Source organism: Gossypium hirsutum, chromosome A13 (genome assembly GCF_007990345.1).
Source record: "Gossypium hirsutum isolate 1008001.06 chromosome A13, Gossypium_hirsutum_v2.1, whole genome shotgun sequence".
NCBI lineage: Eukaryota > Viridiplantae > Streptophyta > Magnoliopsida > Malvales > Malvaceae > Gossypium > Gossypium hirsutum.
In genome coordinates, this window is record NC_053436.1 from 15,898,088 (window position 1) to 16,042,266 (window position 144,179).

Genomic DNA, 144,179 nt, shown 5'->3' on the forward strand with positions numbered 1-144,179 from the left:
GAGGAGGTAAATGATGATGATTCTGCAATAGGTAAGATAAAAGCTGAACTAAATTCCAATGAGCCTTCACTGAGACAGAAGAACAACAAGGGTATCAAGGTCAATAATGAATTAAAATTGAAACCCTCTGTTGAAGAACCGCCTAAATTGGAATTAAAGCAACTACCAGATCACTTAGAATATGCATTTCTTGGAAATAATTCCATATTACTAGTGATTATTGTTTCAGATTTACAGACAACTGTAAAAGACGAGTTACTCAAAGTATTAAAGGAGCACAAAAGAGCTATAGCTTGGAAGATTTCTGACATAAGAGGGATCAACCCTTCTTTTTGTACACATAAAATTTTAATGGAAGATGAATATAAACCCTGTGTGCAAGCTCAAAGACGATTGAATCCTAACATGAAAGAAGTCGTAAAAGCTGAGGTAATTAAACTTCTAGATGCAAGAATTATTTATCCTATTTTTGATAGTTCTTGGGTGAGTCCGGTGTAGGTTGTTCCTAAGAAAGGAGGCATGACTGTTGTGGCCAATGAGAAGAACGAATTAATTCCAACGAGAACAGTCACGGGATGGAGAGTTTGTATTGACTATAGAAAATTGAACAATGCTACAAGAAAAGATCAATTTCCCTTACCATTCATTGATCAAATATTGGAAAGATTATCTGGACATATGTATTATTGTTTCCTAGATGGACTCTCTGGGTATTTCCAAATCCCAATAGCTCCTGAGGACCAAGAGAAAATGACATTTACAACTCCATACGGTACGTTTGCTTATCGACGAATGCCTTTTGGATTACGTAATGCTCCTGCTACTTTTCAGCGATGCATGTTAGCCATTTTTTATGAACTCGTGGAAGACATTATAGAGATATTTATGGACGACTTCTCGGTATTCGGTAACTCTTTTCATCTTTGCCTCAAAAATTTATGTAATGCTCTTTGGATTATGTAATGCTCCTGCTACTTTTCAGCGATGCATGTTAGTCATTTTTTATGAACTCGTGGAAGACATTATAGAGATATTTATGGACGACTTCTCGGTATTCGGTAACTCTTTTCGTCTTTGCCTCAAAATTTTAAAATGAGTTCTAATAAGATGTGAGGAAAAGAATCTTGTGCTAAATTGGGAAAAAGGACATTTCAGGGATCGTGAAGGGATTGTGTTAGGACACAAAATTTCTAGTAAAGGGATCGAGGTTGATAAACCAAAAGTCGAAACTATTGAGAAACTACCTCCCCTTAGTTCAGTTAAGGCTATTAGAAGCTTTTTAGGACATGCAGGATTTTATAGAAGATTCATTAATGATTTTTCTAAAATAGCTAAGCCTTTAACGAATTTACTAGAAAAAGATGTACCTTTCAATTTCAGTCAAGATTGTTTAGAAGCATTTAACACTCTTAAGGATAAATTAATTAATGCTCCGATTGTAGTTGCACCTGATTGGAATTTACCCTTTAAACTAATGTGTGATGCGACTTTGTTATATCTGACTCTAATGAACCTTGGTTTGTAGATATTGCGAATTATTTAGCCGTTAACGTTATACCAAAAGGGTTGACTGATAAACCGTAATTTATACCTATTTTCCCCTATGTTTAACACATTTTATGGATGATTTTCCATTAGAATTGGTGAATTCGATACTCCTAATGCTTTAATTTCATGTTTTACACTTAAGAGAGCATAAGAGAGCGAAAGGAACAAGAAACGGGCCAAAAACGGAGAAAATGGGCCAAAGTACGAAATCAACACGGCCTGGACCTCCTCACACGGGCAGACCATATGGCCGTGTCAATCTGGCAGAATTGGAGCACGACGCACACAGACGTGTCACACAGGCGTGTCCCTGTTGAGTCCAAGTTAAGTCCAATTCAGAAAAGGCCACTTTTGAGGGCTTCTAGGCATTCTAAAGCATATAAATACACCCTAGAAGAGGAGAAAAAGGGGAGACGGAGAAGGAGGTAAGGAATTACCCCAAGAAAGCCGATTGATCCATCTCGGAAGGCGGATTCATCCACTAGAGCAAGTCCACCTAGCTGATTCAGTACGGGCACTCCTTGCCACCGCTTCGTGGAACCGCTTCTTTGATATCATCGAGCCGACAGATTTAGAGTTCTCCTTGGAACTCGGCTCGACGTTCCAGTTATAGACAGTGATGGCAGAACATGACGACCCAGGAACAGTCCAATTTCGCCTTGGTGGTCTAGTACGCCAGCTGAGTGTCCTAAAATTCGACGTCGCCTTGGGACTTTATACGGACGAGTTCATGAAGGCCGACAATTTTCCTCACCTCTACCGCCACATCCATCGTTCACCTTCCTCGTGTTGGATAGACCTCATGCCTGCTACAGGCATTTATGATCCTAGCCGTTCAAAGGCATCGGCTCTAGCTCCAGCTCTGTGCTATCTCTACGCCCTTTTGGCACACACATTAATAGGGAGGCAAAAGAGCATTGGCATCATCAACACTCACGACGCATACTTCTTGTGGAGCATGAGGCAGGGGCATATTTTTTATCTCGCATACTTCATCGCCCTTACCTTCCGCCATCAAACCAAGCGACACCGAAAGGGAGTCATCAGCATCGGCCCATATGTGACTCGACTAGCTCGACATTTTGGGCTAATAAGTATGCTCTATATGCGAATGATTGAGCGTCATCGTGGGTTCGACCATCCTCATTACTGACTTGCAAGAGCTACCGAGGAGGATGACGCCGAAGATATTCCTGATGATATCCCTGCATTTCAGGAGGACCCACCTTCTCAGCCACCACCAATTCACCGGCCAGTTCATGCGGCTGCTTCATTATCTGAAGTTTCTGACCACCTTCATCGCTTTGAGCAATATTGCACTCAGCGATTCGACAGCATCGAGGCGACTCTACAACGAATTTGCCAACATTTTCACATATCGCCTCCAACACCACCACCCCACGATCCAGCTGTCGATGAGGACTTTTGAGTCCATTTAATTTTCAATTTATTTTTCTTTTCATTTTATTTTTATTTTAGCATTTTTTTGTCTTTATTTATCATTTTCTTAAAAGACTTTTATTAGTATAATTTGATTTTTCCTTTTATCTAGTTATTTTCATTATTACCAACCATAATAACCCTATTGATTTAAATCCCTTAAACATTACTGATGGCATCGCAGTTTTACAAGGTTCAGTCAATGGGTGCTAGGAATAAACAAACAATCCTCCACGACTACCATGTCCTGCTCGACCACAACTATAACCACCACGACACCGAGCACCACAATAACCTCTTCGCTGGGCACTATGATTGTGGGACTCAACCTCTACCACCACATTCACCTCTTCCTACATGTCACATACACATCACTTTCAATGTCTCTAAACTCGTTTCCACTCTTTCAAGGATTACATCCAAAAATTCAGGGTAGTTTTGCTTCTCTCCCTCTCTTCTAATATTATGATTATATTACTCTTATCTATCTTTGTACATTGAGGACAATGTACATCTTAAATGTGGGGAGGTTATTTATGTGATTATCAAAAAATCCTTGAATTTTTATCTTGTTCTCAAATAATTTTCTCTTATCATTATTAGAGTAAATTCAAATTGATTTATGATTTTGATTGAAATGTCTTGAATTAAATCATAGGTAACCGTGCGTTGATTGTTTAAACTTTAAGACATTAGGGGATCAAACATGATAAGTTGACTTTTGAGAAGTAAAATTACTAGGTTGTTCCCCTGAATTGAGGTATTATCTTGAAGCTTTGAATTCATAGGATTGACATCAAATACCAATAATTTTTGTGAGATCTTGAGCATTTTAGAGCATATGTTTTTCTTGCTCCCTGATTTTATTGGTTATGAATGTGTCAACATTGATTTGTTATTCTAGAGCTTGCTTCGATTATGCATGTCAAGACCACACCTTTGATTTGATATACGAAAATGATAAAGGCACTTAAGTTTTAACCCATTTACTCCATAAAAAGCCTACCCACATAATTGACGCTTAGTGAACCCCTTTGAGCCTTAACTATTATTTCTTGATTTTCCCCTTAATAGTAACCCTCAACTTAACCCTTTTTGATTTGTTAAGAAATTTTCCCTTCCCATTGACTCCATTTTTATCGAGATTTGATTTGATTAGTTACCTAACTATGTTCGTTCATTCCAGTTGCTGAATTATTTCTTATTATGTACTACCCTTTATTGTGCTTGTTCTTCTTCTTAAAAAAAGTATATTCATTCAATTACATATTTTTCTAAAGAGGTTGGATAAGTTAAAGTCATTATATTAAGAGAAAAGCTCACTTCATTAGTTTTGGTTAGTGTTAATTCTGGCACTTATTTGTAATTCAGTGATTAGATTTATTTTTTTCGAGGTTTGGTAATTTATTTAAATTAATCCCAATTCTAACCTCCTTTTTAAGCTTTTATCCACACCTTTAACCCAAACCCCATTACAACCCGGTTAAAGGCCTTTTGATTTGTGTATCATCTCATTTATAATGGTGGAGATTTGATTTTCCTGCAAGCCTATGGTAATAACTTTTCATGTTTGACTATTAAGTGCTTAATTATCAAACCTTAAACACTTTGAGTGATTTGAGTGAATCATTAGCGAGGACGTCAACCTTGTCAATTTGGAATTAAAGGTGATTACTTAGATAAAGGGGGATACCTATGATTTTATGATTGAAATGCTCAATTTGGATTGTTTGAAACTCTAATGATCTTTTAGTTAAGCTCTTAACGTATGATTACTTGTGGATTATTTCAAACATTATTGATAAGAATTATAAGTTGAGAAGAATTTATTTTAATTGTGAGTTGAGGATTTTGCTTAAGGACAAGCAAATGCTTAAGTGTGGGGATATTTTATAAACCATAATATATACATATTTTTAACCTATGCTTGGCATATTTTTGGATGATTTATCATAATATTTAGTGAATTTGATGCTTCTAATCCTTTAATTTCATGTTTTATACTCAGAAGAGTAATAGAAGGCGAAAAGAGCAAGAAACGGGCCAAAAACGGACAAAATGGGCTGAAATCAGCATGGTACATGGCCTAGGCACTTCCACACGGGTGATCCACACGCCCGTGTGTGACACACGGGCAGACCACATGCCTGTGTGTCATGGCCATGTCGACACCAAACCAAGTCAAAATTGCACACGGCCTAAGCACCTTCACACGGTCGTGTCCTTGTCTAGCCTAAGTCTAATTCTACTTGAAAAAAGCAAATTTTAGGTTAATTTGGGCATTCCAAAGTCTATTTAATGACCTTAGAAGAGGATTAAAGGGGACACAGGGAGTGGAAGGTAGAAACTACTCAAAGACAGCCATCAGAATCACCTCAGAGGTAGGATCTACATTAAGACTGGAGATTTCCATCCAATTTCCTAGAAGTTCTTTGGGTTTCTTTATGCTTTGTTGTTTTCCAAAATTTGAGATGTTTTCCATTATTATTATGAACTAAACTCCCTAAATACCTAAGGGAGATAAAACCTAAGACAGATCTTATTATTATTTGAGTTATATGATAAATACTTGTTTTTATTTTTAATTGTGAATTTAACCCTTGCCTTAATATTCCAGGATATTAATTGAGCTTTTTGATGTGCTTATTCAGTAGAGCAAAAGTCCCTATTTAAGAGTAGATCATTCATAATTAAGCGGAGTTTCATGCAATCCTAGAGATAGGACGAAAAAAATCTGCCGGATTAGAGTCAAATCTAATAAGGGAATCCATAGATCGAGTTAATGCGACAATAGGGGTTTCAATTAGAAAGAGATTTCAATTAATCAACCTAGAGTCAATTGTTTTTAGTCTTGAGAGAGATATTAACATAAATCAGGGATTTCTACGGATTAAGTCAAGTGAATAAATCGTCTAACTCAAAGGTAATAAGTGAAGTCTAGGTGGATTCTTCCTTGGGTATTGTCTTCTCCATCGGTTCTCTAAAGTATTTTCTAACTTTAATCTTTGTCGTAATCTTAGTTAATTAGATAATTAGTTTTAATTTTTTTTTAAAAAAAACATTCATTAATTCTTAGGCTACATAATAAAAAGATAGTAATTACTAGTACTTTTAGTCCTCATGAATATGATATATCCGGTCTCACCATAACTATACTACTGTTCGATAAGTGCGCTTGCCTTAGTCGAATTTTTAGTTAGTTTAGCGACCATCAAGACAAAACCCCCACCATGGGCAATATTAACCCATTAAGGAGTCCATTGGCTTCTAATAGACAACACTTCACAAACTTCTTCTAAAGAAGTCAGCCGCCCCTCAACAAGACTATCAATTATTATTAATAAAAGAATTATCCTTCCTGAGATCAGGTGAACTAGAAATTCTGTTTTCAAAAAGAATAAAAAATATTGGGTCACTCTAAAATAAGGCTTGTCCTATTTTAGTCACTTTAAATTATTTTTCTTAATTTTGTCACTCCAAATAAAGTAATCTCTCAAAGTAGTCACTCATTAAAAATTTTGTTTTCTACTAATGGATTGTTGATGTCACAGGTAACCTTGTTCTATCTTTCTTCTGCTCCTATTAAAAACTAAAAGAAACAATCTACTATTGAAACAAAAACCTAACATATACCAATGTCTATGTAACATCTCGAATTAGGGCCTAGTCAGAATAGTAGTTTTGAGACCACAAAATCCGATATAGAAATAATTATTTTATGAGTTTTATAAGGTTTATGATATGTGTGTATGATTGTGTAAAAATTTTATGAAGAAATTCTATGTGAAAAGTGCTTAATTTAACTTTAAGGACTCAATTGAATATATTGTAACTAGAAGTTTTTAACATGAATTGAATTGGATCATTAATTAGAGGTTCTTAAATAGTAATTTGACTAAGTTCTAAAAATTTGGACAAAAATGGACATGCATGGTAAAAATTCCAAAGAAATGCTTTAGGGGTATTTTGGCCATTTAGTGATTAAATGGACTAAAAGACAAATTAAAAGCCAATTTTTTTTCATCTTCTACCCCATGGCTGTATGAACCAAGGAGAACACCATGGCTAGGGTTTTCAAGCTTCCAAGCTCAATAGTAAGTGTTTCCAAGCCCCTTTTTAATGTTCTTTGCATTTTTGAAGTCCCTGTGACATGATCTGCTCATTTCTACCCATATTTTTAACTAGGGTTCATGTTTAAAAATTTAACCATGCATGACATGTTAGTATTTTGAAGATTGATGGAAGAATGAAAGATTGAAGTATGTTTAACAACTTTTACTAGGTGATTTTTCATGAAAACACCTAAAAGGACTAAAATGTAAAAGTTGTAAAATGTGTAGCAAATGTATGAAATGAAAGAGAAATGTGGGCTGCCACAAGAGTAATAAAGGTTTATCTAGGCTTAAAGTATAAGAAAAACGAACAGATTTCATTTTACGAGCCTAGGGTCTAAATTGCAAATATGTGAAAGTTTAGGGGTAAAAATGCAAATTTATAAAAGTATGATTTTTGAGTCAATTTGAATAATGTGAGTAATAATTAAGCTATATTTGAAATGTTAGATCAAGAAAACTGAGATTCGGGCTTAAATCGAGAAAGTACGATATTATGGACTAAAATGGAATTTTAGTTGGGCTCGGATTCGAGGTAACTTCGTATGATAATAATATTGCAATGTTATGTTTGAATTATATTCCTTACTATTATTGCATATATTGTATGATTTAATATATTGGAAAAATTGATGGAATGGTGTATATGATGTGGAAATATGACATGGAAGAATATTACATGAAATGCAAGAAAATGATGATACATGATAAGTGATATATGAAATATATGATATATGTTATGTAAATTCTTAAAAGCTTATTTGCTATTTTAGTTATGCCTTATTATGCTATGAATGGGCAATTGATACTATTGTAAGCATGAATGATATTATGGTCACTATCCACGATGTCACAAGCAAGTGCAATAGAGGTGCAATGTACAAGTGAGAAAAAAACCTCGTTTGAACCTTAGGAATAGATTTAGGATACAAGTGACATGTCATTAGGAATAAAAAAGTTCAAACTCGTTGAGTGGTCCGGGTTCATGATATATATGGCATCTGAGCTGTTGAGTGGTTCGAGTTCATAATGGATGCGATACATGTGATTGAGTTCCGAAAAATGGTCTTATGTGTCTTACCGATGGCTAGGTAATCCTTGAGTGGTTGGATACCTGACAGCTTTTGTGAACAGCTCGTGTAGTTACACCTTGATCGATAGCTTATATGAGCAAGCCCGTGAGTAGCTTTGCAAGCATTGCATGATATGAGGTAACTTCAGCTACGTATGTTTATGTGGCACTTATGTGCAAGTTTCTGCGTATCCAACAGTATTCTGAGTGATCAACGAGTAATGCAATGGATAACGTGATGAAAGACCCAATGAGGGCATGTTAAAGAAGGTATGGTTATGTGATTTACTACGAGTGAGTACAGGTATGTATGCTAAACTCATGAGCAATTCCTTGATGAAGAATGACTTATGGTGAGAATGTTTATGTATATGTATATGTATATATATGAACATATGATAAGTATGCAAAAAGGCTTGAGTGATGAATAATCTTTATGTTTATTTTATTAAATCTTTGTGTAATTGAACATGGAATCCATGAAATGGTGAGTTCATGATTAGTTGAAAATGAACTTATGATAGTTATCATCATATTACACTAAAATAGTTTTAGACAGCAGCAGTAGTCTGACTTTGAAAATCCACCAAAAATTGTGGAAATCGAATTAGAGACTAAATAAGATATAAAATTAAATCTTATTGAGTCTAGTTTCACATAGAGGAAACGATGTAAACAAAAGAATTTCATATTATGAGATATTTGAATTTTTGTGAGACAAGGTTAGAGTGATTTTGGGCTCCCCTGTTTTAACTTTGGAAAATCACTAAAAATTGTACAATAATAATTATGGGTTATAATTCATATGACTAAATCCTTAACGAGTCAATTTTCAAGAGAAACAGACAGGAACATTATTCGAATCCTGTACTATGAGATAATTGATTTTTAGTAAAGAAAGGTCGAAGTTGTAAAATAGTAGAATAGGGATAACTTTGAAGAATAAACTATACTTATTGGCTAATAGATAAATTCTAAAAGGTAAGAAGATATGTGAGTCTAGTTTCAAGGAAAATTAGCACATCTTAATTTGGAGTTCCGTAGCTCCAGATATAAATAATTTAGTAACTATGACTCGAGAAGACAACTTGACTGGAATATGAGCAAATAGTGGAATTATGTGTAATTTCGATTGTGTTACCATGAGAACATGTTGTAAGAATTTGGCAAAAGCACGTTAATAAATTGCTTATTATTATTTTTGTACGGGCTTACTAAGCTATAAAGCTTACCCCTCTCATTTCCATTTCTTTTAGTATTGTCAGGTTAGCTCGAAGTTGAAGATCGTTGGAGGCAGCATCACACTATCAAGTTATCAAGCCGGGGTATTAACAAATCTTAAGTGTTTTCAAGTGAGTGGCATGTATAGATACTTAGTATTTTACGATATGTGTTTCATGATTTGGCCAATTGAGTTGTCTTATAATGTTTCATTTGTATAGAGCCATGAGATATGGCTTATATTTGATCATTGGGTTGTAAACCTAATTGATTTTGCTTGACTGTTCTAATGTTTTGATGATGTGCATGTTGTGATGGCTAGATATCGATGGATGTATGATATGGTATGTATATTTGATGGATAAACTTTGATCAATAGGTGTGGAATGCCCTAAAGAAACATGTTGATATGAGTGTGTGATATGTGACATTATGGATATGAATTAGACATGACTATGAATGCTAGATGATTAAGTTGAGAATATAAGCATGAAGATAATCATGGTATAAGGGTATAAGTGGTAATGAAGATGACAAGGCCAAATGAATATGGTTTGGTATGTCTAGACTTGTTATAAAATGAGTATGAGAAACACAAGTATGATGACATGCAAATGTTATGTTTGTAACTTAATTGAGGATGTTTAATCTTGAATTAGATATCATGTTCTATGCCTTTGATGTTGTATAAGTGTGTGAGGGATTAAAGTTGACCAAGGCTTGGAAAATAGCCTAAGTGTTGGCCACACGGGTAAAGACACAGCCGTGTGGGAGACACAGCCTTAGCACACGAGTATGTGTCTTGGCCGTGTGACCTTAAAATATTGTTGACGTCATAAACAGAGAGTTACACGGGCTAAGGACACAGGTGTGTTCGAGCTACACGGCCGTGTGACTCTCCAAAACTAGAAAATTTCCTAAGTGTTGTAAAAAGTTCATAAGTTCTCGGTCTAGTCCCGAACCACCCCCAATGTATGTTTTGGGCCTCGTAGGCCCGCATAAGGGAGATATGCGTTTGTTTGAATGTTTTTGAAATGGTTAAAATTTTATGGCCCAGTTTCACATGTATATGTACGTCTAAGTCCAGTAATGCCTCGTATCATGTCCCAGCGTTGGACACAGGTAAGGGGTGTTACAGTCTACCATGGAGCTTCAAATCCTCCCACAAAAACAAAAACCTAGAAAATATTTCATCCTAAATTCAAACAAAAAAGAATAAAAATACCTCCAATGCCAAATTAAGCCAAGAACCTAGATTTGCTAATAAATTTGAAAATGCACGATCATTGGCTTCTTTGTTACACACAAGAACATCACCTTAATGTTCATAACACCCAAGAAAACAATCACCTCTACCTTCCAAAATCTCAACCATTTCCCCTAAAGAATCAATACCATTTACCAATTCCATTTTGAGTTAAAACACTTTCCCACCAATTTTTGTTTAGGGTGGAGTTCAGAGTCCACCTAAGAAAGTTTTTCAATGAACAAGTTGATAACATTAATAAGGAATTTATTAGGTAGGGTAGCATGCCTAGTAGAGGCAAAAGTGGCTTCATAAAATCTGTAAACGGGTGGTTTTGGAGGAGCAAATGAAAGTGGGATTAACAATGTCTCCATAAAATTAGATTGGGTTGCTGTTATAGAGATTTTCAAAACGTGCTTCACTGGGATTCTAATTGAAACATGGGATTTTTTTGCCAAAAAAAATTAGAGCGTAAGGTAGGTTTTAGCAAAGACGACAATTCCTAATGTTAGAGATAGCCATGTGTCGTCACTTAATAAGCTATGGTGCCTCGTCAGCAATTCGTTAGTAAAAAATAGAATTTTTAACAGGAATGACCATTTTGAGCAACTATTTTATTTGGAGTGACTAAATTGAGAAAAAAAATTTAAAGTGACTAAAATAGAACTAATCTTATTTTAGAGTGATCATGGTGTTGGAAGATTGGGTTTGGAAAATGTAGCGAAAAATAGGTTTAAGAGAAAATCAAAGTTGTAATTTTTTTTCAAAAACAATAACTTGGTTATGTTATCTAAAATAATAAACACTTAATAAAAATTGTACTTTTATAATTCGTCTAGGATGAACGCTTCGACTGAGTAGACTTCTCAACTATCCTCAAGCTCACATCTGCCGAGTGTGGACTCACTTCAAATTAGAAATTTTTTCACAAAATTACTGGTGGGGCAATTTCATAATTTCTCTAAACTTCAGGAGTTAAGTTATAAATAACAAGAATATCCCTAGAAACTTTCTGAAATAATTTCTTTAGAGGATTTTCTCTCTACAACTTTTTTTAAATTCAAATGTATGAGAATAGTGACTCAGACTCTCTTTATATAAGGAGAGTTTAGAGAGAGTTCAACTAGGATTAGAATTAATCATATTAATATTAAATTAATAAAATATTATCTAAATAAATATTAAATTCATTAAAACAATATTATTTTTAAAAAATTTAATTTGAAATCATGTTACCTAGTAGAGTCCCACTAAAAGTTTATTTTTACCACTACTCTACCACCGAAGAACCGCCGCCTCCAACCATCCACTTAATCGCCTTTTTCGCAATCGTCGTGCCTGACAGTGCCATTGTTGGCGCCACTTCTCCTTGGCACCTTGAACCGTCGTCGTTTTGCCCAAATAGGACCGGGTGATTCAATTGCTATCGATTCAATCTGGGCCAATGACGACATGGCCGGAGGTTGAACCATCGACCCAGTTTGATACACATGGCCTGGTTCAACCAGTTTTTAGGTTTTTGTTAGGGGTGAGCAAAACTTGATTCGACTCGAAAAAATCGAAAAAAATTCAAATTTCTAGTTAAACAAATCAAGTTATTCGAGTCAACTCGAATTTTTTTTGAATTTCAAGTTTCGAATCGAGTTGAGTTTTTCAATTTGAATAAATAGAATATCAAACTATAATATTTTACATTTTTACCCCAAACTCCTAAACCTTTTTACTTTTTCCTCAAAACTTTTACTCCTTCCCACTTTTCCCCCCAAAACTTTTACTCGCCTTCCATCCCAACCTCCAATCTACCCAAAATCCATTTCCCACAAAAATTTTACTTTCCCATTTACTTTTTATCAAAATTTTACTCCAAAAACCCCTCAAAACTTTTTATTTTCTCCCAAAATTTTTACTCCCTCCCACTTTCCTCCTAAAATTTTTTCTTCCTTCCCATCCCACCTCTCATCTACCCTAAACCCATCCCCCTCCATTTTTTTTAATGTTTTCCCTCCAAAATTTTACTCCTCTTATTTACTTTCCCTTAAACTTTTATTCCCTGAAATTTTTTATTTTCCCCCATAAACTTTTACTTCTCACCCTTTACTCTCAAATAAAAAATCAAAATTATCCAAAAAAATCACTAAACTTAAATAGTAATAATTTTATTTATATATACTATTTATATTATTAAATTAAATTTTACATTTTATATTATTTATATTATTGAATTGTTTAGTCATATAGAATATTTATATTAAAATTGAATTATTAATTATGCCATTAAATATTCATGTTAAAATTTTATATTGGTATCAATTTCACATTTTATCTTTAAAATAATTTTTATTAAAAAATCACATTTTTACATTTACTATATTTTTTAATTCCAAAATACGTAGTGACAAGAATCTGAAGATAATTGAAACAACTAAGCAAGCAAGGAAGCTAACCCGTATATAAAATATTAATAAATAAATTATGAGGTGATGAAAGTTAATAAAAATTTTGATTAAGGTGGATAAATTTTATTACAATGGGTGACAGTGGTTACAAGGACCTAAAATTATTTTTTAAAATTTAACTCGAACAAATATATTCGATTAGATTCGATTCGAATTCTATCTCACTCGACTTGATTCGAGAAAATTTCAAATCAAATTAGAATGAAAAAATATGATTCGTGAACTCGATTAACTCGAAATTTTTTCATTTGATTCAATTCGATTCAATCGAACACTCACCCCTAGTTTCTGTCTCGAATTCAATTTTCGATCTCGGGTCCAATTTTTAAGTTCAATTACTTATTGGCCTAATTGTCTGACTTGAAAATTTATTTCCAAAAATATTATATTTATTTTAATTAATTTGTGATCAAAATTAATATTCCCAAAAATCACTGAGATATTCCAAACTAATTTTTCAATAAAATTCTTTAATCAAATTCTCTAGTTGAACAATTCTTACGACCACCTAATTTTATTCCACATCGAATAAATCGACTCAACTAAATTATTTCTAAAGTTGTAGAATTTTCTTTTAATCCAATTGCAGTCCGATCGAGCTTTTATTGAGCTAGTAGAGAGACCAATTGAACATAAACAATTAAGCTCGAGTTAATTGCAATTATGTCTAAAAGCATCGTTAAGATAATTCACAATTTACTTAATCATGGATTGAGTCCACAAGAAGTACCATGATTGAAAACTCCTTATGGTATACTATTTACGAAAGTAACTCATCCAACTACTTTGTCCAATGGTCTCGTCATGTGTGTGTTACCCTCATTTGATATCATTGATTCCTTTAAGTTAAATCCGTTCATTCAATACAATCATGTTTTATCTCATTGTCACAATTTTGTCTTCTTAATTGTGAAAAATAAAATAAAAAAAGTAAAAAATAAAGAACACACAAATTTTACGTGGAAACCCTTTCAGGAAAAAACCACGGGCAGAGGAGAAGAAAATTCACTATGTCGAAAAATTGAATTCAATACAAGAGGAATAGACTATGTCTATTTATAGGCTTGTAAAGCCATATTCTAGTAGGATTGAAACACCTTATCCTAATAAATATAAAATAGATGGAGTTTAATAAGGTTTAAAAAACCTTATTCTAAAATAAAATAAAAGAAGTCTAGTTCTATATGAATTTTACTTTTATTTTATTTTCCATCGTATTTTATTTAAATAAGAATTCGAGTCACTTAATTCTTACAATCTCCACCTTGACATAAATTCTCAATGAACAAGTTCTTCATCGCGAACAAGTTCTCCACCTCTTCCATAAAACCCCTTAAGGGTTTAACTTCAACAATGAACACCAACCAAGTCTAAGCAATGTTCAAACTTGGTTATAGGAAGTGACTTAGTCATCATATCTGCAGGATTTTCATGAGTACTAATTTTGCTCACAACAATATCACCACGAGCAATAATATCACGAACAAAATGATACCGAACATCAATATGTTTTGTTCTCTCATGAAACATTTGATCTTTTGTAAGGAAGATGGCACTCTGACTGTCACAAAATACTGTACTGATTTGAAGGTCTTCATTAAGTTCACTAAATAGTCCCTTCAACCAAATAGCTTCTTTACAAGCCTCAGTAATCGCCATGTACTCAGCTTCAGTGGTAGACAAAGCGACTGTAGTTTGCAAAGTGGCTTTTCAACTAATTGCACAACCTCCGATAGTAAAGACGTAACCTATGAGAGATCTTCTTCTATCAAGGTCTCCAGTAAAATCAGCATCAACATACCCTATGACTCCATCTTTAGTTCTTCCAAACTATAAGAAAACATCAGTAATGCCTCGTAAGTATCTTAAAATCCACTGAACTGCTTTCCAATGTTCTTTACCGGGATTTTCCATGTATCTTCTAACTACACTAACTGCATATGATAAATCTGGACGTTAACAAACCATAGCATACATGAAAGATCCCACTACACTAGAGTATGGAACATGTGACATGTACTCAATCTCATCATCTAATTGTGGAGACAAAGCCGATGAAAGTCTGAAATGGGCTGCTAAAGGAGTATTAACAGGCTTAGCACTCTGCATATTGAACCTACAAAGAATTTTCTCAATGTACCCCTTCTGACTTAGGTACAATTTACTTGCTTTTCTATCTCTGAGAATCTTCATACCAAGTATCTTCTTTGCTGGTCCTAAATCTTTCATCTCAAATTCTTCACTTAGTTGGGCTTTGACCTTTCTTATCTTTCCTTTATCTTTTGCTGCTATCAACATGCCATCAACATAAAGAAGTAGATACATAAAAGAACCATCACTGTTTTTCTTAAAGTAAACACAACTGTCTAAACTACTTCTTTTGAAATCATGAGAAGTCATAAAGGAACCAAACCTCCTGTACCACTATCTTGGTGACTATTTTAAATCGTAAAGGGACTTTCTCAGCAAGCAAACATAATCCTCTTTTTCTGAGACTATAAAACCCTCTGGTTGTTGCATGTAAATATCCTCCTCAAGTTCTCCATGAAGAAATGCAGTTTTTACATCTAACTGCTCAAGCTCTGAACCACGCATGGCCACAATACCAAGCAAAGCTCAAATCGAACTATGCTTAACAACTGGAGAGAACATATCTGTGAAGTCCACTCCTGGAATTTGACTATAACCCTTTGCAACAAGCCTTACTTTATATCTGGGTTCTTCAACTCCTGGAGTCCCTTCTTTCTTTTTAAACACCCATTTACAACGAACAGCCTTTTTACCTTTAGAAAGTTTCACAAGGTCCCATGTTATTCCATCTCTTCTTGCATAGCAAACATCAACTTTTCTGAGTCTTCACAGCTAACCGCCTCAAAATAATTAGATGGCTCTTGATTCGCATCTATATCTTCAACCACATTTAAAGCATAAGAAACTAAATCAGCTTCGGCATACTTCTTTGGAGGTTTAATTTCTCTTCTAGTTTTGTTTTTGACGATAGAGTATTGTGGTGAAGAGGCAACTCTATTCTCAATTTTTGTTATGGCTTGAGGAGTTGACTCTGTATTAATCTGATGCTCCACCTGCTTTTGGTTTTCTTTATTGGAAGAGTCTTTAAGAGATAAGTTAGGTAGCATAGCAGTTTCATCAAAAACAACATCTCTGCTAATCACAACTTTTCTATTTTCAGGACACCATAACTTATACCCTTTTACATCAGCTTTATAACCAAGAAAAATGCATTTAATGGATCTCAGTTCCAATTTTCCATTATCAACATGAGCATACGTAGGACACCCAAAAATCATTAAATCAGAATAATTAGCAGGATTACCAGACCATACCTCTTGTGGAGTCTTTTTCTCAATGGCAACGGATGGAGATCGGTTGATCAAAAAACATGCAGTAGAGGCTACTTTTGCCCAAAATGACTTTGGTAAGTTAGCATTTGACAATATACATCGAACCTTTTCCATGATCATTCTATTCATTCGTTCTGCAACGCCGTTTTGCTGTGGAGTATGACGAACTGTCAAGTGTCTCATGATCCCTTCTGACTTCCACAATCTATTAAACTCATCAGAACAGAACTCTAAGCCATTGTCTGTACGGAGGTATTTTATCTGTTTTCCCGTCTGTTTTTCAATCATAATTTTCCAAGACTTAAATGCGGAAAACACATTACTTTTCTACTTCAGGAAAAATGCCCAAAATTTTCTGGAAAAACCATTAATAAAGGTTAGCATATAATTAGCTCCACCTCTCGAAGGCACTCTAGATGGCCCCCACAGATCAGAATGAATATACTCCAACGTTCCCTTCGTGTTATGGATTCCTCTAGTGAATCGAACTCTCTTTTACTTCCCAAAAACACAGTGCTCACAGAAATTCAGTTTGCAAATTCCTTACCCATCAAGAAGTCCTCTTTTACTCAATTCTGCCATACCATTCTCACTCATATGCCCTAGGCGCATATGCCAAATTTTAGTAATATCATCATCTGACAAAGAAGAGGAAACAACAGTTGCATCACCAGTAACAGTAGAACCCTGCAAAACATATAACTTGGCAATTTTTCTCTGCCCTTTCATCACAACAAGGGACCCTTTGGAAATCTTTAAAACCCCACTTCCAGCTGTATATCTCTACCCTTTTGAATCAAGAGTACTCAACGAAATTAAATTTCTTTTCAATTCTGGAACATGCCGTACGTCACTAAGTGTTCTGACAACTCCATCAAACATCTTAACTTTAATTGTTCCAACACCTGCGATTTTACACAAAGCATTATTTCCCATCAAAACAACACCTTCAGACACTGTTTCGTAAGTTGTAAACCAATCCCGATTGGGACTCATGTGGAAGGTGCAGCCTGAATCAAGTATCCACTCCTCACTTATTTTAGAATCATTGACAGAAGTGACTAGAAGTTCACCATCACTATAGTCTTCTACAACATCAGCTTCACCGAAATTTTCTGGTTGTTTTCCCTTTTGATTCGCAGCCTCCCTTTTAATCTTATTTTGTAGCTTATAGCACTCAGATTTAATGTGCCCTTTCTTCTTGCAGAAGTTACAAGTTTTACCTCTATTTGAAGACTTCGATCTACCCTTAGATTTACCACGAGGATTCCGTTCTTGTGTCCTACCACGATCATCATCAGCATTCCGATCTTGTCTCCCACGAATAATGAGACCCTTTCCCTGAGAGTCGGGTTTAACCACAATATGTTTCATCTTATCATACGAGGTTAAAGGATCATAAACCTCATCAACTGTGAGAGACTCGCGGCTATATAAAATCATGTCTCTAAAGGTTGAATAAGACGGGGGCAACGAACAAAGTAGAATCAACCCTAGATCTTCCTTATCATACTGAACCTCCATGGCCTCCAAGTTTGAGAGAATTTCTTTAAACATTGTTAAGTGTTCGTGTACAGACGCACCTTCCTCCAAACGATGAGCATAAAGACACTGCTTCATATGCAACTTGCTTGTTAGAGTTTTCGACATACATATTTGTTCTAGCCTCTTCCATAATGCAGCGGCAGTCTTCTCTTTCATCACATCCTGCAAAATTTCGTTGGACAAATGCAGATGTAATTGTGTTAACGCCTTTTGATTCTTACGCTTCTTCTCTTCATCTGTTAATGTAGAAGGCATCTTATCTATCCCTAGCAGGGCATCCTCCAGATCCATCTGCGCAAGAACTGCTTGCATCTTAATCTGCCACAATACAAATCTGGTGTTGCGATCCAACAGCGAAATTTTATACTTCAAAGACACCATTACTGTGATTGAGATGAACAACCCGGAAGCTCTGATACCAATTTTTGAAAAATAAAATAAAAAAAATAAAAAATAAAGAACACACAAATTTTACGTGGAAACCCTTTCGGGAAAAAACCACGGGCAGAGGAGAAGAAAATTCACTATGTCGAAAAATTAAATTCAATACAAGAGGAATAGACTATGTCTATTTATAGGCTTGTAAAGCCATATTCTAGTAGGATTGAAACACCTTATCCTAATAAAGATAAAATAGATGAAGTTTAATAAGGTTTAAAAAACCTTATTCTAAAATAAAATAGAAGAAGTCTAGTTCTATATGGATTTTACTTTTATTTTATTTTCCATCGTATTTTATTTAAATAAGAATTCGAGTCACTTAATTCTAACATTAATAATTAATATGATCACTGTCAACTAATGATTGTGATCAATTGCTTGTTCGAGAATAAGTAACCATAGCTACGTTCCATATTTATCAATCCACACAATACCAATAAGAGGATATCATTAACTTTTTAATCGAGCTATGAATTCCAAAGTCATTTCATACACAAATCATGTACCCAACATACCGGATATCGACTCGATCATCTTTAGAGTGTAAGCTTCCACTTATATCAAAACACATGAGTTACATATGCATGACCAGTAACTAACTCAGGATTTAGGTAAGTCACACCAAGAAAGTCAAAAGTGAATTAATCACAAATGGATTAAGAATTAATTCAACTTGGGTCAAGTCCAATGTATCATTCTTCTAATGAGTACATCTATGTCTTTACCCATGGAGTCAACTACTCCAATAGCCAAGATTAGTTATCTCCCTAATTGGAATTGTAGACGACATAATAATCATTTTACGAGATTACAAACTTGTTTAGATTATCTACTAAAGTAAATTATCTTTCTCGCAATGTAAACATTCTTAAAATGTCACTTATCATTAGTTTGAACTTAGACAAACGATAAACTAATATTTGTTTGTCATAATTTCGTTATGTATGCAAAACATGGAAGATAGAAACACAAAAGATATAATAGTGAAATATGAAATTAATTTTATTCATTTATTCTTGGTTCAAATATATATAAAACAGTTACATGTTTACTATAATGTGGGCACATTTCCTACACATGGGTGTAGTTTACCAAAAAATATTTCTTGTGTTTTAGTTCAACAATTCTATCAGAAGGCATGAGAAGTAATTTTCTTTTTTACAAAATCGATTTACTCATATAATAAATTCGTTTTTTAAGATTTTTCTTTAGAACAAACTCAAATATCATAGTTTGATCTTATCATTTTCAAAAAATTTGACAACATAAATTTAACAAGGTATCGATTTCAGGAGGAATTAATAACTTATTTTTTTCGAGAGGGACCAATTTACTCAATTTCAAAATTATTAAGGACTTAAGATGTACTTATACCTATTAACTTCAATCACCAAATCCTTTAATAACATATACAGATCACAATTTATAGTATATTATATGTATAATTTTGAATTTCATCCCTCTTCTTTAAAAAAATTAAATTAGTCTCTACTTTAATTTATCAAAATTTGATCTCATACTTGACGAAAATTGAGAAATCTATATTGATAAACACATAAATTTGAACTACATTTTTTTGCTAATTGATTGTATATAAATTATTAAATTGACAAAAAAATTGTTGAATAGTTGATTTTTGCTAATTCCTTACATATAATTGTTGAAATATAGATTTTTAAGTCAATAATTTAATGACAAGGTTTAATAATATTAGCTAATTGGACCAATTTCTTGATTTTCAACTTTTTGTAAAATAAAAACGATCAAATTATGATCAATTGAATCAATTTCTTAATTTTTGTAAAATGTAAAAATCAGATTGTGACAAATTAAAGTAAGGAAACTAATTTATTTTTCAACATCGGTTTTGTTCATATTGATTATAGAACTATAAACCCTTGAAAGCTATTAAAAAAGTGTAAAAGAGAAAAAGAAAATCAAATATTTCACATGATGCAACATTTTTTATAGTTTCACAACCCTTAAGGGAGGCCATCAGCAATGGCGGAGCCAAGTGGAGGCCCAATATACTATGGCCCTTCAAAGTTTTTTTTTTTCAATTTAGTCCTTTATAAATATACTATGGCCTTCCCAAAAATATAATTAGGCTTCCTAAAGTTTAAGATTTTTGCAATTTTCCCATTTGTATATATATTATAGCACTCCTAAAAATATAAGTAGGCCCCTCCAATATTTTTATAGTATTAAAAATAATATTAAAAAATTTTATTCTTAATAAAAACAAAAGGAAATTCAAGAAGCTAAGTTACTCATTATGACTTTTGAATAATATTTTTGTTAAATAATAATTATTTAATATTTTACTTAAAATAATAATATTTTATAATTAATATAATAATATATATAAAAAGATGATCAGACTTTTATCATCTTTCTTCTTCATATTAGTGCCTAAGAAAAGAAGAAAAAAATTTCTCTTCATCATTTTTCCTCTAAATTTTAAGTATATGGTACGTTTTTCTTCAAATTTTTCATAGATTTTGAATATTTAAAGCTTGTTTTACATATATGTGCCAATAGTTTTTATTTTATCTAGTGTATTAAAAGTTGTCATTAAAGTATATTGATGGAAGCTTATAAAATTAAGTAAAATGTGTACGTTTTTGGATGGAAAAAAAATTAGGAGACGGTTTCTAACTTGTTAGAAGTGTAAAAACAAAACAAAAATAGCTAAATATAGTAAGTTTCGGCCAAAGTGAAGGGGAGGAAGAAAACCTTAGTCACTTTGTTTAAAATTATGTTAAATGATAGGTTGCAAAGCAATGAGTATTTTAGTGAAAACGGAATAAAAAATGGTTAACCGAGTCGAAAGTTGTGTGAATTTTGGATCAAGAAACTTAAGTAGTTATCAACTTGATAAAGCATGTATATTCAAACTTGTCATTAATAGTTGATTTACTATGTCTAGCTATATTAATTTTATTTTTATGAATTTTGAATGATTTAATTAATATTTAAAAGATTATGTTTCAAATTGAAAACTATGATTTCAATTATAAAATTAATAAATTTTTGATTTTAAGTTGAATTTGAATATTATGATTTCTGAATGGTTGAGCAAGCATGTTTGATTAAAAGTAAAAATTTTATATTATGTGAATTATGATTTGAATATGAAATAAAAATGAGAATGACATAAAAATGGAAATAAATATGAAATCAATTCTTATGTTGAAATAATACTTCTTTTGAATAAATTGTTTTTATATTTAAATCGAATATTACATAACACGTCTAATTTTAACTTGACCTCTCCAAAATTAACATATTAACTCCGCCACTATCCATCACACCATTACCTTAACTTACAATCGTATAAAGCCGAAAAAGAGAGCATTGCAAACCCTTTATTTTTCAAAAAAAAAAATGAAAATGAAATAAAGTAACCGAAAACGACTGTTAGGGATACAATAAAGGTTTAAATATAGATTACAACCTCAATGGCCAACGACATCATTGGGATAAACCTTAGCCATCTTCTTCTTCTTTTGCTATAAAATAGTCGAAAGAACATAATTAGGGCTAAGCAATACAATAGAAAATAGAAAATCGACTGCATTTAGATGATTTGAATTTAAATTAAAAAAAATGTTACTGAAAACATATTTTATGATAAAAAAATTAAATATTTTATATTTAAAATAATGAAAATAACTTAAAAGTTTTATAAAAAAATGTTTTGTTTCAAAAAGAACACATATAAAAGTAGTTGATTTTTTTATTTATTTAAAAAGTTATTTTTTAAAAATAATTTGAAACTTTAATAAATAATATTTAAAAGTCATAAAAAAAACTCATTTTATTAAAATAAAGATAAGAATTCAAAAAACTAAAAATCAAATTAAATAATAGAAGAGAATTATCACACAGACAGTTCAAAAAGTCAAAAAGTTATGACCGAAACAATCTAATCTCGATTTTAAATATGATAGGAAACTAATGGTGAGTTTGGATGGGCGGTGGTGGTGAGATTAGAAACTGTAATATTACTGTAGCGTGAGATAAAAAGTAAGCTAAACGCATCGCACCACACCTCCGCCCCAAACCCACCCTAAGGGAATAAAAGGTACAGTAAGAGATGCTTTTTAAGGGTTAACAGTAATCTTAAATGAAACAGTGGAATTTATAGGGTTAAGATGCATTCTATTATTTTTTTTTATTCATTAATATTTACTACAATTCTTTATCATTTAAACATACATTAGATATTAATAGATAAATAAATAAAAGTAAAAGAGTGGAGTCAAATCCATAATTTATACCACCGTTTAATATAAAATATTTTTCATATTGCGTTTAAGCCCTTTATAATTATCCTTATTTAAATATCCAGGTTTGTTCAATTTTAATTTTTAGATTACCTTATTTTATTGTTTTTTTTATATTTTACTTTATTTTTAAATGTTATTTTTACAATGGTGCATTTTTATTTTTTTTTCTTAGACATATTTTGCATCACATGCTTTATTGTTCTCAAGATAATTAATACTATAATTTATTGAATTTTTTAGATTTAATTTTCTAATGCATACTAATAACTTCATGTTTGTAGTTTGTGATAAATATGCATTATTATAAATTTCAAAGATTTGAAATATTTTCTTTAATTAGTAGGTCATATAGATTATAAATTTGATTAATATTAGCCATTTTCTTGACAAAAATTGATTTTATTAATATTATGTAATTTGATTGCAAATTTCACACTATATCTAGGTGTGTATTCAATTCAATTTATGATTAAATTATTTTTTAAAATACAATAACACATGAAAATTGTACTTGTACTTGTACGAGCACTTTGCTTATAAAGGTTTCACTGATATATACAGATGCATAGAACTTCGTCTTCAAGCAGCTCCCTTAATGAAATCAAGCAATAACAACAGTCATAGGAAAGCTCTGGTTCAATACAACTAAAACTTTTGCTTCATATTTAGTGATTTCATGGCATATACAATTAATTTAGTTCACCTTTCCTACCCTGCATTTTTCTTTCTTTAATATTCCAAAACCAAACAATAAGAGCAACAAATCAACATATAAGCAGACACAGATCGATATAACCCAAAAATCCAGAGCATTTACATTTAGACATTATGCTCATAAAGCAGTTTAAAAGGCATCCTTTGAGGTTATGATTCTAGACATATAAACCAGGTGCAATGAACTCACAAATGGTTCAACTTCTTATATCTAAAGCCCATCAACCTTAAAAGTCAAGCACAAAAGGGAAGAATGAAAACTTTTTAACTTATCACGGCAGTACAATATGAACAAATTGATTCACATTTACAAGTGTCAATCTTTACACTATCTGTGAAACATTTCAGATCAAGATTGATTTATTATTAGATCGTAAGATAAGATCCAGAAATAAGGTTGCAGTTGATGTACCTGCAGAAAAGCCCTTACTCACCATTTCCTTAAGAAGTTGTGTTGCCTTCGAGGTATAGCTGTTTCGAAGAAATCCCCGGATCATTATATTATAACAGAAGCTATCAGGCAAACAATCATTCTCTTCCATGCTCCTAAACAACTGGCATGCTTCATCTGGCAGTCCCTCTGTACAGAACCGGTTAATCATTATAGAATATGTGTAAACATCGGGTTTTAAACCATTGACAAAGAGCTCATGAAATAATTCCTTTCCAGTTTCAATATTCCCAGCTTTGCACAAGCCATCAATTAAGATATTATAAAAGACGATATCAACTTCCAATCTACTCTTCTGCATTGCTTGAAAAAGTTTCAATGCCTCTTCAAGTTTACCACTTTTGCATAAACCATCCAACAAAATCGAACATGTCACTAGATTTGGAACTGGCCCAGAAGTAAGCATCATCCTCAAAAGTTTACATGCAGTAGAAACTCTCCCTAACCGACACATACCTTGCATAAGAGTGTTGTATGTCACTGTATCAGGAATTTGTCCGTTTTGAGCTAGTTCATCAAAGAGTTCCATTGCTTCGTCCAACCTCTTAGCTTTGCAATATCCGTTGATCATAATGTTGTAACTATGTATATCAGGTGCACAACCCTTCTCAATCATCAGCTGAAATACACTTTTAGCTTTATCCATTTGGTTTTGCAAGCAATGGCCGTCTACTAACACACTATAGGTAACAACATCAGGCTCAATGCCTTGCTTTATCATTGTGTCAACAATATCTTTAGCTTCAGCAAGCATCCCTTCCTTGCAATATGCATCAATACATATATTGTACGTGATAAGATTAGGCTCAATGCCATGCTTTCTCATTGTGTCAAGTATTTCTATCGCTTCCGAAATCATCCCCTCCTTGCAATGTGCATCGATCAATACGTTATACGTGACAATATCACATGAAATATTGTTATCCACCATTTCATTCAAAAGCTGCATTGTCTCCTTTTGTTGGCCCAAATTACACAAAGCATGAATTAAGCAATTATAACTAACGATATTTGGTCTAATGCCCTTAGCCTTCACTTCGGAGAAGAGATCGAGAGCCTCATTTAGTAACCCGTTTTTACAAAGACAGTCAATGACTGTGCTATATGCTACAATATTGGGTTCAAAGCCTCTTTCTTCCATCATCCTAAGAAACCTAACAGCTCGATAGGTATTCCCAGTCTTACACAAACCGTTAAGTATGGTGCTGTAAACAATTAAATTAGGTCGATACCCTTGCCCAATCATTTCATCAAACAAACCCACAGCGTGAGAAATCTGACTTTGATTACAAAGTCCATTAATCAAAGTGGAAAAAGTTACAACAGTAGGTTCAACACCTAACTTGAGCATTTTTCCCCAAAACAGAAAACCCACAATCAAGTTGACCTAGGTGACAAAAGCAATTAGTTAAGATGTTCAAAGTATAAACATCAGGGGAAACTCGGAAGAATTCCATCTGCTTACACATAGAAACAGCAATGGCATATCGTTTCATTCGAACAGTGGCTCCTAATAATTTGTTGAATTCCACAACAGAAGGCATTGGGTACTTGTGAATCATCTTATTAAACGAAAACAAAGCATCATCAACATTATCCAAACTATCATACTTTTTTGGCTTTCCCCTTGCAGGCATGGAATTCTTACTTAAAGCATTGATATGGGTAGCAACAGTGTTAAAAGAACAAGAAGAGTGGAAATTAGAAGGATTCCTTCCACCATTAACAATTGGATGCAAAATTATAGAAGAGTAAAGCTTACCCATATCTTGAATCGAAGCAAAATGGAAAAGTAAGTGCTGAGAGCTTCAGACGAAACCACAAATGGCAAGCATATGTCCTCAGTGTTGGAGAAGTGATGTTTTGGGCCGAAAACTGTTGACATGAAAGGCAATAAGAAAGATTCTCTTAATATGAGAAAATGTTAGTTTCCTCTGAGTTGGGCTGACGAATTCAAACTGAGTTCACCATGTCCAGCGCTTCGGCCCGAAACTTATTCTTGCAGGCAGAGCAAAGCTCTTCTTAGTTATTAAAAAAAAATAAAACTAAAATACGATTAACAATTAACTTATAGAATCCACAAAAGATTTGCACTTCATTTATATATCACAGCTGATTTTCTCAAATATATAATGATTTAATATATTCTTATTTTGAGTGTTATTAAAAAAATTAACACTCATAATTATCTTAAAACAAATTATAGTTAAAATTTTAAAATAGGGATAAATTTCAAAACTATAAACATGAATTATGGTTTAATGTACAAGTGTATACATGAATTTTGATTTTATGTAATTTTATACATAAAATTTTGATTTGATCCAATTATTGTAAATTATTAACACAATTATAGATATAACATCATTTTATGTTCATATATTGCATACATAAATAATAATATTTATCTAATATAAAAATAAATTGATGTATTTATTTCTTTAAATGTATATGATTAAATCAAAATTAAAGTTTCAAGTATACATTTAAACCTTTCAAGTGTATAACTACACCAAATTAAAATTTATGTATATATTAATGCATTAAATCAAAATTTATATATAATTTTAAGATTTATTCCTTTAAAATATCATTTAGGAATAGAATTCAAAATTTATGGAGAAAATTTGAATTCAAAACATATGAGCATCTCATCCATATCAATTTTTATCTTTAATTATAGCTTGCATTTTTTTTTATTGAAAATCTGTTAATAATATTTTCAGAATTAAATTTTAAATTTCCTTTTCTAAACTGTTTAACAATATATTTTTGGGAATGTTAGGCTCCGTTTACATTTTACATTTTTATTTTTGAAAAACCGTTTTTATTTTTATAAATATATTAAAATTAGAACTGAGATTATTTGTAAATATTAAGATAAATTTATTTATAGCTATGACCAAATTAACAAAATATATAATTGTTGAGAGCTAAATATATTATTATATCAATTTTAAAATTATCATGTCATTAATATGTTACAGGCTTAATAACATTTAATGGAAAACAATAAAAAAAAAACATGATTAGTTGAGTTATGATTTTAAAAAAATTTATAATTGAATGACAACTAAAAATATTGGCAATTAATATAATTTATCTTAAAAAATTTATATTGTATAAGTAAAAGTTTTTAGTACTTTTATGTTATTTAAATAAAGCAATCCCATTTTTTGTGATCTATACATTGTATATTGTTTTATATTATTAAAACAGTCCTTGGAAGGTTGTGCAAGTGACATCTGTCTAGCTTTTGAACAAATAATCTTAATCGTTTTAATTTACGTATATCTTGAATCGAAGCAAAATGAAAAAACAAAAGCTGAACTCCTAATAAAACCACAAATGGCGACATACACTACCACAAGAACTTATGTTCCCATCTATACTCCATTTTAAACAGCTATTCTCTTAAAGTCTGAGATAGCATAATTTGATGTTTACGATGGCAATATTCAGTGTAACACTCTATACTCGACCTTATTGTTAGATTTTTGTTATAATATGTTATATTTGTTGTAGAAATAATTATAATTAATTCAAAATTAAATTTATACAATTGATATGATAATTATCAAACAATTATATGTTCTTTATTCATACTAAAGTAAATCTTGTTACAAATACGTTAGTGAAATAAACAGTAATGTAAAATATTAATTTAAATCACAAGATCGAACCAGAACAATATATATATAAAATTTGAAAAACAGAAATTGAAAATAAAACTAGATTGAAATTTTGTACTCTTAAGTAAACAGAAATCCGACTGGTAGTTGAGGCCTGTTTTCACGGTTTCTTTAAGACAGGTTTGGTTGCTTCTTTGGTGCTGGAGAAATATTGGTCAACTATCTCCCATGATACAACAACGAGATGAGCATGGCAGTAGCACAACTGCAATGATCAACGAACTGTAACCTAGTTTTCTTCTATGACCGAAAATAGGTTCGAAATATGCAAGGAAAATATCTCAATTTTTTTGCAGGAGAAAATTTCAGTGTGCTTTTTCACCTGCAAATTATTTTGGTTTAAATAAAATATTCAAAATGAAAGAAATTTTGGAATTTTTGATTAATGGAGCCATTAATGTCCGTGAATTAAAGAGTCTTAAAAATCCAAATTAACATCTGAATTAAATGAGCCATTAAACAAAATTTAACATTTGTCCTTTTAATTCCAAACAGAATTTGAAGAGATAAGTTTTGTTAAAGAAAAATAAAATTACGTATTGGGCTAAAATATTCGCAGGCTTAGAAAGGCCTGACCGGTCCGAACATTTTGCGTCGCCCATGTCATGCGGGTGCGTCCCCAAACTCTGCGGGTTTGGATTGCACCCCCATACGCGAGGGAATGCATTAGTTTATTTATTCAATAACCACCAAGTTTGTTCATATGTAAAAACATATTCCACACTTGATATTTAACCAGTATAGAACTAAGTTTTCCCTTTCCCTCAACATAATTTACAAGTGGCTTACTTTAAGCATATGATATATAGTTGTAAAGGTCTCATGGGGTAGAATATAAAACCATAATTTTATGATTCAAATCTCCACCTTTACCAATCGAGAATATGTCTCAAAGCTTCTAAAAATCTATTTTTTTTCAACAATCCCCCACATGAATGAAATTGATAATTTTAACGAAAAACATTGACTCAATGTGGTGATAGAATCTACGATCAATAGTTGTATAGGATAGGTAGGCATCAACCATTGAACCTTTCCTTCTGAAAATATATTTACTTTACTAGTTTACTAGTAGATGCGATGTCCTTGAACTATTCTACCGTTTGTGTAAACGATGATACACCTCACACAACTACCTCTCTAGCTAGGTTTTAGTTCTCATAGGTATGTTCATATGGCTATGAACTTCTCTTGATTCTGCAAGACTTTGAGAGAACTTTGCCCGAGTAGCCTCTTCGAAGTGACCCCACTTCACTCTCACATAGGTGACTTATGTTGCTCGGCTCACTGAAACACACAATGGTTATTAAAAGCATTATTTAACCTATCCCACTTTTAATCACTGTTTATATCATAGGAACAAACTTGGGATAAGAACCCCACAGTGACTTCACAAGGTCTATGCAAGTAGGTTGTCAATTTGAACCTAGATCTTGGCATCTCTAGTCAACTAGGTTATGTTTTCCTTCGCATAATACCTTTAATATTTATGGGCTTTAGTTTCTTTCAATGTTTTATCAACCTGATCGCGATTTAAGCCTTTAGTTAGCAGATCTGCAATGTTATCTTTTAATTTTACAAAACCAATAGAGATAACTCCATTTGAGATCAGTTCTCTAACGGTATTGTGTCGACGAAGCATATGTCTCGACTTACCATTATACATTAAGTCCTGTGCTCTACCAATTGTTGCTTGGTTATCACAATATATGCATATTGTGGGCACAAACTTTGGCCAATCAGGAATATCTTCTAAGAAGTTTCAAATCCATTCAGCCTCTTCTTCAGATTTGTCTAGAGCTACAAACTCATATTCCATTTTAGATCTGGTTATAATCGTTTTTCTTGAGGATTTCCATGACACAACTCTTACTCTCAATGTAAAAATATATCCACTTGTGTCTTTGGTATATTGAATATTAGATATACAACTAGCACCACAAAAGCCTTTTAAAATAGCAGGATCTCTGGAATAATGAAGTTCATAGTCTTAAGTATATCTGAGATATCTCAAAACTCTCACAATTACTTTCCAGTTGTTTTCCCCTTAATTGCTTGTGAATCTGCTTAAACTACTCACAATGAAAGCAATATCTGGTCTAGTAAAGCTCATAAGGTACATTAGACTACCTATGATCTTTGCATATACCACTTGGTTAACATTTTCACCTTTTTTTTTTGGACAGATGTTGGCTCGTATCTATTGGAGTTCTGGCTATACCAGAATCATCATTACTAAATTTCCTAGGAATCTTGTCCACATTGTGTGATTAAGTTAATATGAGATCTTCAGATGACCTCGTGATTTGGATGCCTAAAATCATATTAGCTAGTCTCATATCTTTCATGTCAAATCTTGAATTTAACATGTCTTTCATATGTTTTACCATTTCATTGTTACTTCCAACAATGAGTATGTCATCAACATATAAGCATAGGATTATATATCCAATGTCGATAGTTTTGACATACACACATGTTTCACACTTATTAATCTTAAATCAATTTGTCATGATGACATTATCAAACTTTTCATATCATTGCTTTGGTGTTTGCTTAAGTTCATAAAAAGACTTCACCAATTTCCTTTCTTATCTTGGAACTACATGACCCTCAGGTTGTTCCATGTAAATCTCTTTATCAAGATCTCCATTTAGGAAAGCTGCTTTAACATTCATTTGATGTACTTCTAGATTCCGTAAGGCGGCAATTGCAAGTATCATCGTTATAAAAGTTATCATGGATACTAAAGAAAAAATATCAAAGTAGTCAAGGTATTCCTTTTGTCTATAACCTTTTATAATCAATCTGGCCTTGTACTTATCAATTGTTCCATCTGTTTTTATTTTCCATATGAAAATCCACTTAAATTTTAATGGTTTAATTCCCGGAGGAAGATCCACTAATTCCTACGTATGATTTTGCAATATGGAGTCAATTTCACTTTTAATAACAACTTTCCATAAAATGTTTTCATATGACCGTATAACATTATTATACGTTTGAGGTTCAACCTCTACTATAAAGGTTAGAAAATCAAATCCAAAATATTTTTCCACCCTTGCTCGTTTATTCCTTCTTGGCTCTATCTCAATTTCAACCTCTTGTTGAATGTCTTGACTATTTTCATATATAATCTTTGAAGTTCATTTCATTGAACTTGAATCACCTTCCCTGGTTTTACAAGGGAAGATATTTTCAAAGAATGAGACATTCTTTAATTCCAATATAGTATTCTTGTGAATGTTAGGATTCTTTGATTCATACATAAGAAACCGATATGCATTGATATGATTTGTATAGCCAATGAAAATGCAATCCACCGTTTTAGGACATATTTTCATTTGCTTTAGTAATGGAGTCATTACCTTCGCAAAACACCCCCACACTTTCAAATAGTTGTAGGAATGTTTTCTACCTTTCCATAATTCATATGGTGTCTTGTCCCTTTTCTTGCAGGAAAATTATTTAAAAGGTAATTAGCTGATAGAATAGCTTCTCCCCACAAATTCTGTGATAACCCAAAGCTTCCTAGCAATGTGTTCATCATTTCCTTTAGAGTCTGATTTTTTCACTTGGCTACTCCAGTGATTGAAGAGAGTATTGTGGTGGCACTTCATAAATAATACCATGTTGTGCACAGTATTCACCAAATGGTTCAACATATTCACCACCACATCACTTCTCACCATCTTAATCTTTTTATTATGTTGGGTTTTAACTTCTTGTTTATAGAGAATAAATTACTCTATAGCTTTATCCTTGCTCTTAAGCAAATATACGGAGCAATATTTTGTGCTATCATCAATGAAGGTAATAAAATATTCATTCCCTCCTCTAGTTTAGACAAACTTTAAGTCACAAATATTGTTATGTATTAGATCAAGTGGTTTTGTACTTCTTTCAACAGTTTGAAATGAATACCTTCTTAATTTTGCCTGAACACAAGTTTCACATTTGTGATTATAATTAATGTGAGATGAATGAATGTGCTCTAAATTAATTAATCTATGCAAAGTATCATAATTAACATGTCTGAGCCTACCATTCCATAAATTAAACGACTCAAGCATATAAGCAGAAGAAGAAGCAATATTCTTATTCATTGTCTTTGCTTTTACAAAGATTACATTAAGTTTCCACGTGTCATTTAATACATATCCCCTTCCCACATACATTCCCTCGTTAGACAAAATTAGTTTCTGGGATTCAAACATCATCCTAAAGCCATGTACACTTAGGAGTGTCTCAGAAACAAGGTTCTTACGTATGTCAGGCATATACAACACATTTTGAAGCTTGAGATATTTGCCAAAAGTCATCTTCAAGACCATAGAGCCATTTCCCTTGATCTTGGAAGTGACGACATTGCCCATATAAAGCTTCTCCCTTTCGTCACAAGGCACCAACTCAGAAAATGAGTCTTTTTCGCAGCAGATATGATGTGTGACACCAGTATCAAGCTACCATTCTCTTGGATTTGAGTTAACCATGTTGACTTCAGAAATCACAGCATAAAAGTCTATATCAGACACTTCCTTCGAAATTTATTCTACAGCATTGGCCTAGTTAGCTCTAACTTTCTTTGGAAGCCTACAATCAGATGACTTATGCCCCATCTTGTTGCAACTGAAGCATTTCCCTTGAAATTTTTGCTTTTTCGAAACATCACCTTTTGGTCCCAGTTTAGACCCATTCTGAGGTTATTTTCCCTTCTTGAAGTCCTTCTTAACTTATACCACGTTTTCCTTAGCACCATTGACATTTGTTGCTTTGTCGAGTTTTTTGTCAGTACCTTTATTCTCTTCTTCAACTTGAAGCCTGACAATCAGGTCTTCCACTGACATTTTCTTTCTTTTGTGCTTTAGGTTGTTCTTGAAGTCATTCCAAATAGGGGGTAGCTTCTCAATAATGGCTCCCACTTGAAAGGATTCACTTATGACCATCCTTTCAATAAAAATTCCATGAAAGATTAGTTGAAGTTCCTGCACTTGATTCATAACTAGTTTAGAATCAACCATAACAAAATTCAAGGGTTTGGAAACCAAAAACTTTTTAGCTCCAGCATCTTCGGTTTTGTATTATGGTCCAATGATATTCATAATTCCTTGGCCGTCTTCTTGACACTGTATACTTCGTACAGTGCATCGGACAACCCATTCAAGATGTAATTTCGACACGAAAAATGAGAATGCTCCTAAGATTCAATATTAGTGAAGGCGGTAACTTCATCTACCTCACCCTCTTTAACAGTAGGAGGGTCATCCTTCAAAATTTTGACCAAGTTCAACATGGTCAAATAGAGTAACATCTTCTGTTGCCATGTCTTGAAAATCTGTCTAGAGAATTTCGCAGGCTTCTAGTTATGTCTTACAGCCACCGGCAACATTATTTTTTGATTCGAAGCCTGAGTTGGAACCAACACTCCAGGTCGTGAATTAGGTGAATTGGTGGGAGTTTCCATTTTCTGTTAAGATTTTAGAAACAGAACCCAAATTAGTAATAATAATAAACAGAAAATTTAATTTCTAGTTTATACTACCCTTCGGTTTTATTAAACGACAGAATTTTGTTAGGAACTAAAAATTCTGAAACAAAATTAATAACCAATTTCTGGTAACAAAATTGTTACTCTCAAACCATTACTGTTAACAACAGAAATCGAATAAATTTTGTTAAACAGTAAGAATAGAATCTTGAAATAGAATTGTTCAATTGATTTCTATTTAGAAATAGAAAATTGAACAAATTCTGTTGAACGACAGGAATAGAATCCTAAAACAGAATTGTTCAATTGATTTCTATTTACAAATAGAATACAATTTCACATCGGTGTCCTATTTGTCTTGGATTAGAAAGTGGTAAAGATTTGTCTTAAGATTATTGCAAATACGTTAGTGAAATCAAAAGTAATGTAAAATATTAATTTCGATCACAAGATCAAACCAGAACAATATAGATATATATAATCTAAAAAAAATTGGAAATAAAATTAGATTGAAATTTTGTACTCGTAGGTAGACATAAATCCGACTGGTAGTTGAGGCATGTTTTCACAGTTTCAATTGCTCCTTTGGTGCTGGAGAAATATTGGTCAACTGTCTCCTAGGATACAACAATGAGATGAGCACGGCAGTAGCACAGCCACAGTGATCAACGAACTGTAGCTCAGCTTTCTTCTATCACTGAAAACAGGTTCAAAATATATAGGGAAAAGATCTCAAAATTTTTACAGGAGAAAAATTCAGTGTGTATTTTCTCCTACAGATTATTTTGGTTTAAATAAAATATTCAAAATGAAAGAACTTTTGAAATTTTCGACTAATGAAGCCATTAAAAACTCAAATTAATGTCTGAATTAAAGGAGCCATTAAACTCAATTTAATAATTATCCTTTTAATTCCAAATAGAATTTGAAGAGATAAGCTCTGCTGAGGAAAAATAAAATTACGTATTAGGCTAAAATATCCACAGGCCTAGAAGGGTTGACTGGTCCGGACATTTCGCCTCGCCCACGTCATGCGAATGCGCCCCCAACCCTCGCGAATTTGGATTTGCAACCCCTGTGCGCGACCTAATTCACAAGTGGCTTTTTTTAGTATCAATTTCCCATTCAGCAGTTAACCATTTTGAGCATATGATATACCATTGTAAAGGTATCATAAGGTAGAATATAAAACCATAATTTTATTATTCAAATTTCCATCTTTACCAATCAAGAATATGCCTCATAGCTTCCAAAAATCTATTTTTTTCAACAAATCTATATTTCATTTTTATATGCACCTAATAGTATACAACAAATCCGCTGTATATATATTACAACTAGAGTATAAGGTATAACATTTGATTTTAACATCATTCAACTACCACAAAATCTAGCCTATTAGGTACATGCCAAATATAAGTAATGTTGAAAAGTAACATATATGACTGAGGCTGGAACTATGGGTCGAATGCTATGGTTGATACACGGAAATCCTGAATTAGATCTAACTTGTGCACAAAGAAAATAATCCGTATGCTAAGTAAAACATTCAATGGTATTTCTATAATTTAAATAGATAATATTAAATCTACCTAAATAAACGTGTATATTATATGTACATATCTACCATATACTTATAACCATATACATTCTACCTATCAACTTTAAAATTCAATCCCAAAATTCCTTGCTAAAAATACCTGTAATATTTTAACCAATAACTAAATGGTCCCATACCAATTCACTTATCATATTTACTAATTCACCTATATAATTATCCCAAACATAGTCAAAACATATCTATACTAACAATACACTAATCATTTATGCCACAATTCCATTCCAAATTTATATAATGCTAACATATCATCTACCAACATTAAAACACAAAATCAAATTATACCAACTTTCATATACTTATTCTTATTTGTCATACAATTCATGTTTTACGATTTAATCCATTATAAGTCAATATAATCAAACTATAATTAATCTAAACTAATAGACAGTAAATATAATCGAACATATCATAAAATATACATAGTAAGTTCCATATGAACTAACTTGTCAAAAACAAAAACAATCAAGGTGTTAGAGACTACTTTGCAATTTTTCCTTTTTTACGAGGTTGATGTAATTTTCAATCTATACAATAATTCAACTCAATTTATTAATCTCAAATATCTTATAACATCTAATTGTAAGCATATGACATTTTACTTTTCATTACAAAAGTTCCTTGAAATTTCACATTTTATTTATTTTAATCCCTAAAACCGAAATTGTCATAACTTTCACATTTGAGATTTGATTTCAAAATTGATCTCAGTTATATCCTTTTACATCTATCTAATATCTATATTCACATAAATTCATACAAATTTTGAAATATTTACAATTTAGTCCTTATGTTCAAAACTAACAAGTTTTACTTTACGAACTAGTCTTTTTTCATATATAAGCATCAAACCTAACCAAATAACACCAATTTCATCAAGCATTAATCAATGGAAACATTTAAAAAAAATTATAAGTTTGAAAAATGACATACGAGTTAGCTAAATCGAACTACAGTGATCACAAAAATATAAAATTTACGAAAAACAAACTTAAACTTACCTACCATGCTTGGCGAAAGCTTCAAAATTTTGGAAGCTTTTCTCGAATGGTGACTTTCGGTGGAAAGATGAAGATGAGAAATGTTTTTTTCTTTTCTTTTTTTTCCACCATTTTCTTTTTAGTTTATTGCTTATGTCTTTTTCTTACATTAATTTAATTACAAATTTAACATTATTTTTTAATCAATCATCATGTCAAACCATCTAATATGGGCTAAAATGGTATAATTGCCATTTTTAACTTTGGTTTAACCACTATCTTAGTCATGTAACACCCTGAAATTTAGGGTTAAAAGTTTTGAGGTTTGTAGTTAGGGTTTGTGAGTAGGGCGAGCAGCTGAGTTTATTAGTACGTTTTGGTGTCAGAATGAGGCTATTGGTTTGGTGGTAGTGGGTGTGTTAGTTTATCTTTGGGTCCTAGGTTTGAGTCCTCATTTGTGTTTAGAAGAGTTAATTATGTTTTAGATTTGTTTTTAAGTTTAAATACATATTTAGTTTTAGTTATTTCATTTATTTATTTTTAATTTTTAATTTGGAATAGGAAATTATCCCAAAAATTTTGTTTTCACGTTCCTCTTTTCTCTCATCTTTCTCATGTCATTTTTTTCCTTTTTTTCCTAGATTTATAAAATTTAACATTTATTTTCCATTTAATTCTTTTTATCATAACTTTTTTTCTATTTTCCTTTGAATTTTTGTTTGAAATCATTGGGTCTCATTTGATTTCATTGATTGGTGTTCGGGTAATTCAAGGAATTGAAGCGGAAGTAGAAATTGTGTTGTGGAGGCGAATCGGTCAGTTTATGATGCTTGAGATCCCAATTTAAGGTGTGTTTCTGAATCATTAGCGATTAGGGTCTATTTTTATGACCACATGGAAGGCCATACAGGCGTGTACCGCACACAAGCGGTTCACACGGCCGTGTGACATTAGGAATTAGGGTTTTTGGGCGGTTCACATGGTCGTGTGGCTATTGTTTGGGGATCTTGTCAATTTTCACATGACTGTGTCCCTTCACCACACGAGCATGTGAGTTTTCCACACAGTAGTATCTCTTCTACTACTTAATTTGGCACTTTTGGAAAGTGAGTTACACGGGCTACTCACACAACCATGTAACTCAAACACACAGGCGTGTGTCTCCTCCACACAGGTGTATGCCCCTTCTATACGGCCATGTTAATCTTCACACAGCCTAGACCTTCAACACAGCTAGGGCTTGTTTCGCTGATTTTTGTTCTATGTTGTAATTTGGCTCGTTTTGTGTTTCTGTATGTTTCAACTCTTGATTAGGCCTTTGTAAGTGTGTTGGGACTTTGTTCTTAGCTTAGATTCATGTGTGAATTTACAATTATAGGATTAAGTAATTGTTTGTTCATGCATTAAGGTGATGGGATAAATGGATATAAGATATTTTTGTTATCGTTACTTATTAATTGTATACAAGTAATATTTACTCTATAATTGGTCCACTGAATATGTATTTCTGTTCTACGAGTCTGTTAGTATATTGAGTGCACTCTAGTATTTGCATCGAAATTTGGGATTTTGGTTGTGAAGAGAAGGAAGACTAATTTGGCAGTTTTAACTGCAATACTTTTGTACAGCAGTTTACCGTACTGTACTATATGTATACCAGCTCAACTGTATACATTTACTCGTGTGCCTTAGTTCCACAATTGTGGTGTGTAGGTTGGATGGGCCTATCATGGTCCTATGTGGTGTACAAGGTGGATGGGCATACTACAGCCCATATGTGGTGTGTAGGGTGTTCGGAACGGTGTTTGGCTGGATGGGTGGGATTTTTCCTCTGTTGCATACATTTCACATTTAGGTATAAGTCTGTCTGTATGGTTGTGGGGTTAATGGCGCAATAACTTGAATAGTCCGACATGTCTTTGTATCTGGTGTGTTTGGAATAATAACTCTATGTTATGTTTGTTAATAGATTACTCATTCACTGTCTGTGTGTATATCGGGAATATTCGTTTCGATTTTTTATTTCGGACTCACACTGAGCTCACATAGCTCACCCCCTCTTAATTCCTTTCTGTCATGTAATTCTCATGTTTGGTGCGAGACTCAGTGCATCGGTGATCTCAGAACTTTTACTTGGGTTTTTCTCAAATCGGATTGGTCTTATTTAAGATTCTATAATTTTGTTAAATCATTTTCTATTGGACTGTTAGTAATTTTGTTTTATGAACTATGGTATAAATTACTTTGGTATGTCTGTTTCGTAAGCGATTTTGATTATTCTGAAAGCTTTAGTTTAAACTTTAATACATCGAAAGTTTTAAACATAAAACACTAGTTTGTGCTTTGCATCTAAATAGTAAGTATTATGCTTTCTGCTGTGAATTATTTTCTTGTAACGCCAGTCTTTTAAATTTCCAAATCTGCTTGATTTCAAAATCAGCGTAAAAATTTTTAAACGATTTAGTTTAATTCGAGCAAACGTATTCGGATTAAGTTTTAAGAAATTATTTTGTAAAATGTTTTAGGACCACTTCAGTGTTCAATGTAAACTCCGGAATTTGGTCTAAAATCCTAGGTCGGGTTTTGGGGTGTTACAAGTCATTTAACAATTAAAAATCTATAGCGATTAATTTTTATCATTTTTACGATTTAGTTCTTGTACCTTAATTAGCTATCAAAACGACAAAATTAATGGACTAAACTTTAATTAATCTTTCTACTAACTTCAAAAATATTAATAATAATATTTACGAACTTGGTTTATGGAAACAGGGTCCTGGAATCATAATTTCCAACTTTATTAACTTTAGTATCATTGCACTTATACCTTAATTTAATATCAATTAAGAAAAATTGCTTTACCAAACTTTAATATATTTCTATACTAGTCTCATAAATATTAAGTATTAATATCTATGAACATTGTTTACGGAAATGCATTTCGAAACAGTAATTTTCAATACCACAGGAAATAGTGGCGGATCTAGGGGGCTGACAGGGCCCCCGGCCCCCTAAAATGAAAATTATCCATTTAGGTCCTTTTAGAAATTTTAAAATTTTAAATTAGTAAAGGTAAAGTTACACTTTGGCCCCCCTAAAAATGATAAAAATTTGATTTAATCCTTTAAAATTTATAAAGATATAGGTTATTAAAAATTAAAATTTAATTTCGGCCCCCTCTGAAAGAATTTTCTAACTTCACCCCTAACTGAAAACCGGGTTGTTACACTCAACTTCTGTGGGGATAATAATGGAGTACTGTATTTCTTTATTTATTTTATTTGGGTTTATATTAAGAAAACAAATTGTTATTTATTATACTTAGTATCCTTTTATTTTGGGTAAACTACTTAGTTGGTCATCCAATTTTTAGAGTGCTTTCATTTTGGTCATCCAAATAAAAATACTTGCAATTTAATCACCGCTGTTAGAGAAATTTTTCATATTTACTTACCAAACAATAAATCCCTAACGACAAATTATAGTTCACGCCACATCATCATTTTTTACCATTTTTTATCCTAATTACCACTGTTCATCATCTCATTCCCCTCCACACCACTCGTTTTAAGTTCATATTTTTGGCCAGATCAAACTTGAGAAAAATATAAAATGTATTAATATCATATTTAAATTCAACTTAGACCCAATTCAACCCATAAACACTACTAAAACAAACGAAGTCTCGCATGTCTTTGTTGGAGTTCATGGAAGCTTCAAAACTCATTCGTTTGAATCACATCTATCCCTCCTTATTTTGCTTACGATATAAGCGATGACCACATTTGCAATTAATGGTTCAGATTCAATTATGAAAATATTTTTTTTTTAATTTTGCTTTTTATATCTTCATATTGTTACAAGATATGTTTGACTAATTTTCATTATTAACATTTGTTATCCTTTTTCTTTTGTAGATAAATATTTATTTGGTTTGGAATGTAATATGAGCACCTTTTATACCTTTCGTTCCTAAAAGTATGCTATTATGTACATCTTTTTTTCCAAATTTTCATCATAATCAAATTTGTTCTAGGCTTATATCTTAGTATTCATGGCAATCAAATAACTCATCCAACAAATTAAATTTTCTTTTTTGGAACCCTAACTTTATTTTAATGTATATATGATCTACTCTGTATATAGATATTTTAATAATATCTCAGTTGGTGTATGATTGGTCTATAAATATAATAACTCAATTCTTAATAAACACATTTGGAGTTAAGGTACTAATTACACAAATTTGAAGCATGATGTGCCTGAAAAGATTAAGCTAACAAACCGGCGATTTTTAAATAATTACATTCCTACAGTACAAAATCTTTACAATAGGCAGATTGCTTCTACTGCCATTTGTCCAGTATGCCAGCCTGATATTGAATCTGGAGCTCATGTCCTTCGGGATTGTGGCCAAGATTGTTTGGTCTTGTCTTGACATACAGTAGCCTATAGATCAAAACCAATGTGAGTTGGGTGTTTGGCTATCCTCTCTGTTGGAGATTAATGGTTCCAATATGTGTATACTCATCCTCTTAACAACATGGGATTTATGGCATGCTTAGAATAAATTTTATCATGAAGGTGTAAGATAAATGAGCAATGCAATTATTACATTTATTCTTAGCTATACACAGGAGCTTGGGCTTTGGGTGTATGTCGCTCTGTCGATCACACTGGTTCAGACATTAGTTGGGATCATCCTTGTGCACTTATTGTAAAGATTAGTTTCAATTCTTAATTTCGAGTATAATAACAGATGGCTTTTGTGGGAATCATAATTAGAGATCATGAACGTTATCTTCTAGCAGGTTGACATGTTTGTTGCAGAGGTTATGGTGTTAAATCCTCATATGATATCCTTGATTCCCTTGAGTTAAATATGTTCACTTAATACAATCTTATTTTATATCATTTTTACTATTGTGTCTTCTTAATGATTAATATGATCACTGTCAACAAATAACTGTGATAAATTGTTCGTTCGAGAACAAGCAACCCATGACTACGTTCCATATTTATCAATCCACACAATACTAAGAGAGGATACCATTAACTCTTTAATTGAGCTATGAATTCCACTGTTGTTAGTAAAGCCATGCCATACACAAGTCATGTACCCAACATACTGGCTATGGGCTCAATCATCTTTAGAGTATAAGCCTCCACTTAAATCAAAACACATGAGTTGCATATACATGGTTAGTGACTAACATAGGATTTAGGTAAACTACACCATAAACGTCACAAGTGAATTAATTTACAAACGGATTCAAAATTAACTCATGTTGGATCCAATCCAATGTATCATTCTACCAATGAATACATCTATATCTCTACCCGTGTAGTCAACTCTCCGACAATCAATACTAGCCATCCCCCCAATTGGAATCATAAACAACATAATTGTAACGCCCCCAAAATTAGAATTTTTGTTTGTTAATTCTACCATAATTAAGTATTTGTTTTATGGTTAAGTTCATTGATTGTGTGTTAGAGGTCTTGAGTTCAAATCTTATTTTTGGGAAAATTCAATTATTTTTTGTCCTGTGCTTATCTCTATTGTTCAGCTTAGGTAATATTTTTGTTCAATTTATGATAAGAATGAGCTTGCTGGTTAAAAAGTAAAATTCTTGTGAGTGTATTTATGGTCTTGAGTTTGAATCCCAGTGTGAGCAAGTTCGATTATTTTTGCTTGTCTGTTTGTGTCGCCTTTTCTTGTGAAGTTTTAATCAGATATGAACTTTGGTAGTTATTGGATGTAGGAAAAGCAGTGGGGTGGTGGTTTGATAGGATTAGGTTTGTTAGGATTGTTAATATATTATTTTATTTTATTTTATTTGAAATAAGCCATATATTTTTCTTCTTTTTCCAAAAAACAATTTTCCCAATTTTCACATTTTATTTTCTCCCTAAATCCTCATGTTTCCTTTTCTTTCTTTTCCTACATCAGTTTCTTCCTCTTCTTTGTTTTGTTTTCTTTCATTTTTATTCATCCCATGGGTTTTGTGGTTCAATAGTGAAAGTTAATTGAATAGTGGAAATCGAATTCGTGCGTAAGTAATGTCTTCTCTCTTTTCCGTTTTGGAGAGTTTCGTTTCTTGGAAGTTTAGTTTTGTTGATAAGAGATTATGTGTTTAATCGTGTTAGTTAATTGTTTTATTTAGGAGAAACTCATGAAGCAAATAATTAACCAACAATTTAAGATTTGGGGAAGTTCTGTTCATTCGAAGGTAAACGTTACTATTAATTGCGGACTGTTTTGGCTATTTGGGGGTTAATCAATTGTGGTTGGGTTAGTATTTTAGAAAAATTAAAGTTGTTAATCATTTAACCATTGCACAGTTGAGGGCTGATTTGTTGAATATTTGATGTTCTAGGTGATGGAATACTAAATTTTTGGATTTGCATTGAAATCGGGTCAAGTGTGTATCGAGAAACACGAAAAACATCAAATGACGAAAGCCAAAAAATTACACAGTTAACTCCACACAAACGTGTGGTAGGTCGTGTGTGTAACACGGTCGTGTGTTGGGCTATGTGAGACACACGGTCTGGACTATTGGGCTGTGTGGGCCACACGGGCGTGTGTGAGGCCGTGTGCCAGGTCTTGTGGGCCACACGGACTGGCCATTTAGGTTATGTGGGCCACACGGCAATGTAGGCCCAAAATTTTAAATTTTTCCCTAGGGCCGTAAACATCGTTTGGATCAATCGTAGGCCTTCCATAGGGTTAGTTTGTTATTAATTAAGCTATAAAACATTGCTCCTGACCATCTGTTAGCGTAAATTTGATATAAAGACGCATGTTTGAAATGATATAAGATAGGTAAAAACTATATTATGCTATATATTGTCTGAAAAGTGTTATATATGTTCTAAATATGTCATTATAAGCTAGTACATCATAAGCATAGTTGATATCTGTTAGTTCTACATTTGCATCTGGGATGGGATTTGGTATAAAGAAGAAGTCTGGACAGTTTAATAACCTACCATATTTGGTGGCTCAACCACATATATTTCTGTAGACGGTAATAAATCACCTAATAAACTAGCAACTCAGCTACAAATATTCTGAGAAGTGTCATACCGACACTATATGGTGTGTTGGGGTCATCAGAGATGGTGTGTAGCAGATGGGGGTAGGATTATATTTCTACATCTGTTATGTTCTAAAAAATAATGTTTTTGACATATATATATATATATATAAATTTATAGCTGATTGACTTCTGTATGATTTGTTACACACTAAGTTACAAAACTCACTTTCTGTTGTCTGTCACTTTTAGGTAATCCTTAGACTTAGGTGGGTTGTTTTTACGGGAGCTCGATTATAATAATCTTTCTATAAATTCAATTTATTTAAATTTGGGTTTGAGAGTTTTGTAAATTTTGGACTGTTTTGGTTTTGAACTTTATTTCTGTTTTTCGCATGATGTTGATTAACGTTTTATCGACAATGTTCATCTTTTTGCAAAATAAGGAATTTCAAAACTACAAACTATGTTTTCCAAATTTCAAATTTTTAAGAATATCTGCTGCAAAGTTATACGTTTTTAGAAAAATGTAAACAAACAACGTTTTCATTAAATCATTTAAGCGAAATATGTTTTCAAGTAAACTTGATTTTTGTGTAATAAAAGCCTACGACATATTTTCAAAAACAAACGAATTCTAATAATCAAACGATTTTTGCTAACATCTCCAGTTCTAGCCCTAACGTTTAGGTCAAATTTGAGGTGTTATAATAATAATCCTTTTCAATATTTGAATCAAATGCTCACTTCAATTATTTTATGAGATTATAGAGTTATTTAGATTATCTACTAAAATAAGTTGTCTTTTTCACAATGTAAATGTTCTCACAATGTCACTTATCTTTAGTTTGAACTTAGTCAATCAATTAGCTAATATTTGTTTGTCATAATTTCACTATGCATGCAAAATATAAAAGACAGAAATACAAAAAACATAATAGTAAAATGTGAAATTAACTTTATTTATTCATTGTTCAAATAAATAAAAAATAGTTACATGTTTGTTACAATATAGGCACATTTCCCAACATAAAGGACACAAGTGAATTGGTTAAATATTGGCACCTTGCAATATAAATATGGGAATGTAGCTATGGATGAACTTGAGATGAAAGAGATTGTACGATATTATTTCAACAACCTTTTCTCTACAAAAGGGATTGGTGATACAGAACATATTCTAGCCGGTGTAGACAAGTGCATTTCAGATAGCATGAATCATATGTTGACAGATAGATATACGGATGAGGAGGTTTATTTGGATCTAAAGGGGATGGGTCTAACAAAAGCGTGAAGGGCATATGGTTATTCAACTATTTTCTTTCAAAACTTTTGGCACATCACTGGAGGGGAAGTTAGTTCCTACTATTTGGGAGTTTTGAATGAAGGTAAGATTTTGGGACTTCTTAATATAACCAATAGTGTATTAATACCAAAAGAAGCCCATCCGATGAATTTAACAAATTTTACGCCGATAAGTCTCTATACAGTTCTTTATAAAATGATTTCAAAGGTAGTTGCTAGTCATTTTAAAAGAGCATTAGAATGATGTATTGATGAAGCTCAAAGTGCATTTGTGTCGAGGCATTTGATAACAGATAATGTTCTCCTAGCTTATGAAATTTTTCACACTTTTAGGTAAAAATGAACACGGAGTAAGGGTTTTATGACACTGAAATTAGACATGAGTAAAACATATGATCGAGTAGAGTGATTGTTTTTAATGAGATTTTTTAATTCATGGGTGGAGCTTATTATGCGATGCATAACTACTGTCTCGTAGTAAATTGTAGTTAATAGAAAAGTTGGAAAGGTTTTTAAACCTACTAGAGGCCTACAACAGGGAGATCCATTAAGCCCTTTTCTATTTTTAATATGTAATGAAGGGCTCTCATCTCTTATGATATTGGCTATGAAGGAAGGTTTGTTAAAAAGGGCTAAAGTATGTAGAAGGAGACCTCAAATCTCTCATTTCATGTTTATTGATGATTGCATTTTATTTGGAGAGGCTACTGATATGAGGGCTCATATTCCGAAAGATATACTTAGGGAGTATGAAGTATGTTCTGGGTAGAGTATTAACTATGAAAAGTAAATTGTGTTCTATAGTTCAAGTACTTCTGATAGGGCAAGAAGGATTGTTTCGCAAATCTTGAATGTTAGAAGCTCAACGAATTCGAAGAAGTATTTTAGTTTGCTAAATATGGTAGGACGGATGAAGAAACTATTTTTTCAGTTACTAAAGGATCATATCAAGAAAAAGATTGATAATTAGAGTACTAGACAGTTTTCACAAGGTGGAAAAGAGATTTTTATAAAAGTTTTCTACAAGGTATTCTGACGTATTCAATGGCTTGTTTTTTGCTACTGAAGTCACTTTGTGGGGAATTGGAGCGTATAATGGTGAAATTTTGGTGGCAAAAAGGACATGGAAAATAGGGGACCATTGGTGTGAGTGAAAATCACTATGAGAATTAAAATAGAATAAGGGTTTGGGTTTTAGATGTTTAACAAATTTTAATTTAGCTTTACTTGTAAAACAGGGTTGGCGCCTAATTAATTATCTGAATTTGTTGTTAGCCTGTATTTTAAAAGTTAAATATTACCCAGATACTTATTTTTTAAGTGTCAGATTGAAAAATATTCCTTCTTATACCTAGAAGATTGTATGGGCGGCTAAAGGTAAGTTACAAGATGGGTTGTTCTAGTAGGTTGGGACTGGAATAAAAATTCCAGTGATGGATGTTGCATGGGTACCAAGGCCAGTAGACTACAATATACAAAATAATGTTAGTAATTCAGGCATTAGTGCGGTTGCGGATATGATAGATGATAATTCCAAAGAATGGAAAACAGAAGTAGTGAATAATACCTTCTATGAAAGCGATGCTAACAAAATTTTACGTATTCCACTAGAAAAGGTGTCACACGATAATTTTATGGTGTCAAAAGGGGAAGAATCGGGGGAGTATTTTGTGCAGAGTGGATACAAGCTAGTTTTACAAGGTACTATAGACCCTATTGCTTATTACAATTAAAGCAACTACATGTTGTTTTACAAAAAAAATTTGGAGTCTGAAACTACCCTCAAAACTAAAAATTACAATTTAGAGAATTTCTATAAACTTTATACCTATTCTCAGTAATCTACATTATAAGAGATTAGCTGAACCACAATGTGTCCCAAATGTGTAGGTGAAGTAGAAAACAAAAAGCATGTATTTCGTTCGTGATTGTCCTACAAAAAAGGAAATTTGGCATAAATTGAATTTTGTTTGGCCACAATCGGTGACAAATTCAGAGTGTATGGAATGGTTTACCTGGATATTTAAAGAAAATTCTACCAACCAATGTCAACTTTTTTGTTGTGCGTTGTTGGTAATTTGGACAAAAAGGAACAAGTTGTTGCATGAAGGAAAAAAAAACCACGACAAGCAATAGTAGATTTCATTACAAATTACATACGAGAACTAGATGGGATGGGGAAAAAGTTACCTGGTAGGGGATCGGAGATTGAGCGGTAGAGAATACCGGAGTGGCCAAATCTCAAAATAAATTTTGATGCCGCTTTTAACAAACAAGAAAGCATATCTTGTTTAGGCATTATGATAAAGGATTCAAATTGATGGGTTCTAAGGTGTAAAACAGTGTTAAACAATAACATACCTTTGGCGTTTGCAGCGAAAGCTCTTGCATGTGTTTAGGCAGTTCAAATGGGCTTGGAAATGTGTTTATAAGTGGTGGAAGTTGAAGGCGATACATTTTCAGTAATCAATAAGAGTCAAAGTAATGGGTTGGACAGATCAGAGATAGGTGCATACATAAGGGATATTCAACAATTAAAGAGGGGCTTTCAGAGATGTTGGTTTAAACATACTCCAAGAATGGAAAATAGGGTAGCACATGCATTAGCCACAGAAGGTTTGAAGAGAGGGGAACAGATTTACCTAAGAAGTGAAGTTCCCGAATATGATGTGTTCTTGCTAGAAAATGACCAAAAATAGGTAAAAACATCAGACTGAGCTGCCTTTAGAGAAATGGTTGAAGTCGAATGAAGAAGCCAAAAAAAAGGAGAGATCAAAAAAGGAAGAAAAGTCAAAACTCCCTCAGGAACTATAATTGATTGAGGTCTGGTTGGGCGGCCTAGAAGCTTATTGAGCACGACAGTTCATATTTTGATCGGATTTTTTTTGCCCAGACTAAGCTTCTTGACCGAACTGAGCTGTAACAGTTGTTTTGCCTAATGAATTGGTCTTGGGCTTTGTTTTATTTATTAATAAAATCCAATTTGTTTAATTTCAAAAAAAAAAAAGAGGAAAGGTTATAGATAATTTTAAGTATTGTGTATATGTTGTATATTTGATAAATTTTGTAACTAATCTTTCCTTTAGTAGGTAATTTAATTTCTAATTCACAACTTTCTTTTAAATTGATCATATTGTTATATATTATTTTAATAGTTGACTGAGTTTATATGTTTTAATTGTATGTATTCTTATAGATTTTAAATACTAAGCATATTCGTTCAAATTACTGGTCAATATAAATTAAAATTTATATCAATATTCACAATTTTTGTACTAATATAATTTAAGGTAAATTATCTAGTTGGTTACTCAACTTTTAAGGTGCTTTCATTTTGGTCACCCAAAATGAAATTTTTGCAATTTCGTCACTAAACTTCTAGGGCACTTTCATTTTAGTCACCTTACTATTAAATCTCTAATGGTAGTTAACTTGTACACACCACTTCATGTTCACACTTTTATTTTTGTCACCCCAAAATATCATTTTTATAATATTGGTCGAGGTAAAAAAAATTAAGGATTAAAGTAAAAAAATGGTAGAAACTAAAATAATGTTTTAAAATAATCAAATTGTACCTTTTTTAGCCCATTCGAAAGTTCTAAATATATTTTTTTCACTATTAAAATTTTAAATTTCAAAACATTAAAATCAATTAAACAAGTTATTGAAAATTTTTATCCCTTGCAATTAATTTAATTAATTAATTTTATATTCCATGCCAAACAAAACCCAAAATTTTCTTATCACTTCTTTACCCAAACCAAGAACTAACAATTAATTCAATTAATTGCAATAATTTTTCTTTATTTTCAGCTTAGTATAGAATATTTGAAATTATATAATAAAAAGAAATTTAAGTTTCGCAAAAAAATATTAAATATGAGTTGTCGAGTTTATTGCATTGAGAATAATATGGAAACAGAAAATAAAATTTTAAAATTTAGAAGGAGATATTTCAATATTAAAGTAATTAATATTATCAAGTGATAAAAATTTTCAACAATTTATTTAATTGATTTTTTATGTTTTGATATTTAAATTTCAATATTGAAAAAAAATTAGAATTTTTGGCAATGTTATAAACAAGTACAATTTGAAAATTTTTCAATATATTATTTTAATTTCTACCATTTTTTTCACTTTAATCCTTTTTTTTACCCCAAATCAATACTTTAAAATGGGATATTTTATGGTGATCAAAATAAAAACAACCTAAAAGTTGGGTGACCAAAATAAAAGTAAAAACATGATATAATGTAACACCCATTACTCGATTCGGTCGTCAAACTCGAGTTTTTAGAATGTTACAGTCATAACCAGAATAGAACACATTTAAATGACATTGATTATCCCAAATAAACATAGAATACTTCCTAAATGCATAATTATTGCTCAAATTTAACAAAAATCATCCAAACATAATCAAGTCAATTTATGATTAACAAATACATCATTTCTCAAATCATATACATGTTTCTGTATGCTCTAATACCATCCAGAATTTAATTAGGATTAATTTGCAACATTTTCAAATTTTTAGTTCAATTATAAATTAAAACAATTCAGAGCTTAATTGTAATTATCATAATCAATAGTCAATCATTATTCATAGCATATATGTGAAAACGGAACTTAAATCGAGTCCACGGACCTTAAAAATAGTTTGGAAACAACTACGGATTAATCTAAAACAAAATAGAAAAAACGTGGAAAATTTTGAAAACAATGATCACATGGCCGTGTGACGGAGCCCATGTCATGTGGCTAAACCGTGTACAGTTCGAAGTTAGGGGCACACGATTGTGTCTCTAGAGTCGTGAATAGCCTGATACCGTGTGGAAAAACCTGTACCTAAAAATCAATAAGGCACACTACCATGTGGCAAACAGTGTCCCAGGCTGTGTACAACCTAAATGACTTCAAAAACAAGTAATTTCAAACACCATTTCTTAGCTATCAAACCTAACCATTTCCACCAATTTAAAACACATTCAAACATGTCAAAAACATGCTAAAAACATTCATCCTAAGTGGCTAATCAATGTACCTTCATTAGTACCACAATTTAAACATTTAAAATCCAAATTACATACATCATTTCCCAAAACACAAAACATGTATCTATCAAGCATTTCATAACTTTAAACCACAATCAAAACCAAACTTGGAAATATATGAATCATACCACTTATATACATATGGTTAAAACATGCCAAAAGAGCCAAATAAACACAACCACAACATCACATAACAAAAAGCATAGAACAACAGTCTAATAACAAGTGAACTTGAATTCCTAGTACATGCTACTTATAACCTAATCAAAGTAATCACAATTTATACCGAGTCGATAAACAAATAGTGTGAGCTCTGACTTGAACTTCCAACCGACAGAAACTTTCGACGATCTATGGGAAAAATAACACAACAGATGTAAGCAAATCTTTGCTTTGTAAGTATGTATTAAACTTTAACTTTAACTTACCATAAAGGTTGTAACTTAAACATTTTTGCAATTAAAATTTATAAACAATGTCATGAGATTATTATTAACCTATACATATCACAAGTCTCACAAGGTTAGTGAGTTCACATATATGAAACTTATAACTTTATCATGTCATAAAAAATATACAAGTAAACACATTTGATACACCATTCATTCAACATTTATTCATTTAACAATTCACATTTCCATTTTAAGTGTTCATCTCAAATGTCCCTTCTTACTTATCTATCCATATAAACATTTCATATAACACTTCATATAATTATTTCCATATAACCGCTTCATATAGGTATTTCGTTTACATGTTCTCGTATAACTGATTCATATAACCATTACATATATCTACTTTTATATAACCAATTCATATAACCATTTTGTATAGCCATTTCAAAGTGTTAACCTTAACACAACATGATTCAATAATTCCAAGTCAGTAAACAACAATATACAGATATTCAGAATTCATATTTTTATCCATTTTAATGAAACAATTTATCATTGCACAATCTTTGTTTTTCCAATGGAACTTTGTAAAAGAACTCAATACACAAGCCTGGGAAATAGATGATGGTCATATGAGCTAATCAGATATAGAAATATATGTGTCGGGTTACCCATTCGGGCTAAACTAGTGACAACATAGAAAAATAGCCTGGCTAGGGCTATGTATATATGTAAGGTCACCAGTCCAGGCTAAACCTTTAAAATGAAAACGAATTACTAGTCCAAGCTAAATTTGTGTCACATGCATATCCGAGTCCATAACAAATGCTGGAGTTTGATCCAAAACGAGAACCATTTAGAAATCTCATGTATGAGACTTTTACTTGATACATCGGAATTATCACAGAATTCAATTTAATACCAAATAGTTTGATTTCAATTTTAACAATATATATAATTAACCACAGCTAATAAAAATTTGTAACAATAGAAAGAAGAACGAACTTACCTAGACAAAAATGATTGCGAAAACAAGGCCAACAACTAATTCATTAATTTAGTTTTTCCACGATTCGAGTCTGGTTGTTTGTTTCTTGATCTAAATAAATAGTTTTTGTTCAATTAATCCATTCAAACATTTCAAACATTTCAAACATTTAAACTTAAACTTAAACTTATAATCCTTTTTAACATAAATTTAAAAATTACCCCTAAACTTTTTACTTTTATTCAATTTAGTCCCTAAACCCGAAACTTTTGAATTTACCACCATTTAACCAATTCAATGCTAGCTGAATTTTATATAATCCCTATTTAGCCCACATTTATCACAATTTCACAATAATTCCAAGAATTTTTACTATTTTAACAACTTAGTCCCTAAATACAAAATTAACAAAATTTACTTCATCAAATATTCCTTAAATATTTCATAGCTTCCAAATTTAACCATTTCTATCAAAACATATAAGATTCATCAATGGCAAATTTAGAAATTTTTAACAGTTTTGAAAGCGGAGGTACGAGCTAGTTAGATTAAACTGCAATGATCTCAAAAACATAAAAATTAAGAGAAACGGAATTCAAATGTACTTACATGCACAAGTTGAAGCTTAGCCGAATCTTCAAACTCAACAATGGAGTTTCGGTCATCCACAATGAAAAATGAAGATGATATTTATTTTATTATTTTATCTAACCTTATCTTTTTATTTAATTACCAAAATGTCATTAATTTACATATTTTTAAACTAAAGCATATATATATACCGTCCAACATTTTAAGTATGGTTAAATTATCATATAAATCCATTCAACTATGTTTTTGAAATCAATTAACCCTTTTAAACTAATAACGATTGATTTTTGTGATTTTTACGATTTAGTTTTTTTACTTAATTACCTATCTAAAAGTTAAAATTTTCTAACTAAATTTTAATATACCTATATAATCACTCCGTAAATATTTAATAAAAATATTTACTAGCTCGATTTACAGAAATGAAGTCTCCAAACATCATTCTCGAAAACCACTTGACTTTAGGGACAACCAACTTGTACTTAAATATTCATTCAATTGCCAAAAATTATCAAACTAAAATTCAATATAATATCATAATTGATTCGTAAATATTACATAATAATATTTACGGACTTACTCGTCAGATTTGTGGTTTCGAAACCACTATTTTCAACACTACTGAAAAACGGGTTGTTACATGTAACGTGTACAGTTAACTACCATTAGAGATTTGACGGTTTGGTGATTAAAATAAAAGATATTAAAATTTGAGTGAAAAAATTACAATGATTTTATTTTGGGTGACCAAATAAAAACACCCTAAAAATCGGGTCACTAACTAGATAATTTACCTATTTAATGAACATAATAAATCATTTCTAATTTTAAAATTACCTAAATTTTAATTAAATCCTAGTGAACATTTGATCATAATTTGGATTCCTAAAATATAGATCTCTTTAAACAAAATAAATATACAAAGGTATCAAAATTAAATAATGTATTGTGTATTAAGAAGCATTAATAAATTAAGTGGACAATAATAATGCTCTAACCAGCCTTGTAAGTTATTTAAAATATTAATAGATTTTTTTTTCAGCAATCAATTTTTTAATAATGATTGTAAAACTTGTAGGGAGAAAATGAAGATGTTGAACGTTGATTTCAGGTTATTACAGCATAACTTTATACTTTGAATTCTATACAACTAATCTATGCATAGTACAAGAAGACAAACTTATATATATCACAATTTATGCTATATTAAGGTATAATTTTGAATTTGTCCTTTACAAAATTTGAAAACTTGTTAGTATTATTTTTTAATTTTAAAAATATAATTTAAAAACACAACAAATCACTATTCTTATAAAAAAAATATTGGTGTAGGGACTGCATAAAAAAATATTGGTATTGTTTGTATTTTGGTTTGCACAATCTTTTGCAATGCAAGTCATACTGAAAACTTCCATCAAGCACTTCTATTAACTAATGATTTATTTTAGAAAACAATAATCGTAAGTAGCAAACATGTCCAAACCATAAATCAATTTTTGCATTGGTTCCTAAAATTTAAACAATCCAATTGAATCTTCAAACTGAAGCTAATATATATAAACATATTTATTAATTCATACATTATTAAGAGATGAACCAAGCCAACTCCAAGTTGACAATTAAGGCTAAGATGATAGTTGAACATAATTAGTATTATACTTTAGTCTGAAATTCAATTGGAATGATCTGAAATTTGGGTTCAATTTAAAATTTGACTCATAGTTTGAGGACCAATAGTAGAATTAACCCTATAAATAATTTCAAGCACTAAAATATATGGCTTAAACACTTGGTGCTTCCTTTAAAGATAGGGTTTCCACCATTGTTGTAAGGCACACCAAGGAAGAAAGAGATAAAATATGGCACCCATTTCATTACCTAACAAGCCCCATGCAGTATGCATCCCCTTCCCGGCACAAGGTCACGTAAACCCGATGCTCAAAGTGGCCAAACTCCTCCATTTCAAAGGCTTCCGCATCACTTTCGTCAACACCGAGTACAACCACAAACGCTAGCTCAAATCCAGGGGCCCCCACGCCCTCGACGGCTTGCCTGACTTCCGGTTCGAGACAATCCCCGACGGCCTTCCTCCGCCCGACATCGACGCCACGCAAGACATCCCCGCGCTTTGTGACTCCACTAGCAAGCATTGTTTGGCTCCCTTTCGCCGACTCCTTGTTGAGCTAAATGTTAATTCCGGTGTCCCTCCGGTCACTTGTATCGTCGCTGATGGGAGCATGTCGTTCACTCTCGAGGCGGCTAAAGAGTTAGGGATTCCCAGTGTGTTGCTTTGGACACCCAGTGCTTGTGGTTTCTTGGCTTATTGCCATTTCCGACGGCTTATTGATGAGGGTTTTACACCATTGAAAGGTACAAAACTCTGGTTTTTCTTTCAAACTTTTTGGTTAAATTTGGCTTTGTCCCTCTACTATGCTATAAATTTAAGATTTAATCCTTATAGTTTAATTTCAGATATTTGATTTATTGTTATTAATTAGTACATCTAATTAATAAAATTAGATTTTTCTTGAGTAAAATGTTTTAAAAGATGTAAGCATGTTTTAGGCTGAAATTTGAATTTTTTTTCCATTATTTCTAATATTTTTAATTAAAAAAACCTTTAATCCTTTTATTTTTATGCATATTTATTATCAGTTGACTGATTCACTCAATTTTCATATGGAATTAATTTTGTGGCAGAATAACAGTGACAAAAATTCACTTAATCACTTTTAACAACTAAAATTGTGACAAATAAAAATAAAAAAATTAATTATTTTTCTTCTTAAAATGCATCCTTAAGCATTCATTTTTAAAAGTATTCCACATCAGTATTTAAGTGAAATGATGATGTTAATAATTTCAACTAATTAATAATATTATAAAAAATAAAAAACAAAATTATATCAAATTACAGGAGTAAATATCGAATATTAGCATAGTAAAAGGACTGAATTCTGAATTTGACCCCTAACAATTTCTTCATCATTGGGCAGATGAATCCTATTTGACAAACGGGTATTTGGATACCGTCATTGACTGGATCCCGGGCATGAAAAACATCAGTATAAGGGACCTTCCAAGCTTTGTTCGAACAACGAATCCAGACGATATAATGTTGAATTTCTTTGCGACGGAGTGCGACAGAGCTTCCAAAGCTTCCGCCATTATCGTAAACACCTTCGATGAATTGGAACATGATGTCGTCAAAGCTCTCTCCTCTATCTTCCCTAAATTTTACACTATTGGACCCCTTCACTTGCTCCTCAACCACATCCCACCATCGTCGCCTTTAAGCTCCATGGGGTCCAACCTGTGGAAAGAAGAGCATCGATGTTTGCAATGGCTGGATTTAAAAGAACCCAAATCGGTCGTTTACGTTAATTTCGGGAGCATCACGGTGATGACGGTGAATCAAATGGTTGAATTTGCTTGGGGTTTGGCTAATAGTAAAAAACCTTTTTTGTGGATCATTAGACCCTATTTGGTACGGGGGGATTCCGCCATTTTTCCGCCGGAGTTCATCGAGGAAACTAAAGACCGGTGTTTCATGGCGAGCTGGTGCCCGCAAAAGGAAGTACTGAACCATAACGCGGTGGCCGGGTTCTTGACGCACAGCGGGTGGAATTCGACGGTGGAAAGCATTTCGAGTGGGGTGGCGATGGTTTCTTGGCCGTTCTTCGCGGAGCAACAAACGAATTGTTGGTTCGCTTGTAATGAATGGGGTATCGGCATGGAAATCGACAACGATGTGAAGAGGGAGAAAGTGGAAAAGCTAGTGAGGGAGCTGATGGAAGGAAGGAAAGGGGAGGAGATGAGGGAAAACGCCATGGAATGGAAGAGAAAAGCTGAAAAAGCTGCGTGTTTGGATGGACCGTCCTTGTTGAATCTGGACAGGTTGATTAATGAAGTCTTGCTCGAAGGACATGAATGATCAACTTTATTTTAAAAAAATAAAACACCTTCACGTTTATAGGTTTGAGTTCTTAATTATTATTTTTTTATCGACACACTCAACATTACGATTATTTAAAAATTAGTTCAGTTTTAACGGAAAATGTGAGTTAACTGTTAATTAAATCGTAAGTCAACTAAATAATCTATTTGGCGTGCCACATAAGTCCGAGGTAACGTCATTTATAAACTAAATTGTTTAACAATTTTTTTTTCATTTTGTTTCAATCTTCTCTTTCTTCTTCTCTTTCTCTCTTCCCCTCTAACTATTGTCATCGTTGTGTCCAACACCCACCATCATCGCCTTCCCTCTTACTTCTCATTATTTCAACCCCTACCATCTCTCCCTTTCCTCTTACTCCTCACGTTTGTAAAAAGAGGACTCAACGTTGTAAAAAGTAAAAAGAGGACACATTATTGTAGCCCATTTTAGGGTTTTATTTTTTTAATTAATAAAAAAAACTAGAAAAATCAAACGTTACTTTGTTTGGTTTAGGTTTGCTTGCTTTTGGTATATTTGATACCCTTCTTTGCTTTTCAATTCATCTACCCATTTATTGATTCACCTTCTCTAATTTTACTTACCTTTCTAGGGTTATTAGTTGTTGTTTTTGTCAAATGGATTGGCCCTCTTTTCATGGATAAGGTCAGTACCTTTTTTATCCCAGTTTCATGCCTTTGTTACATTGCTCTATTTATGATCTATGTGGATTGTTAATGGTTAGGTTTATTCTGGGTTTTTTTCTCTTTTCTTCAAATTTTTTCAATAGGATGAAAGATAGTTGCACGCGCAAAAAGATTGTTCCGATGGCAGTTAATAAGGCAAGGGAAGTGAAAGGGTTTCCCGATAGGTAGAAGATGATAATTTCGAAACTGGAGCGAATCCTTTCGTGCTTATCGGAATTGTCGACCCATACTTGCTTTTCAAAAAAATGCTCTTTGTAAGGAACAATTGTAGATTGTTTCGAAGACATTGAAGGAAGTGATTGAATTAGTGAATTTATGCTTGAAAGAGAAGTGTTAAACAAAATGAAAAAAAAAGTGTTAAACAATTTTGTTTATAGATGATGTCACCTCGTGCTTATGTGGCATGCCACATAAGCTACTTAATTGACCTGCGATTTGATTGGCGATCAACTCATGTTTCTCGTAACGTTGAAGGTGTCAATTCAAATAAAAAAAAGATTAAGGGCTCAAACCCAAGAACCCATAAATGTTGAGGGTATTTTCGAAAACTATGCCAAAAAAACAGCAATGGGTATGATATTTCAAATATTTTTATATGTTTATATGTGAGATATTTCAAATACACATACAAAAATAAATAAAACTAATTAATATTTACTACTCATGATATGAATTGAAAAATAAATATTACACACATAAAAATTATGTTTCCTAAAAATAATTATATTTGTAATAAATATTTAATTTTATAAATAAAAAATTATTAATTAAATAGATGAATTAAAAATAATAAAAAACTTGAAAACAATATATTTATTAATTAAAAACATTAATTAAAAAAACTTGATACAACATAAAATTTAAAAATATATATTAATATGCTTATAAAAATAATCGAATCTGAGACTTAAGGATGTAATTGTAATTATCTAACAGAATAGCTAATATATATGTTAAAAATATTAATTAAAAATAGAAAAGCTTGAAACAACATGAAATAAAAAATATAAAAACGAGTAGGAGAGGAATTGAATCGAGACTCAAGGATAAAATCACTAACATTTAACCATCTGACTGAGTCAGTCAGAAAGTACCTCCTTTAGAAATTTCTAGCACAAACATTTCTAGCTTTTTAGAAATTTACATAACAACTCCTTTAAAATGAACTTTATTACATTAAACCCCATAAAAATTTAAATTTTGCCCCCAAACCTCCCAAAAAAACCACCAACCTCTTTTAAAGTTTGCCCCATAAGTTGTATTTTTGGATCCACAACTGACTAGACACGGTTTTAATTAAAAACACGTCTAATTGGGCATGTTTTCACCTTCTCTCTAAAATCGATGTATTGCGTTAAATATGCCAAAATCGACCTAAACTACCAAAAAAAAAGAAATTCGAACTTTTTTGACTAATTTAACAGTAGTTTAAACTTTAATGTTTTCGTTAATTGTTTTATTTATTTTAATTTTCATATTATTTTTTTCTTTCACCAATTACATAAATGGTTATAGTTTCATTTGGTTTATATATATATATATATATTTCGATGGCAGATGGATTAAACAAACTAATCCTACTTCAAATTATTGAATTTTTATGTCCTATGTGATATTTTTTATTTTAATTTTCATAATATTTTTTTCTTTCACCAATTATATAAATGGTTATAGTTTCATCTGGTTATCCTAGTTCAAATTATATTTTTTTCATAATCTACCTGTGATTCCTTCTTTGCAAGAATTGTTGCATGTGTACAACCAGTGACACAGTATCATTGTGCATGTTATTGCTACTTGAGACCTGTAAGTAAACTTTTCAATCACCACTTAAAAAAATGTTACACATACTAAAACACAAAACGAAAATTAATGCTTTAAAAGCAATATTATGCGAAACAACTTGAGAATTGCAAAACTAAGGACCTAATTGGTGATATATTGGAAAGCAATTAGCATCTCATCAAGTTAGTATAGAACTTCAAAATAGGCTAGCCCCTCCACTTACACTTTAAGCTTCATTCCAAGCTCATGAAGAAAATAACAATATGACTTTGCAACTACTCCTTTCTTCTAAGGTCGATTCATCCTTCCTAGATGGAGAATGGTTCTCAATTACTTCTCAGCTGAAGTCCCATTTGCGCATAGATGAATACAGCTACTCTGGTTCTTAAAATTTAGAGTAAATTACACCAACAGTCACCTAACTTTGGGGTAGCTGACAAAACCGTCACCTAGGTTTCATTTCAGTCACTCAACTTTCAAAAAGTTACAAAACAGTCCCTTTAAACGTTTTCCATCACAGACGTCACGGAAAAACGACATGGTAGGTGACGGGGTCTAACATTTTCTTCTTCCCTAAACCCGTTTCTCCCTCCCTCATTCTATTTCTTCTTCCTTTAAAGAAATCCCTGTAATTTTCTTCTTCCCTAAACCCCACAAATTTTTTCTTACTTTGAAGACAAAACAAATGCAATCCCTGTAATTTACCTTTCCCTTCTTTTATTTTTGCTTTTCAAATTAAAGTTCTGAGTTTCATTTCTCTCACAATCCCTCCCAAACTCTCTCCAATTGCAGTATACAATACTTGTTGTATACTTGTAAGTTGTAACGAGAAAATAGGCAATTCAAGCTTTGGCAAAGATAAAATTTAATATGGAAATTAAGACTAAAAATCTCAATGAATGGTGCCTGCATTCAAACTTATAGCAGAGGAAAACACAGTGAAAGAAAGGACAAATTTCAAGCTTTTAATAGGAAAATTTTTTAAATGGCTAGTAAATGACCATCAAGTTCTAATCCTGGGATGCTAATCAAGCAGCCGACAACTTGGTCAAATCTTGAATAGTAAGATTGTCTCACTCGCTTCTGCCAAATTCAACTTAATGCTTTAGGTTATGCTTTCGTTCTTCGTTTTTACTTAAGCTTTCCAACAGAGAAAAAAAATAGAAGAAGAAGAGGAGGACGAAAAGAAGAAGAAGAAGGTTTAATGGTTAATATGTTGTGCACCTAGAACAAAAATTTCCCTCTTTTCAAGCTCAAGTTCTTTGTTTCTCCTTATTTTTTTAATAACTTTCAATTCAATATTTTTAATATCTTCAAGACTGTTCTTAACCAAAGCATCTCCAATAGAGGTTTCAATGGCTATAAATCCGGATAAATGCTCTTCAAGCAAAATTATCTGCCCCTTTTATTTGGCTACCATTGCTATTTTTCCATTACAATTCCTCTATCAACTGCTTTTCCATGTCTAGCTACTTTATTTCCATGTTACCCTGCCTTATAATTTCTTGAAGATCTTTTATCTCAGCCTTAAGTGCAGAAATTATGAAATTGAGCTTGCCAATTTTTGCAGTTTTGTCAGTTAAATCCTTCTGCAAATAAGCAATGCATGACAACTTCTCTTTTAGACTATGCAACTCAAGTAGTTTCCTTTCAAAGGTTAATCTCCTGCTCTCCAACTCCTTAATGGGACTCTGTGAATGTTCTATTTCTGTATTTGGGTACAAATTCTTTATGTTAACCACTTCAGTCCCCTCCTCATTTTGCATGTCCTCTTCCTGCAAGAACTTTATTTTTTCATTAGACTTATGTATAAGAGTGAAAAATATTGAAAGGGATAAGATGAAGTACTGAAAATTAAAGAAATGGAGGAGGGAAACGATGGAGGAAGAAAAGTGGTGATTAATGTTGCCGGTGAAAGGCCAAAAGGGTCTTCTCCAAAAGAAGCAGAGGCATTGAACCCTAAGCAAAATTCTCAAGGTGCACCCAACAAAGCTTCGACTGAATCTGGTGCTGTTACTGCAAGTAAGCCACCAAAAGCCCCAGTTGCATAACCATGAAGGTTTTCAGAAGGTACTATCCTTTGGTGTTAATAATCATTTCAACCAACTCAGCAGCAGCAACAGAAGAAGAAGAAGAATGAAGCCACTTCACCAACGTGGCAAGTTAACTTGCCACATCAGCTGGTTAACTTACCACGTCAGCAATCCCGTTAACACCTTAATGGTAACTGTTAATCAATGACTATTTTGTCACTTTTTTATAACGTTAGTGACTGTTTTGTAACTTTTTCAAAAGTTAAATGATTGAAATGATCCCGAGGTGACTGTTTTGTCAGCTACCCCAAAGTTGAGTGACTGCTGGTGTAATTTACCCTAAAATTTAATAACAGGTTTCAAAAACCCAAAAAAGCACTACAAGAAAACTGACTTTTAGCGACGTTTTTTTTAACCTTTAGCGGCGCTTTTAAGTGCCGCAAAAACTATTAGCGGCGTTTTCCCAAGCGCCGCAAAAAACACTGCTAAAGGTAACGCCGCAAAATTTAGCAGCGTTTATCTGAAAAAAATGCCACAAAAGATCAAGACTTTTAACAGCGTTTGTGGGAAAAGCGCTGCTAAAAGTCATGGCTTTTAGTGGCCTTTTTTTTACAAACGCCGCTAATTTTGGCAGATTTGAAATGTACATTTTTCACCAATATCCAACCCTTCCTGCATTAAATCCAACCAAAAACAGCAAATATAGCATGAAATCCAACCAAAAATAGCAAATGTAGTATAAAAAATACAATAAAAAACATTAAATCTAAATGATACTTCAAATTCAACGAAAGATCTATGATGTAAATTAATAAATTAGGTATAACTCAAAACGTTCTTACAATAATGTTAAATGTGACAATGTTAAAAACGTTCTTACAAAGAGAAAATTAATGTCTAATATGGCGGCTTTTGCGACTGCTGAAACATCTGCATCATTTGCTGAAGCTGTAGCTGGAGCTCATCGTACTTTCTGCTCTGCTCTACTGCCATCGCTGCTGCCGCTGCCTCCCTCACTGCTGTCGCTGCCTCTGCCTCCCTCTCTGCTGCCTCTGTTCTAAGTTGTTGCTGGAGTTCTTCATATTTTCTTTGAACCTCGGCAATTTGCTCAACTGTACTCGCTTGCATCTGAGCTATCTGGTCTCTTAACCTCTGAACTTCAGCTTGAGCTTGACTCCCAGAATGCATGTATTGCTGGGAGCCGGATCCAAAATATTAGGTCGGGGTAACACCAGATCCTTGAAATTAAACCCGACCGTACCTTTCAGGACCCAAAACTTCAGTGATAATTCTGTTATCAATGTTCTCAAGATTAACAGAATTATCAGTCGAAGCAATCGCTTCGTACTCCGCCTTCTTCTCCTTTAGTTTCTCCTAATAAATCAATTAAAGAGTTAGAAACGAAATATATAATAAAAAGGAGAGCAACATAACTTAACATTATTTAAAACTACTAAAGACAAATTAAACCATTATAATTAAACATTATAAATATTAATAATAAATCAAATTTTATTAAGTAAATATACCATAATTTCTCCAGCTTCGGATGTCATAGGAGATCCATCTTTCTTCCTATGCATAATCTCAAAAAGCTGAAGGCCACCAACTTTTTGACCTGACGAGACTTCCTACAATATAGTAGTAAAAATATTATTTAATAGTAGAAAGTTATTAATATTTGACAGAATTAATAAATTTATAATACCTCAGCCTCAGCTACAGAAGCAAAACTTCTCGACCCTGCCATGTGCGTGAATTTTTGTTTTTGGCTGCTACTTGTTCCAACTCGCTCACGGTCCTACATAATGAAATTATTATTACGTATATAGTAAACACTATATATAAGAGTTTGGAAATACGTAATACCTCTCCTTTCTTGGAATTCCAGAATCTAACCGCATCTTCCCGTTAGTACCTCAGCATTCTCGGCGAGACATTTCTCAATTTTTCCTTGAGGCTTATGTCTTTCTTAAAATATAGTTTTTTTCAAAGTTCTTTTATGGTTTCTCCATTTTTTACCCAATGCCTTCTTGATATAGTCATCGGAGACCTCTAAAGCAAATCTCTCCTAAAAAAACACAAGTTTAGAATGTAAATATAAATAAAAGTTAAACCAAAGTATTATAAATTACTTTTAACGTTTTGTTACCTTAATATTATCGAAAGCCTGATTTTTGTTGCTATCAGACATGTGATGCCATGATTCGTAGTTGATGGGCAACATATTAGCATTCTGTGTTATAATGCCCAAATAGCCTGCTAAAAGTCGAGCTTTAGATCCAACAGGCTGACCATGACTGTTTCTACTTACTTTGACACGCTTGACAGGATTTAATTCGTATAAATCTTTAAGTAGCGTACGTCCTCGACCTCTGCGCGTCCCACCACTTTCAGCTGAAAAACGATATATTATTATATTAAAATTAAAAAATAAATCAATAATAAAAGTCAACACACATGTAAAATAAACTTAACATTACTTTAAATTTTTGCAGGCTCATCAAGTGTCTCTGGCACATTCGAAGATCCAACAACTGTCTGCTGTTCACTATTTGCTTCTTCCGAATTTGGAGTATTCTGGACAATACATAAATCTCGTAATCTTCTTCTACGCATTTTTCCTACAATACACATAAAATGATTTAAATTTTAGTAACAAATTACGACAATAATAGTACATGTAAAATAGTTAAATTATATAACATCACCAAGATTAAAATTATAATATTACATATAATTAAAAAAATTATAAAATCTTACTACATCATTATTCGTAAATATCTTCATCCACATCATGTCGAACCCATTCATTTTGTGTACTAGTACTAGGGATATTTTCATCTAAGTTTTGTTCTGGAAAAGGTAATGTTTCTGATTTTTCGACGATGTCATCTCTACTTCCATTACCCATGTCAAACAAGTCTCTAGAGACATTTCGGAGTACAACATACCAACCCTCATCAGTTGGATCTTTCGAATAAAAAACTTGTTTCACTTGAGATGAAAATACATATGGCTCGCCCATCAATTGTTGTCTAGTGTGAATCAAGCGAGAGAAATTAACCATTGTAAAACCAAATTGATCTTTTTTAATTCCGCAAGCAGTATTAACATCAGCCCAATCACACTGAAATAAGACAACTTTCCATCTGCCATAGTAATCCAACTCAATAATGTCGGTAAGAAGTCCGTAATACTCCACATTACCCTCAATCGGATTACTATCCCTAGCACTAGCATAACTTGTAATTAAAGAATTAACAACAATTCCACAATTTTGAGTTCTCCTCATTCTCTCGCGATATTTTGTATGAAATCTGTATCCATTGATGAGGAAGGCACTATATCTTTTTATTACTCTGTTCGGACCTTGGGAAAGCCATTTAACTTCGTCATTAACGTCCTTCCCACTCCAAACCTATTGAATCGAAAGTAAATTGAGTAATTATAAATGTATTATGTAAAAACGTTCTTATTTGATTAACTAAATTTCGCGATTATATGTAACTTATTAACTTCAGTTACATACCGTTTGACTTAACCATTCATGAAAAGATTTTGTGAATAACTTATTAATCTCTCGATGTTGTAATCTTCGAGAACGTGCACGGGATCTCAAAATTTGTTTGTACTCACTATGTTAAAAACAAGTTTAAGTGGTTAGAAGATAAACAAATCAAAACGATGAATATGTGAGGAAATTTTAGAACTTACTTGCGTAATGGTTCAATTGAATCGTGATGAAAAAGTAAATATCGGTATGCTTGTATCCACGATATATCATCTAATTCTGCAATTTCAACTTTGCCGATTGGTTCTCCATAACTTTGGAATAAATAAGTTTCGGCCAAGTTATGATCATTGATCCCAGCATTTCTACTTGGTCTATTCAATCGTGTTTCAACATCTTCTAAATATCTAAAACAAAAGGTCATGCATTCCTCTGCCAAGTAGCCTTCAGCAATTGATCCTTCTGGATAACGCTTATTGCGACAATAAGACTTCAATTTGCTTAGAAACATAAACACGATATACAATATTTATCAAAAACTGTAACTAAATGAAAAGAGGTGAATGAATGAATAATTGACAAATAAATTAGTACCTTTCTATAGGATACATCCATCGATAAAAAATAGGTCCACCAAGTATTGCTTCGTGAGGGAGATGGATTACCAAATGCACCATAATAGTGAAGAAGGAAGGTGGAAAAATCTTCTCCAAGTTGCATAAAGTCAAAGCAGCTCGATCCTGTACTTTCTCAAGTTCTTCAACATCCAAAACTTTGCCACAAATAGTTTTCATTATATTGGATAGTTCAATTATACAGGACGTCACATTTTTTTACATACAGCACCGTAAAGCAAATGGGAGTAAATCTTGCATCAAGATGTGGTAATCATGTGATTTTAATGAATATAATCTTCGAACTTTAAGACTCACACATCGAGATATATTTGACGCATACGCATCTAGGACCTTTCTATCCTTCAACACCATGCAGAACACTTCTTTCTCTTTCTTTGACATTGAAAAAATAGAATGTGGCAATCGATATTTCCCATTCGGAAGTACTTAAGGATGAAGATCACACCGAATTCTCATGTCAACTAAATCAAGTCGACTCTAAAGATTGTCTTTTGATTTTCCATCGAAATTCAAAATTGTCCCAATTATGTTCTCGCAGACATTCTTCTCAATATGCATGACATCAAAATTGTGGCGTAAAATGTTGTGCTCCCAATAAGGCAACTCAAAAAAATACTCATTTTTTCCACAAGTCCGCCTCATTAGGATCATCTTCTTCGTCATATTCATCATCAAATTCATCTCTCGATCTTCTCTTTGTTTGCGTGTTAAGTGGTTGATTCATCTTCCCATAACTCAAATTGATATCTTTTAACATAAACAAGATTTCGGATCCAACGGTTTACTCAGGAGCTCCTCTGTACTCTTTAGTACAGTCAAATAGAGTTCTCTGAAATCTAAATTTATGATTTCCATCTAACCACCGACGATGGCCCATGTAAGAGAACTTCTTCCTATTATACAACCACTTCGAACAAGTTTGTGTAGCACAACAAGGACAGGCATAACGTCCTTTAGTACTCCAACCCGATAAATTAGCATAAGCTGGGAAATCATTAATTGTCCACAACAAAGCTACACGTAAATTAAACTTCTCCTTTCTCAATACATCATATGTCTCAACACCCGACCACAACTATTTTAACTCTTCAATAAGTGGCTGCAAATAGATGTCAATATCATTTCCGGGACCTTTCTCTCGAGAGATAATCATTGATAAAATAAATGATGATTGCTTCATGCAAATCCATGGAGGCAAATTGTAAGGAACAAGCACTATAGGCCAAGTACTGTACGAAATACTCATGGTTTTAAAAGGATTAAAGTCGTCAGCTGCTAGCCTAAGCCTCACATTTCGAGGATCGCTTGCAAAGCTCAGAAATTTACTGTCAAATGATTTCCAAGCTAAAGAATCAGCAGGATGCCTTAATAATCCATCATCGGTTCGTTGATCATTATGCCACCTCATAGAATCGACCGTCTTTGATGACATGAAAAGCCTTTGAAGTCTTGGTATTAGGGGAAAATATCGCAAAACCTTGACTAGCTTCTTTCTTAACTATGCCCCACCTTCATCCGCATTCACATCTTCTATATTCCCATTCATCCAACTAGACTTACCACAAACATGACAAGACTGTTGGTTCTTCTGATCACCCCAGTACAACATGCAGTCATTTGGACAACTATGAATTTTATCGTACCCAAGGCCCAAATCTTTTATTAGTCTCTTCATATCTTGACAAGACTGGGGGATTTTTGCAAACAGAAACATCTCTCTCGGAAACTCTAGCAGCATTGTAAAAGAGTTTCCGGTCCACCCTTCCAAACATTTTAAGTGAAATAGAAAAATGCAGAAGGAGAATTTTGAATATTTTGATCCCTCGTAAAGTTCTTTGTTCATTTCATTAAGTAAATTGTAGAACTTCGCCGCTTCTTCATTTGGCTCCTCATTAGGTGCACTTGTTCCCGTTTCGCAAAAAACATTTCCACCAATATCACAATCATCGGATGTAATAAAGTCAGGTGGAAACGATTGTTCACCATGACTGTACATATTAAATGCATCCCGCAACATACCTTCCATGTCGTCTTGTCTAACATACTAGTGGTAATCAGTATCAGGATAAGTCAGATTAATCGTTGAAGAAGTTCCACTAGATGTACACTCTCCATGGAAAATCTATTTTTTATACCCCCGAATAAAGCCATCCATAATTAGATGTTCGTAGACAACTTCACGAAAATGCCAATTGATGTTGCCACACTTCTTACACAGGCAAAGAATCATATTCTCTTGGCTTGCATTTTGAAATGCAAAATTTAGAAAAGTTTGTACTCCATTTCGATAGGCGTTGCTGACTCTTGACAATTTCATCCAACTCCTATCCATTTTGTAGTTCTTAAAGTCTAAACTTGACAATAAATTACACGAGTAAGTTGTTTATTTATAAGTATAATTAAGTTATGTAAGTTATGATATGATATCTACTTATGTATTATGTAAATTATGTAAGTTATGTGAGTTATGTAAGTTATATAAGTTATGTAAGTTATGTGAGTTATGTAAGTTATGTAAGTTATGTAAGTTATGTGAGCTATATAAGTTATGTAAGTTTCGTGAGTTGTGTAAGTTCAAGTATATATTTTACGTACTAGTGATGTATTCAAGTATATATATTTTTAAAATCTTATAAATTTTGCACATTAATAATTTATACAGTATAAATTCTTATATATTTAAATAAATTAATCCAAATTATATTAATTAAATAATATTTAAATAAATTAATCTAAATTATATTAATTAAAATAACATGTCTTTTCCTTTAATATAGACATGTCTTTTGCTTTTATTAATCCAAATTTATGTTTTACAAGTCATCTTTTCTTAAGTACATGTTAAAGCATAGTGTGGACATCCGTATTTAGCTTGAAAGTTATGATTTATTTTGAATAAAAAGTTTAACTTAAATGATAAAACGAACGATAATATTTGTGATAAAACGTATGAGAATATTTAATATATTAAAAATCGTGATAGAAATATAGAAATATTAAATCACAAATTACAAAAATAGGGTAGAAAAAATTCACGTGGCAAGCATACATGTAGAGAGGTATAATATTATTAAAAGGTTTCAAATTGAGCAGAAATGATCCCTTTTACAGTATTAATGCAAGTAAGAGCATACGCATTGGAACCAATAGCAAAGATCCCCAAGCAAAGTGAGGCAAATAAAGTGGAAGTTGGTTTACATGTGCAAACATGTGTGTGATATCTAGAAACAGTCAATTTTAATCTCAATGCCGAGAAAGGTATATACCTAATGGAATACATTGCAGATTTCAATATTGGAGAGACATCAAATAAAGATTTAGCCTATACTAAACATACATACCTCTTACAAATTGTAAATTGGATGGTAGCGTCGATTCCAGCAAATTAAATTACACCTGCAAACAATGAACAGCAATGAAATTAAAAAATAATCTAAGGATAAAAAAGAATTAAATAAGTTAAAAACATGATCCATTAATGTATTTTCTTCTTTCTTCCTCTCATCAGGACATCACTAGTACACATTATTAATTATAGTTCTAAAATACTAAGTCCATGCCATAACATGGGGGTGATACCAAAATGCAACTAAAACAATTATCGAGTCCAATTAAATTTAATGCACTCAAGGTCAAATTTAGAATTGTTACCAGTGGTGATACATCGCTAATAACATTAAGAGCAATGCATAAACAAACATCCACAACAGGTGCACAATAAGCACTAAAGCATTAAAGGTGAAAAAGTTGTAAAAAAATAAATTTTGAACGTATTTGATAAGAAAAAAAAAGTTAAAGAAAAGAAAATGAGAAAGAGATGTAAACTAACTTAAAATTATGCAAATTTTTAAATATTATATTTTTTAATTTTTCAACTTTATCAAAAAAAAGATAGAAATAAAAATTTATATTTTTTTATTTATTTTATATTTCTATCCTTTTCAATTATTCATTTTTCTGATTTTTTTCCAAGTGAAATTTACTACATGTATGCTTTGATTTAGTACGAATCATATTAAAATATATAGATAAAATTTTAAATATATATTATAACATATAGAAATTATTTGTACCAATTATAAAACACTACATACCAATTGAAATCGGTTTGTCCAACACGACAACAACTACCATTAACATTGAATCGCTCGTAAGCATTAAAAAAACTGGAAATAAGTAGTTAAATCAATTAAAAACCACCTAAAAGGGTTTTATATAATGTTTTGGGTTATTATATTATTTTTTATTTGTTTGGCCCAATTTTATGTTTATTTGTAGCCCAAATACACTGATTTTTGCCAAATACAACGAACTTTCTTGAGCTTCTGTCAACTCAAGCTGTTGAGCAAAGATCTAACGACCCTGGCACAACAGGTGCACAATAAGCACTAAAGCATTAAACTCCTATGGCACTAGGAGAACATCAAGATTAGGCAAGCACAAAAACAGCAAACATCATACTTAGAAATAAAAACAGAAAGATTAAATTCCAAAGAATTGCAGCATATTTTAACCTACTAACAAATATAAGTTGCCTTCCTTGCACACAAATTTTCATCATACTTTTACATCATCCAAGACTTTGAATAACTTAGAAGGTCAGAATAAGTTCATATCACAGATTATACCATCAGAAGGTAAAAACTGGAAAGTGTGAACTCATTTATATCAGCAGCAAATACTAAACTCAGCTGGTTACAATTTGAGATTAAGGCTTTTTGAACATGCTTACCATAATTGCAAATGATACTGCTTCAAAATCAAACAGAAAATTGCATAGAAATTTTCATGCTTTATGCTAATGCAAGCTTCAAAGACCATATAAGTAAAAATATATCAATATATCACATAGATTCATTTCAGAATAAAGTTGATGGGAATGTACAAGGCAGAAACCAAATTGCCAAGATTAGTAAAAATCTTTATTCAATTTCTCTGTATTCTACTATGTCCATCTCGATACAACAACAAATCATATATATATTAAGTCATTTAAGTAGCAAAACAAAAACGAGAACATATACGAAAGATGAACAAAAAAGCAAGTCTTTATGGTACACAAGAAGAAATAATCCAAAAAAGCGTACCCTTTATCTTTCCCTTCTTCCCCTTCTTCCCCTTTCTCTTTTATTCAGTATCCGAAAGTAAATATGATGATGAAGTAGCAGGTGAAGCTGCTGCAGAAGATTGTGAATTCCTCCACCAGTAATTTCTCTAACCCAGGTTTCAATTCCCTGTTACAAAAATCGAAAAGCATCGAACCAATAAAATGAGAACCGAGAAGAAGATGGGTGAAATAGCTAAGTGAGGGTTTCGGCTTACCGATTAGTTGCAGCAGAGGAGTGCGACAGTGACGCAACAGATGGTCGAGTCGACGGCGATGCAATAGATGGTCGGGTCCGGCGATGGAGAGTTGGGTTGGGTTTGGATTTGCTGAAAATTTAGGGTTAGGGGAAAAATTTTAAGGGAAAACACTTACAGCATGTTTGGTTGGGTGTATTGGATTAGCCAATACACCCCTAATCCGTGGGCCCCACTAATCCCCACTTAATCCCGTGTTTGGTTTGATGTATTGCCTATTACAGGCCTATTACAACACGGATGTATTCCTCATTTTCTCTGCTTCAACAATGATTAGCCAATCCGTTTCAAAAGTAAGGATTAGCTAATCGTTTCTGTTTTACCCTCCCCAGCCAAAATCTGCTGCTCCACCCCACCCTCTCCCTCCCAACATCAACAGCAGTTTTCTTCGAACCAAATCTCCACCGTCTCGCGTTTGGGAAGCGAGAAAGTGCGAGAAAAATGAGCAGACCGGGGAAGAAAGTCGTCGATGTCGCGTTCAAAGCATCAAAGAACATTGATTGGGAAGGGATGGCTAAGATTTTGGTCTCCGATGAGGCTCGCAAAGAGTTCGCTACTCTTCGTCGCACTTTTGATGAAGTTAACTCTACTTTACAAACCAAATTCAGCCAAGTCTTTTTCTTCTCTCTAATCCCTAGCTCCTTTTTTATTCTCTCTATAAATCAATTGGGATGTTTTGGGTTGTCTCCTACATGATGGCGCAGCCAGCTTGTGAAACGGTCATGAATTGGTTATCTTCTGGTGGAGTTACAGAGTTGTTACCTGAAGCAAATGTACAACCCAATGACAGATTCATGGTGATGCGGGAAGTTAGTCCATTGCCTATTTCACTGTTATCTGGCTTTTCAATGAATCTTTATTTGAAGTTGGTCTTTCAAATGGAAGAATCTTTATTTGCTGGGCAGGTATTATCCTGAATAGAGTAATGTAATCTAATTTATAAATTGATCACTATTTTCTTGTAGGCTTAATTAATTTTTATTTGGTCTTTGACAATTGGATCACTACTGATTTTCAAACTATTTCTAATGCTTGGTATTGATTCGTTTGACGCAGGTTGTTCCTAGTATTGCTATGGTTGAAACATACACCAGATTGTTGCTCATTGCACCTCATTCGTTATTTTGTTCGCACTTCAGTGTAACTTGCTTCCCTTCTAATGTTATTATTTCTTATCTTTTAGAAGATTTCTTAGTAAAGGATTAGTGTCATGCAGTTTTCGAGATTTGTGGTATAAATTTTGTCCATTGGAAAAGTTATTCCATCTCATTTTTAATGGAAGTCTTAAGAAGTAATTGCCACTTTCAATATACTTGTAACCTCATTCTTGCTAGTGGCTGAAAGTAAGTCAATCATCCTACTAATTTGGAAAAACAAATTTTGACTTATAATGACTTTATCTGTCAATATAATATTTGTTTTTCAGATTTCCTGACATCTGTTCAAGATCATGCTACTTTTCATCCAAACCAACTAACTGACTAAATGTAACAATTCACCCTTTATTAAATCATTTAATTTAGAAAATTGCACTTTGGAAATTTCTTTCCAAACCCATTGTAACCATCCATTGGCAACTTATATAAGAGCCAATGATGATTTATGATCAATAGATGACTCCATGTAGTGGGAGAAGGCTTAGTTGTTGTCTGACTGCTGATTTTTTCAATTTAGACCAAAGCCAAAGTCTGATTTCCTTATTCTCTCTTTATGGATTTACAAAAATATATTGTCACTTGCTAATAGAATAATAGGATTTCTTTAAAATGCCTTCTTTGCAGCATTTGGCACAGAGGAATGCTTCTTTCTTGAGCAAGCCTGCGGTGACACTTCTGGTGCTTGAAATTGTCAACTATCGTCTGCTTCCACCGTACAGGTGATCTTCTGCATGGTTCATTCAGCCAAGATACTCCTCTCCCTTCTGCTGGTCATAGCATGTGATAGTATTTAGAATGGAATTTGCAGTTTCAGATTGAGCTTTCTGATTCCTGAGGATTTCTGTGCCCTTTGCTTTATATTGCTATTGCTTTATATTTCTCTGATCATTTTCCAGCTCCAGATCTCCTTGATCTTTCCTAGATCAGTTCCATGCCCCATACTTCACTGAAAGTTCAATGGAAATCAATTGCCAATGAGGACATTGTTTAAATTGGCTGCTATTTTGTTTGCAAATACAATTCTTATTTATGTGCAATTCACTTGTTGAATGCTATTAGCATTTAACAATTTCAGATTAATGCCGTAGATGTTTCATTTCAATAATGCTATTATGTGATCAGATTCTTCTGGACACCAAAACTTAAGATACTCCTATTCTTATGTTCAAAGTAGAATGAAGAAAATATAGACATCTAGCTACTCAATTCTCACTTGTCTGCAATTTCTAGCAGTCGAAGTAATCATATTTATCATGCTTGTTATAAGGTTTGGATGGAGTTTTGAGGGATTCACCGTTACAAATGTTATATACTCTTCCATTGCAGGTGTAGAGATCCCCAAGTTTGTTGACACCGTCACTCCTCAATACAAACCAAAATTTGATGAATTGGTGAGAATCAACAGGATAATTGACTCTCTTTTACCCTGTCTCCAAGTTTTTTCCTCGAATGATGTGCTATTTATTTGTGGTTATAGCTTGTAGAATTGAAAGAGGCAGAGGATAAATCCTTGAAAGAGTCTGAGCGATTGGAGAAAGAAATTGCCGAGGTTCAAGAACTTAAGGTAATAAATAAAACAATGCCGGAATGTGTGTTGTTGTGTTCCAAATCACAATTGCTGAATTTTTTATCTTTTTTTATGAACAGCAAAAGATCAGCACCATGACCGCAGACGAGTACTTTGAGAAACATCCAGAGCTTAAAAAGAAATTCGATGATGAGATCCGGAATGACTACTTGGGCTATTGACATCTTTGTGAATTTAATGGCCAACCTTTTGGTCTCGACTAGAATTTCTGAACCGTTTCTGTTGTTTTAACCCCTTTTTCTCTTGTGCGGTGATCTGGGTTGGAAAGATTAGGCTGTAATGATAAGAAAATAATTGTGTGAGAAAAATTTATCCAATCATTTGAGAAACAAGGTGGATCTTGTAAGACATGCATTCTATTTAGCAGGCATCCGCAGTCATACTTTTATGGCAAAATTTTTACTGTCTGCCCTCTTCATTCCATTCTGTTTTATGTTTATTATTTGAATATTATCTAGATACAATTGAATTTGGACACCTATTTATCTTGATCCATTCTATATGTATTTTTGAATAAGTGGTTATTTATATTATTAGTATTTTGAAATTTTAAATTTTATAAATTAATATAAAAAAAGGTTTTTACATCAAGAATGAATTTATTGATTCAAGTGCATCTAGACAATCATTTATCCAAATTCATCGGGACGTGCTTTTTAGTTCTTTTTAATATTAATTATTTTAAATTGTATAAATTCATATAAGAAAATTTATTATCAAGAATTTTATGAAATTATATATTATTATTAAATTATATGTAATAATAATTATTTTAAATTATACAAATTCATGTAAGATAATTTATTAGTTATAATTATTTTAAATTTTATTAAATCATATATTTTAATTAAAATATATTTAATATTAATTATTTCAAATTATCTTTTATGGTATCATATATTATGATTTGAGCAAATTCATATAAGAATATTAATTATTAAGAATTTTATTAAATTATATATTTTAATTATAATATATTTAATAATAATTATGTTTAAATATGATTAAAATATTTATTATTGATAATAATAATCTTATTAAAATTTAAATAACAATAACAATAATCATTTACCAAAACAAATTTATGCTAAGGGTATTCTAGTCATTTTAGTTTTTTCCACTATGCTATTACACCTCTATTCCATTCAACCAAACACAAGATTACTATTACGCCTCTATTCCATTACATTCAACCAAACAGTTGATTTGCTATTACACCTCTAATCCAATACACCTCTAATCCAATACACTTCTAATCCAATACACCTCTAATCCAATACAGCGAACCAAACGCACCCTTATTGTTTTGTTTTGGTTTGTTTCCTGATAGTCTTTGCTTTGTATTGGACTTTTATTTGTTTTGTTTGGGCCCGAGGAGAATATAGATCCAGTTTTATTAAAAAAAAAGTTACTCATATTAGTAATGAAATACACATAAAATGCGTGCAAAATACAGGTCTCATTAAATTTTAACCGTTAAATCAATTCTTCATGCCAAAACAAAACAATCTGACAAAAAAAGTGAAAGTTAAAAACTAACATAATAAGATAAATTAACATCATGGCTAAATTTAATATTATGCATTAAATTTCAAAAAAAATTTCCGGAGTCCGAATCAAAAGACAGATCAAGCGTACAATGAGAACTACTAGTCTCAAGACCGAAATAAAACCGGCCCATTTCAAACGCAAGAAGGACTCCTATACAATACACCATTTAAAACCCTAATGTATTTTCTTCCTTACCACACGTTGCACGTTGAGCTGCTTCTTGGTGCTCTTGAGCAGCAGCTAAAGTTGATCCAAAAATGAAGGTAAAATACCAAAAAATGATTAAGGAAAACCCTTATATGAGACGTAAATCCCTCTTTTCCATTTTTTAAAAATTTTAATTCATTTTTTCTGTTTTGCAGTTTAATATCGCGAATCCAACCACTGGTTGCCAGAATAAGCTTGAGATCGATGACGATCAGAAGCTGTAAGTTTCATTTTTTTTCCTATTTCTTTAGTGTTGTCTGTTTGGTTGCTTAGAAAGTCGATAAGAGGAAAGGGAAATCTGAATATTTTTATTTAAATGACACTCGTATTTAAAGATAATGACGTTCTTTTAATGCGACAGTCGGGCGTTTTTTGACAAGAGGATCTCTCAGGAGGTTGCTGGAGACACTTTGGGCGAGGTACATGGTTTAGCTATCCGCATTGTTGATCTATTTTTGAATTAATGATTGATTTGTTTGAATTAATAGAAATTCCCATTTGTTTTTATAGGAATTCAAGGGCTACGTTTTCAAGATCATGGGAGGTTGTGATAAGCAAGGATTTCCAATGAAGCAGGGTGTTCTAACTCCTGGCCGTGTTCGTCTCTTGCTTCATAGAGGTGAGCTTGCTGCCGAGCATTTTGAAATAGACATTTCCAATTAGGGTTGAGTATTCGATTCTGCCAAATCAAGTGAAAATTCTGAGTTAGTCGAGATGATAAATCTGATTTTGTCGACCAAGCTTGATTTAAAACTTTACCAAATTGAATCGAATGGATAAAAAAATTTGTCTTGTTGAACATATTTATTTGAGTTAGCTAATTTTATAAAATTTTAGTCCATTGAAAAAACAAAAACCATCAATAAAATGATTAAACAAGTTTTAAGTAGAAAATAGATTTGAGAATCCTATTAAAAAGTTTCACTGTAATCATAATATCATAAATGTTTTTAGCTACCAAAGGACATAACTTTCCTCTTCACTATCTACAAGTGATCTAAAAACAATGAGAGAAAGTTTAAAGAAATTTTATAAAAAAGTCTTTTTGTTTAGGCTATATATCAAAAAGCTAGATTAGTTAGATGATTAATCCTACAATTCAAAACTAGCCTCTATGATCCTCTAGTCATTGTAAAAAATCAGCTTGGTTAGACAACAAATGACCTTCTGATGTTGAATTATAGTTTAATTATTTAAATTATTCAAGATATTCAAACAACTTGAGTTATGCATTTCAAATCTGAGTTAAACTATTTAACTCGTATTATTTATTAGAGTTTATTAGAAAATTCAAAAACTTGAATTACTTGAAGCATTTAATTTGACATTTGAAAACTTAATCGGTTTATTCAGATCAAGTTAGATTTTGTTCACCTCTATTTATGATACTGTAGCTATTTTGTTTGTACATTATAAAGTTGATAGATATTAAGAAACAGAAAATGTTTTTATTCCGCTTGTATTGTTTTATTATGCACAATTTAGTTGTTTGGTTGCTTGTTTTTTGCCTTACCGTTGTGACTTATGTTGCTTGGAGCCTTGGTGTTTCATTTAGCTTTTGTGGATGGGAATGCTGGTTTCTGAGCTTTCATTAATGTCTTCCTCTGCAGAACTCAGAATTGATTCATTTTTATTGCTTGAGCAGGTACTCCATGTTTCCGTGGATATGGAAGACGTAATGGAGAGCGCAGAAGGAAGTCAGTCCGTGGATGCATTGTTAGTCAAGACCTGTCTGTTTTAAACTTGGTTATAGTGAAGAAGGGTGAGAATGATTTGCCTGGTCTGACCGACACTGAAAAACCAAGGATGAGAGGTCCAAAGAGGGCATCCAAGATTAGAAAGCTCTTCAACCTTTCCAAAGAAGATGATGTCCGGAAGTATGTCAACACTTACCGGAGGACTTTCACAACAAAATCTGGTAAAGTTGTTTCTTCTTCCTTCTTTCTTTTTTTTTTTTAACAAAGATGTCCTATAGATACAAGTGTTTTATTTTCTGATGGTCACTCAGGCATCAGCCAGTTATTTGTTTACTGATTCCTTTTGTAGGAAGTATTTTCCCCTGATTGACTGTAATCCATGTTAAAGATGGGTGTGTATAGACCTGTTAATTCGACAGATTGGATTGATTTTGGATTGGTCAATTTGGTGTTTTAAAATTTTTGGGTCATTTTGGCTTGCACGTCAGGTTTTTCAGATGGGTTTATCTTGGGTTCAGGTCATTTTTAGGTTTAGTTCATATTGAATTTGGATTATTTTCCAGTTTGGCTTGAATAGGTTTGGTTTATTGACTTTTTATGGTCTGATTGGATTGGAATAGGTTAGAATTATGATTAACCGGAGGTTGGGTTTTTTGGGTTCAGGTCAAAATTGTCAGGTCTAAGGGTGTAGACTGCATCTGAACCTTATTCATCCGCTAAGGGTGATATCTTTGTTGATGTTTTAGTTACTAACTATTTTTGGGGTTTACAGGCAAGAAGGTCAGTAAAGCTCCAAAAATCCAGAGGCTGGTAACTCCATTGACACTCCAGAGGAAGCGTGGTAGAATCGCAGAAAAGAAGAAGAGAATTGCCAAGGCCAAGTCTGAGGCAGCCGAGTACCAGAAGCTTCTCGCCACAAGGTTGAAGGAGCAGCGGGAGCGCCGTAGTGAGAGTTTAGCAAAGAGGAGGTCGAAGCTCTCTTCTGCTGCTGCTAAGCCTTCTGTTGTAGCTTAGATTGGTTTTTTAGTTTCGGTTGACAATGGAAACGGTTGGTACTCCGTTTTCATCGCCTCATATGCCGAAGATAATTTTGCTTAAATTTCAATGTTGTTGCTATTTTAAATATTGAAGAGTTGGCTTTAGATTTTTATTTTTTGTGAAGGTTGAGTTTGATATTCTATAAATAAATGTTGACTTTCATATGCTTAGTGAATGCACTCCTTTGGGTTAGCAAAATCAATTTCAGACCCAAATTGATTTGTTAATTGGTAAGGATCTGACTTTAAAATCTTAGGCTACGTTTGGTAAAATATTTTCTGAAAAATAATTTTTAGAAAATGATTTATTTTTTTGGAAATGATTTACTTTTCTGGTGTTTGGATGAATCTGTGTAAAATATTTTCTGTTGTTTGACAAATTTTTTAAAAATATTTTTTAGAAAAGCTATTTTTACATATATTAATAAATTTATATATATTAATAAATTTATATTTTAAATTATTTTTACATATATTGTAATGATTTATTTATAAATAAATAAATCAAATTAAATGTATAATAATACTCAATTATTGCATTGTTCATTTTTCATCTGGGTTTATTACATTGTTGCTCTAGATTTAGATAGAGCTTCATACTTCATCCAGATAAATTGCTCAAAAACTTCAACAAATGTAAATTTATAAAGAGGAACAAAAAAATCAGAAAGAAAATCATATGTTTGACTATATAGAGCTAATAACTTATGCGTGAACTCGAATGTTGGATCACATAAACAACATTTTGCAAGAGAACAAAAAAGATACATGACAAATGCATTTAAATGGGAGCATGCATACTCATGTTACGCCAGTGCATGAAAACTTACCTAAACAATGCCCAGAACATTAATAAGCCTACACCTTGCAGAGGAAACAACAAATGCAAAGAAAGATTATAGCACTACAATGGAATTTTCTCCACCAATGAAGATGGCTATTTCAAGCAAACAAATGACTCTGAGTTTTAATTGATTTGTGCATTCATGAAGCTAAGAAGAAGAGCACATATGAGTTTCTTGATGGACATTTTATAACTTTCAATAATTAGGTGATCAAAAAGATAATTTACTAATAATTGAATGATATTTTTTTAATTTTGCATAGTTAAGTAACCAAAAGGGAAAAAGCCATTGTTAAGTGGCCTCTACTATAATTTACCCAAAGATATATAAATACACTTGCAGCAATGTTTTTTATTTAAATTTTTGAAAAAGTTAAACTTTTAATTAAATTAATATTCGATTAAAGTAACATTTTTAACTTTAAATGTTCTAATTTTTACCAGCAATCTTGGCTGTTCTTTCCTAAAGGAAAAAAACAAAAAAAGAAGAAAAGAAACCTAAGCAAAAATAAGTTACGCGTAGTGTTGTTGTAAGTCAAATTTTACAGGCTATTCTCTGCCATTTATCATCCACCCCCCATTATAAGTATACAAGCTGTGTACATTAATGCATAGAAGTTAAAACCTCCAAAACATTAAGTTCTTGTCTCTGCCACATTATTACAAGTATTTGCATGTTTAGAACATAAATTAAGGCTGAAAGCTAACGGTTCTTAGAGCTGTAAGACTGATTTAATGAAGAATATACACTTCACTAACAATGGGTTGAGCATAAATTCAACCGCAGATAAATTTTAGCTACTTCTTTCAGTAATCGACTCTTCTCTAGTTCTCTAGTTTCATTTTAGCTACTTCTTTCAGTAATACACTGGAGGATACAAGGAAGTAGAAATGAGAGCCGCGATCCCAGCATAGTCTAGCCTGAGCATGATATATTATAGGCGCTCAGAGTGGCAAGAAAGAAGGTGGCATGTGTTGCTAGCCAGCAAGCAGAACATTGCACCACCCAAGAAGGCAAAGAAAGGCCACCGTGTTATTGGTCTCACCATCAGGGGTGCTATTATGTTTGCCACATCCTCCTTCACACTTTGCTGCAATTAGAAAGAATAAAATGTATTAGTTACATGAAGCTCCTACATGCATAGTGCAACCATTGGTATTAAAAGAACAGGTATCACTACGTCATAGAAAACCACTGTAATAAGACAATGAAACAAAATAAAAAGAAGAAATCAAAGAATTAGAATAAAATATCTGATTGATTCTTTTCATTCACAAAAAACCACTTTTCTGATAGAGCAAAGGGCTGCTTATATAGTGAAGCTTAAGCCTTCTCAACTGCTCATACCAGCTTTACAACCTCTTTAACCCTGCAACTAGCAGTAACTAACAATATTACTGCTATCACCACTTAAATTTCCAAAATTATTAAGGATAACAATTTCCAAGGAGACAAGATAAGACATGAAATGTTCATGCATACACATTTATCTTAAAACTGTATCCACTATGGATCCATAAGGTTAAAACTGGCAGCTGCAAAAAATGTTACAGGATTCAAGCACCGCTACCCTCTCATTTTTCAGACTCTGAAGTGTACTCCCAGTAAGATCCTATTAACATGAATATACTAAAAGAAACTTTTGACCTATCACAATCGTGGCAGTTGATTTCCCATTGCAAGGACGCTAGCAAAATAAACTACAATCTTCGTATTTAAAGTTCCACATATTGTGTTCAAAACATTGTTAGTTAAAGAGAAAAAAATTTGCAAGACAGACATGTACCATATTGGTTGTTATATGCTTAAAGAAGATTTCCCTGGATAACAATACTAAGCTTTCCATGGTTTTTGCTTATAAGAGAAGCCTTTATTGAATCATGTCAACACAGTAGATATCAACTTTATAACTTAGCACCTATGGCTATAATCATAAGCCTTCAATTGTTTATAAAGATTCTTGAGTAAAAATTTTTAGTCTTTATGGATTCTCTGCCTCAGAAACAAGATTCAGTGTTGTCAGGGCATGCGCCTAGGCACACTTGAGCTATGCGCCTTAGCACTAGACAACAGAAGTGCCTCAAACCCTTCCAGGCAATGCCCATTTAACCAGGCACACACCTTTTTTGCAAGGCAAAAGGAATAAAAAGCATCCGCCTTATATAAGTTCTCTTTAATTTAATTTAATTTTCACTTTTTTCATTAGATATACATTTACCAATAAGAAAAGGGTTAGTATTAAACTCTATCCTTATCAAAATTCGTGTATTAAACAATAGATATGAACCATAAGTAAATCATGTATATTGACCAATAAAAGAATTGCATGTTCTGTAGATATAGATCACACTTTAGAGTTTATTATATATCTTATGCTATATATATAGACACAGAAAAACGCACAGATATACATATTGCACTTCACTTCACTCAAGCTACTGCTTTTTTTTTACACCTTGCACCTGAGGCTATAAGGGACAAGAGTAGCCCCTTCCCCAGTAAGGCAGCAACCCAACTATTCCTTTCTTACCTGGAGGCTTTTCTTATTCTAAAATTAATGATATTCACTAACCCATAAAATCCAGAGTCCTCTATTACAGAATAATTTAAGGCTTTCTTCATTTCTTTAATTCACCACCAGAAATCCAATTAATGGGATATCAGAAACCCAAAACCTTTCTCTACTGCTCGCAGAAACTTAAACATGTATTTCAAGAAATTTGGCTCAAACATAAACCCAACATAAAAATCTAAAATGATATTGTAGCGACAGAAGCTATAATTGACATACTTGCATATTATCTTTATAGTGTTCAAGTATCAAAACTGATATGAAGTACAGTCAACTTCAAAGAAGATAGAGGCAACCATTTCCTAACATAGATGAAAAAAACCACACCAAAACCTTGAATCGACAGAATTTACCCAAACCCAGAAAAAGAGCTTTAAAAAGAACAAGAAGAAAATGTGGACAAGTAAAGAACAAGAAAAAAAAGCTTTAAAAAGAAGATGCCATACCTTAAGTCAAGACCTTGCGAAGAGGAATGAGATTTGCCTGAGAAAGAGAGAAAGAGAGGAATGAGATTGGCCTTTGCCTGAGAAAGAGAGAAAGGGAGGAATGAGATTTGCAGAAAGAGAGAGAGAGAGAAAGAAGATGAAGAACGGAAGGAAGGGAGAAGGACTTTTACCTGGACAAGAAGGAGATGGAAAATGTCTTACACAAAAAAATCCTTAAGACATTTTCCCAAAAACGAATGAGATTTTACCCGTGTATTGGAAAATATTTTCCAACTGTAAAATGTTTTCTTGCAACCAAACACCGTAAAAGCAGGAAAATATTTCTGGAAAACCAGATCCTTGCAAACAAACAGACCTACTTAAATGATTTGGAATAAAATAATGGGATTTTAAAAAAGGCGACATAAATGCTGACACTGAATAATTAGGGTCATAAACAAAAACTATTAAAATTAATTTTAATACAAGAAGAGAAATTAAACATGCAGAAGAAAGAAGGTAGCCTCACACCTTTAATTCCACTTTTAGGAATTATTAATGATAAATGTTTAAATCAAGATTTGCTCTACACAAATTATTATTATTATTATATGAATTTGTGGGTAGTTTTTCAATATTAATTGTATAATTTACATTAAATAATCAATATAATATTAATTTTGAATGGACACACCAAATTCAATTAGTTGGATCTAAATTTCCTCTCAGATTAAAACTAAATACCATTTATAGAAATTAATTTCTTAGCACATGAAACATTGTTAATGTCTTTTAATACCCTTTAATGGTTTGGGAATTGTGATGACTTTATAAATGATTGTTTTATATATTAAAAAAGTCGATAATAAAATGTGAAAATATCATAATATTTAACTCAGTCTTTGCCGTTAATAAAAAATATATATTCAATTTAGTTTTTCATTAATTATTTTTATCATTGATAATGTTGTTAGTTTTAAAAAATCAAAATGTGATATGTGGTAGCTTCTAGTTTAATCTAGTATTTTCTTATAAAAATATTAAAAGATCATAAAAAAATTTTATAAAAATGATTACAGATATTTTAAAAATTATTAAAATTAATATAAACTTATAAATTTTATAAAAATCTAATAAATTTAAATAATTTGTAAAAATTTTATAAAATTAATAAAAATATTCATTAAAATGTTAAAATTTATTTAAACTTATAAAAATAATAAAAACTTGAATTGGACCGGATTAGTTGGTCGGACCGGTTAGATCGAAATCGACAAGGGTAACAATCCTGAGACAACCATTAGATTAATTAACCTGAGAGCTAGGCAGTCAAACTGATTTTTTTAATTTTTTTAATGTTTTATTTAATTAAACTAAACTAGTCGATCGAAGTGACCGGCTTGATCATCGATCTAACTGTACCAATAAATATTTAATTTTGGATTTATTTTTATTAATTTTATAATTTTTTATTATCCAACTATTTAGCATATGTAAATATGAAATATTCTGACAAAAGTTTTTAGAACTGGGTTGATGCTCGAACTAGTTAAACCACCGGTTTGTCAGTTCAACCCATCTGTCTAGTTTAATTAAATAAGATATTAAAAAAATCAATTTAATTGCTCAGCTCCTAGGTCAACCAATCTAATAACTTTCTTCGAACTAATACCCTTGTCGGTTTCAGTCTAGTTCATGTTTTTATGATTTTTGTATAATTTTAATAAATTTATATCAATTTTAACATTTTTAGTAAATTTCTTATAATTTTCAATAAATTTTATGAGTTTTTATGATTTTATAAAATTTTAAATATTTTAGATATGTTTTTATCAATTTTATATAATTTTATAATTCATTAAATTTTATTAGATTTTTTTTGTAATTTTTATAAATTTATATAATTTTAATTTTTAATTTTTTTTTATAATTTTTAAATATGATTATGAGAAAATATTATATTAAACTAGGAATTGTCACGTTTCATCGTTTGATTGGTTCGTCAATTTTTTTTAATAGTCAACATGGTTAATAATAAAAACAGTTAATGAAGGGGCTTGATTAATTTTTTTAATTAACAAAAAGAATTAAACTTAGTATAAATTTAATACAAATACTTAATTGATTTTTTCGCAATTTCTTAAGAGGTTTTTTTATATGGAAGTTTACGAATCGTAATAGTATATATATATATATATATAAATGGCAAAAAAGAACACATGAGTTGGATGGATTTGAATTTTTGCAATACAAAAGTAAAATAGAGGCATTGGAGGCAGGAGAAAGTAAGAACATAAGAAAACAAGATGAAAGCACCAAACATTTCTCCATTACCCAACTCTAAATCACTAAACCCCTGTAGAATCAAATGATTTTAATATTTTAGATTTATTGGTATTTTTGTAAATTATATAATATATATCCATGTAATCAAATGATTAATTATATTTTAAATATAAAATATTTAAAATACACATTAATAAACATTTCAAATAAAAATTCATTATCCGATAAATCTAAAATAAATAAACAAATAATCATCTTATACATTAAATAACAAGTTCTCCATACATGTAAATTGGAACTCGAAAGCGATGCGTTGTAACAGCCTAATTTTTAATGGTGTCGGAACAGTGATTCGAGATCACTAAATCGGACAAATGAGTAGGAAATATTATTAATTTAGTGAGTATAAGTTAAATGTGAAGTTAGGAAAAATTTTGAAGTAGTGAATAGTGTACTAAAAATAAATATTAAAATAATTAGAATCGAAGACCTCGAGAATTTTAAATCGAGCCATAAATATTTTTATAAATATTTATGGAGTGTTAATAAGTCAGTATTGAAGTTTCGTCAAGAAATTTTAAAGTTCTGATAGTTAATTGAACAAAAAGAACTAAATTGTATTAAATGCAAAATTGTAGGAAATGATTAAATAGCTTAAATGATAAAAGAAAGAGGGTTTAAAAGGAAAATAGACCCAAGGTCTCTTTGGGCTGGACGGCAATGGCATGAAATCAGAAAAAAAAATAAGGAGAATTAAGGGAAAAATTGCAAAATTGCAAAATTTACTTAATAAAGTTAGGACTAAAGTGGAATTATCGAGATTTCTCTTTATTTTTCTGCATTCTCATCAGAAAAAACACCATGGAGGAGTTCCCTTAAGCTGGTTTTTCATATTTTTACTTCAATTAAGTTCAATTCTTGATTATTTCTTGAATTTTTTGTATTTTTGTGACTTTTACAACTAGGTCCACTTGTTAAATTCATTAGTTTTTGATTCTATGAAAGAAATTGAAAGTTTCTATGAATATGTGCTGGAAGTATATGATTATTTGACATGGAATTAGAGTTTAAATATGCTGGTTTTATTGAAAGAATTGAATAGAAAGTGAATGTTTGGGACCTAATTGTAAAGGAGTTTGAAGTTAGAGTTTTATGTAGAAATTCTGAATTTCAATAGTTATGAAATAACTTATAATGTCTAGGAAAAATATTAATTGATAAAATTATCTTAATTGAGGGGTTAATTGAGTAAGGACTGAATTGTATGAATTGTGAACTTTGAGGCAAAATGGAAATCAACATTTTGCACTAAAACTGTTTTGGACAGCAGCAGCAGTCTAAATTTGAAAAATCACCAAAAATTGTAGAAATGGAATTATAGGATGAATAAAATATGAAATTAAAGCTTATTGAGTATAGTTTCTTATAGAAGAAATGATGTAAGCAATGGAATTATAAATCAGGAGATATAATAAATTTTGTGAGACAAGGTCAGAATGATTTCGGGTTCCTCTGTTCTGACTTTGTAAAATCATCAAAAATTGGATAAAAATAATTAGGGGCTTAAATTTATATTTTTAGAATCCTGAATGATTCTATTTTCAAGAGAAACAAACGGGAACATCATTCGAATCCTGTACAATGAGATAATTAATTTTTAGTGAAGAAGGGTCGGAACTGTCAAACAGCAGAACAGGGGAGACTTCAATAAATAAACTGTATTAATTAGCCCAACTAAAAATTATGGAATTTTTATGGTATGAAGATATGTGAGTCTAGTTTTAGGGAAAATTAGCGGATCTTAATTTTGAGTTCCATAGCTCCATATATAAATAATCTAGTGACTACGACACGGGTGAATAGTCTGAATATTTACATAAGTAATTAGCGAAAATTATGGATAAGGTTACTTACAAGTGTGTTATTTATACTAAGGATGTGGATGGAGAGGAGGAGTAGGAAAAATATATGAATTACTCGTGTATAAATTAAACACATGCCCGATTATAATCGATAAGTGTTGGATTAGAAATGATATAATGTTTTATGTGGAATATTTATTATGAAATTATGATTATCGTTATAATACAAATTTGTACTTGTGAGTTTATATGGCTAAATTTTAGTGATTATTTGTTAATTTTATGAATTTCATGATGTGTTATTTCATATGTATTGATGATAAAATCGTGAATAATGTAAAAGCATGAAAATTGAATAAATGATCAAATTGAGCATTTCAGTTCAGTGACAAGATGAATTGAAGGAAAATACCATGGTTGGACCATGGCAACAAGTGATAAGTGATAGCTTCGGCTACACTTATCTGATCAAGGATAAGTGAAAGTGATAAGTAATAGCTTCGGCTACACTTATCTGATCAAGGACAAATGACAAGTGAAAAATGGTGGCTCCGGCTACCTGGTCAGTCAATAGTGGTAGCTTCGGCTACAAGTGACAAGTGATTTCCGTATAAGACCATATCTGGGATATGACATCGGTGTGATATATGCTACTGTATAAGACCATATCTGGGATATGGCATCAGTGAGATATGTGATTCGTGTAAGACCATAGCTGGGCTATGGTATCGATATGTGATATGTGATTACGTGTAAGATCATAGCTGGGCTATGACATCGATATATGAAGATGTGTAAGACCATAGTTGAACTATGACATCGAGTAAACAAAGTACTCAATTCCGTAAGACGTTTACTAATTTGACAAAGTTTGGTAAGTGTTACATGGAATTAGGTGATACAGGAAGTACGAGTTGATAAGATATGAGTATAGAACTTGGTTGATAAATGAATTCATTTGTGATTATATAATTGTTCATGTTGAATGCACTGTCCATATGTATTGATAATTCAAACGTATTAATGAATAAAGTTCCGACATGGAATAAATTGAATACGAGACAAATAATTATGAAATTGAACTCGAAATTCATGAAAATGACGGTTATTGATATATGGAGACATGAGATATTGGTATATGAATATGGAAAATGTTTGATAAATGTGTTTATTCATAATTATGGTATTATATACCTCATGTGTACTATTTGCATAAAGATGATATTTCAAAAACTTTGGTTATTTAAGCTTAAATATGAAACAGTATGAAATGAAGATAAGTTGTTATAAAAATATATTTAGATTACAGAGATATGGATGATATATGTTGTATGATTACATAACGTGAAATTGTGTATATATATGAGAAATTTAATGAGAAATGAGCCCATACACGTTTCTTGTTATTTATATGAAGTGTACGACTGACAAGGGTGATGAAGTTATAAACAGAGAGTTACACGAGTTGAAAACACGGGCGTGTGACTCTCCAAAGTGTGAAAATTTTCTAAGTGTTGCAAAAGTTTCATATGTTTACGGTTTGGTCCCGAACCACCCTGAATGTATGTTTTGGGCCCCATAGGCCCATATAAGGGACGTTAAACATATGTATAAAAGTTTTTAATTTAGAAGAAATTTTATGGATGATTTTTACATGATTGATCATATTAAGTTCGGTAATGCCTCGTACCCTATTCTAGGCTTGAAATACGAGTAGGGGGTTACAACACAAATGTATTTGAGTGAAGCCTCTCAATAGTATTCAATTACATCGACGATCATGATTAAAGTTTAAACTATATACAACTTTATCTCTTAAGATTTATAATATTAGTCATGGTAACTCTAGTTTTATTGGAGTGTTTCATTGGGCCACCAAAGCTTCAAATAAATGAGTTTTTCCATGTGTTCCACAAATCGGGTTAGTTCAAATGGATTAAATGAGCCACATTTAATTAGTTAACCTCCATGAGACATTCTGTGTGCATTCGTCATGAGCTTGATCCATGACACCAGTATGATCATAATTGGGCAAAAAAATTGGTGCGACTAATACGAGCTGAAATTTTTATCAGTGAGAAAATAAGTTGAATGTTTTGATTTGATACTTGAATGGCGAACACCGACTAGTACAACTAGAATAAATACAGAATTGACTATCCAGACGTGGAAACCTTTCAGCCATTGTTGTTCGCACCAGTGCATTGATCCTTAGTCTTATTGCTCAAAATACACATTAACCTTTGGAAATTGTGGAGATGGAGGGTCCTTCTATAGGAGTATTCAAAGTGTTGTTTGTTCAGAGTTAAAGATACTTCAATAGGTTGTTATTGTCTTTTAGTCGAGTCAAAATTTTACCTCTCGAATTTACAAAGAGCCTAAAAAGACTTGTTGAGAGGAAAATACTATTGACCCATTGAGGGGTTTGTCTATTCCGGACGAACAATACTTCGAAAATTTCTCCGGAAGGAGTGAGCCTTCCCTTTATTAAGTTATATTTTTATGAGTGTGTTTTTATCTTTCCATAAATAATAAAACAATAAGAATATGCTCATAATAAGATTTAAACCCAAAACACTATCCATAACAAACTTTTTACTTTACTATTATAACTAAAACTTCAATTAATTTTGCGAATTGAATTTTAGTTTGATTGGCATGAGTATTATTGCTAATATAAGAAGATGTTGGTTCGAGTGTATTAAAGCGCATTATTCTTCTATATGAACTTTTAATACATATATTTGTCACGTAAATTTTTTTTACCTATACCATAAGTATGCCATAAATCTATTATAAATTACAAATTTTATCAATTTGATCAAGTTATTGTCAATTTATCTATCTCTTTTTTTTAAATTATTCTGGAGCCATTATTTATACATTAGTTTGTAGTAATCTATATGTTATTTGTATTATGCGTCATTTTTTATAATCTTATTGTTCATAATTCCAAATAATAATAATATTTTATTCTAAAAATAGTATATAAGGAATTAATGTATAAATATTAAATAAATCTCATAAAAATAATATCTTACCAAATAAATGAATGAATTTACCTAATAAAGAAAAATACAAATTCATCGAAAGGGTTCTAGCATTGAAAAAAAAAACTTACTTAAGCTAAAACTAGCAGCTGCTTTCTATCAGATTTTTCTTTTCTGTTCTTTAGAAAAAAGATCTATTAATTTGAAAAAAAAAACATGGAAGGAGACGATGTAGACATGGCAGCTGCTGAATCCACTGAAGCAGTAATTTTTAGCAACATTTGTTGTTGTTTTTTTACATTTTTATTTTTAGTGTTAGGGGTTTTCCCCCTATTGTAAGAAAACCCTAATTCTATGTAATATGCAGGATCTTGATGACATGAAGAAAAGGTTAAAAGAGATGGAGGAAGAAGCCGCTGCTCTTCGTGAGATGCAAGCTAAAGTCGAGAAAGAGATGGGTTCCGTACAAGGTTTTTCCCCCTATCTCCTTGTTGCACGATTTGGGTTTTTTTTTTAAAAAAAAATTAGTTTGAATATAATAATTTGATTGACTTGCTTTGGATTTTCTCTTGTGGATTCGTATAATTGGGTTTTGATTTATAATGGTGTGATGTGTAACTTCAATGATGGCTAAACTATCTCAGAAATCCTTTCGTTTTGTTTTATATCTGTTATTTAGATACTGAAAAATGCTTTACAATTGAAAGCAAATCACTTATGGTTTTTGACTTTCATGATTACTTGGAATGTTAAAATCCAGAGGGTAAGTGTGTCATACAAGATGAAGATTGCCTTAAAATGTTTTGTTCTTTAATTTGAGTTGTATGTACATCTGTTCTTGTTGGATATAATCGAAAGCACAAGTATTGAGAATCATTATCTATATTTATTTCTATGCAACTAGATCCTGCTGCTGCTGCAGCTACATCTCAGGCAAATCGAGAGGAAGTGGATTCTCGATCAGTGTTTGTGGGCAATGTGAGTCCTCTTTCCCTTTCTAATTTTGTTGCTTGCCTTTGCATAGGTCTCCATAAACAGTGCTGATACTGTTTTCTTTATTATTTTTATTATTAGTTTGATTTTGGTGATTTGATAGGACAAGTCAAGCCGTGATGATAACTTTAAGCATTTTAATGTGGTGGGAATTGGGAAACAGCTTATGTTTTTCTTCCCATAGATTCTGAAATTAGCATGCGATTTAACTATCTGTGGAGCTTATGGCTGCTTATTGACAGATATTTCTCAATAACAGAGATGAATATAATCATTTGCTTCCTTAGAATCAACTTCCATAGTTTCAGGCTTCAGTCATGAAAGCCTTTGTGTAGGCCTATAGGGGCTCTAAGTGACTTGTAATATGAAACTGATCTTGCTGAAACTTACAATATGAAGTGCACTAGCCTCTAGGTACAACCAAATTTTACGAATATAGTATCATGAAATCATCTACATAATACTTGCAAATTCTTATTCCTAACTGATTAAGCCAAGGTACAGTACTGCTGGCATTCAGACTAATCTTCATAGCTGAAGTTAAAATCTGGGTATAATTCAAATTGAATTAACTAGTGGTCCAGTTATATTAATGCATCTGGTGTATAATCTGGATTAAGAGCCACTACCAAGCAGTATCTTAATGGCTAGTGTTAGGAGTCCTGTTTGAGGTATATTCGTACAAGAGGTGCACCATTTGCATGAAGAAACCAGCCATTGATTGCTACATATTCCTCGCTTTGTCTGAGCATGGAGTATAACAAAAGATGTAACGGACTAGACAGTCATTTAGAACATTACAATAAGTGTTGAATACAGCATCTGTTAATACTTTAAAGTTCAATGCAACAGAAGCCTTTCATTATCAACTCCAGTTCTGCTTCTGAGTCCTTCTGACCGCTTCTGATTGAATATTGATGGTGTCTGCTATGGTTCAATCTCAGTTCTTGATATGATCTGTCCAGGCCGATGCAGAACAATTACAATGTTGAGGAAAATAAATGTTAAAGAGAGTTATCTTTCTATAATATATAATTTCTTGTAAAATGTTTTCTCTTGAAAAAAAATGGTTGATGGACTTTCTTGCTTTCTTATCATTGTTGTAGAAGAATGCTATGGACATTTCTTCTTTACAGCAGTTGTCCAAATGAGCTTTGCCCTAGCTTGGTCATATAGGTTTGACGTGGCCATAATATTGCATTGACCCTGGTTCATGACTTAATGAACTGAGATTTATTCCTTTAATGTGCTGTCCTCTCCTTAGTCCTTACCTTTCCCAAGTCTTAAACTTTTTTTTTTGATACAATCCCAAGTCATAAACTTTGAGGTCTATTGACTATAATTATAGGCTTGAGCAGTGTCTTTGAAGTATGGAATTCAAGGATTGGTAAAAGCTGCTTAACTAAGAGGGTTAGAATATGTTAACTTTACTACATTTACTATATGATATATTAACTATAATGGATAGCTGAACAGATCTAATTTGATAGATGTGCGTCATCATTAATGTACCATTTTTCTCTTTTCTCCACTCTTGTGAAATGCTTCAACTTACTATCTTGTTACAACAAGCGAGCATTTCCTTCTTTATGTATCAAATGTAAAATTTGGTCATTTAACATGGTGAAGGATTCTCAGTTTAGAATCCTTTGTTGACTTTATCTTTTACTACAATCGCAGGTGAAGCTTCATTCTTCAAGTTTTCTGATTTAGTATCTGGGGTTGGGTGAAAATATCCTATAGAAATGTTCTTGAGCTAGGAAAACACACAGGCCATACTACTTTTATGTGATTAAGAGAGACGATAAAAACAAGAGTGTTAAAAAGTTGAGTCAAATTTTGAAGGGAAAAAAACTTCAAGCCTTTCAGTATGAGGAAAATCTGAAGGCAGAAAAAAAACAGAACAAGAAAAATGTTTAAAAAAAGCCTGTAAAAGAAAGGATTTTGCAAAAAAGTCTTTGATTCGACATTACTTTAAATAGCAGGAAAAAGTGAGGAAAAAAAAATAAGCATTACCATTGTGAAATTATTGTCTTGGTTTGAGCACTTGGCCCGGGATGGATGGAGAAACAAAATTTGATTCAAGATTCCTGAAACGGTCTGAAATCAGTTGAAAGGACGCATTTTGCCGAGTAAAGACTAGCAGTGGATATTTGCTGTTTTATTTGCAAACCAGAGTGCTGCTTTTGCTGGTGGTCAATGCTCGAAGAATTTCTAGGTGTCTTACTTCTTATGGTGAGGGGTCTTTGATCTCTTTTTATTTCATCACTTGGGACAAGTAGGGATCGCCAGTTTCTTTCTAATAATTATTATTTTTTTTTACGCCCCCTACCACAAAAGATGGGAGAAGAAAATGAACAAAGATTTGTTTTTCTCCTTCCTTTCCTTCACTGTTAAATGCTAAGTTTTTCAAGGATGTTTCAGCATCTATTTTTTATTCTAGAATGCAGCATAATTCATATTATCTATCTATATTTTCTTAGGCTGTTGTTAAGATCATTGATCAATGTGTTGACCCCATCTATCACCGATGTCTGACCTGTGTGAATACTAATTGCTCTAGAAATTTTAACCATTTGCTTCTTTAGTCTCGTTCCTTAATTTGAAACACCAGAGCAAAGTGGTCGGTTAAGTATGTAAACTAAGAACTGGGCTTTGTTGAGGCTGGTCTGATCTCTCTTACAAAGGCGATTAGTAAGTAGTAACGTGCTGCACGGGTGACCTTGTTTGCTACTTGGTCTCTATTTTGTTATAAAAATTGATTGCCACTTGTTTCTTGTTATTATTATTAATTTTTCATATCCTGTTGTGTCCGTTTTACCGGCTACATTTAAAACATTCTGAGAATGCAGGTGGATTATTCATGTACTCCTGAAGAAGTTCAACAGCATTTCCAGACTTGTGGGACTGTAAATAGGGTTACTATTCGTACGGACAAGTATGGTCAGCCAAAGGGTTATGCTTATGTAGAGTTCGTTGAAGCTGAGGCTGTCCAGGAAGCTCTTCTTTTGAATGAATCTGAACTTCATGGCAGGCAATTGAAGGTAAAACTTGTTTTTCTTTTCCTTTCAAGAAGAGGAAAACAGTGTCTTCTACACCATGAAAAATAGCCACGGATAACACCTTCAGTTTAAACTATTTAAATACAAAGTGCTTTATCTATATCTTTTTAGGTCACTGCTAAGCGGACCAATATACCTGGGATGAAACAATATCGTCCACGTCGGTCCAACCCTTTTATGCGACCCAGGGGTCCATTCATGGCTCCATATTTCTTTGCTCCATATGGATATGGGTATGTCCTATAGATGTAGTTTTTCTCCTCTCAATTTCGGATTGGCTTCTTATATCTCAGTAAATGATTTTACTTCCGTTTTCAGTTTTTGCAACCTTAATAAAAGATGTTAAAATGTTCATCCTATACTTATATAATTGCAGGAAGGTTCCACGGTTGAGAATGGCAACGCGTTACAGCCCCTATTATTAGGTACTTGGATTGAACTGGTTGTTCTGAATGCTTTTCCTATCCGCATCTCTGAGGTTCGTTGTATCGAATTGAAGTCGATTTGCCAAAGCTATGGTACAAAATTGGCGGTCTACTTTGATTGATGGTGAACTACTTTAGTATGTTTCTTCTGTGTTGTCTGATGATGTAGACATGTTTTGAGTAATGTTGAGCTGCCCTTTGTGCTTTTTCCTCAAGAAACTTCTTGTTGGTACTTGTTTCTTAAGAATTGAATCATCAGCCTTTTAGACTTATGTTTAAAACCACAAGTACAATTTAGGATGCATATGGGTTCCATTTTGAATTATTTTTTTTAATTTCTTTCAATTTTTCATTATAATTTTGAGTTTTGAGTTTTGGGTTTAGGGTTTGTTTTATGACTTTTAAGCATTATTTGCTAAATGTTTCATAAATATATTTTTCATAAATATATCTTCAAGTAAATAAAAAAATTTATTCACATTTATATGATATTTTTGAGTAATTTTCACTATTTTACATATGAAATATATATTATTACATCATAAAAATTTAAATTAAATAAAAATAAAATTTAGAATAATTGCGATTTTCTAACTTATCAAAGAAATCAATCAAACGCCACCTAGTTATTTTCTGGTTAGTTATTAATCAGTCTCTGCCTTTGCCCCTAGCTATGGTAAAACCTCTCTAAAATAATACCTTTGGGACCTAAAAAAAAAATTTTGTTGAGGTTAAAAAAATTATTTTATTGAGATTATTAATTTATCGATAAAGGAGTATTTTATTAATTTAGAGAATATTTCGTACTTTATGTATGAGTTTTTTTTTTTAAATCAAAATTTAATATGCATGTAGGTGCAATGAATAAAAGTTAATTGGTTCATGTAATAAAAAAAAAGTTAATTAATCAGTTCATGTAGCCAAAAAGAAAAAAGAGTTATTGGTTTCAAAATTCAATACGTGTGTATTCATTGGATAGATTAAAAGTCTTATTATAAATAAACACATGGACATATCAAAATATTGCAATTCATATAATCTTTTCCTCCATGGCTTCACGTTTGAAAAGTGTAAAAAAGTCTACATTGACAGATGAGATGAGAAAAGTATTATTTGAGTAAAAAATGAGCATCCCTATTCAAGTCAAAAAGATTTGCAACAGTGGGTTCAACAAACATTTGATCTCTTAGCCAATCAACAATATTAAATACTTTTGAAAGGTCATCTGAATATTTGTGAAAAGAGATAAAAATAGCAATGTTAAAAGACACAAATTAACCAAATATCTTGAATTAAAGAAGATATTGTATCAGTGGTTTCTCTAATATCAAGAGAAACTAAACATGATTGAAGAAATAATTCAAACTAAAGCAATAGTTTCTGGAGAAAATGTATGGTGATGCAAATTCCAAATTTAACTTCTCAATTGGTTGGCTAGAATGATTCAAGGCAAGACATAGGGTTAAGTCTTATAGAAGATTTGGTGAAAGTGGTTTAGTTGTTATGGAGAATATTGAAGATGCTTTACCTCAAATAATGTCTAAATTGGAAAATTTTGATTGGAAGAGTATCTATAATATGGATGGAGCAAGCTCATTTTATTGTTCGCAAGCAGACCATTCACTGGCTACAAAGCAATTAAAAGGACGAAAAAAAGATAAGGAAAGACTTACTGTTGTGGTTTGTTGCAATGGGGATGGTTAAGATAAAGTGCCTCTTTGGGTTATTGGTAATTTTGCTAATCCTAGATACTTTAAACATGCGAATATTGACAATCTTAACTGTCATTATCGAGCCAATAAACAAGCATGGATAACTGCATTACTTTTCAAGATTTTGTTCCCTAGTTTGATGCCAGAATGATAAGTAGAAAGGTATTGCTTATAGTAGAAAATTGCTCAGCCCATCCCAAGGTTATTGTAGGCTTGAGAAACGTTGAATTATTCTTTTTGCCTCTAAATTCAACATTAAAAATTAAACTATGTGATACTGGAATTATTAGAGCAGTTAAGATTTATTATCAGCGTTGCTTTTATTCTAGCATCTTCGAAGGTTACAAGAAAGGAGAAATAAATCCTAAAAAGATTAATGTACTGGATGCAGTCCATTTTATTAATGTTGCTTGGAATATTGATATGAATCTTGCAACTATTGCAAATTGTTTCTGACATTGTAAAATTCGATCTAAGGAGGATATGCCTCTCGAACAAGAAATTGGTTATGTTGAAAGTATTCATAAATTAAAAGAAATAATTTCTAATTTACACTATAGAAATGCCTAGGATGTTGAGCAGATTTTGAATTATCTATGTGAAAATGAGTCTTTGATGGAGTCATCTATAGATGAAAAAATTATTCAAGGAGTAATGGATGTGCCAACTGATGATGAGCAAGATCCAAATAATAGTAGACGATAGTGTTTTACCACATGTTTATCTAAAAGAGGCTTTTCTAGCGGCGAATACCTTGAAGAATTATTTAATATAATACGAGAAGAATATATCAGATTTGGTTTATGCCCATCTAAAAGTTAAAAGATGAAATTGTATTTGATTAACATGCACTATAAATGCATAATAACTAAAGAGTTGGTCCAAGTCAGGATAAAAAAAAGAAGAAGTAAGATTTCCTGTATTTTAGAAAGTTGTAGAATAGAGATGGAGAAAAGTAAAAGTAAATTGATATGGATAGAAATGTGAGAGTAGAAAAGAACAACTCAGATTAGAACAACCCACAATCCTTTCCTACCCACATAGCCATCATTTATTCTTTATGAGATTTTGTAAAATGAATTTAACAATTTTTTTGAAATTCACAAATTTAATTTATTAATATTTTTATTGTTTGACTTCAATTTTTATGACGGGCCGACCCGCGTACTAAATACCACAGACGTCTGTTGTTAGCTGCAAAAAGCAGAGCCCTTTCTCACTCTAATCCTACTTTCACTTCTTATACTTTTCACCCATTTCAAATTTAATCCCTTATTTTTAAAATGATGAAATTAAAAACAGAAGGACTAAATTTAAATCTTTAAATAGTACAGGGACTATTTCTAGAATTTACACCCTTTCTTACTTTTTGTATTTCATAAATATTATTCATATTCTCTAAAGAATAAACAGTCAAAAATGGCTCTGACATCCCCTTCCTTTCTCTCCTCCAAATCCCCTCTTCTCCCCCGCCGCCATCTCCTCCCTCCAAGTCTTAAACCCATCACCGCCGTCCATTCGGCCGACCCGACTAAGTCAACCAAATCAGCGGCGGCGGCGGCGGCGGCGGCGGCCTCCACCAGCTCCCCTTCGATCCCCACACAATGGACGCTCGAAAGCTGGAAGTCCAAGAAGGCCCTCCAGCTTCCCGAATACCCAGACCAAAACGACCTCGTATCCGTCCTCGAGACGCTCTCTACGTTCCCTCCGGTCGTCTTCGCCGGGGAGGCTAGGAGTCTGGAAGAGAAGCTGGGACATGCTGCTCTCGGCAACGCTTTCTTGCTGCAAGGTGGTGATTGTGCCGAGAGCTTCAAGGAGTTCGATGCTAATAACATTCGTGACACTTTCAGGGTCCTCCTACAGATGGGTGTAGTCCTCATGTTTGGTGGCCAAATGCCTATTATCAAGGTTCCCCTCCTTGCTTCTTCATTTGATGTTAGAATTGAAATTCTAGTACTATAATTGGAAGCCTTTTATTAAGGATTGTTCTTTTATATAATTGGTAGTTTGAATTTTTTATTGGTTTCCCTGTTTGTGTTGAGTTTTTTTATGATGGGTCCAAGAATTGCATGGTTTGGGTGGGTAATTTGTCTGCTTATATCAAGATACATACATACATATTTATATACCTGGTCACTTATTTCCTTTGATGGTTAATACTTAAGAAGGTACGTAGTTAACTGATAGAATTTTTGGGTGGTAAAATTGAATCTATTTCTGGGGGTAATTGGCTGCTCATATCAAGATAAGTGCCTTGTCACTTATGTCTTGTTGATGGCTACTGCTTATTAAGGTACTTAGTTGCTTAAGGGAATTTGTGATTGGCTGCTTATATCAAGATATATACTTGGTTACTTTTGCCTTTTTGATGGTTAATACTTAATAAGGTACTTTGTTACTTAAGAGACTTTATGGGTGGTAGAATTGAATAAATTTGTAGGTAATTTGCTGCTCATATCAAGACATATATACTTGGTTACTTTTTGCTTGTTGATGGTTAATACTTTATAAGGTACTTAGTTACTTCAGAAAATTTGTGGGTGGAATTGGCTGCTCATACCAATATATATACGTATATGTTTTGTTACTTATGTCTTGTTGATGGTTAATACTTCATAAGGTACATAGTTACTTGAATTTGTGGGTGGTTGGCTGCTAATATCAAAGATATATATTTGGTTTACTTATGTCCTTTTGATGGTTAATACTTCATAAGGTAATTAGTTACTTCAGAAAATTTTTGGGTGGTAGAAGTGAATAATTTGTGGGTAATCGGCTGTTCGTATCAACATATGTACTTGGTTACTTATGTCTTATTGATGGTTAATACTTAATAAGATACTTAGTTACTTGAGAGAATGTGGGTGGTGGAATTGAATGACTTATATCGAGATATATATTTTGTTGTTATGTTGTTTTTATGGTTAATAATGCATTTAGTTACTTAAGATAATTTTTGGGTGGTAGAATCGAATAAAATTTCTGGTTCGTTGCTCACATCAACATATATATACTTGGTTGCTTATGTTGCTTCGATGGTTAATACTTAATAAGGTACTTAGTTACTTAAGGTAATTTGCGGGTGGTGGAATTGAATAAGTTTTTCAGTGATTTTCTGCTCGTATCGAGATATGTACTTGGTTACTTATGTCTTGTTGATGGTTAATACATAATAAGGTACTTAGTTACTTAAGAGAATTTGTGGGTGGTAGAATTAAAATTATGGGATTTGGGGTTAAAGTTCCTAGTTTGTTGATATTACTAGAACCTTTTCTTAAGCAGTTGAATACATTTTATTATTTGAACTTTTTATAATTGAATAAATTTCTTAATCTGTTGATTTTGAGATTATTAACCAACTAAAATGTTATTGTCGATTCACAAACTTTGGTTCATGACTAAGTTCTTTTAAGATTATAGGCCTTGTTATCCAATAAAGCTAACTATTTTGCATGATGGCTGTGGGATAATGTATTAAAGTATGTGGTTATGATTGTTTAGGTAGGAAGAATGGCAGGTCAGTTTGCAAAGCCGAGATCAGATCCGTTTGAGGAGAAGGATGGGGTAAAGCTCCCAAGTTATAGAGGTGACAATATAAATGGTGATTCTTTCGATGAGAAAGAAAGAGTTCCAGATCCCCATAGGATGATCAGGGCCTATTGCCAATCTGTGGCAACTTTGAACCTTTTGCGGGCATTTGCTACTGGAGGGTATGCAGCCATGCAGAGAGTCACACAATGGAATCTAGACTTCACCGAGCACAGCGAGCAGGGGGACAGGTGTATTCATTTACCTCAGATAAACTGTTTGCTTTATGCATTGAAGAGTTTTTGTCTTTATCGTGAACTTTTTTGGCCTTTCCCAACCCATCTATTTGACAGTTTCTAGAGATTTGACATCTGATAGTGAATGATCCCTTCTTGTCTGTAACAATGGTTCATTTCATGCTCAAGAAGATGATCTGTGATCTGGAAATAACTATTAGAATAGCATGCTTTTATGACCGACTACATCAATATAATGTTACTTCGCTAACTCTTTGAGCTGAGTAAGAAAGTCAGATTCTTATCTGTTCAAAAAGACTTGAAATTGCATGAAAAACGAGTTACTTTGCTATTTGCTTTCTCTTGCATCACTAATGTTGTATGGAATAGTTAATTTCACTTTATGCTCAAGCCAATATCAGAGGTTCAAGTTCTAGGGGACTACCAAACGTAAGCTAGATATCGTTGTAATCGACTAATGTTCACATTAATGACACAAACCCATTCCTATAAAGCAGCTCCTTTGAAGTTCACTTTGTGCATTAGGTCCGATACAACACAGTGATGTTTCCATTCGTTATCTTTTTCTGGGGTTTTTTGAGGGATATGGCACATCATCTGGGATGCAAAATGCTTTGCACCAATATCTAGGAACTGTTTGCTTGAAGTTGGTGCTGTAGGATTGAACTAGTTTTATTGTGATTTTTTTTTTTTTTTTGAAGATGTTCTTTTTGGTTTGTCTGTGAAGGTACCGTGAACTTGCTCACCGAGTTGATGAGGCAATGGGGTTCATGGCTGCTGCTGGACTCTCAGTTGGTCACCCTGTCATGACAACTACAGATTTTTGGACATCTCACGAGTGCTTGCTCTTGCCTTACGAGCAGGCACTCACTCGGGAGGATTCAACTACTGGGCTTTACTACGACTGCTCAGCGCACATGCTTTGGGTTGGAGAACGCACCCGCCAACTTGATGGTGCCCATGTTGAATTTTTAAGGGGAGTTGCTAATCCTCTTGGCATAAAGGTACTCTTTTTTTTACTTGTGCTTCAGTTAAAGTGCACTAAACTTCTTAAGCCACTGATCACGAGGGATTTTTTTTTTCCTTTTTAAAGCAGTTAATGTCAGTGATTAATAATTAACCCTGAATTTACATACGAAAGAATTTAAGTAATTAACAATGGCATTGTGATGCAGGTTAGCGATAAGATGGATCCTAGTGAACTAGTTAGGCTCATTGAAATTCTAAATCCTCGGAACAAGCCAGGCAGAATAACAGTCATTGTAAGGATGGGAGCTGAGAATATGCGAGTGAAACTTCCCCATTTGATCAGAGCGGTCCGTGGAGCTGGGCAGGTTGTAACTTGGGTTAGCGACCCCATGCATGGGAACACCATTAAAGCTCCTTGTGGACTGAAAACTCGTTCCTTTGATGCCATTAGGGTATGGTTGCTTAAATATTTTCTTTTTGTCACAACTTATTTTTGATTAACTTTTCGGAGTTTACCATAGAAGGCATCAATGTAATCTCCGCTTTTTAGGGTAAAATGCTAACTGATATTTTGACTGTCCATCTACTATATGCAACTATAATTTACAAATTCTTGCTTTGGTAGGCCGAAGTGAGAGCATTCTTCGATGTACATGATGATGAAGGTAGCCATCCCGGAGGAATTCATTTAGAGATGACGGGGCAGAATGTGACAGAATGTCTTGGAGGCTCAAGAACTATAACCTATAACGACCTGGGTTCACGCTATCACACCCATTGTGATCCAAGGCTCAATGCTTCTCAATCTCTAGAGCTCGCCTTCATTATCGCTGAGCGCTTAAGGAGACGAAGGCTTGCATCACGGAACCCTTTAGCCTCCACCCGATCATCTATTTAGGGGGTTTCCTTATTAGTTTTCTTAGTCGAGCAAATGTAGGGCGTGCGGATCACAAGTAGTGATAGAATGGTTAGGGTATATAGGGTTCCTAAAAACTAGTTTGAAGGTCAGTTTTGTTGGAGAGACAGGTAATGATATGAGTATGGGATATATATATCGTCTGTTTTAAGAAATTTTTGGACTATAATGAAACTTCTAATAGATGTAACATAAAAGATGAACATATTATGTGAGAAATTTTATGTTGTGTTGTGTATGACTAGGATTCTGTCATTTTTTATTTTTTATTTATAAACAGTAAAAAAAAATTGAACCCAACTAGACCAGTCTGATATGTGAAATTAATGAACTCTTTTTTTTTTTTCTTTAAAGTATATTTTCTATCTCTAATCTAAATTCACTTAAAAAAAAAGAATGTATTAGAGAATTAATCATTAAGGATGGTCTCCCAGGTCCCACCATCTTTTCAGTCTATCCTTATCCTTTCTATTTACTATATCTTATTGCAAAATTGGGTAAACCCTGATATTAGTCCTTTTCATCAATTTTAGTCTTTATATATTTCTTTAATTTTTGATATTTCAATTTTAATTTAAATAATAACAGTTAAATTTTACTATTAATCTTATATTACATATAAATCTGTAGATTTAATTTATGTTATTTAATTTAATCATTCTTAGCCCTCAATTTTTTTATTATTTTTATGAGTAATATTTAAAAAATAGTAAATTATATGTAATAATATATTTAGTAGACAAAATTTTAAAAATTACGCAACTTAACGAATTTTAACAATTTGGTTAAGATTGACATTTCAAATTTAGAAAGAATATAAAAATAAAAAATAACTAAATCAACTTAATAAAAAAGTCTGTGAACTTTAATCATAATTATTTTGTTATTTTATTAATAGTTCAATTTTTTTGTTATAAGCATTGTTATTAAATATAAAGATATAATTTAAGAAAATCTAAAAAAGGGAGTAAAGGTAAAATTTCAAATATTTGAGTCCCACCAGAGGCAATGGTTGTGTTGGAGGCAAGTAGAAATGATGAAAATAGTATAGCTTTTAATTTCTTTTAATATCTCTATATTCATTATCATTATTATCTTACATTCACATCTTTTCTTTTCTTTTTACACCAACCTACAATTCCTTTTCTCTCCCAGTACCAAACTAGAATTTTACCCATCACGTGATAAACCATAAATAACCAAACCCAAATATCTACATTACATCACCATATCACTGCCACGATTTCCCCATTTCACCACTGATCTCCGCCACCTGTCCCCGTCAAACTAGCGTTTTGCACCTCGACGTCTGCGGATCCCACATCGCCGGCAACAAGTATTTCCGGCCGTTAACGCCGTTGGCATTGTAGCTCGCTCCGGTGCTCTTCTCCACCAACAGTTTACCCGGATAACCCGGGTACGAACCCGTCCCGAAAATCCCCGTGCAAGCTGAAACCGCCTCCAACGGCGCGTCGGCGGGCCCCTGGAAATACCCGTTGTTAAACGGGTTGGTAACAGTGTTAGCCAAAAGGGTGGCCAAGGTGATGATCATTCCGTCAATCCCAACGTCTCCATTGGGAGCCACCAACGGTGGAGTTTGGGGACCATAAATAGGCTGGTGAAATGGCCAGGCGCATTGACCAGGACATTGAGTCTCCGAGTTTCCAACCCAGATAAAAGTACCTCGAACCCGACCAACCCGGTTCGACCCGTGAGTCCCGCACCTCATGCAGAACCCATCGACGGCGACGTCTTTGGCCGTGAGGATAACGCTAACCGTACCTACGCCGTTGAATTTCCCGGCCAACGCTGGCAAGTGTGGGTTCTTAAGGATTTTACCGAGCGGGTAATTTTCGAGGAGGATTTGTTTGCCCACGACCAAAGTGGAGGAACCGGACTTGTATTTCTCCGTCGTTTTCCACCAAAACGACGCCGACGGAATCTTGGGTTTGACGGCAGAGCTCAAAGAGTTGATGAAATCGACGATTATGGAGCGCTGGGTTGGGGAGAACTTCCCGTACCAGATGAGATTAACGGTGATCTTCCCCTTCAAGAGTGGCCCATTGTGGTACTTCAACACCAGAGGCTGCTCTTTAACGAGCTCGGAGAAGGTAAAAGGGATGGCACAAAGGAGTAGGAGAGTGAGAAAATAGTAAATAGAAGCAGAAGCCGCCATTGTTACAGAGAAAATTTGAATGAAAAGGAAATGAGTGAAGGTGCGTTTTATAGGGGGTGATTTGGTGAGGGGGAAACAGCTGTTTGAAGAAGAAAGGGCACGTGGAGAGAGATGATTGGGAATGAAATGTGAAGAGGAGGTTCGCCAGGCTGTAACGAGTTGAAAGGGTGACGTGGCGGGTCTAAAGAGGGGGAAAAATACAGTGGGACTTGTGTTTAGAGAAAAAAACCTCATGCAGTTTTGCGTGTGCTTCGGTTCGGGTGGTGACATTCGGGGACGTCGCTAGCTTGGAGTAAATGGTTTAATTACAATTTTAGACCCTCACTAATATTAAATACAAATTGTCCATATCCCTCACCTTCTTATCTTAGAGGAAATGCCTCGTGCATGGCCCTCAATTTTATTTAATTAAAAAGAAAAGAAAAGAAATCAGATACTTGGGGTGGGCTGCTTTGTTTTCACAATGAAACATCATGGATGCTTCCTTGTAGCAAAGAACAAATTATATAGGGTGGTCCAACTCCAAAGACCATCACCACCATTGATTTTTTTAAAATAAATAAATGATGGCACGCCATGATATTTTTTAAAAGCCATCAGATATCAGCTTCTGATTGATTTGTTTGTAGGCAAAAACACCATAAAATTAGTTTTTAATTGTTAACTCAGTTACTGTATTATATTAACAATCATAAAGCTGAAGCCTGCTGCACCCTAACTACAGTACAACAATGATAATCAAATGGTGTGTCAGAGGTGTGGCCCACACTTTGGATTATTAACCATGACATAATTAGGTGCAGACATCCATAACAGTGGGGTTTTCATATTTTGAGGAAAATGGCTTTATAACTAATATTCGATTTATTTAAAAAAAAAAAGAAGATTTTATTCGTATCACGAGTGCTTTAAATTAGTATTTTATATGTGTTTTAAATTTTTATATTCAAAATATTTACAACAAATAATAAATTAATATTTTAAAATTTTTTATAATAGCAAATATTAACAAATCTACACTCTTTGCAATCAAAATTAAAAGTAAAATCACAAAAATTGTTTCCAAAACTAAAATAAAAATTTTAAAAACAAACATTTCAATTAAAGTGTATGTAAAATTTACAAATTTTTTAAAATATAATAAAAAATCAATATATTTCCTATTAAATTTGTTTAACAAACATCAAAATTATTTTAAATACTGTTAAAAAAAGTTTGCGAAATCTTTTATTTCTTTAAAATTTCAGTTATTAATTATTATTTTAAATTTTAAATTTTCTATTACATATAAATCTATTTTATATAAAAAAATGAATTTATTAAATATATTTCAGATATTATATACAATAAATTGTTCATCACATATTGAAATTTTTTTTTTACATAAGATGAATAGTTAGTATTTTTTTTTATTTATGTCAAACTTGACATACATAAATATTATTCTTTAATTTTAATTACGCTTTAATAGGTCTATAAATATTATTTTTCTGAATTTTTTTAACTTACAAATTTCATTTTGGGATGTAGCTTTTATTTATTTATTTAAGATGAAAATAGGAAGACAGTAATATGAATATAAGTAGTTATGTATGTATTTGTTTTATTAAAAAGTCAAAACCTATATTTACTAATACATCTTTTTATAATAATAATAATAAAAGCTGAAAAAGTTAAAAAAAGTAATGAAAGAGATTATTCACGTGCGGGAGAGAGAGTCGGTACGCAATACGACAAATACGATGACACGTGTTCAGTACTAAAGAGGTAAAAGTGTGGGGCCATCCTGGTCCCGTCCGTACGCAAGCTTTTCTTTTTATTTCTTATTTTCGTATTTATAAGCCGAAGGGATAAGCATTGCAGTTTTTGTACTTTTGTACTCTCCCATGTCTCATCCTTTTTGGATTTTGTTCTTTTCTTTTCCCCTAATATTTTTCATAAATATAAATTTTTACTACTTATGTTTTCTTCTTTTTTTTTTAAAAATATTCACATAAAAGCTAAAATGACAAGGACAAAATAGCATATTTTATTTTTTATGGAAAATATTTGATATAGTAGAGTAAGTTTTTACGCTTTTAGAATTAAATAAAGATGAGTAAAATTCGATTTAATTTTAAAAATTAAATAAAATTTTTAATTTTTGAATTAAATGATTTGAGTTAATCAAGTTATTTGAATCAACTAAAAAAAATTAAAATTTTCGGTTTAACTTAAATATGAATTACACAATTCAAGTTATCCGAATAAAAAAAGATAAACTTCGTCATTCTGATAAATGTTTACTTTTTTCTAAAGTTAAAAGTCAAAACCATTAAGTTAAAAGGTAAACGACTTCATTTTAATAAATGTTTACCCATTAAGTTAAAAGCAAAGTCATTATATTGTTTATGTAATTAAATAATCTTGTACTTCGTCTACTAGTTAATTAAATCGGCCCATGTAAATACAACATTAAGTATAAATAATAGGATTCCTTAACTTGACTTGATCAATTCGATTAAAAAAATATTTCAAATTGAGTTCAGTTGTTAAAATATGATATGTTAACTCGAAATTTTTTAGTGGATTCGACTTGACTCAATCGAATGCTCACCCCTAGGGTTAAAAAGTTGACATGTACTTTATAAAGTGTAGTAAAATATTAAAAAAGAAAGACACAAGACAATTTTTTAAAATTACTTGTGGAATAATATATATTGTTAGTGTACCAAATATTAACCTAATCTTTAATAGTAATTTGACGTTTCAATTAAAAAAATACATCATAATTTTTTAAGATTATTTGTAGAGTAAAGAAAATATATTTCTAACGTACCAAATACTAAATCTTTAATAGTAATTTGGAATTTGAATAAAACTGATATTGGTTAGAATAAAGGAACTTTGTAGTAGGAAGTGATAGGTAGTTTTACAAAAGGTCCCTCACATATTGGTTGGTGCGATGCAAAAGTTCCCATATGGTTCTATCAGGTTCAAGGATATCCCAATAGAAATCATTGAGCAAGTTTGGCTTGATGGGAACTCCATTTGTAATGCAACTGTTTTATCTTTGTAATTGATCTCTATTTTATTAACAAAAAAAAACGAACTAATGACCTTATAAATGTAGAGAGAGGCCAAATTATGTCAAAAAGTAAATTGTATAGATTAAACTCAAGTTTGAACATAGTGTACGGGCCAAAATTGAAATTTGACCATTGCCTTATAATGTAAAAGATGTAATGCAAGCCTTAAAGAAAAATGAGAAGCCACGTGTTAGTCTCTAAGACTTTTAAGATATTTAAATTATACATAATCACATAATATTCTAACCGAAACATTAACCATATTAATTATTTAGACTAATTAATAGCATTATAAAAATACAGAGATCAAATTATGTTAAAGATTAAATCTCAAATTTAAACATAGAAACCTAAACTATAATTTAACCATTTTTAACAATTTATATATAAAAAGAAAACATTGACAAAATTTTTAGATCTTCCTTTTCTTTTTTAATAATGTAATTATAAATTCTGATCATATTCACTCTTTTTGATATAATGCCTAGAACTACTCATAACCTCTTCCCAACCTTTAAATAGGATAATAATGCGCTTTAGTGCACTCGTGCTCTTATATTGACAATAATAACCATGTGAATTGAGTTAAAACTCAATTAACTTTTAAATCTTAAAATTTAAATTATTCGAAGAGAAGTTCTTAAATTAAAATATCGTTTTAATCATATATTATCATTGATTTAACATTAATTATCAATTTATATGAGACAGATATGGACCTGCATGATATAAAGAAGGTGCATGACCGAGGTATGAAGCAATCATATTTTGTGGGGGGTTGTTATGGCCTACCTTAGATTTAATTAAACTTGGATTGTGACCAAAAGAATGTCATGGAAATGGAACAACAATATATGTAGCTGCCTAATAATAATGTAGTAAGTTAGTGAAAATGGAACACTAAAATTTAGTGCATTTGGTGATGGGGTCTAGGCTTTTCTTATTTTTTCAATTCTTTCTTGGATTTTTAATATTTTAAATGAAAATGATTATTTTAAAAGATTATGTTTAAAGTTACTTAATAACATAGGTTAAATTTATATAAGAGAGATAGAGTGGTCCCTTTCTAACACAAAGTTTTTTTAATTTTTTTTAGAGGTTTGATTATGATTTTAATTTCAGGTATGATATTTAATTTATCTACTTTAAGTCATAAATAGATTTTTATATATCCATATCTTCCTTGCTTTGTTTAAATAATAATGTCAAATTTTCGTATATAATATATCAAAATTTATAAGACAATAGCTCAATTAGAATATTATTAAAAAAATCATTCAAATTACATTATTATAAAAATATTTTTATTTTTTATAAAATTAATAAAAACTTAGAATGTCTTAAACTTAATATATTAAAATTTATTTTTTATAAAATTATATTCAAATTTAATTTTAATATTCAATTTAATATTTGTTTGTTTTGTCTCAATTTGGTACTTGATTTCGGTTTCAATGTTCAATTTGGTATATATATCAAACGATATCATGTGACCTAATGAATATTTGGCACATGTGCTCTAATAAAAAAATACATAGGTATTTAATTGGGACAATAAATTCAAGTAAAAAATTGAACATTGAAAGCTGAACTCAAGTACTTAAATGGGAAAAATATCAAGTATCAAATTGGAAAAAACAAGGTACCAATTTGAATATTGAAGCTATATTCAAGTACCAAATAATATATTAATTCTAAGGTGATATTTTTTGTATTCTCTGTCTTCGTTTTACTATCTATGTTCGAGGTTCATAACTACTCTTCCCAATAATGTCATCTTCAAAGTTTAAACATGTGACATCCCTTAAAAATGCAATATGCCTTACTATTGTACTCAAATCCTAAAATGTAATTAACATCCATTCCTATTCATTAAAAAAAATTCTTTACTTAAGTTATGTTCTATTTTGATTAAATTCAAATTAAAATAAGATTCGATTCGTAAATCTATTATTTCCATTTATAATATTTGAATTTAAAATCTTACTTAGGAGGACATCAAGTAATGTTGTAAGACCCAGATTGATAGTCGAAGCCAGTCAAACTATATGTTTTCAGTCAAGGCCTAGAATTGAATTATAACTTTTTTAGTGGTTAAAATATAACATTACCATGTATTAATTTATGATTTCATCATCTTTGAAAAGGACTAAACAATAATAATATAAACTTTCATTTTATGAATTATAACATGAAAATTAAATATTTAAATTAGTTTTATTTGATTCAAACAATGTAATGGTAATGTATAATTATATATACTTACAATATAGTACAAAAAAAATAATTCTACTATTAGTCTTCTATACTAAATTTAAGTTATGCGCTTAGGCTTAATTTGGATAGGCGGTATGTTTATTTTTGGCGAGGTTAAAAACTATAGTGACGGTGAGATTAATTATTGTATCATTGAGATTAGAAATAACGATGTAGTGTATGTTTGGATTCAAACATAGTTATAGCAATAAGGTGAGAATAGAAAATGACTATTAAGGACATTATATTAAGAATGATATATAATAGAAATTTTTTAAATTATTTTAATTTTATGAAATTATTAAAAATATGTGAATTTATAAATTTATTTAATAAAATATTATCTTTCGATATTTTATTATAAATATTTTAATTAATTTATAGCTAAAAGTATAAAAAGAGTAAACTATAACTAAAAGTATGGGCAATATTGTCAACTAAAGGGCTCCTTCCGTTTTACTTCAGTGCAAAGCTTCAGTCAAAATTGAGGGCTCCAGTGCAATACAAAAATTGGACTCAAACTTGTCACAATTCATTGAAATGGATGATTGTGGTGCGTTTGCACCAAAATCAAGGGTAAACTCGTCTCACTGGAGACTATTGGTCTCCTAAAAAGGCCCTTACTACCTATACTTTAATGACAATATTTTTAATTTTTATATTTTTCAAATTTTAAATTTTATTTATGACGAAATAATAGTTGTCAAATTCATTAATTTATGTTATTTTCATTTTTTTGAAAAACATATTATAAAGATTTTTTATTAAAATAATATAAAAATAATTACTTACCAAAATAATACACCAATTTTTGTATTGACCAAAATAATATATATTTTTGAATGTGTCAAACACTAAATTACCATTTGAAATGGCGATTTCAAGATTATTTATTTATATATTTTGCCAAATCTTAATTTCAAATGGAGATTTGGGGAATTTGTGATATTTTTTTATTCAATTAAATTGATTTTTAAAATGATGAAAATAGTAAGTTGGATTAAATTAGTCATATATGTTAAATACAAAAGTTTATTGGTTAAATAGGTTGAATTTTTGAAAATTTAGGGAAATAGATTATTTTAGGAGAAAGAGTGGGAAAGCACGTCCTCCTTTATATTGTATTTTTTTGACTTTTTTAATATAATTAGTTTGTTTGGTTAGATAGTTAAATGTTAGTAGTTTTGTCTTTTAAGTCTCAGGCTTGATTTCTCTCCCACTCGCATTTCATTTTTTAATATATCAACTCTTTTGGTTAAATGTTTAAATAATAATGATTTCATCATTGAGACCTAGGTTCAATTCCCCTCTACTAAATACATTTGTAACTTTTTTTCAGGTTGTTTCAAGTGTTTTTTAATTAATAAATATATTGTTTTTAAATTTTTAATTTTAATTCAATCTTTGTAATTAAAAACTCTTTTATTGTTAACAAATAATAAATATGTAATTATATAATACAAATATATATTTTACATATATCATTATGTTAAAAATATTTGAAATTAATAACTCTTTTATATATAATATAACCATCAACTAATTTTTTCGATATATTTTCTTTATGTTTAACATTTATATGTCAAATATTCATTTTCTTCACATATATTGTGAGTACAGTGATTTCTAATATTATAAAATAAAATAATTATTTCAAATATAATTATTATTTTTATATGCAAAATATTTCAAATATTATTATTTTTCATCTACATTGTGGGTACGACATTTCAAATATTTTTATATGTGAAATATTTCAATTAATTATTTCAAATATCATTATGTTTATATGTGAAATATTTTAAATATATTATACTAAAATTTACTACACTCATTATATGGATTGAAAAATAAATATTACGCATTTAAAAAATCATATTTACTAAAAATAATCATATTTTTAATAATTATTTGATTTTATGAATAAAAAAGTTGTTAATTAAAAATATTAATTAATTTTCTTTTTAAAACAATACATTTATTAATTAAAAAAAATTGAAACAGCATGAAATAAAAATTACAAATGTGCTTAAAAGAGAGAAATTGAACCTGAGTCTCAAGGATAAAATTATTATTAACCATTTAACCAAAGAAGTTGATACGTTAAAAACTTTAATTTAAAATATAAAAAGCTTAAAACAAAATGAAATAAAAAAATATAAATGTGAGCGGGAGAGGAATTAAACTTAAGACTTACACAAAACTACTAGTATTTATCTATCTAACCAATTATATTAAAAAAATCAAAAAATACAACTTAAAGGGAAAACGAGTCAATTGGGTGCATTTTTCACACCTTCTCCAAAAACGGTCTATTTCCTTAAATTTTTAAAAAATCAATCTCTTTAACTAATAAACTTTTTTTTAACATATATGACTAATTTAACAAAATTGATCCAACTACTCTTTTTTCCTATTTTATCTCAACCTTAAATTTTAAACTTATCACTTTTTTAAATTTTGGTAAATAAAAAATTTAGTGAACATTAAAATAAAAATTTTAGTGAGTATCAAAATCAAATATATGAAAATTAATTATCACGTTTTTTTTTGGTAAATAAAAAGAATTTAATAAAAGGTCAATCATATTAATAAAAATTTTGGTAAATATTAATGTGTGTGAAATACGTTTGATATTTTATTAAAACAAATTGTAATAATTTTCATATATTAAATTTGATATTCACTGATTTTTTTGTTGGGACGGTAATTTATTTTCCCTTCCAATTTAAAAATAATTTTTTTTATTTTTAAAATCACTCCAAAATGAATGAAAATATTGCTATCAATTAATTTTATTGACATGGTATATATGTAGATGTAAAGTCAATAATTAATAATTTTTTTAAATTTTAAAATTTAAAAAATTATAAAATTTAGTAAAATTATTTAAAAACATAAAAAATATAAAAATATTTTTAAATTTTAAAAAATTAATTAATTATTGACATGGTATACACATGAATTGTCATACGGATACTATCATGTTACGTCAGTAAAATTAATAGACAATAATTTTTTTATTCATTTTGAGATAATTTAACAAATAGTACAAGTTGTTAGAAGAGAAAAAAAATTAAATGAAAAAATATTTTTTTATAAAATTTAAAGGCTAAATAAATCATCATGTATTTTTAATTTACCAAAATTTTAAATTTAAAAAGCGTAATAGATTTAAAATTTTAAGGCTGAGATAAAGTAGGGAAAAAAGTGGGGTGGTCTCACTGTCGCCCTTTATTATTTTAAAAATAATTTAATTAAACAAAAATTCACGAATTCCGAGAAATGGCGATTTGGTGCCTGATATATTAAAAAATATTATTTTAATTAAAAAATATAAAGATTAAATTTCAAAGGAGAATATCAGATTTTAAGCATATTTTCACTAAAAATATTTATTCTAAATTATTATTTAATAGATTAATTTTTATTTAAATTTATTATAAAATTTAAAAAATTAGTTTCGTTCTATATATTTGTCAAATTGTGAAATTATATATTATATATTATATATGTGCCAATTCTGATCTAAATCTGGAAATGGTGGCAATTAACTTCAACCGGAAACTGACCCAAGGGTGGCATTGAGGGTAAGCAAGGGCCTTGCCACAACCCACAAATGGTGTAAAAGTAATTAAAATTTTGATCCCTCAACAGTAAAATTTGGTCCCTTCTCAACCTAATCTGATTAACAATAAAAAAAAAATCCACAACACAAATTAAAAATATACTGGAACAAAGGAATTCATGATTCAATCCGTAAAACTCTTATAAAAAATCTCAAAAAAATTCGAATTTAAGATGATGTGAATCAAAATTAAACCCATAATAGCCCAAATGGAATGGGGAGTATATTTGTCTTTAATCTTTGATACAACATTGACTGTTCACCAACACTAATTGCAAGGGCATGGAGAGGTTAGAAATTCTCCATCATCTCATCAATTTTCTTGTTGTTTACTACTTTTTTTTCCTTAACAGAAATGAAACCCATTTTTTTATTTAATGAATGAATGAAACAAAGAAAGCCATTTTTTTTGAAAAAAAATAAAAATAAAGTCCTCTCCTAACTCTTTTGGCATGACGCTTGCCATGGACCGACAAAGCATTAATGACAATAGAGTGGGGTATGCTGCCCATCTCGTGCATAAATATAATATAGGACATTAAAAATATAGTTGTGGATTGGGTTTTAGCTCAGTTAGTATTGATATTATTATCAATACAGGAAGACGTGGGTTTAAATATGTTGAAATGTATTTACATTATTATTACTTACAGTTGCTATTTATTAAATTTAAAAATAAAGTGTTGGATTGCAATAGCCATTACCACTTGACATTGCAAAAAATTGTATAAATAAAAATAAAGAATATCAAAAATTTGTTTACGTAGTTTGGTTTCTCTATATCTTGGAGCTTAGTTCAATGAGTATTTCTACTATCTTTTATCACAAATACAGTAAGTGACTTACACTCTATCACTTTCTAAATATAGAGATCTCATATCTATACATAAAGACTAGAACATTTACTCCAAATTCTCCCTATGTGAACTTGGGCAATAAACACTCAATGTTTACAATTACTAAAAAAACAGTTCATCAATGAACAAATTCAAGTGCTTTCAATAAGCTTTCATACATAACTTAGACAAGTCTTAATGCATATATCAATTTCGACTTGTTGACATAGAATATAAGTGAATTGAAAGTAACTCCTTGAAAATAACAATTGTAGCATAAACATTCAAATCATAATCAATCAAAGATATGATATCTAAAAAGCAGCAACACAATCTAGATTAAATCTCCACATTCGAATGGTTGAATTAAGTCACTCTCATCCAATCCAATTTTCAATAGTCACAAATTAGTTTCCAAAGATGGACCATAGTATCTTCAAAATATCAACACATTCTTTAGTCTAAAGATTTTCTTCATTAAATTGTTAATTCAAATATGGCAATTAAGTTCACTGTGTATGTCAGTGGTAGTTTGTAGTGGAAACTACCAAGTGCCACTCAGCTTCATCCAACACATCTTGCCTCAACAAACATCATTGCCATTTTCTTTGAATATATTTGTTATACCTACAACTGATGAATTTACATCATGTTCTGCCAATTTTGTTAGTCAACAACACGGATTAAAATCACCTTGTGAGCTAAGATCACTTATGAGCTCGTAACCTTACAAGCTTAAAATGTGGAAATCACACCCATGACATGAATAGAATATCTACCACTTACATATCGCATATATCTGATGTCCTAACATGACAACTCATATTTATAAGGACATGATATCAATAAATCAACTAGGTTTCAAAAAATGCGAAACTAATATAAAGATGACATGTAACATCTCGAAAATGACTAAAGACACTCACTTTTAATGTCTATAAACATCAAAATAGAATATCTCTCTCCTATCATATTCTCAAATATTTCTTTTCTTCCTCTCGAATTCTAATCTCCTAAAAGAAACTCAAACTCCAATCACCCTCACTTACAACTTTTCGTCTATAAAATAAACCATCACCAACCACGATAATCCCATATAACTATATTCAAGTTACTACCTCCAATAATAATAATAAACCAGCAATAGGGTTTTCATTTATTTATTTTGAATTAAAGTGAGGTTCTTAGATTTTGAGTTAACTTCACAAGCTCCAACGTCGACATATATACCCGAGGCGAGGACTGGAGCCGCCGATCGTACAACCTTGGTATTCTAGGGGTAAAGTTAAATCTTTTAGGGGATCAGAATAAAATTATAATTTTTTTAAAGATTAAATTATAATTTTTATTATTATATTAATTTATAGCTTCATATTTTTTAAAAATATTAACACTAAAATATCATCATTTTGAAGGACCAAGATTTCTATCTACCCTTCAAACCATTAACTTTAAATAATGATCTTTTATTTAAAATATTATAAGCCTTGGGTATAATGGTAAGATATATTACACTTCCAAGTAAGCAGTGGCATTTTTAAGGGGTTGGCAAGGGCCCGGCCCCCTTAAAATAGAAAATTATTCATTTAGGTCATTTAGAAATTTTAAAAATTTAAATTAATAAAGTTAAAATTGCACTTTGCCCCCTAAAAAAGATAAAAATTTGATTTAATCCTTTAAAAAATTATAAATAGATCATTAAAAATTACAGTATAATTTCAGCTCCCCTAAAAGAATTTTTTATCTTCACCTTTACAAGCAAGAACACATGTTCAAATCTTAGATACGATATTATTGAGAGGAGTAGCCACGAACCTAAATATGAACAATAAAACAAACATAGAGAATACAAAAAATTCATTAACTTTAACTAATGATCATTTATTTGAAATATTGAGTAAATGTATTATTATAAGATACACTAATAGTGGAATCTTGTAACATCCCAAACCTGGCCTAGACGTTACGGCCGAATCTGGAGATGTTACAGAGAAAGGTTTTAAAAACAGAGTCGTTTCGATAAATCATCCTAGTTTCATAGCCCATATTCGTTTGTAACCATTACTGAAAACGTTACTTAATTAGTTCAGTTGTCAAAACATATTTTATAGCGAAAGTCTTAAAAATCGTTATATTTGAAAATCCCGTTCGTATTTTCAGAAAACCTTTGCTTTAGTAAAACTCATATTTTAGCCAACCGTCGCAATTAAAAAGTTAAATAAAAAATCCAATTCCAAAATAAATCCAAACAGTCAGGAGAGTCCCTTAATTACAAAACTCCCAGAAATAAGCCTTAATTAAACGAAAATCATTAATTAAAAATAGTTCACAAACTTGTGGTCACCATGAGACTCCACCGCACTGATTTACCTAAGTTTGTGGATTACCTGTACAGAACAAAAAAACAGAAGTGAGTTTTCATAAACTCAGTGTGTAACCCAACAGAAATAGACATGTCATAAATACAGAAATCACAAATACAGTCAGAATCAGATTCGGACTCAAGTCCTTTATAGATATAGATAACAAAATCAAATATATGAATCCTATCTCCATTCTCTACCCACCAACTCTGACCATCCCATCACACCATATGAGGTTAAAAACACCCACTCATCCCTACACACAATATAGTGTCGATACGACACATAACATATAATATGCAAGTTAAGCTACTAGAATATAGGCGAAAGGTCGCCGTACAGATCACTTCCTCCACATATACAAAACTCACCCCAATCACAAATACAGAATAATAGATACAGTAACATCATGCATAGCATGCTCATATACAGATCGCATTTATATACTTAATAGAATGAATGTACATATCAGTATTCTACACAAGACAGACTATCAGAACATCATATCACATAATTTAGGGTTTGGTTAACCCTTATCGACCCTACGGTAACCCGTAGTCGATTGGGACAAGCTGTGCGCCCTAGAAAAAATTTCAGAATTATGGGCCCACATGCTCGTGTGGCCCACACACCCAGATTGTCCTTACTCATGTGGCCCACACAGCCTAGCCCAAAACTTACACGCCCAATATGGCCTAGCTTGTGTAGCCCGCACGACCATATTCACACCACCACACGGCTATGTCTTGAGCACGGCCACACCTTCGTCAGACACACGGTCGTGTCTTGCACACGGTCAACCACACGACTAGGCACACACCAGTGTGGCGTCGACAGAGAGCTTTTTCGGCTTTTGCTGAAACCCAATTTTTTGCTTTTTTGGTACACACCTGGTACAATTTTGGTGCAAAATTACTCCCAAGCTTACCAGAACCTAAAATCGATACAACAAATCTTTCAAAATCAGTCTTAATTCATAATTAACCAAACCCACGAAACCGACAACAGTTCAAAACAAACATTCATCACTTACCCTAAAACTTCGAACGATTCTAACTACGATTCCGTAAGAGGAGAGCCCCGTTTTTCACGATTCACTGTTGCTAAAACTCAAAGTCAACTAACGGAAAGAAAGAATATAATCGATTCGAACAACTTAAGAAACAACTTCCCAATCCACACGAAAATCACCCCTTACACTTACCAAATCTCACAAAAACACCAAAGAACTGAAAAACCAGAATTGAATGGCAGGATTGCAACAGAATTTCAAAAGCAAAAAAGCAAAAAAAATTTGCTAGTCAACAGGAAAAGAACGTCAAATTTTGGGAATTAGGAAGAGAAAGAAAAATTATTAAAAATTTGAACAGAAGAGAAAATAAAAAATAAAATAAAATCCCATAAATCCTCTATTTTTCTCTCACTAATCCACTAACTCACAACTACTTCAGAGTTTTAGGTCCACCGAAACTCAACCAAACAACCAAGCAAAATAAAACATCCACGCTTGTACAAGGATTCAAATACAAGACCTCTAACACACTAACTCTCTTACCACTCAAACCAACAAGCTTATTTTGATATAAATTAACAAATAATTTTATATAAGCCCATTCAACAAAGGTAAAGCTTGAATCTAAAATAACAAAATTTTTCAAAGAGTGGGACTTCAACCCAAAACCTCATACGCACATCCGGAACACTTAACTACTGAAGCAAATACACAGTTGTGTTAGAATTTACAGAAACATAAATAAATTAAGCGGGGCATTACAAGTCTTGTGGTTAAAAATTCGCCATGACTTTCATTTATTTATTATTTTTTATATATCAATTAAGGGTATGTGGTGGCTTCTTAATTCCGCTTGTGGAGCTAAAAAAAACTTCACTGCTAATGTATTAAATAATAATCCATATAATCAATAAGAAATTTTAAAGAATAGAAGTAGACTTCTTCCCTAATCATTTGAACCAATTTCAAATCTTGGAGTGGTTATTGTTGGAAGGACTTTACCTGCATCCACTCCCGACCTCGAAATGATTAGTTTTAAACCATAAAAAGGATGATGGCACATGTGGTTATACCAAAAGTTATAATTATCCATACATAAATTCTTTTAGGTAATGTCTGATAAACTAAAAAGTTAAGTTCTAACAAATTATTTTATACTTTTAGTATTGATTTTACTATTACTATATTTATTTTAGTAAGTTGCTTGATATATGTAAAAATTACATAATGAATATAATTATGTTATTTCATAAAATTAAAATTTAATTAAAAAATATTATTTCTTAATTTTAATCTTATTCATCAATAATTTTTTATTTTGAAAATTTTAAATAAAAAAGTAGATATAATAATTTAAATACCTATTTTTTAAATAAAATAATAATTTATTTCTAAATCAACCTAACTTTTTTTTGAACTATCAACCTAACATTTCTAGATGTTATATATCCGTTTATAAAGTTTTTCCAATGTTAAACGTGAAAAATATATTGTGGTTCACGAGCTTGTTTGTATTGATTTCCTAGTGGAAGCTGAGAAAAAGGAATAAATTAGCTTTTACATATTTCGGAATCTGTAAATAATAACGTGAAAAGTTAAATTTATGTTGAAAAATTTTTTTATAGGTAAAAATAGTCACTCAATTATTATTATTTTTAATTTAGTTATTAAACTTTTTAAAATTAAATATTTTAGTCACTCTAAGTTGATGTGGGATTTTTTTATTAGTCTAGTAATAAAATTAGCCCTACAATATTTACACATTCTATCAATTTGATCCTAAATATAAAAAATTCAACAAATTTAGCCCTCAATGTTTAAAAAATTTGTCATTTTAGTTCTAATTCTAAAAAATTCAATAAATTTGGCTCTAAACATTTACAAAATCTATCAATTTAGTCCTAACTCCAAAAATTAAAAAATATTTTAAAAAATTTATTTTTAGCCCTTTATAACCAATTGGCTAACACATGTGAGATATAAAAATAAGAAAAATAGTACTCTCTTTCAAGTCACTTGCAACAATTTCTTTTAATAAAATTTAAGCTTCACGTTAGACCAAACCAATTGATTTGGAATCTATTTGGAATAATTGGTTACATTACTACCCAAACAAATAACGTTTTTAATGTCTTTATTTTCTTTTGGATCTTAAACTTTTTTTTTGTTTTATCCTAACTTTTTTTATAGTTCTTTTGCAAGTGACTTGAAAGAGGGTACTCTACTACTCTTTTTCTTATTTTAATATCTCACATCGGTTAGTTGGTGGGTTATAAAGGGCTAAATATATATATATTTTAAATTTTTAGAGTTAGGACTAAATTGATAAATTTTGTAAATATTGAGGGTCAAACTTATAGAACTTTTTAGAATTAGAACTAAAATGACAAATTTTTAAACATTGAGAGCTAAATTTGTTTAATTTTTTTCATATTTAGGATCAAATTGATAGAATGTGTAAACATTAAAGGGCTAATTTTGTTACTAGACCAATAAAAAAAACCCACATCAGCTCAAAGTGACTAAAATATTTAATTTCGTTTTACCAAAAAAAATTAATTTCGAAATGTTTAATGACTAAATTGAAAAAATTAATAGTTGAGTGACCAAAATAAAACGAAAGGCATAGTTGAGTGATTGTTTTTACAATTTAGCCATAAAAAATGATTTTCAGCTTGGATTTAATGTTCCACATTATCATTTAACCGAGGGGCTAATTTACATGTTTTAAAATGTATAAGAGTTAATTTACCCATTTTTTCAATAAAGAGACCAAAATGCAATCCACTCCTAAATATATCAACTTTCTTAAAACTTTTACCTTAATTTACTTTATAATGTGCGGATTAATTTTAATACGGATCATCTAATAGATATTCATTATATTATAATGAACAAATCTTTTAAGTTCATTAATAAAATTTATTTGAAAAACAAGTTTATTAGTAAAATTTTATAATCTTATAGATACGAGTAGGAAAAATAGTTACGAATTTTGAATATAAGAAGGAAATAATATTAATGAGAAAAACAGACACGAATTTAAAGCTTTTAAGAATTATATTTCTGAAAAGTAAATGAACTATATTTCTTGTAAAAAAAGTAAGAAAACTAAATCCAAATATACAAAGAGTATAAGGACTTGGAGCACATTTTAACCATAATTTTTATATGATAGTTTGAATTTACCGAAAGAGTTGAGGATAATTTTATATAAAAGTTCCAAAATTATGATTAAATAATTTTTATTCAAATAAATAAAAATACATGATAATAATGATGTTTAACCTATGATAGTCATTAAAGGTGTTCATGATCCAGATAGCTCGGACCAAATTTGGGTTTATATTTATCAACCTTAGTCTAGCTTGGCTTGATCCATTTTATTGTTTATAAATATTAAAAACATATATAAACAAATATTTTTATAATTAAGTGTAAACAAACACTATTTTTTTTTAATTTTTAAACAATAGAATAAATTTTTGAGTTTAAGATTTAGGGTCTAATCCAAACTGAAAATTTCCATTAAACTTTTATTTTTTTGAAAATTGTGATAAAATCCCCAAAAAAAACTTTAATAATTCATATTAAGCATTTTATTGTTATTTATGAAATTTTTAATTAAACTTTTGTTTTTTAAAAAAAAATTCTAATTAAACTCTCTAAAAATTTAAAAAATTTAAAATTAAATCCTTTCAAAGTATCCAATATTGTATGTCAATGATTGGAAAAGCAAAATTATGAAAGGGAAGTGCATATATAAGATGATAATGATGGTCACGTTTGTCCGCTGTTGCGAAAACTTGTAATGATATCAGATATGTCTAACCAGCCAATCATGCGGACCCCCTCTACCCAAACATCTTTATTTGACTCCTTTCATGGACTACATAATCTTGGGCTAGGAGGGATTCATCTCTGTGTTTATATTTGGATATAATTACATTTTACAAATTTAATCAAATGTATAATAAAGAATAGACGTATGATCACGTGTTTCGTTTTAGATGGGTTTGGATCGGTAGTGAGATGCGATATGGTGTGTTTAGTTTACTGTTTGTTTCATGATATTTAATTTTACTGCTTATGCTGTTTTTTACACTGATCACAGATAAATGCATCGTCCATCTAAACTCGCCCTTAATTTTTGTTATTATACCTTAAATCATTATGTGAGACTTTTAAACTTTTTGAACCTCATTTTTCTAGTAAGTTAAAACAGTTTTTAATTTTGTTGATGTATCATTATCTAATTTATTAATAGTATATAAAAAATGCTTTGAGTAGTAAACTTGTCGATTTGATCCGGATAATGATCCAATTTGATCGATATGAATTCATACTCAACTCATCTAGATTTGATCATAAAAAAGTCAACAATTTAAATCTATTCGAACTTAAACTCCAACTGAGTCTAACTCAAATTGAAAGAAATCTTAAACCTAAAATGATCCAAACCCTAACAACATGAACCTAAAGCGGCTACAAACTCAAAATTATTTAAACCTATAATGACCTAACTTAATCCAAAATGAAGGAGGGTTGAAATGAAATTTGAATAAAAATTAAATGGGTCCACTACTTTTCAATTTTCAAAATGGTTGCCTTGTGAACTAAGAAGCCTTGGAATTGGTCTTCCCAACGCAATTCTCTAAAAATTAGAAGGTGACAAAAGGTGACATTTTTCATGATATCGACATGATATTGGGTCTCGTAATAAAAGCCAGAAGACTTTTTTAACATAAGCTTTTTGGATTCATGCAGCTCGTGAGTTCAAACTTCAAAAACCTTGCTTTTGAGGCCAATACACAATCACAAAATATGTAGGCTATTAGCCTATCAACGCCGCCCTTGCCTACCAACCATTCAATTAAACCTCCTTTCCCTTTCATTCATTAATTTTAGGGTCCAATCTCCCTTTTTGATTAAATCCTGAGTCTGATTGATTCAGTGACCAAGTTTTTTTAGTGTTATTTTCTTCATTCACGGTATTGAAATCCCAAACCTTATTTAGGAAATATTAAGCTGCGGTGATGAAATATGAAATTTTACGGTGAGGGGTTGAGATAAGAAAAGAAGAAGAAGACAATAGCTAAAAAATTGGTGTCAAAATTACCTAAATTGACTTGTTAATTTTTATAGGGTCAAAAATGAAAACTATTCGAGTTTAAAGAGATTAAATCGAAATACTAATTTTAAGAGGGACTAAAAATGATATTATACCATTTAGTCAATGGAATCAGGCTTGCCCCTGACTACACTCTTTGTCCAGCTCTTCCATCACTTCACCTATAAAGACTAATCTATCCAATTCGTTGTTTAAAATTTTAAAAATAATTTGAGTGAGAAAATTCCTCAATTTGTTTTAAAAAATAATTAAGTTTTTTTTCCCTACATTTAGGGCTAATTTGGCAATGTTTTTGAAAAATACTGTAGGAAAGTGCTTCTGAGAAGTGCTTTTGAAAAGTTTAGTTTAAAATTTGAGTGTTTAGTATTGCTGTCAAAAAGTACTTTTGAAAAATAAAATGTCTATTTTAGACATGTTATTATCAAATAACAAATATGCATTTAAATAAAATTTAAATTAGTTAATATTATTATATTTTAGTAAGAATATAAAAAATTTATTATAGCTTGTTGTTAATATTTTAACATATGAAATATAAATTTTAAATATTTTTAGGTAATACACATTAATTACTTATAAAATTTAATTAGAATATATAAACTACATTTCAAATATTTAAATATAATCATTAAATATTTTTAATTATTATTTTAAAAATATTTTGTTATTTTTAATTAATGATTTTAACACATTTGTAATTAAACATCAAGAAAAAAAAAGAAAAATATTATGTTATTGGAGGGGTGAAAAAGTAATTAAGCACTAAAAGTGCTTTTGGGAAAGGAAAACCTAAAAATTTTAGCTTCTCTTTTTCAGAAGTGTTTTTCAAAAGCACTTTTAAAAAGTCAAAAATTCTAGCTAAAAACAGTTTATTCTGGATAGCTTTTCTTTCAAAAATACTTTTAATTGAGTACTTAAACTTTTAAAATGCACTAAAAAGACTCTCAAACTTTTTCAAAGTATGCAATTAAGTCCCTTTTTTCACACAATTGCCAAAATATGTCAAAAAGGCCCTTTGAACATAAACTTTAATAGTTTACCGTTAAAGTTAATTACCCCTAATTTTTTTAGTTAAAGCCACCCCATATCACAACCACAGTATGACATGTGGCAAAAAAATAAAAAAATTAATAAAAATTATAAAAATTATTAGAATTTAATAAAAATATATAAAACATATAAATTTATTAAAAATTAGAAAAAATATAAAAACTTGTAAAACTTTATAAAAATTATAAAATGCATAAAAAAAAGCCTTTTAACCATTAAAGTTAATGACACTTAATTTTTTTTTACTTAAAGTCATCATGTATCGCAACGCATGTGACAAAAAATGACAATAAATAAAAACCAATCAAAGTTATTGGAAAATTATAAAATGCTTCTTTCAGTACGATATTTTTTATAATTTTTTTACGAATTTTATATTTATTTACATTTTTTAATAATTTTCTTCCTATGTTATAAAATTTTTTAATTTTTTCTATATTTCTATATATTTTATAACTTTTTATGATTTTTATAAAATTTTACATATTTTATAAGTATTTTTACTATTTTTATAATTTTTTAATTTTTTTATTAAAATTTAATAATTTTTATAATTTTTATTTATTTTTAATCATTTTTTTGCCACATGTCACGCCGTGATTAAGACACGTGGTGGCTTTAATTAAAAAAAATTAGGGCGGTTTAGCTTTAACGGTTAAAGGGTCTTTTTGATGCATTTTAGCAATGGAGTGAAAAAAAAGGAGTAGGGACTTAATTACTTATTTTGAAAAAGTTTGAGAGCCTTTTTTATACATTTTGACAGATCAAGTACCTAATTTAGTGTAAAAAAATAGACTTAATTGCTCTTTTTGAAAAAGGTTGAGGGTCTTTTTGATGCATTTTGAAAGTTCAAGTACCTAATGAGTAGGGGTGTGCAAAATTCGGGTAAAACCAAAAAAATTCGATTAACCGACCGATTTGGTTAATCAGTCAGTTAACTGAATTAATTCGGTCGGGGGTCGGTTAATAATTTTTTGAGTTTTCGGTTAACGGTTAATTCGGTTCGAAACCGGTCAGTTAACCAAATTTTTTTGGTTTAATCGAAAAAATAATAAATAAAATTATAATATATTAATAGCTTACTATTCACTCAAACCCAATCCAACATAAACCCAAATACCCAATCTAATATATATTAACTTAAGTACCCAACCCAATTATAAAAATTACAAATAATTTAAATAAAAATAAAAATAAAAATAAAAATAAAAAACATATAATTTTATACAAATAATTCGGTTAATTTAGGTAATTTGGATAATTCGGTTAATTCGATTAATTTGGTTAATTTTATACTTATTTTAACCAAATATATATATAATTTTCTATTAATTTTGTTAACCGACTGAATTAACCGAAAAAATTTCGGTTCGGTTAATTTTTTTGAAAAAATTTCGGTTAATTTTAACGGTTTAAAATTTTAAATAGTCGGTTAATTCGTTTAATGTTATTTTGGTTAACCGACTGAACACCCCTACTAATGGGTGTCAAAAAAAAATAGTGTTTCATTATTATTCTTATTTTAAAAGTTCGAAAGCATTTTATCACCGCGAAAGAATTTTATAATAATATTTATATATTTTTATAATTAAATTGAAATTTAAATGGTAAAATAAAGTATTTAATCCCTGAGCTTTTTAAAATCAAATTTAAACTCCATCTAACCCTATCCTACACAAAATTGGGAACAGTGACGTCATGTACATTATCATACAGCTATTAGGAAATAACATTCAATCGTATTTTTACACTTTAAAATCAGGGTCAGCCTCTGCTTTCTATTTCTTTATTATTATTTTGCTTGCCCAACCCTAATATGGTAGCTTTACCACTCACTAAAACCTAATATTGAAAACAACTCCAGTATATAGGGTTAATTTTATTGGTTAATTTCACCAAATCTCTTCAAATTGATGTTTAGATTTTAAATTAACTTTTAATTGAATTGTATCAGTTAAGTCCTTTCACTAATTTAATTATTAATCATAAACATGTTTGTATTTATCATATGGATGGTTTAGATACGATGTGTTGAAAAATATTTGACACATAAATCTAAGCTATTCATGTAGTAAGGAAATACGTTTACAATTTGATTTATGTATTTTAAATATGTTCTAAATTACATGTGAGTTGACAAAAAATTAGCTAAGTTAACAAAAAAACATAATTAATACAATACTAATACTTTAAGGATTTAATTAAAATATTTTAAAGTTTGGAGGTTTTTGGTGGAATCAACCCATATATAAGGTGTTTATGCTATGAGAATGAATATTTTATCCCACCAAATTGGCATTATATTGCCATAGGCTGACAATGGATTCAAGCTGTTTGCCAAAGGGCAAAGCCGCCCACCTAAGTCTTTAATAAACAATCACATCATTTTTATCTAACAGGCAACAGCTGTTTAGATAAATATATAAATATATATATATATTAGGTTAAAATATATTGTTAGTCCTCGTATTTTAATAAAATTTTAATTTTAATTTCTATATTAAAAAATTAAAAATTAAAAATTAAAATTCTATTAATTTATTGTAGCTTTCATATAAAGACTTGGGATTAGGCATGGATTTTTCCAACCTAAATTTAAAATTAAATATTTTTATTTGAAATTGATTATAAAATATATAAATATATATATATAAAATTATATATTTTAATATTTTATTTTTTAAATAATTAAATAAATTATTTTGATAAACTGAGCCGAGCGAAGTTCAACTCTAAACTTAAAAATTGAGTCGTCAATAGATAACAACCTTCATAAATAAATGTTATTATTATAGAGAAAAAGACATATAAAATTCAATTTTTTCGATTGGTCAAATCAATGATATTCAATTCAATTATTTCAATCAATTGGATCACTTATTCATTCGTCTAAAAATTACAAAAAATAAATAGGAAAAGTAAATAATTGTAAAGAAAAAAATCTAGAACAATTGATATAAAGAAAAAACAAATAACACTTTTATAGAGAATGAATTCATTTACACTGCCATAAAGCTAAAATGGTTTTACACTCTTCTATAATTTTTTTGTACAAATAATATTTTTAACAATCAAATTATTTAATATATCAAAATATTTGTACTTGTTATACATACAAAATTTTGAATTAATCCGATATCTCTATCATATCCACTGAAAATATTATCTATATTAATAATTTTAATGGTTGAATTTCTTTTTACATAAAATGAATAATTAGAAAATTTTTATGTCAAACTTTACATACATGATATGTATAAATGGAATATAAAATATGACGATTAAATTGTTAAAATATTAATCACATAAGAAATACAAATAGATCTAAAACTCGATTTGATACCCTTATTTAGATTAATTCATTAATTAATTAACTATCCAAGTAATTCAAATCCATCTATTTCAACAATATTGACAAAAAATCAATAGCTTGACTACAAGTGGAAAAAGCCAAAAAAAAAAAAAACCCTAGAATCTTACAGGCAACAGCTGTAATATAATATATATATATATATATTAGAGTCAAAGACATGAAGGGAGTGAAATGAATTAATTGGTTATACTTGTTGATTTATTGTCATATGTACGAAGGTTTTTAGAGGAGGATATTGACGGCTTGATGAAACTAACGTCATTTGGGCTATAATTCTATTAGCAATTTAGTCATGTATTTAGTGTGAGTTTAGATGGGAGGTACGGTGTGGTATAATGTAATGCGTTTATCTTATTTTGTATCTCACGTTACAATATTTTTATAGTATTTAATTCTATTATCATTACTATTTTTATACTAATCACAAATAAACGTATCATTCATCAAAACCCATCTTATTATTATTTTTTTAAAATATGCATGGTTTGGCAATATATCATTCGAAACTTTATTTCCAATGTATATATGTCAGCATTCAATGTCATAGTTAGCTAAAAATTACAAATTGGTTCGTATGACTAGATCCATCTTGTTAAGTTTTGATAGTCTGGTCTAATTTGGAATATTATTAGATTTGTTCATTCCTAACTTGAATTTAATTTAAAAAATAGTTTTAAGGCTTTGTTTGTTTCGTTAAAAATAACTTTCGAAAAATAATGTTTGAAAAATAATCTACTTTTATGAAAAAGTTAATATTTTTCTGGTGTTTTAATGAATCTGTGTAAAATATTTTCTGTTGTTTGGCAAATTTCTTGAAAATATTTCATAAAAGCTGCGTTCAATAAAACAAACATACATTTGAGATTTTCCTATCTTTTTATTGTTTAATTGAGTATATTTTATATCTATAAATCTATCTTTTACATTGTTTTTTTTTTGCATATATTGCAATGATATTTATAAATAAATTCATCAAATTAAATATATAATATTACTCAATTATTAAGCTATAATATTAACAGTCATAAATTGAAAACAATCAAAGCGAATAGATGATTTATGATTGTGTTATAAAAAAATAAAAATTGAGTAATAATAAATTAACTTAACATTAAATTAATAAAAGGGCTTAAGTCTATGATAAAATTGTAAAACATGAAGAACAAAAAATGGTAGAACATAGAAGCTCCGAAGAACAATAGAAATGTAGACAAAAAAGCAAAGACAAGCTTAAAATATGCAAAATAGTATAAAGGGGCTTGGGTTTACGAAAAATGGTATCCTTACCTGAGTTATCGCCGTTGAAGAGGGAGAGGTGCCGATGTCGGAGATGGGTTGTTTCTTCGATAGTGAAAAGAGCTTCCCTTTACTGCTCTGAAAGCTTTCCCTTTTATTTCTTCAACAATGAATAGAGCTATTTGTGGGTCAGGTCGTGAAAAAATTTTAAGCCCTTTTTCTAGGCCTGGGCTCAGCTCAACTTGACCTGAAAAATAGGTCTAAAATTTTGTCCAAGTTCGACCCAAATAAAAATGCTAAAACTCGAGCGCAGCCCGACCCAGACGTATTAAATTATTTTTATATAAAAGCAAATTTAAAAAATATAATACATCAGATATATTAAAAATATTAAAATAAATGTTTTTCAATAAATTAAAAATAAATTAAAAAAAGTATCACACCCCAAAATATAGGGGGTTAGTTGCAATGAATAAGTAGGAAATAAGTTATAGGTTGGATTATTAAAGAGCTTGTACATCTCTTAGAGGTCTTAGGTTCAAACCATACTTTTTTCATTCGTTTCTTTTAATTTTCAGCAAACAAATATGAAGATCACTCTAAAATAAATATTAATTGGAGTAAAAATTGAATAAGATGGGTAATTGCCTAAATGAATAAATATGTTTGTTTTCCCCTACCTTATACACTATCCTTTTCTAATTCTAAATATTTTATTCCTTTCAATCGAAATTTTAGGTAAATTACCCTAGGTATTTAAGCAATTTATCTCCTAATTGGTTTTCAATTGCCCCTTTTTTAAATCCTATTAGAATTTGGTCTTTTTCTTTGCAAAATATTTTCCACCATTTTCTTTGCAAAATCTTTTCTTTCCATAGTTAGAATTATTTTTGCTCTCGATATCAAATTGATTCTCGATAAATCGATTCTTTACTGACTGTAGAATTCATAATTGATAGTTTGTAATTCCATCAAGTTCGGTAAGTGCATCTTGATCTAAAGATTAGGACCCCAAATTTCGTAGAATTTCTATCCGATATTGATATTTCAAATCAATTAGTCAATCTTTCACAGTTTTTGACAAAAATTTCGTTAATATCGTTAAATCTTGATAAATCTTAGAAAACAAATGTTAGCCATGTGAAATCGTCTTTTGAAGGTCCCATTTTAGGTGCATCGGACCAAATTTGAGAGTGAGGAACATCGTTCGAGACTCTGGTGATAGGTGCAAACCGTGCCTCGAAATAAGGCCATACGGATGTGTAGATCACACGTGTAACATCCCTAACCCGTCTTCATCACTGAATTAGGGTTACAGAGTATTACCAAGCAAATCCAAACACTTTAATAACAAAACATCTCAATAATGTCATTTAACAACAATCACTTAAAACTCATCAACACCCTAGTATACATGTATATTTGGGCCTTAAATTGGGCCGTCGAGGCCTTAAAATCAATTTGGAAACGATCCGGAACTAAATAAAAACAAATCAGAATATTTGGGAAAAAGTTGCAAAATTTGAAAATAGGGAACACACAGCCGTGTGGAATGCCCCAGGTCGTGTGACTTTTGAAGTTGGGATGCACAACCGTGTCCCAACCTGTGTCTCTGCCCATTTAACTCACTGAGTTGGGTCACACGACCATGTCGTAAGTCGTGTGCCAGACCGTATAACTTTCTGACTTGTGACACACGTCCATATCGCAAGTCGTGTATTAGGCCGTGTAACACACTGACTTAATACACACGGTTGTGTCTCAGACCGTGTATGGCACACGGTCATGTAACAACTCGTGTCTCAGGCCATGTGCACCTAAATGAACCTTAAATATTAAGTTTACTATTTCAAGATTTCTTGAACACTAAGTAATTCATTTACCAGCCATTAACCTATTCAAAATGCCATTAAACAAGCTCAAATCGTGCTAATTCAACCATCTTAAGTGTCTAACAATGTACCCTTAATGGTACCACAAGTATACATCCTTATACAACAATATAAACCATCAACCAAAGCATGTCAATTCATACAACTTAAACTTCTAACCAATATGTCTATAATAGGCACCTCAATTCACAACAATTCAATATAACGTATTAATCATACTTATGCTAAAAGTTTGTATCAAAGACATCTTCCAATATTCATATATTGCAATAAGCCATCAACTAAACATTTACCCAATAAACATCAATATCATTGTAGTGATACTCATTTTATCAACTTGCACTTAGGCACATTCTATATATATTTACATACTAAAGTAAAAGTAATGGCATAACAAGCCTATTACATGCAATATAATCCAAAATAAACTTTCAAAAACTATCGAAAACGGATGGATAATATGACTCGAGTGCTAATCCGATCGTCCAACCTTCAAAAGTATCTAAAGAAACATAAATTAACACAAGTAAGCTTATTGAAGCTTAGTAAGTTCGACAGACAGAAACAATAAATCTTATCGAAGTAAATATAGCAATCAAATCAAATATGATTCAACAATACATGTTTCCTATCATCCATAATTGCATAACGGTGAATTGCATATCTTAATTCAAAACTCAAATAATAATCTTCGAGAAAACATACATGTCACCAACGGAGTCAATTCAAGATGTCAAGTACATGTCATGCCATTCAAAGTCATTATATAAGTTATATACAATAATTTACGGCCTGATGAACGACTTACATATATGAGTACACAATTAGTCCAAACGAAACACACCAAATGCTCATAAGAGCTAATCCAACCAATAACACTCCAAGCGATTATGAGAGCTAATCCAACTAATAATTCGCCTCGGCACTAAGTGCCTAGCTCATAGGCCATACATTTTCCTTCATAACACGCCAGAATAGAATAGTATAACACGAGGGTTCGCAACAAATGCTGAACCTCAGTATACTTGGGAAAAATATATAAAACACACCACATCAATCTCCACTCCAATCTCCATATACCACGTCGTCATTCAGTTGTACTTTATCTCGCGTTCATCCGACCCAAGTATCGAAATTCAATAACATTTTCCCAAACAAACTTACATTATCAGTAGAATAATTAATATTCATTATTTCATATCATATCATCATACAATTCATATAGATATTAAATTATAAACCGAACGAACTTTCTTGGACTGGATTATAATATTTGCAAAAGTTCAAGAACTATTTTGCAATTTTTCCTTTTCTACGTAAATCAGCAGGGTCTCGATCTAAAATATAAAATCTCCCAATTATTAGCTTACATTTCATATTCCAATTTATCCTTTCATTTTTTTAAATCTATATAATTGCCCCAAACTTTTACAATTGATGCAATTTAGTCTCTTAATCCGAAAATCATCAAATTAATCATTTCTAAATACTCAACATACTAGAAAAATGTTCAAGGCTTCTAAAAAGTCCATAAAACACCTTTTATTCACCAATTAACCATGTGATTTTAACATGTTAACAATTTAATCCTTTAATAAAATACCAACTAAAATCATTTTACAAAACAACCATAAATCACAATCAAAACTTCAAACACATAGTTATCATAAAAAACATTCAATATTCATCAATTGAAACTTATAAATTTTTTAACATATTAGAAAACGAAAGTACGTGCTAGTTGGACCTAGTTGCAACGATCTCAAAAACATAAAATTTATAATAAAAAAGGTGAAAAACTCACTTACATGCAAACATTAACTTTGCCGAAGCTTCAAAGCCTTCAATGGAGGTTTCCCAACTTGATTTTTCAGTGATAAATCCCACTAAAGAAGATTATTTTTTTATCATTGTTTTACTTTAAGTTTAATTATTAAATTACAAAGTTACCTTTAATATAAACATACATTTTAACCAAATTTTATTCTTAAGTCGTCCAACAATAATAGCTAGGGTTTAATTGCTACATAAGTTCTCCCTCATTTAGTAATTAAACTATTTGATCATATAAAATCAATAATTACTAAGTTTTGCACCTTTTTCAATTTAGTCAATTTTCTTTAATTAGCTATCTAAATGTTAAAATTTCTTAACCAAATTTTAATACAACTCTAATGACTCCTTAAATATTCTATAAATAATATTTACAGGTTGACATGATGGAAATTTGTGGTCCTGAAACCATTGTTACATCACCACTGAAAAATAGGTTGTTACAACACAACCCCTCACACGACCATGTTCCCACTGAAACCCTAGGGAATTTTTAATCTTACATGGCCCAAAGCTTTCAGATGACCTACCACATAGTCGTGTCTCCCCTGTGCCTTGATTTTGCAATTTCCACACGGCTGTGTAACCCCTCTACATGACCTAAGTCATTGCACACGACCTGGCCACATGGCCATGTGCCCTAATTTTATAGTTCTACCCAAAATTCTGTGATTTATTCAGTTTAGTCCTGAATGGTTTCTAAATTGTTTTTAGTATTTTATTTTATTCAATTAAGTCCCTAATAATATTAATAAAGTTAGAATACATGACTTGATTAGTTAAATTAATGTTATATATATAATTACATGAATTGAGAATGCTATATATGTCTATTAAATCTATATTTGTGATTGTACATAGAACTTACCTTATATTACCGCTAAACCGAACACATGATAAACATGTATTTTGCTATTGAATTAATTTGTTATAGGCATAATAATTGTCACTAAATCGAACTGTTATAAGCATAATGATTGCTACCGTAATATTTTGTCAAAGGCATATTAAATGTTACTATATTGATCTATTTTAAGCATGCTATATCGCATTGTATGGGATGAGACAATATGAACGGAGGAAGTTGATCAGTTTTTATCTGCACCATTTGAGTGGTTTAGCCACACTATATTAGCAGCTTTAATTTGTAAACATGTTGTGCACTCACAACTATCTGACAACATATTAACCTACAACACTGGTGGTTTATCCACCCATTATCTGGCAGCTCTTATCTGCAAATATGTTGTGCATTCACAACCATTTAGCAGCGTATGAACCTGTAACTTTTGTGGTTTATCCACAACGTGGTCTAAAGGTAGAGGAGTTCTGGAGTACTCCTACTATAGTGTGTAGCGGTGGGGTAGGATCCTTTTTTTATAATTGAAATTGTATTGCATTCATAAGCATATACATAATGGTGAACATTAGGATATTGTGATGATGAGATGAACTAAAAAATCAATATTCTAAAATTAGTATTGTGAATTCTGTGATATTATTGATGGTTAATTTAAAAAACTGATTCTCTAATTTGCTGTTTGGTTACGATTATACTATACGTTATTATTTAATATGACCAATAGATTGTTTGCATTGATCTTCTTGTGATTGAACTCACATTGAGCTTCATAGCTCACTCCTATTTATTCTTCATTTTTACAGATATCCCACTATGTTAGGACGCGGACACGACACTTGGAGGGACTCGACTCAATTTTGTCTATTATAATATTTTTGATTTATTATTTGAAAATTTCATTATTTAGAAACTATAATGTTTTATTTAAACTGTAGCATGAGACTTAAGTTTTTAGGGACTATTCAACGTGCATGACCTTTAACTTTGATTAGATTATTAAAATTGGGGAATTTAATTATTTGTGCATGAAATACAACTTCTATTAAAACTAATATTAGGTATCAATTTATCCGCTGCTAAATTATAAAATTTTAAGTATTAAATAAACCAAAAATTAATTAATTTTTTAAAAGTAGTCACCATTGTGTAGGAAAGTTAAGCTAAATCGATTTTTGTTAAACTCGTAAACTTTTTTTTGAAAATAGATTAAATATTTCTACCAAAATAAAAAAATGTTTTAAAAATGACTATTTTATCAACCCTGACCGCTATTAGGCCATTCTGATGACCGATATAATCTATTGGTTTCCGGTCTAACATCTAGGCCGGGTTGGGGAGGTTACAAAAATATTTATACTTAAATAACACTAAGATAGATGGAACTTAGTAAGCAAATGCCTCTAAAATAATAGCAAAATTAATAATAAAACAAGAGTTATATAATATCCAAACAATAACAAAATAGTAGCGATATAATAGTGAAATGATAACAAAACAGTAGCAAAACAACAAATTCTTTTTTGTAAATTTGGGTTGGACCAGGCCTAGGCCGAAGAAAGCTTATCAGTTTAGGCCTAGGCCTAACCCACTTTTATTGTTTGATAAAATACTAAAAGCATTTTTATATTTTAATTCTTGAAATTAAACAAAAATATTTTTCATTCAAGTTGATTAAGCCTAACCAAGGTAAAAGGTTTTTGCCCAAGCCCAAAGCTGAGTTGACCTGGGCTAAAAGATTATTTGTCCAAACATAGGTAAAGTCGATGATATTTGAATGGGATTAGTGTATAGGGTAATCTAAAATCTGGTCTAATCCGCGCAAACCATGATTCGCTAGTGTCAACACCCATTTGTAGCAGTAGTTGAGGTTCTCCTCTGTTTGGCAATTTTTTAAGAAAATAGATAGAAGTATTTATGGGTCGAGTCGGATTAGGTCTAGACTTAATATTAATGTATTTTATTGTTGTTTAAATTAGACCTGAAATATAAGTTTAAAATTTGGTTAAAATTTGTCAATATTTGTAAATGATTAACCCAAACCCGTTTTAGTTTTACTCTTATTTTAAAAAAATAATATATATTTATATTATTTTAAATTTAATATTTAATAATTATATATTTTTATTTATTAAAATTATATATATAATCATAATATTTTTTAATGTTTACATTATTGCAGTACATAACACCATAATACTACTCTAGAATTTTTTATGCATTATAAATTACATTATATAAAATAATTTAAAAAAAGAGGTTGGACCGAGCTCAAGCCTTAAGTATTTAAGGCTGAGCTCAATCTATATTTTAAATTGACTTAAATTTTTTTGTTCGAATTTATTTTTAGGATCTAATATTTTTACCCAAACATTTTAAAATTTTGGATGAACTTTCAGGCTTGAGCGAATAGTCTAACTCATAAATAGATCTAGTTAAAATTAAAATATAAATTTTTTTGGAAGGTTAGCTATAAATTTATCATTTTAAAATGTAAAATTAAAATTAAAATTAAAAATTTTATGGGATTTTATCATTATATAATCTTAAAATTTTGTAATTTTTGAAGTAGGGAAACAGAAATTATCATTTTTGAGAACCCTGGCCTATTCCTACACCACTCGATGCCACCGTATTGATAACAATAACATGTAACTTTTGGAGAAAAAAAATTCTATCCCTATAATTTATACTATTATTTAAGCTTTTGATTGAATTAGTGTCACCTTTAATTTGATCACCGATTTAATTAAAAAAATTACAAAAATGCTCTTCTGTAATTAAAATAAATTATATTATTTGATTATATTTTAATTTTTTTATCTAAAAAATAAATAAAAATATACATTGCATTAGGAATACTTTTAATTTACCATTCAACTAAAGTTTTATTTTGATATTTTTATACATTTTAATTTTATTATACAAATTTTATTACTTCCATTAATTGTATATATATATATTAATAGTGTATTTGATTGAGCTGATGTTATAAGTAAGAAGGATGCAAATTTTGTTATGGGTTTTTTTTTTATATTTTGATGGTAGATTTTTATATATAAAAAATTGGATTAATTATTATAATATACCCTTCAAAATTTTAAATTATGTTTCTAAGGGATGCTTATTATGATTCTAATTTTACTTGCGGAACTTTTTACTTTTCTTATAGCAAATAATAAAAAGACATTTTTTATTTTTATTATATAATTTATTATTTTAAAACTTGAAAAAATGAGGTTAAAATTTTTAATATATATAAATTATTGATTTTTTAATAAAAATATAGACTAGATTTTAGCCACTAATTAAACTGGAATGTTGATTTGGGGTTGAAAGATGTTATAAATTATTAGGAGTTTGGGCTACGAAACCCAAATTCTAAGACAGCTATGGGCTCTCCCCTGCCCCAGGCTTATGGTTCATTCATATTTCTCCACAAGTTTCTATTATAGTGGATTTGATGATAAATGGTTTGTTTTTTTTTTTCGTTTATCTGAATTTAATATAAATATTTTAATTTTTACCAGGATAAAATAAATAATTAGGTTAAATAATAATAAATAATTAGGTTAAATAATGTTTCAACTAAGAGTTTTTTTCTTCCATTTTTGAATATTTATTAGCTAAAAAAATTAATATCTTATCTATTATTATTATTATTATTATTATTATTATAGTGCAGTGTATTTTTTTTATTTCACAAACAGCCTTAAAATGTTAAAACATTTGGTATATTACCAGTGGAGTTTTTGGACTTCATAAGTAGGATTAAAAGATTGACAAATGCCTTATAAGAGTATAGTGAAATATTAAAAAAATATTTTTTTAAAAAGACACATGAAAATTTTTTAATGTTGCTTATAAAATAAAAAAAAGTACACTACTAGTGTCCGGGTAAGACTTGATAATGGATTGGGCTGATGGAAAACTTAAGATTTTTTTATGCTTTGGCCCAATCCAAGCCTGACCTAGATTAAAAATATTAAACTTGAATCTGACTTTCTTGAAATTTTCTTTGGAGGGGTTGAAATTGAATTGTAAATTTTTGAGTTCTCAAAATATAATTTTACCATGTATTGATTTTTTATTCATAATTTTTAAAAAGAACTAAAAATATTTTTTCATTTGAGGGGGCAAAATACAATTTAGCATATTAAGTTATAATTTTACCATTTATGAGCAGATTGAATTATAATTTTTTAGTTTTATTGGTGCTGGTCATTTAGATTCGCCGGACTTCCTAAATTAATATGGATAAAAGAAAAAGATTAAGGACTAAATTGGAAAAAGTTACCAAAATTAAGGACTAAAAGTAACATTATCCCTTGCTATTAGATAGGACACAAAAATTCAATAGTTTGAACTAGGATTAGTTTGGTTAATCCTCCTGCCACCGAGATTATAAATATGCGCCCAATATATAATTGGTGAAAGAAAAAAATATTATGAAATTAAAATAAAATAAAAAAACATTAAAGTCTAAAACCTACCCTCTTTTTGTTACTGCTGTTGTTTTTATTTATTTATTTATTTTTTTCGATTTAAAAAAAGAAAAATATTGTCATTGTATTTTTAGCCCTTTTTAAATTTATTGGAATTAAAAAGTAAATGTTATGTACAATTTTTGGTTATTTTGTTTAATAAATTTTGAAAAGAAATTGGTATAATTAACTATCAATTTTGATTAATGATAATTAAATTGGGGTAACAACGTTTCAACAAGCCAAAGGCCCTTCGAATCTTTTATTGGAGGCAGACAAAGGAAGATCCCAAGAACATGGGAACTGCACTATGGTCTTTGGTCGTATTGCTGCTGTTTTTTTTAAAAAAAAAAAACTTGATCATTCATGTCCTTTGAGCAAGACTTCATTAATCAACCTATCCAAATTCAACAAGGACGGTCCATCCAAACACGCAGCTCTTTCAGCTTTTCTCTTCCATTCCATGACGTTTTCCCTCATCTCCTCCCCTTTCCTTCCTTCCATCAACTCCCTCACCAGCTTCTCCACTTTCTCCCTTTTCACATCGTTGTCGATTTCCATGCCGATACCCCATTCATTACAAGCGAACCAACAATTCGTTTGTTGCTCCGCGAAGAACGGCCAAGAAACCATCGCCACCCCACTCGAAATGCTTTCCACAGTCGAATTCCACCCGCTGTGCGTCAAGAACCCGGCCACCGCGCTATGGTTCAGTACTTCCTCTTGCGGGCACCAGCTTGCCATGAAACACCGGTCTTTAGTTTCCTCGATAAACTCCGGCGGCAAAATGGCGGAATCCCCCCGTACCAAATCGGGTCTAATGATCCACAAAAAGGGTTTTTTACTATTAGCCAAACCCCAAGCGAATTCAACCATTTGATTCGCCGTCATCACCGTGATGCTCCCGAAATTAACGTAAACGACCGATTTGGATTCTTTTAAATCCAGCCATTGAAGACATTGCGGCTCTTCTTTCCACAGGTTGGACCTCATGGAGCTTAAAGGCGACGACGGTGGGATATGGTTGAGGAGCAAGTGAAGGGGTCCAATGGTGTAAAATTTGGGGAAGATGGAGGAGAGAGCTTTGACGACATCATGTTCCAATTCATCGAAGGTGTTTACGATTATGGCGGAAGCTTTGGAAGCTCTGTCGCCCTCCGTCGCAAGGAAATTCAACATTATATCGTCTGGATTGGTTGTTCGAACAAAGCTTGGAAGGTCTCTTATGCGGATGTTTTTCATGCCCGGAATCCAGTCGATGACTGTATCCAAATACCCGTTTGTCATATAGGATTCATCTGCCCAATGAGGAAAAAATTGTTAGGGGTCAAATTAGGATTTCAGTCCTTTTACCATGCTAATATTCGAGATTTACTTTTAAAGATGAATGCTTAAGGATGCATTTTTAGAAAAGTTTTACTTTCTACAATTTTAATTGTTAAAAGTGAGGTTATTTTACCATCTGACCTAAAAAAATAATATTTATAAAAATAACCCTAATTTAAGAATATTCACCCAAATAACCTGAAATGAATAATAAAATTGGGTTATAAAAATTAGATAGCTGGCACCAGTATATTTTCTAAATGGCTGGCACCACTAATTTTTAGGATTTTGGATATTAGATGACTAGTACCATGTATTTTTTTTTGGAGTGTTAGTGGCGGACACTCTTTATCTAATTAAAAAATTATTTTTTTGGGGTTTGTGGTGGTTGCAGACAAACTGCCAAAGTCACTCAACAAAAGGATGGGCATATTCAACATTAGCCCCTTCTTGTTTTCCCATCTTATTTATTTTTTAAATTTAATTACATATTTTATATTTTAAACTAATATTGAACTACTTATCATGTTTTTAATTATTATTGCATCACTCACATTATTATTAAATTTAAAAATTAATTTAAATTTAATATGCACAATTATATTAGATTTTTTTTGATAAAATTAGAACCTACTTTAATAATTTTCATCTTTTATAATAATTCAAATAACCATTGTTAAATTATTATTTCTTTTATTTTAAAAAATAAATTTAATCTATAAACCTTATTTCTAAATATAATTTTAAAATAAAAGAAACAATATTTTTTAATCTAGTAAATATTTAATTGTATTACCAATATGGGCTAACTAATAACAAGATTAAAGAACTAATTAATAACAATATTAAAATAAGAGAATTAAATATGTGAAATTAAAATATAAGGGTTAAATCTCAAATTTATAGCATACAGGGACAAAAGTCAAATTTAACCAAAAGAGTTTGAAAGAAAAACCAGACAGTTTTGTACCTTTCAATGGTGTATAACGCTCATCAATAAGCCGTCGGTAATGGCAATAAGCCAAGAAACCACTAGCACTGGGTGTCCAAAACAACACACTGGGAATCCCTAACTCTTTAGCCGCCTCGAGAGTGAACGACATGCACCCATCGGCGACGATACAAGTGACCGGCGGGACACCGGAAGTAGCTTTTAGCTCAACAAGGAGTCGGCGAAAGGGAGCCAAACAATGCTTGCTAGTGGAGTCACAAAGCGCGGGGATGTCTTGCGTGGCGTCGATGTCCGGCGGAGGAAGGCCGTCGGGGATTGTCCCGAACCGGAAGTCAGGCAAGCCATTGAGGGCGTGGGGGCCCCTGGATTTGAGCAAGCGTTTGTGGTTGTACTCGGTGTTGACAAAAGTGATGTGGAAGCCTTTGAAATGGAGGAGTTTGGCCACTTTGAGCATCGGATTTACGTGACCTTGTGCTGGGTAGGGGATGCATACTGCATGGGGCTTGTTGGGTAATGAAATGGGTGCCATATTTTCTCTCTTTCTTCCTTGGTGTGCCTTACAACAATGGTGGAAACCTAGCTTTAAAGGAAGCACCAAGTATTTAAGCCATATATTTTAGTGCTTGAAATTATTTATAGGGTTAATTCAACTATTTTGTCCTCAAACTATGAGTCAAAATTTAAATTGACCCCAAATTTTAGATCATTAAGTCCAATTGAATATCAGACTAGAGCATCGTTCTAATTAGGTTCAACTGTCATCTTTACCTGACTTGCCAACTTGGATTTGGGTTGGTACATCTTTTAATCATGTATGAATTAATCACATCTTAGATCTAGCCTGATATTTAATGTTAAAATATAATTGGAACATTTAAAGTTTAGAAACCAATCACGATTCTTATAATAATAAAACAAAAGAAAAGAAAAGGAAAAGTCAAAGATTTGAGATCTTAATAAAACATTTAAAATACAGCTAGCTATGTAGTTACTGTGATCAAGTATCATTAAAGCACGAGAAATAGATGATTACATATTGTTATCGAGATTCTCTCACCCTTTTCTTATTAGTTTAAAGGAAGATTTGTTCCATATTTTCTCCAATTTTATATTTTCCAGATCAAGATGAAGGGAAATTAAGCTCTCTATCACTAAATGGACACATGAAGACCACCATTACTTAATATTCAAGAAATCACCAATATTATATATAATTTAATATCATAAAGGTGTGATCTACTCTAATTTATCCGTCTTTCTGTTTTATGAAGATCCAGAAATTGATCTAATTAGATACTATTATTAACCTTATTATGAAATTGTTTACCTGAAAATCTATATTTCAACAAATATATGTAAGGTGTTGTGTTACCTACAATTGTTTATTTAATAACACAATAGTTAATGGAAGTGCTTGATGGAATTAGTTATTATGACTTGACACTGCGAAAAATTATGCAAACAAAAACACAAAGAATATCAAGGTTTCTTTATGCAGTCCTTACGTCTGTAGAGTTTAACTTAGTGAATTATTCCATTATACTTATTCCACAATACAAGTGAATCACACTCTATTACTCCCAATGTATAGAGATCTCAACTTAAAATGCTCACACTGAGAATTTAATTTAAGCAATAAACACTAAAAGTTTACAATTCAATTTGCGCTCTCCCACAAAACAATTCCTCAATGAACAAATTTAGTGTTCTCAATCTTTTCACATACATGACCTAGACAAGCCTCTCAACATATATCAATCTCAACTTGCTAACATACTAATTGAATGAATGCAAATAAACTCATTGAAAATAACTATTACAACATACTCAATAAAAGCATAATCTGATGAATATATGAGCTTCCAAAACCAACATCACAATCTCAATCAATTCTCCATGAGACAAGGGTTGTCTTGATTCACTCGAATTCAATCCAATCCAATATTTAACTGTCACGGATTGGTTTCCATAGATGGACTATAGCATCTTAAAATATCAACAAAATAACTTGTTTAAAGATTTTACTTCATTAAATTGCCAACTCAAATACGAAAAGTAACTTACCCATGTGAGTGGTAGATTGCAACGGATATTGTTGAGTGCCACTCAACTCATTGCAACACACTTTGCCTCAATATAACAAATGTACAAAAATCAATAATTCAACATTTTTTTTAATAACAATTCAATAATTTATATATAAAAAAATTATGTGTTTACTAACAAATTTTTAATTTTTGTTAAGTAGAAGAATCAAATTTTGAAAAATTACATCCAATTGCAAGGCCGGTTAAAAAATTATATTAATGCTTCTTAATACACGATACCTTATTTGGTTTTATTTAGTTTAAAGAGTTTTATATTTTAGGTATTCGAATTCCAAGTTATTATCTTCAAATATTTACTAAGCACAAAACATGATTTAATTAAAATTTAGGTACACTTAAAACTAGAAATCACTTTGCATTAAATTATAGGGTAAACTATTTAGTTGGTCATTCAATTTTTAAGGCGTTTTTATTTTGGTTATTGAAAATGAAATCTTTGTAATTTCGTCATTCAACTTTTAAGGCATTTTCATTTTAGTTACCTAACCGTTAAATCTCTAATGGCGCTAACTGTACATGCTATATCATGTTCTCAATTTTATTTTGGTCACCCAACTTTTAGGTCGCTTTCATTTTGGTCACAGAAAAAAAAATCATATTTTAAGGTATTGATTGGGGTAAAAAGATTAAGGATTAAACTGAAAAAATAGTAGAAACTAAAAAATGTATTGAAAATTTGTCTAATTGTACTTGTTTATCACATTGCCGAAAATTCTAAATTTCTTTTTTTTTAATATTGAAATTTAAATTTCAAAACATAAAAATCAATTAAATTTAATTGTTGAAAAATTTGTATCCCTTGATAATATTAATCGATTTGTTACTATATTATTAAAATTAATTAAATTAATCTCCTTTTAAAATTTAAAATTTTATTTTATGTTTACATATTGTTCTTAATGAAATCAACTCAATAACTCATATTTAATAATTGTCTACAAAACTTAAATTTCTTTTGATTATTTAATTTTGAATCTTCCATACTAAAGCTAAAAGCAAAGAAAAATTAATCTCTCTACTTTAATTTATTATCTCTCTCAATTTGAAAATCTAGGATTTGAATTGATGTCCTTTTATTGATTCCTCCTAAATTGCATTTGTTGACACCATTTTTTGGATGAAAAACAGGGTCGACTTGGGTTTTGACGAAAACGAAAAAAACAGGAGTCGCCACCAATCCCTTTTTAATAGGTGTGATTGGATCACCTCGAAAGTGGTTGTTTTTAATAAACAATTTGATTTTATTAAAACAACAAGTTTGGTCCACGAAATTCAGAAAAATGGGTTCGGGAGCCGGTTACGCACGAGTAAGGATTAGCACCCTCGATACGCCCAAAATTGGTACCTAGTTGATTACTTAATGTCTTAATGTTGAAAATTGAGAACTTTGAAGAATTTCAAAAAATACGATCCTTGTATTAAAACGTTGAAAATTTTCAGGAAAAGAAGCATATTTTGCGTTAATCGAGAAAAAGAATCATATCCAATAAGTTAGGACACAATGTCTCGGACTCCTGAAACGCGATCGAATGCTAAAATTTGCTTATTTAAAAGATATTTAGCTATTTGGTTGAACGAGAAAAATCGACACCCAGCACCTTAGGGCATGTTTTCTCGAATTTCCAAACGTAAAACATTGCCTTATTTTAAAAAATTTTTAGAAAAAATTCTCATATCAGGAAAACAGCGTGTCATATCCAATGCGTTAGGACACAACATATTGAATTCTCGATAATGTGCTTTTTATTATTTTTAAAAGAGTAATCTCGATTATTTAGATTCGACGAAGAAAATCGAAACCCAATACGTTAGGACTCGATTCTTTCGAAGATTCAAAATACCGAATATTCCTTATATTTTTAAATTTTCTCTTTTTAAAATCTAAAAAAAAAATAGGTGTAATGGAATGATGATGGTATAAGCAAAATAATACTAGCAACAATAAAAAAGACACATAAAAAAAAATTATACATGAAATAATGAGTAAATAAAAGAACTAAAGCATTTCATAATGATAAGCAAATAAATAAATATCAAATAAAACCATCGATAACAACACGAATTAAAAAAATGAAATATTTATGTACGTGCATTTATATTTAAATTATAAATTATAAATTATATGAATGTATATGCATATAAAAAAACAAATATGCATATCTATGTATATATATAAAAATTATAAAGCATAAAAAACATAAGTATGTATATATATAGATATAAATTAAAAATATATACATATGCGTACATATATATGAACTGTAAAGTTTATATATATCATATAAGTATTTATCTATATAAAATAAAAAAGAGGTTATGTACGTATATATATTATAAATATGAATGTATGCGCAATTGCGCACATATATATATATATATATAGATGTAAAAATAAAGCTAAAAATATATATATATATATATTACTAATTAATGTATTGAATATAATAGTAACAAATAGGTAAAAGGAAAATAATAATGATAATAATAATAATAATAATAAAGTTAACAAAAATTGACTAAATAATAAAATATGCTAAAAAAGGGCCTTAAATCGAAATGAAATAAAACATATAGGGCCAATTCGAAATAAAGGAAAACGAAAAGGATCCAATTGCGACGCGCGTAAAAAAGGGAAGGACCGAAACAGAAAATAAACCCAAAATCCCAAAACGCAGCACCTCAATGGACTAAAATAAAACAAAAGTAAAATGTTAGGGCTAAATCAAAATAAAACAAAACAACAAAATAGGACCAAATTGAAACACGCCGCGAATCAGAGGGACTGCGCACATAAATTGCCCAAAAAACTAAAACAAACGGATCCTTCGGGTCAGGTCGGGTCGACGCGCGGATCCCCCTTTGCTAAAACGGCGCCGTTTTGTGTTTAATATAAATATAAAAAAAGGCTAAAAATAAAAATGTTTCATCATTTTGTTGAAAAACAGAGAGAAAGCTCTCTCTTTTTTCATTTTCTCAGGCTCCGATTCCGGAGATGGCCCGGCCAAGGCTTCCGGCGAGTCTCCGCCGTAGAGCCACCGTGTGTGGCGGTCGGAGGTCCAAAATCGGACCTTTTCGGTCCCTTTTTGAAGCCTAGCGTCCCTAGGGTACGGATCTAGGGCCAAATCCCCGAAAAAGGAGCCGGAGACCCGAAGATCGAGGGGAAACCGCTCGTCTTCCTTCCTCCGGTGCGGCGCAGGTAAGGTTTTTTGGTTTTTCGTTTGTTATTTAGTGTAGAAGATAAAAAATAAACAATAAAAATAAAAAGAGAAGAGATTCGGACACCAAAAGGGTCACCTTTTTTATTTCTTTGTTTTTTTCTTTTCAAAAGGGCTCCGAACCCCTTACAACTGATTTTGCTTGGCTTTTTATAGCCATTTTACATGAGTTCTTTATCTATTTTTGTCTCTGCTTTGCGTGTTTGGTTTCATCTTGCAGGGAGTCAGAGGAGTTGGTGGAGGGGACGTGCGGCGCTGCAGTGGCAGAGGGCAGGTGGCTGAGGTGATTGACGGCGGCGGTAGATGGGAGTGGGGCACTAGGGTTTCAGTCTCTGAAACCCTAGTCTGATGTGGGCTTGTCCATTGGGTTATTTTGGGTTTGTTTGCCTGGGCCGGGCGAAATTGGGTTGCTACAGCTGCCCCTCTTTGCTCGTTGTCGTGTAACGAGAATAGAGCAAAGACCAAGAAAGGCCAATTTTGCCCGGGCTCGCCTGTTTTGGACTTGTCGTGGTGCTTTTCTTCTAGTAGCTTCACTCCAGTCCACTGTGTCTTGTTGCTTCAATCCATTCCACTGCATTTCAAGAAGAGATATGACCTGTGGCTTCAATCCATTCTGTTATAACTTCAGGGGGTAAGGTCCATCATTTTGACCCGCTCCACTGCAACTTCAGGGAGATCGGACTCATATCTTCAACTTGCCCCACTTCACTTCAAGGGGATAAGATTCGTGACTTCAACCTGCTTTACTGCAACTTCAGAGAGACAAGGTTTGTGACTTCGCTTCCATCTATTCTACTACAACTTTAGGGGAATAAGATTAGACATGATAAGAATCACTATCTTCTGTCTGCTCCGCTACAACTTTAAGGAGACACGCCTTATTGTTTTCAGTCTGTTCCACTGCATCTTCAGGGAAATAAGACCTGATGCGATCTACTCTGCTGTAACCTCAGAGAGATAAGATCCTTTATTTTAATCCGCTCCACTGTAACTTCAGGGAGATTGGATAGTGTTTTCGATCTGCTCCGCTGTAATCTCAGGGAGATAAGATCTTTTATTTTAATCCGCTCCACTGTAACTTCAGGGAGATAGGATAGTGTTTTCGATCTGCTCCGCTGTAATCTCAGGGAGATAAGATCTCTGGCTTCAATCTGCTCCACTGTAACCTCAGGGAGATAAGATCCGAAATTCTTTGGTCTATTCCACTGTAATCTTAGGGAGATAAGACCTGATGTGATCTTCTCTACTGTAACTTCAGAGAGATAAGATCCTTTAATCCGCTCCATTGTAATCTCAAGGAGATAGGATTACTATCTTTGATCTGCTCCGCTGTAATCTCAGGGAGATAAGATCTGAAATTCTTTGGTCTGTTCCACTGTAATCTCAGGGAGATAAGACCTGATGTGATCTTCTCTACTGTAACTTCAGAGAGATAAGATCCTTTAATCCGCTCCATTGTAATCTCAAGGAGATAGGATTACTATCCTTGATCTGCTCCGCTGTAATCTCAGGGAGATAAGATCTGCTTCTTTAACCAGCTCCACTGTAACCAATGAAGGCAAAGCTTGTTTTCGATCTGCTTCGCTGTTAACGCAGGAAGGCAAGATCTGCTGTCTTCACTGATCTGTTCTCTAGGGAACGTGACCTGTATAATGAACCTAATTATGCCTAATGATTAGGATGACATGATCAAAATGAATCAAATACTCCCAACTAGATGTGAAGGAATAACATTCAAAATGTCATGAAAATGATTCCTTAATGCTTAGTTTATCATCACACAAAAGCTTATTAAGGCTTTATTCACTGACGTGCTGCACCGCCTTCTTGCTCGGCTAGCATATCCAAAGAAACACTTAATCTGATTGCCCCCCACTGTGCACGTCAAAGTTTAATCCACTAGGACATAAAATTTGTACCATCAATCTCCCATTGTAACCCAATGGTAGAAAGGTATGGCTTTTCTCAATCTTCTCCTATCGCAATTCAATGATATTGAATGTGAAACTCTTTGGTCATTTACCTCATTCCCAAGGTGTCATACCAAATGCTCATGCACAATTGCAAAATTTTCTTCTCCCAGAAGACCTTTTCCTTTTGCCTGGTAAACATCGCTTGTTGGCTCATTGAAGCTTTGCCACCAACACGACATCTTGTCATTTTGCTCAATCAATATTTGGACAACAAAATCTGAAAAGATAGCCTTTAACTTAAACTATTCCCTCTTAGATATTTCACCCTTTAAACTTGGTGCGTTCGAAACGATAGTC

General features: G+C 31.2%; 8 protein-coding genes, 1 long non-coding RNA gene and 1 pseudogene across 10 annotated transcripts; 6 read left to right on the forward strand and 4 right to left on the reverse strand.

Annotated features, from left to right (window-relative positions):
* Positions 1-3,197: 3,197 nt before the first annotated feature.
* LOC107894622 (pentatricopeptide repeat-containing protein At1g63330) lies at positions 3,198-25,666 on the reverse strand. Its single transcript, XM_016819879.1, has 3 exons — positions 25,331-25,666; positions 23,884-25,287; positions 3,198-3,341 (listed from the first exon to the last, which is right to left on the reverse strand). The coding sequence occupies exons 1-3, from the start codon at positions 25,664-25,666 to the stop codon at positions 3,198-3,200; spliced, it is 1,884 nt and encodes a 627-aa protein (XP_016675368.1).
* A 27,206-nt stretch (positions 25,667-52,872) lies between these two features.
* Positions 52,873-55,751, forward strand: LOC107893975 (7-deoxyloganetin glucosyltransferase-like; annotated as a pseudogene).
* Positions 55,752-69,717: 13,966 nt separating this feature from the next.
* Positions 69,718-70,242, forward strand: LOC107893973 (mediator of RNA polymerase II transcription subunit 23-like). Its single transcript, XM_016819136.2, has 2 exons — positions 69,718-69,937; positions 70,089-70,242. The coding sequence occupies exons 1-2, from the start codon at positions 69,725-69,727 to the stop codon at positions 70,236-70,238; spliced, it is 363 nt and encodes a 120-aa protein (XP_016674625.2). The 5' UTR covers positions 69,718-69,724; the 3' UTR covers positions 70,239-70,242.
* Positions 70,243-71,336: 1,094 nt separating this feature from the next.
* Positions 71,337-72,265, forward strand: LOC107893974 (ATP synthase subunit d, mitochondrial). Its single transcript, XM_016819137.2, has 3 exons — positions 71,337-71,580; positions 71,667-71,753; positions 71,837-72,265. Exons 1-3 carry the CDS (start codon positions 71,443-71,445, stop codon positions 71,936-71,938), a joined length of 327 nt encoding a protein of 108 aa, XP_016674626.1. The 5' UTR covers positions 71,337-71,442; the 3' UTR covers positions 71,939-72,265.
* A 1,118-nt stretch (positions 72,266-73,383) lies between these two features.
* Positions 73,384-76,440, forward strand: LOC107920581 (40S ribosomal protein S6). The gene is made up of 6 exons (XM_016850356.2): positions 73,384-73,591; positions 73,691-73,755; positions 73,897-73,954; positions 74,046-74,154; positions 75,181-75,453; positions 76,005-76,440. The coding sequence occupies exons 1-6, from the start codon at positions 73,586-73,588 to the stop codon at positions 76,244-76,246; spliced, it is 753 nt and encodes a 250-aa protein (XP_016705845.2). The 5' UTR covers positions 73,384-73,585; the 3' UTR covers positions 76,247-76,440.
* A 1,198-nt stretch (positions 76,441-77,638) lies between these two features.
* On the reverse strand, positions 77,639-80,608 carry LOC121212402 (uncharacterized). Of its 2 annotated transcripts, XR_005907514.1 has the most exons (3): positions 80,303-80,559; positions 80,133-80,209; positions 77,639-78,204 (listed from the first exon to the last, which is right to left on the reverse strand). It is a non-coding gene; the product is annotated as an uncharacterized lncRNA (long non-coding RNA). The 2 variants fall into 2 exon arrangements; XR_005907513.1 differs by having other exon boundaries at positions 80,133-80,608.
* A 6,479-nt stretch (positions 80,609-87,087) lies between these two features.
* On the forward strand, positions 87,088-92,054 carry LOC107920414 (polyadenylate-binding protein 2). The gene is made up of 6 exons (XM_041084988.1): positions 87,088-87,513; positions 87,617-87,719; positions 88,154-88,227; positions 91,095-91,286; positions 91,416-91,537; positions 91,681-92,054. Exons 1-6 carry the CDS (start codon positions 87,466-87,468, stop codon positions 91,727-91,729), a joined length of 588 nt encoding a protein of 195 aa, XP_040940922.1. The 5' UTR covers positions 87,088-87,465; the 3' UTR covers positions 91,730-92,054.
* Positions 92,055-94,843: 2,789 nt separating this feature from the next.
* On the forward strand, positions 94,844-99,349 carry LOC121212403 (phospho-2-dehydro-3-deoxyheptonate aldolase 2, chloroplastic). The gene is made up of 5 exons (XM_041084990.1): positions 94,844-95,349; positions 96,943-97,220; positions 97,954-98,230; positions 98,402-98,647; positions 98,821-99,349. The coding sequence occupies exons 1-5, from the start codon at positions 94,861-94,863 to the stop codon at positions 99,091-99,093; spliced, it is 1,563 nt and encodes a 520-aa protein (XP_040940924.1). The 5' UTR covers positions 94,844-94,860; the 3' UTR covers positions 99,094-99,349.
* A 796-nt stretch (positions 99,350-100,145) lies between these two features.
* Positions 100,146-101,742, reverse strand: LOC107920222 (protein EXORDIUM-like 2). The gene has a single exon (XM_016849809.2). It carries the CDS (start codon positions 101,555-101,557, stop codon positions 100,394-100,396), a length of 1,164 nt encoding a protein of 387 aa, XP_016705298.2. The 5' UTR covers positions 101,558-101,742; the 3' UTR covers positions 100,146-100,393.
* Positions 101,743-134,491: 32,749 nt separating this feature from the next.
* LOC121212404 (7-deoxyloganetin glucosyltransferase) lies at positions 134,492-137,327 on the reverse strand. Its single transcript, XM_041084991.1, has 2 exons — positions 136,605-137,327; positions 134,492-135,606 (listed from the first exon to the last, which is right to left on the reverse strand). Exons 1-2 carry the CDS (start codon positions 137,113-137,115, stop codon positions 134,669-134,671), a joined length of 1,449 nt encoding a protein of 482 aa, XP_040940925.1. The 5' UTR covers positions 137,116-137,327; the 3' UTR covers positions 134,492-134,668.
* Positions 137,328-144,179: the final 6,852 nt, after the last annotated feature.

What these genes read in the sequence shown, in the direction of transcription:
- LOC107893973 (XM_016819136.2), top strand. Translation starts at nt 69,725, where the DNA reads ATGATGGCGCAGCCAGCTTGTGAAACGGTCATGAATTGGTTATCTTCT. An exon ending in AATCTTTATTTGCTGGGCAG is followed by an intron (nt 69,938 to 70,088) that starts GTATTATCCTGA and finishes CGTTTGACGCAG; the next exon opens with GTTGTTCCTAGTATTGCTAT.
- LOC107920414 (XM_041084988.1), top strand. Translation starts at nt 87,466, where the DNA reads ATGGAAGGAGACGATGTAGACATGGCAGCTGCTGAATCCACTGAAGCA. An exon ending in CTGCTGAATCCACTGAAGCA is followed by an intron (nt 87,514 to 87,616) that starts GTAATTTTTAGC and finishes TGTAATATGCAG; the next exon opens with GATCTTGATGACATGAAGAA. An exon ending in TTCATGGCAGGCAATTGAAG is followed by an intron (nt 91,287 to 91,415) that starts GTAAAACTTGTT and finishes ATATCTTTTTAG; the next exon opens with GTCACTGCTAAGCGGACCAA.
- LOC107894622 (XM_016819879.1), bottom strand. Translation starts at nt 25,666, where the DNA reads ATGGGTAAGCTTTACTCTTCTATAATTTTGCATCCAATTGTTAATGGT. An exon ending in TCTTCCGAGTTTCCCCTGAT is followed by an intron (nt 25,288 to 25,330) that starts GTTTATACTTTG and finishes TTTGTCACCTAG; the next exon opens with GTCAACTTGATTGTGGGTTT. An exon ending in CACAACTTCTTAAGGAAATG is followed by an intron (nt 3,342 to 23,883) that starts GTGAGTAAGGGC and finishes TGTGACATGTAG; the next exon opens with GAAGAGGTGAATGTGGTGGT.
- LOC107920581 (XM_016850356.2), top strand. An exon ending in ATCGATGACGATCAGAAGCT is followed by an intron (nt 73,756 to 73,896) that starts GTAAGTTTCATT and finishes TTAATGCGACAG; the next exon opens with TCGGGCGTTTTTTGACAAGA. An exon ending in GACTTTCACAACAAAATCTG is followed by an intron (nt 75,454 to 76,004) that starts GTAAAGTTGTTT and finishes TGGGGTTTACAG; the next exon opens with GCAAGAAGGTCAGTAAAGCT.
- LOC107893974 (XM_016819137.2), top strand. Translation starts at nt 71,443, where the DNA reads ATGCTTGTTATAAGGTTTGGATGGAGTTTTGAGGGATTCACCGTTACA. An exon ending in AACCAAAATTTGATGAATTG is followed by an intron (nt 71,581 to 71,666) that starts GTGAGAATCAAC and finishes TTGTGGTTATAG; the next exon opens with CTTGTAGAATTGAAAGAGGC. An exon ending in CCGAGGTTCAAGAACTTAAG is followed by an intron (nt 71,754 to 71,836) that starts GTAATAAATAAA and finishes TTTTATGAACAG; the next exon opens with CAAAAGATCAGCACCATGAC.
- LOC121212404 (XM_041084991.1), bottom strand. Translation starts at nt 137,115, where the DNA reads ATGGCACCCATTTCATTACCCAACAAGCCCCATGCAGTATGCATCCCC. An exon ending in GCGTTATACACCATTGAAAG is followed by an intron (nt 135,607 to 136,604) that starts GTACAAAACTGT and finishes CTCATTGGGCAG; the next exon opens with ATGAATCCTATATGACAAAC.
- LOC121212403 (XM_041084990.1), top strand. Translation starts at nt 94,861, where the DNA reads ATGGCTCTGACATCCCCTTCCTTTCTCTCCTCCAAATCCCCTCTTCTC. An exon ending in CTAATCCTCTTGGCATAAAG is followed by an intron (nt 98,231 to 98,401) that starts GTACTCTTTTTT and finishes ATTGTGATGCAG; the next exon opens with GTTAGCGATAAGATGGATCC. An exon ending in GTTCCTTTGATGCCATTAGG is followed by an intron (nt 98,648 to 98,820) that starts GTATGGTTGCTT and finishes TTGCTTTGGTAG; the next exon opens with GCCGAAGTGAGAGCATTCTT.
- LOC107920222 (XM_016849809.2), bottom strand. Translation starts at nt 101,557, where the DNA reads ATGTCACCACCCGAACCGAAGCACACGCAAAACTGCATGAGGTTTTTT.